The sequence below is a fragment of the Diplotaxodon limnothrissa genome, linkage group LG18 (genome assembly GCF_057381915.1).
Source record: "Diplotaxodon limnothrissa isolate DT_005_m linkage group LG18, D_limnothrissa_male_GT1.1, whole genome shotgun sequence".
NCBI classification, from domain to species: domain Eukaryota; kingdom Metazoa; phylum Chordata; class Actinopteri; order Cichliformes; family Cichlidae; genus Diplotaxodon; species Diplotaxodon limnothrissa.
In genome coordinates, this window is record NC_140613.1 from 30336924 (window position 1) to 30481102 (window position 144179).

General features: G+C 46.7%; 3 protein-coding genes across 3 annotated transcripts; all 3 read right to left on the minus strand.

Annotated features, from left to right (window-relative positions):
- Positions 1–5109: 5109 nt before the first annotated feature.
- LOC146613971 (E3 ubiquitin-protein ligase MARCHF6-like) lies at positions 5110–26339 on the minus strand. The gene is made up of 26 exons (XM_085377288.1): positions 26096–26339; positions 24951–25050; positions 24259–24332; positions 23999–24142; positions 23374–23446; positions 22190–22370; positions 21385–21643; positions 20404–20465; positions 17432–17464; positions 17066–17117; positions 16911–16969; positions 16738–16818; positions 16175–16243; positions 15957–16031; positions 15594–15728; positions 15386–15505; positions 13602–13702; positions 12838–12975; positions 12432–12624; positions 12277–12346; positions 11650–11831; positions 11407–11541; positions 11034–11123; positions 10734–10866; positions 7580–7715; positions 5110–6731 (listed from the first exon to the last, which is right to left on the minus strand). Exons 1-26 carry the CDS (start codon positions 26112–26114, stop codon positions 6653–6655), a joined length of 2793 nt encoding a protein of 930 aa, XP_085233414.1. The 5' UTR covers positions 26115–26339; the 3' UTR covers positions 5110–6652.
- Positions 26340–26481: 142 nt separating this feature from the next.
- atpsckmt (fATP synthase c subunit lysine N-methyltransferase) lies at positions 26482–28385 on the minus strand. The gene is made up of 4 exons (XM_085378332.1): positions 27908–28385; positions 27085–27222; positions 26941–26991; positions 26482–26850 (listed from the first exon to the last, which is right to left on the minus strand). The coding sequence occupies exons 1-4, from the start codon at positions 28181–28183 to the stop codon at positions 26689–26691; spliced, it is 627 nt and encodes a 208-aa protein (XP_085234458.1). The 5' UTR covers positions 28184–28385; the 3' UTR covers positions 26482–26688.
- A 1150-nt stretch (positions 28386–29535) lies between these two features.
- On the minus strand, positions 29536–71820 carry LOC146613973 (neuropilin and tolloid-like protein 1). The gene is made up of 10 exons (XM_085378088.1): positions 71793–71820; positions 71463–71528; positions 70622–70756; positions 70271–70519; positions 41469–41510; positions 39473–39600; positions 37639–37867; positions 37105–37218; positions 36876–37020; positions 29536–30061 (listed from the first exon to the last, which is right to left on the minus strand). Exons 1-10 carry the CDS (start codon positions 71818–71820, stop codon positions 29536–29538), a joined length of 1662 nt encoding a protein of 553 aa, XP_085234214.1.
- Between the last annotated feature and the right edge of the window lie 72359 nt (positions 71821–144179).

The window sequence follows — 144179 nt, forward strand, 5'->3', positions numbered from 1 at the left end:
GAGGCTGCCGGACACAGGCGCCACCGGCGCCACAAGAAAGGCTATTGAAAGCACGTAAGACAAACCATATGGAAAATAAATGTAGCAGATGTTATACTTGTGTCACAAGTGCAGCTGGTCAAGCTGACGCCATCTCCCCCACCTCTGCTCTCAACGTCTTCTGCACTTAACACTGCCAGCTTAAATTGGATTTCTCAGCCACATGATCTCATTTGTATACAGGGCACTTTGGAAGGAGTGGAATCACTCAGGCCTAAGAGAGTTTACGAATGTCACCTTCAACAACAACTAAGCTACAGCCTAGTTTGATACAATACACTTTATTCACATCACCTTGTGATACCAGCATTCCCTGGATAAATACATTATCTCTGACAAAGGACAAAAGTGTATCAAAAATAGCATTACAGGAGGAAAATCTAAACGTCTAGAGGTGGTTGTTAAGTTATAGGCTTGGTTTTGTAAGTCATGTGATCCAAGCCATTTCTATTTTAAAAAATCAGATTTTGAATAAATGGATTTGATTAACTAGATTTTTCAACTTTAATATTTCAACTGACATCAAAAAACTCCCAAAGAGTCAATATGAACTCATTTTGGTGAGACTGCTACTTTCGGTTTTGCACCATAATGGCCGTATCATTTTACATGAATGCTAAATAACATGCTAAATAACTACAATACCATTTTGTGCACATATTTCTATGCAGTGTGTTGTAGTAACATTGACCTTCACTACTAACTGTGTTAGCATGGTAAAATTGCACATGATACACCTGTTTACTAAGCATACTGATTAGCATGCATTTTGGTATGGCTGTGAACTTTTTTTTAATTTTGTTAATCCAAAACTTTTCTCATCGGCAGTTGTAAGTGGCTGGAAATATCAACGAGTTAACGGCTGAAAAATTGCCATTTAGCTAGCTCTTGTACACTTATAGTAATCTCTTCCACAGCATGTCTTATATCCTGTCTTCCTTCTTTCTCCCCAACCAGTCGCAGCAGATGGCCCTGCCCCTCCCTGAGCCTGGTTCTGCCGGAGGTTTCTTCCTTTTAAAAGGGAGTTTTTCCTCCCCTGTTGCCAGAGTGCTTGCTCATAGGGGGTCATATAATTGTTGGGTTTTTCTCTGTATGTATTACGCTCTACCTTACAATATAAAGCGCTGTATAAATAAAATTGAATTGAACTGAACTGAATTGATAAATAAAGGAATAAACACAAAATTATACCACACAGTGAAACGTCTTTTGTTAAATTTTGTTTATTTGTTACCAGTTTGTAGATCAGTATACTTGGTTACAATCTGGACATCTGTATCAGACAGCATGGGATTAATTCCACGTAGTCCAATCTTTGCCAAGTAGGTTACAGTACCTCAGGCAGGTAACATTATTAGCTATTATTAGGATAAAGTTTAAGCAGCTGAAATTCTATCAGGCACAGGAACATTAATCTGTAGCTGTTAAATCCATCTGTTAACTGTTTTAATTTCCAATGAGCACAATACTTTTTTTCTCCAAGTCTGAAATTATTGTTATGCAAAGTAGAAATCTGTCAGAGAAACCTTACACTTGTTTTCTGCCTGAAGTCTGAAGGTTTTACAATAGAGCAGAAAAGGAAATGTTTTTTTTGACAGTGCTAATCTCTTCTGAACCACAGCCGCTTACTCTATGATTTAATCGGCATGAAAACGTTGAGCCCATTTTGCTTGTTAAAAAATGAAGCACAGGTTGGGAAAATCAGATTTAGCTTGACAGCAGAGATCAGGTTTCCACTGCATATGCTCCTAATCTGTATTTGGGCTACCTGTTAAGACTGTGCATTAGCACAAAGGTAATTGGATTTGGCAGAAATAACCCCATATCCTATTTTGTAGCCGTTTTTTTTCCTTAGACATCATTCCAGTTTGGAATTAGACTGTTCTGAACTGCTGACACTCACGTATGTGATTGATGTTGTTTTAATTATGAAATAAATTTATGTGAATAAATATTTAGAACACCTGCATGTTTCCACAAAGTAGCACCATGAAACGTGCAGGGGTACTCATATAACATGACTTAGCCACCCCTCTGATTGGAACAAGGGTTTCTTCAGGAATGAGTCTTCGTACCAAAATATGAATTCTAACATAACATTACCACATCGGAGGCCACAAGCCTGTATACTCCTAGTGCCCAGATAAATGGGGAGGGTTGTGTTAGGGAGGGCATCTGGCATAAAATCTTTGCCAAACCAAACATGCGGATGAAGAAGAATGAGATTTCCATACCAGATCGGTTGGGGCTCGGGTTAACGATCATCACTAGAGTGCCGGTGGAAACTGTTGGCCAAAGACAAAGGAAGAGGGGAGGTGAAGGTGTGTTTGGAGGCAACACGAGAGAAGGAAAAGCAGGAGTGAGGAGGTGATTGTGGGGCCTGGTTCTGCCAGAAGTTTTAACTGTTAAAGGTTTTTCCTTCCCATTGTCACCAAGTCTCATCTGATTGTTGGAGTTTTTCTCTGGATAGTTGTAAGGGTCTTTAAAATGCAATTTAAAGTGCCTTGTGAGTTGGCACTAAAAAAATCTAAATGAAATTAATTGTTTTTTCCAGTGCCTTTAACATCATCCAATCACTTTTGCTGAATGAGAAGCTCCTCGGGATCAGTGACAGCACTTCAGCTGTCTCCTGTTTCCCAAGGCTGAAACCATCATTGGTCAGAATTTGGATGCGTTCAAGTCTTTGAGGGGCAGGAGGTCACTGAACAAACTGCTCTCCATCATGGACAACCCATCTCTCCCACTCTACACTACTGAGGCAGCAGAGCTCACTGCCATAAAGAACCCTTCAGGAAATCACTCCTACTGTTCTCCAAGAAAGTGTACAGTAACTCTTCCATCTGCGACGGGTGAAGACACCTGTTAGGTATCAGATTCACCCCTTGACCCCTGTGATCTCTAGAACTCAAACACATCCCGGCCTGTCTGGGCCTGTTGGCAGTGCGACAAGTTTAACACCTATTGGAAAAAGAGGTTAAGTGTCTTTAAGGACTTCACATGTAGCTTGGGTCCCAGACTAAACATTTGTTTAAAGGAGACATTGGCCACAACTTGAACAAACAGCAATCTTGAGGAATCTTTTCAAGCATTTATTATGTTTCATATGACTGAACCAACAATCAGAGCTTTAAGTATACATCTTTATGTTACAGTACATGCCACTGCCTTTTTCCACATATAAAAATAGAAATAATTTCTTCTAAAAATTCAACACTAAAATTCAAAGTGTCCAGCTCAGTTCAAAGACTAAAAAGGTCACTTTATAGCATCATATATTTATATAAGTTGAGCACTCCACACAGCAGTAGGACTACAGCTAAAGAAGCACTAAAGTTGATGTCATTCACAATCGACAGAAAAGCAGTTTGTACTCATTACACTAATAATTCAGTGTGTTAGGGAAAACCTATGATTTAAGTAAAAGCCACTGTATACAGCCAGTTAGATACGGACACATTTCAGTCTCATTGGGGCTAAAATAAATGGAGCTAGCATGACTGTGTTACAGTGGATTCTGAAATGATTGCAAAGTGTGGTACAAGGTGCAAAACATTAAAACATTTGCATAAAAAATTAGTTACCAAATCAAGTCGCTTAAAATAAAATTTGTTTTATGTTCTCATTAGTAACAAAAATGATTCAGAAAATAGCCGGAGCTCGTTTCACTCAGTGAAAATAAATCTTTTCTAAAACCCAATTGTCTGCTTTCATTCTGGATCTACACATAGGACACATCACAACTCTGTCATGTGAAAGGAGAAATGCTGGGCAGCATAGCAAACAATGTGGTCACACAAGTAAGACAGTGGGAGGACAAATCTCAGACAATGACTTTTCCACATGCACAGTGAGTATAGCTATTTGTAGAAAGTGAAATGTGACTCTGGGGAAACGATTCTTCACATTTAGGCCACATGTTACATGAGAATACCTCCTACAATCTTCAGACGTCACTGCACTTAGTCAACACGTATAGTGATCTAAGAAAATCCAAGGAGATTACATGGAACATGTTGGCTTTTTCATAAAAGTCATTTTTGTGACTTGTTCCAGTTTGTGAAACTGAAAAATTGTACAATTAATTTATTAATCAGTCATTAACTACAGGTGCAGTGGGTGGCGTCTGTTGCAATTTGACTTAAAGCTAACAGTTTCACTACTCTCTGACTTTACTGTGGTATCAATGTTCTCATGAAACCAGCCCATCAAAGAATGTTCAACTACTCCTTAAAATTGTAAAATTGCAAACTAGTTTCACAGATACAAAAATCAGCATCATGCAGGTGTCATTCAAACTTCTCATTTCTATTTAAGACAGTTTCTTTGCAGTACTTATGCTGGTTTACAGATACAGTCTGCTCATTTCATGCATGCCAATGCTAAGTATGCAGGACACAAGAACAACCACAGGTGAATGTTAGTGTTACATAATCGAGGACGAGCCACCTTCTTCCAGCTTCCTGCTATTCAAGGCTTATTTTCAATTAACAGTGAATTTCTTACATGAGAGTGCAGAGAATAATCCGTTTCTTCCTCTGAAAATCACCTTAAGGACCTGTGAGCAGGTGAAGACGTGAATGTGGGTCAGTTTCAGCTCATTTGTTCTCTCCTCTTCTGCCAGAGAAGCTAGCATATTTATCATGTTCCGGGGAAAAAAAAAACAAACAAAAAAAACAAAACAAAAAACAAAACCCAAACCCCTCTTTTACTTCACCACAAACTGCTCTACTTAATGTTAACTATGCAACAGTAACACCTGGAAATCCTAATAATATTTAGTAGCAGCTAAGCTAAAAACTACTTTGTTAACTCATTTTAAATCAGGGATGCAGAAAACTCTCAGCTCCATCAAAGCTCGTCTCAGTAACCTAAAAGATTTGGTACCCTACACCCTCAGTTGTGCTGTGAAGACTTTTCCGTAAACAAACGACACCGTCCTTAACCAATTGTCTCACTCCGCGGTACACTAACCAACAGGAGCACACTAACCAACAGGAGCACAATTGTAGGGACACTGCAGTGATGGGGCAAACCCCCCCCCCCCAAAAAAAAACAAAAAAAAAAAAAAAAAAACACCCTAAGAATCTATGGATACACCATCAGCAATTCCTGCTTTGCAGGTCCTGCAGTGACAGTCAGTTGGGCAAGCTGCGCCCGTCTCTCAGTGGAGACACGAAACACATCAGACAACGCAACGAGCCCATTTCCATCTACCCTACAAATATAGACAAAAGTTTAATGTGAAGCCAGCATTAGGGTGTTACTTGTAACTAAATTGATTTGATGCGCTACGTCTTGACCTGACTGAGCTTAGCAAGTCACAGCAATTACATGATTAATCAGAGCAAGTAAATCAGGAAGTAAATAAAGCACCGACACAAGCTGGCTCTGTGTGAGGGGTGCTTGAGTTTTCCAGTTCAGTTCATTAGTCATGTTTCTTATTTTATACAGCTGATTTTCAGGTTAGTGTGAGTAGCTGATTAGCAGCACTGCCAGCTCTGTCATCTCTAAGTCCCTCTAAGAGTGATGTACTAAAAACAAACAAACATTAAAAAAAACAAAACAAAAAAACAACAGTCAGTCCAAATTAAACTGGGAAGAACATTTTGCCTCCAGTTATGTCCCACTTTCTCTGCTGAAACCTTTTCCAATCAGACTGCAGGGTCTGTAAATGTAAAAAAGCCCAGTCCAGGGATTTAGCATAAAGAAATGCAGTCACGTCACTTGCAAAGCAGCCGGTGGCAGCCATAGTGTAAACAGTTTGCCTGTGTGTTATCCTCTGCTCATCGATGGAGGCATTTGCAGAAATTATCTCAACCACCTGCTGTGCTCCCGTGCTGTTTGGGTGTGAAAAACCTTTAAAATTTAATGGAGAGACCTGAAAACTCATTTGTTCTGTGCTGTGACTTTTCTATTCTCAGGTTTAGACCCTCTCCTTTGTAGAAGGTGAATTTGCTTCATTTTAAAAACCAGACTGATCTCCAAACTTACAGGCCCATGCCTCCAAAAACAAACAAACCACAGGAGCCCGTCCTTGGTGAGTGTGGCCATAAAGAAATGCAATTTTCATTTTTTCTAATTCTCAAAGGGTCATCTACCAGCTCACTCAAGAAATATACAAGACTAAAAATATATGAACGCACACATCTAATAAAAACCACTAAAAAAAGGAAAAAAAAAATACAATCACATTGCTACGTCATTCATGTCTCTCCTCATCACTGACTACTTCATTCTGATAAAGGGAGGTGAGGAAAACTTGTTGATGCACACAGGAACAGAGAGGGATTCTTGTTGTGGTTATGTACAGGTCTAAACAAAGTGACCCAGACACTACTTTACAACATTCACTCAAAGGGAAGCACAGTCTGAGGTAAAAAAATCTGACTTCAACACAAAGCCTTTTAAAAACAAGTGAAATACAAATGAAAACTTCAGCTGCGTTGGACATGAACGTTTACCAGGATGGACAGTTGACGAGTTTCAGTCTGCGTTTGAAGCAGACAGCCGAGCAGGAAGAAAACAAAAGAGGTTTCATCACAATACGTTGATGGTGGCTACTGGTGATGGGCTAGTGTGAGTATGCTCCACCGATCCCACAGCACGGTTCAGTCTATGAGGAGGTGCTGTAGGAGGACATGCTCCTGCCCGCCTTACGTTCATAGTTCACCAGTCGCTGTCCAACCAGGTACCTGCAGGAGGGATGGAAACATTTAGCTTATTTGTTAGCTCTGCAAACAATTTAAAGAGCAGCATGGAAGGGCACACCACTGACTAGCTAAGATCTTTCCTCGTATTCCCACTGCAGAGCTACAACTGCACTAACACGCTAGTAGGGACAACCCTGGAAGCCGTGCAGACATTTTACACTGTTTAATTTTATGTTGAAATATTTTAGGCAAAATAAAAAAAAAATAAAAAAATGAACCACTATAAAAATATATTTTTTTCATGGCGACTTTAAAGTAAAAGGTTTGACTTGAAGACCAACGGCCTCCATTTGTGGTTCGTGTAAGACTGTTTGCAGACAGGTGGCATGCAGAACAGCGGAAATCTGCTCACAACAAAAGCGATCACAGGGAGGTTTTATGTGCAGTCCTGTGAGACAGATTTCATCTAACGACAGCAAGCAATGTCCCACGACCACTTGCCAATGTTCATTTTTCTGTAGTAAACAGTGGTTGCTATGGTTACCAGTGGTAACCAGTCTCCAAGCCAATGTAACTGAGGCCTTAAAAGTTGTCTTCTTGGAAAATAAACTTCTGTGTCGCTCATACCTCCCTACTCTCTCCTTCAGAATTACTGATCAGCTTTACTGATCAGAGCGTGAATACGCATCAATGAATTCAAACATGACCCTGACCAAACCTTTTTCCTGTCAATATTTGACAAACATAAATGGAATCGTGTTTCCACACCAAGGTTCCGCTACTGGATTTTCTCTGAATCCTACTAGAACACAGAGCCCCCCCCCCCAGTTTATATAATAAAATAAAAAAAATATATATTAAAAAAAAAAAAAAGTATCACCACTACTCACTTGTCATTTTTGATGTGTTCGTAGAGGCGTTTGAACTGTCGTATCTGAAACGACAGGATGGCCAATAGGATGAAGACCATGAGCAGGAACGGATAGATTCTCCTCTCCACAAGTGTCTGCATCTCTGGCTGTACTCCTACATACAGAGAGAGAGAGAACAAGCAGTGAAACAGGAGCTGCTGTTTGGGTCGTCTTCAGGAATTGATGGGCTATAACAGAGAGGGTGAGGTAAGTGCCAGAGAGCAAGTCACTTAACATTTGTCAAGAGTAAACATTGAGGAAAGACTAAACCAATCAGCTGCTTAGAGAACAGCTAACAGTTTATTCCCAGGAGAGGACTGGGAATTCTTAATTGACAGGTTGTTTAAATGCATGTGTTGTCTGTGTGAACATCAGAAATCCCTGTTTAAACCACAGCTACCTTTTAATAGGCTTTGCATAAAAAGCAGATTTTAAATGCACCCTGTCTAAATTAGTGAGGCTCTGCCGGTACCCTGGCCTCTGTGCCTGAATTTTGATCAGTTTCTAATTTAATCAACAACCAACAACATTTATTTTCATTCTCAAAGTTGCAGAGTCTCAGTCTGCTCTAAATTTTCAGTATCAGCAAAAGTAATAGGCAGAGGCCTTAAAGAAAGAAGAGTTAGAAGGGCTCATTTTAGACTAGAGGATGAACTGAGGGGCTACACTAAAGCTGTCCCTCTGATGACCTTTAACTTCTGAGTACATCTTGAACTGTGAATCATCTAAAGCTACTCTAGCGGAGTCCAAGAATGAGTATAATAGGTCTACTTTATGGATCACTGCTATCTCAAATGCTATTATATCTAGGGAAAATGACAGTTCATTACTAATAATCATAAAATAATAATTATGTCTAAGTTACACAATTTGGCCATAAGTTCATTTTCTTGTATTACAGAGAATTATAAGAAATACCACATAATGTAAACATAAAAAAAGAAACCTGTTCATCTGTACTGCACAGACTGACTGTAAAGGTTTTGGCTATTCCCTTTAGAAGCCCCCACTCTGCTTCCATCTACCCAGCATCCTCATCTGTCACACCAACCCTCTGTAGTTAAGGAGGAATCCTTAACTACATCTATGACACTTATGAGTTCTTCTTGTATTCCTTCGTCTAGTACAGGTGTGGGGAAACTACAGGCCTCAAGGGCCGGTGTCCTTCAGGTTTTAGATGTGTCCTTGATCCAACACATCTGATTTAAATGGCTAAATGACCTCCTCAACATGTCTTGAAGTTCTCCAGAAACCAGGTAATGAACTAATCATTTGATTCAGGTGTGTTGACCCAGGGTGATATCTAAAACCTGCAGGACACCGGCTCTCGAGGCCTGGAGTTTGACACCCCCTGTTACAGCAGGTCTCCCTTTCACTCTTCCTGCCATCCTTCTGTCACAAATCACCCCTCACATTCGTCTGCACCCTCTCCACCCTGCCTGCAGTGTTCTGCACCGTCCATTGCTTTGTATTGACTTCAGTTATTCTGAAATCTTCTACCTTCACATTTTCACCTTCTATGCATTTTGTACCTCTCTCCCTCCACCTGTTCCCTACTCTCAGTACAGATCGCAATGTTGTCTGCAAAAATAGTCCCTCAAATCTACCACTGAATTGCTGTCCTCATGTACTGCACCACCCTGAGGCACTCCCACAGTTCCTCTCTTGGCACCTTATCGTATGCTTTCTCTGAATGCACAAAGACACAGTGTAACTTCTGACCTTCTCTGTACTTCTCCAGCAACACTTTCAAATGGTAAATGGCCTGTATTTATATAGCGCTTTACTAGTCCCTAAGGACCCCAAAGCGCTTTACATATCCAGTCATCCACCCATTCACACACACATTCACACACTGGTGATGGCAGCTACATTGTAGCCACAGCCACCCTGGGGCGCACTGACAGAGGCGAGGCTGCCGGACACTGGCGCCACCGGGCCCTCTGACCACCACCAGTAGGCAACGGGTGAAGTGTCTTGCCCAAGGACACAACGACTGAGACTGTCCAAGCTGGGGCTCGAACCGGCAACCTTCCGATTACAAGGCGAACTCCCAACTCTTGAGCCACGATCGCCCAGTCGACTAGCCAGTCCCCCTTTCAAAGCAAACACCACACCTGTAATGCTCTTTCTCAGCATGAAGCCATACTTCCACAGCATGTCTTTTATCCTGTCTTCCTTCTCTCACCCCAACCGGTCGCAGCAGATGGCCGCCCCTCCCTGAGCCTGGTTCTGCCGGAGGTTTCTTCCTGTTAAAAGGGAGTTTTTCCTTCCCACTGTTGCCAAAGTGCTTGCTCATAGGGGGTCATATGATTGTTGGGTTTTTCTCTGTATCTATGAAGCGACTTATGTTGTGATTTGGCGCTATATAAATAAAATTGAATTGAACTCCTGCTTCTTAACCCAGCTTCAGCATCTCTTTCCCACAGCCTCACAGTGTGGCTTATCAACTTGATTCCTCTTTAGTTACTACAGTTGTGCACATCAGCCTTGTTCTTGGGGAAAAAAAAAAAAAAAAAAAAATCAGGACAAGTCTCCATTCTTCAGGGTTCCTCTCATTCTCCAAGATTGTGTGTTGTTTTTTTTTTTTAAATAAACCCTCCAGTGGTTTTGGTCTCCCTCTCTTTGTACTCTTTCCATCTGCATCCCGAATTATCCTGACCTGCTGCTTGATCAATCTAGCTTGCTCCCTTTGACTAGCCAGTCGATGCAAGTGCTTTTCTCTTTCCTTAGTGTCCAGCTTGACATAACTCACTATAAGCCTTTTCCTGTGTCACCTCATTCTCAATGCAATGCTCCTGTTTACTTTCTTCAATTCACTGAGTTTCACACTTTATTCATCATGAACCACTTCCTTTGAACACATTTGTGTAGTAGATTCTCACCACACACACCATCTTGCAGTCTCCCAACACAATTGATATTAAAATCTTAGAGAGGGGGTATAATTTCCCCCCCCCCCCCCCCCCCCATTAGGCCATCTCCTATTCCAATTACAGAAGGAAAACTTTACCAGAAACATGAATACACCAGAAATCAGTCCTCTAAACACTAAAAAGTGATCTTTGTTGTGTACACTAAGGTACAAGAATATCCATACATCCCTGAAAGACAGACATTTCAAGCAACATACCTAACAGTGGTGTAACACCTTTAGAGACTGTGTAGGGCAAACAGAGACATAGCAGCAACACACAGATGACTGGGGCAGCCAGCCTACGCACAATGAAATGGAGGTCAATATTTCTGATGCCGTTAGCATACACCTGCAGGAAGGAAGGAGGGAGAGAGGGAGATTAGTTCCTTCATTCCAGTGTGGGAAAACAGGATTTTATCAGTTTGATGATACTGACATTTTTGCACATTTCTCATCTGCATTGTTTAAGTGTTTATTCGTTATTTTGACTGCAACTTTGAAGAATGCAAGACTGACCTGCTCAATAACGGTTTTAAGCCACCATTGAGGGCCCATCAGTGTTATAGCAGCGATGATTTTAGCATGAAGCACACCCAACGCCCAGTCCTGTCACACAAAGAGTCAGTACATAACCAGGACACAAAGACACCATCGCAAAATATCATCACATGAATGCTTCTAATGTTGACATGCCAACATCCTCAAAACGGACACAAGGTGTTGATTTGTTGCTGTGATTAGATCAATTCATTTAACATCACAAGCAGCATTAACAAGAAAATAAAATGGTTGAGAAGAATAAAAATAATGCAGTAACTAAATCCAAGAAGTAACAATTTAGTTCACCATTTAGAAATTTATTCACATTTTCTTAGGTAAGTGTTCCTACCTGCCAGGGGTAGAAGAGAGGCGTCTGGACTAGTGGCACTCTGAGAGGAGCAACAATGACCAGCTCAAACAGCAGACCCAACAGCAGAGGAATTACCGCAGCTAACAGCAGGGCTACCACCACCGTCTTAAGGATCTGTTCCCATCAGGACATCACACCCAATCCATAAATCAGAATACAACTTGCCACAGAACAGCTGAGAAATGATATATTTGCAGTCGGTGGGACAGAAATCCACATTACCATGAGCGTCCACTCGTGGACTTTGAGCATGATGACTGTCCGTCCCTGTGGCATCCAAGACAGCAACACCGTGGCAGCTCGAATGGACAGCCAGCAGACGTATAGACCGCTGGCTGCTGTGTACAGCTCATGAACCATGGCGCTGCCCATCCAAAAGGACATCAACCAACGACCCACGAACACTGAGAGAGAAGGAGGAGAAGGTGGAGGGGGGGAAAAACAAAAACAAAAAAAAAACAAAAAAAAAACGACTAGCTGAAAGCTAGGGCCAGGAGACATCATGTACACCAGCGGTCCCCAACCACCGGGCCTCGGACCGGTACGCGAGTCGTTTGGTACCGGGCCGCGAGAGTTGAGGCTCAGGTGTGAAATGTATAGTTTTCAGGGTTTTTAAATCTGTTTTCAGCGTTATTTTGTTATCGTTTACTCTGTTTTCCTGGGTCTTCTCACGTGTGTTATGAATAAACCTTTTTTTCGGTAACGGTACTAGTTTTATTTTGTTGTATTTATCCGCGACACCTTAAAGGCCGGTCCATGAAAATATTGTTGGGCATAAACTGGTCCGTGGCGTAAAAGAGGTTGGGGACCGCTGATGTACATGAGATAATTTGCCTGCTTGCATCTTACCTGGCAGTGTGAGGCAGATCAGACTTGCTAATAACAGTGTGACACACATGAAGACAACCAACAGAATGATCTGAACAAGAGGAAACACAAAACGGTTAACATTCAATATGAGCAGAGGCTTCAAAAGTGACAGGACTCTTGAGATGAGCACCCACCTTCATGGGGAAGTTGATGGGCCGGTGGTACGGCTGGAAACCAACGGGGCCACCCTGCTGCAGAATGGCCTGATGGGCAGCGTGAAGCCCTTCCCCGAGGCCCGGGATCCGGTTGTTGTTAACGCGACCAGGATGGTTATTTTGTTGGTTGTCATCTTCTTCATGGTCTCCCAGCAGGTAGGAGTGAAGATCACTGTGGGAGAGCCATTTGAGCAAATGCAGTCTTTTATTACAGTGTATGAGACTGAAGACAAAAACTAACACACACCGTGGTCTCTTTGTACGTCTCGTTGTTTCATTTCTCCAAATTACCACAGCCAAAGGTCATCATAAAAAGTCAAATTGGTGCTTAAATGCTTCAGATTTAAATTGGCAGTGTGTGCGAGTGTGTGCATCTCCAGCCTACAGCACATATCCAGCTGTGAATGTCCAGGCGTGGATGAGGCGCTTGAGCCACTGGCGAGTGTGGCCCTGCTCCAACAGTGCTGGCAGAACCACCTGAAGCAGCAGCAGCTCCAACGACAGCTCACTGACCGGGGCGTCACTGCAGAGGAAGAACACAAACCAAACTCGTTTCACGTCACAATGTACACATCACGACCTTTGAGCAGTTCATTTTCTACAGATTTCCCATTTCCACAGTTTAAGTGCTTTAAAGACAAAGATAATGTGTATTTTAAATTATGTCAAGCGCTAGATCCCAAATCATGTTCTTGAAAATGTAACTGGATTATACGGTTTCTTTAATATAGTTAATCAAAATAGGAACTGCAGTTATAACTAAACTCTACAGTTTTCATCACAGACGTCTAACATAACATGAAAACTAGACACTGCTCCTCAATTCAGACCGACTCATTATCGTATCCATTATGATTAGACTACAGTCATCACAGTACATTTTAAACGATGACCTGGATGACTGAGAACCTTCACAGACATTTAAAACAATGACATTTATCAGATCAAAAGCGTTATTGTAATAACATTTAGCTGTTAGAATATTTGGTATGCAGAACAGAACATTGTTGACTGACTGCAAGTAGCACCCAGGGGTCTTTTTACAGTGACTTAGGAAAAAAAACAAAAAAAACAAAAAAACAAACAAACGTAAACTCTGCAGTTTGGGGTCATCAATAGTTTTCAGAATTTCAAATGTTTACTCTGTACCTATAAAGCATGACATTGTAGGGAAGAAAGTTTGGGAACAGCAGCTTGATGATTCTTATAGGAAGCCAAAGCATCAGGAGAACAATGGAGCCAAACACCACCTGAAAATGTGCACACACACACAGATATACATATGTAAGTCAACAACAGCATTAAATCATCAAATTTCAGAATGGATGATGGATCATTTAACAAAAAAAAAAGAAGAAAAAAGAAAAAAAAGAAAGAAAAAAGGGCATTCAAGTGTGTACAAATGTCTTATGAGAAAACATCTTATGACAGTTTGATTGCCGGGTCAGTTCAACCAAACATTAGGAGTGTTGAGATTAATGGATACAGTAAACAGATTTAAAAGTCAGGCATTCAACAGACTACACTTTAAACTCAAAAATAATGTCAAACTCTGAATCTCAGTTCCTGTGAGTCTCTTACTAATTTGTACAATTCCTACACAGAGAAAAATGTCAGGACTACCATGTACAACACTGCCTGACATGTTTACACGACATTAGCAGCTTACAAAATGTGCTCCGATAACTAAGTGCCTGCTACGCCACACACTTTCCTAATATTTTAACAAGTTGATGTGTGCTAACAGTAAAAGAAGAGCAGCTCTCTATAAATGAAGTCATGTTGTGTGTCATAACCAGGTGTATGTGTCTATACACGTTCATTAAAAGTGTCATTAGAATTAATATGATGCTGTAGTAAGCAATGCCCGGTCTGCGTCATCTCAGTAAAAAGATTATCCTCTTTGAGGTAAAGCCAAGAAGTATGCCACAGCTTCATCGCTGCATTAGTTATGCTTTTCTGGAATAAACCTGTATGTGAAATAGTGGAAATAATCAACCTTGTATTGGTTTTTTTTTTTTTTTGGTTTTTTTTTTTTTTTTTTTTTAATTGCTACACTTCCTAAACCCTGAAAGGTTTGAAAACTTTGAATGGCTGGTTTATTTGTGCAGATCAAGAGAATATTTATTTCCATAAATGCAACGGAAATAAATCCAAATTTAATTTGCTCAAAGCACTGAGAAAAGAAACAATCTGCTAACTTGAATGAATTAGTCTGACAGGAATTGGGCTGAAATTGATCTAAAGAGCTGAACTGAATGCATCTGTGTGTGCATCAGAGCTGTGGCAGTAAAGAAAAGTGAATATTCAAAAACAGATGGAGAGAGACAGAGTTGCTTCTGATAAGTACAATGTCAACTGACAGAATAGACATGGGTTAAAAATAACACCTCTGATGTTGGCTATTTTTCCATGTAATCTGTGTGTTCAGAGGGGTGATGTTAAAATAACATATTGTCCAACAAACAAGAGTCCACTCAACTTCACAGTATTAAGATGGCAGGGAGGCAGAAATCTCAAAAACTTGAAAACAAAGTGCTTTGTACATTTTTTTTTTTAATTTCCCTACAGCAAATATTTATCTAGCCATTCCTATGCTTGTATATGCGCTCATACACATTTCTTCTTTTTTCAGAGACTAAATGTAAATCTGATTATTGTTCAATTCAATTTAAATAGCGCCAAATCACAACAGTCGCCTCAAGGCGCTTTATATTATAAAGCAGACCCTACAATAATACAGAGAAAAACCCAAGAATCATATGACCCGCTATAAGCAAGCACTTTGGCAACAGTGGGAAGGAAAAACTCCCTTTTAACAGGAAGAAACCTCCAGCAGAACCAGGCTCAGGAGGGGCGGGGCCATCTGCTGCGATTGGTTGTTGTTCAGTCACGCTTCAGGTTAAATGTAAACTGGAGAATGTTTGACTGACCACAGAGAGTATGAACCTCCGCAGGTGTCTATAGATGGGCAGGTGGATCATCTCTTGGACTGGGTTAAAGTCTGGATCGTTCAGGTTCCTCAAGAACCACAGCACACCTGGCCGGAGCACCTGCACACAGCATGAGGGAAATCTCTAATTTTTTCAGAAAACATTGTTTGAGAGTTTTCCATGTCACTGTCCGTAACAATCCACTTGCCTCTCTGAGCAAAAGGATGAAGGAGGCAAAGTAGAAGACGTAGACCATACCGACCAGCCAGTGGAGGAACATGGTGGTGCCAGGAGCAGAGTCAAAGCTCTGCTCCCTGTCCTTCAGAGTGGCATCAAACATCTCCTTCAATAGATGAAGACAAAGGTGTTTAAAATGTGACCAGCTATAAAGCAGTTTTTAGGAATTGTAGCATTCTGAGCATTTCACAATTTAACATTGTTTTTCCTTCTTGATCAAGTTGCTGCACATGCCGTCATTGTGATGCAATCAGTGTGTTTGGCTAGTCATTAAAAGCCAGCATGCGACTGTATCAACAGGATGAGCTGAGCTAACTCTGCATGTTTGTCTTACCAGTGAACAAATGTCGAGCCACCAGCCGCAAATAAGTGGGAACAAGCCTATCTCCATGGCAACCAGTAGGGACACCTGCAACATAGAAAACACTTGCAATTTAGCTTCCGTTTACAAGTAATCATAATTTCACTAATTATTGTTTCAGCTGAAAGCTTTGCTATTTAGACAAACAGAAAACAACAACCAACACAGAGTGCTGCAGCGCTCTATTTTACCTTGACAACAATGTAGCAGACACCCAGCAGGCGTCTGGACCTCTGGAACTTCACTAATGAAGCCAGGGCCTAAAAGAGGGGCAGTTAAGGACTCACAGAAAGTTTGACAACCTGCACTTCTTAATCAGCACTATGAAACAAAGCCTCATCTGAGATACAAACAGCTTCAAGCTAAAGATGATCAATAGTTTCTCTTAAGGTTTTTTAGGACTGTGCTTAAAAGATGGCCTTAAGACCAAAAACCTCTCCTGATATTCACAGAAGTCCTACTGTAGCTAAATAATACCCCCCCCCACCTCCCCATTTTAGGTCGCATATATCCAAAAATATACGACGTTCATCAGGATTTGTAGTTACCCTATAGTATGTAGAAGTTAGATTATATTCATGTTATAGGACAATACATTTGATGAGGATTTAAATAAGTGGATAAGTTAAGAACTTATAGCAAAAATATTTAATAAAAACTGGACAAATTGTCCTTGTAGCAAACATTACCAAGTGATGAATCAACTACACTCTTAGTGTGTAAGATTCAAATACTTGTATTAGGTCAAGGATACATGGCAGACAATAAGGACTCCAGCCAGGAGGATGTACCCCAGTATGGTAGTGATAAGGCCGTGAAAGTGTGAGGCTTTGAGCTACAACCAAACACAAGAAATTCCATTAGTGTAGGTCAAACTCATGGTACAGTACAGTGTTCTAAGTGTACACGTGTGTCCTAAGCACTTACATAGTCTTCAAAACCAAGTCCAACCACTGAGAAGTGACCAATGTGATATGGGCAAAATGCTAGAGAGATATACAGAGGGTGTATTAGAAGTGAACCCATGACTCTCTCATAATGTACTCATCATAATCACATTACTCAAACATACTGGGACTCACCAAAGACCAGAATGAAGAGTGTGTTGAGAGACACCACCCAAAACACATGTTCCTATAGAGGACACACAACAGAACTCCAGCTTTCACTTTATGAAAAGGTTTATTTTGAAATTCAGTTAAACTATTATTTCAAACTTTTAAAAGCAACTGCTACAGATCAAGTCAGCTCCATCATCCTGAACACCTTCCAACAAGATCAGGTGGCTACGCATTATTCTGTATTATTTTTAGTGATTTTAAAGGCTTTAAAGTGGTTTGAAAAACAAACAATGAATCAATCATCAATCTACACTGAATGACTAATTTTGGCAGAGAACATTTTAAACAGTGCATAAAATAGTGTCAGAAATGTAAATATGAAATTACCAAGAAAACTAGGGAACCATCCAGCCCCAGCATCTAGAACATAGTACAAAGTACTCGTTAGAGTCACCATTTAACACATTCAGGTAGGGGTGCAACGATACACAAAATTCACGGTTCGGTTCGATACTTTGGTGTCACGGTTCGATATTTTTTTCAATACAAAACAATGTTCATACCTTTTTAATTTGTCATTTATTAAATTTATAAATATATATTTTAACTCAAAAGTACAGTTTGTAAATTTAATCTTGCTGAAACAACAAAGTAATAAAAAATAAATCTATCAGATCGAGAAATCACTCATCTTTGGAAAAGAGAGTTTATTACAGAGAAATGGCTCTTTCCAAAATAAAAGCTATACTATAACGCTTCTTCTGGGCTATATTCTCAGCAGCATATTAAACATATCAGGTCCCCATAAGGAGAATCACGTGCTAACGGCTGTCTAAATGACTCGGGTAAAGTTTGTAGCATACGTGCTTGTTGTTTTTGTCTGCTTCCACTTGCACTAGGATGATGTCAGCGTAAATGCGCAGTCATATTCATTGCATTCCCACTAGTGCTGTCAGCGTTAATCTCGTTAAAATGACACTAACGCCATACCGCGGCAAATCTCCATGGTGGGGGCTGGGTGGCGTCACCACGTTAACGAGCTAACTGCGCTAACGCACTAGTTCCCACCAATGTAATTGAGCATTGCGTGGCACATCCGACATACTCTTTTACTTTTGTCCATGACGCGCTTACCATCAGCATCATGCTTCACATGAAAACCAAAATAGTTCCAAACGCCGGATCTGAATGAGGGTGGGGGAGGTTCAATTTCGGGTAGCGTTGAGGCAGTTGCCATGTTGCAACGAGCTTAATTTATGTCTTGCTAGCTTGCGCTGCCCTCAGTGAATCTGTACTCGACAGTGCAGCTGAGGCGGAGTAGTCGAACACAGATCCACTGAGCGCTCAACACAGACAGCATCGTCAGAAGAAAAGTTGATAAAATAAATAAAAATTTTTGTATTGTTCGATACATATGCGTACCAAACCAAAAGCACTGTATCGAATGGTTCAATATTGATACGAGTATTGCAGCACCCCTAAACTCCGGCTAATTAAAAAAAATAAAATAAATAAAAAAAAAAATAAAAATCATATATACACACATACGTGTGTGTGTGTGTGTGTGTGTGTGTGTGTGTGTGTGTGTATATATATATTTATTTATTAGGGGTGCAACGATATTCGTATCGATATTGAACCGTTCGATACAGTGCTTTCGGTTCGGTACGCATATGTATCGAACAATACAAAATTTGTAATTTATTTTATCAACTTTCCTTCTGACGATGCTGTCTGTGTTGAGCGCTCAGTGAATCTGCGTTCGACTACTCCGCCTAGGCTGCACTGTTGAGCGCAGATCCACTGAGCGCTCAACACAGACAGCATCCTCAGAAGAAAGAGAGCAGGGCAAGCTAGCCAGACAGAAGTTAAGCTCTCCTTGTAACATGGACCTCCCCCACCCTCATTCAGATCTGGTGTTTGGAATTATTTTGGTTTTCATGTGACGTATGACCCTGAAGGTAAGCGAGTCATGGACTAAAGTAAAACAGTGTGTTGGATGTGCCATGCAATGCTCAATTACATGGGTGGGAACTAGTGTGTTAGCACAGTTAGCTCGTTAACGTGTTGGCCGTCTAGCCCCATGCACGGGGCGATCGGCGGTAGCTCGTTAACGGAGATTTGCCGTGTTGTGGCGTTAAGGTCATTTCAACGAGATTAACCTGAAAGCACTAGTGGGAACACAACGAATATGACTGCACATTTATGCCGACATCATCCTAGTGCAAAGACAAGTGGAAGCAGACAAGCAAGCATGCTACTAACTTTAGCCGAGTCATTTAGACAGCTGTTTAATATGCTGCTGAGAATATAGCCCAGAAGAAGCGGATAGTATAGCTTTTATTTTGGAAAGAGACATTTCTCTGTAATAAACTCTCTTTTCCAAAGATGAGTGATTCCTCAAACAGATACAGGGCTCGCAAAGTCGCTAGCCCGACGTCCCGGTGCTAGCGATTTTTTCAGTCGGGCTACCAAAATCCATCTCTTCCCTGCCCGTCGGGCTATTGTAGGAAGGAAAAATATATGTCAATGCTTTTGCATTCTTGTAGCTGGGTAATTTTGTCATTGGCATCGGTGAGCCACTGTCAATATGTGACATATTGAAATCGCGTTTGAATTTGCGCTTGTTTTTTTGCTTTCACTTTGCAATCGTGCGAACTGTGTATAGAGAGCGACAGCACTGATCTGTGAGTGATGATAATTTGTGCACCAATTCCTCTGACATAGTCTTATTAATCGTTAGCTTACTATGCAAACATGACAAGTGAAATCTCCCGCAGCAAGCTTAAACATGTGAGAGGTTGATTGCGCAGAGAATCGCTGAGCTTATGTGAGTGCGTGTGTAAAAGCAGCAGGATAAGACAGGTCAGGGTGAAGAAGTGACAGCCAAAAAAAAAAGCTTACCACAAAACGGAGAAGTTATGACAAATCAGACTATAAGGCAAAAAGAAAGTGCAGCTTTATGGTTTCATGGACAAAAGAATTTCTGTGGCTGCAATATGACGAGCTAAATAACCAGGGCTGCACATAAGTGGTCCGCAGGTGCGCATTCGCTGTCAAAATAAAAAACGCGCACAAGGGTTAGGGTTAAATTTAAAAACTGTACTTTTGAGTTAAAATATATATTTATAATTTTAATAAATGACAAATTAAAAAAGGCATGAACATTTTTTTGTATCGAAAAAATATCGAACCGTGACACCAAAGTATTGAACCGAACCGTGAATTGTGTATCGTTGCACCATATATATATATATAATAATAATAATAACAATAATAATCTAAAACAGCCCTTAACAGGTGTAGTTTCAGTCACGTGGCTTTACGGAGCAGAAAAGAGAAGAAAAATAGATTACAACCCTCTCCCAGGTCAGCTCCTCTGCTGCACGGTCCCACTCCAGTGCATTCCAGTTCAAATCTTCTGCAAAGGAGAACACAGACCAGACAAACACTAAGAAACAACAACAGCAGCAGTGAACCCTCTTCCTTCCCTTATTACACAAGTACATAGTACTGAAGGGCTGGACTTTATCTTTAAAGTCATACCCAGACGCTTTTGGAAACCCCTCCAGTGTGCATCATCATGTGTAGTAAAGGTAGTCCAGACACATCATGTATTAAAAATATGATGAAGATAAAAAGGTGGCTACGAGGCACTCAGGATACTGAACAGAATTCAGCTGGAGAAGTAGTAAAAGTGCCGACTTGTCCTCAAAGAGCAAACATGCAGCTGAAAAAGGAAACAGCCAATCATGTTGTTTCTCTGACACACATGTGCAGTAGAGGTTGGCACATCAAGTCCCCATTGTAGTTAACATGTAAACAAATACATTTTTTAAAACTTTCCTAGTTTACTGTAACTCTAATGCAAATTAGCTTTGCATTTATTCAGTGCAGAGAGGCTGAATTTGCTGACACCCTCGATTTAGTGGTTACTGAAGCTGTGAGGATCTGTATCAGAAGTATAACCTGCAAAGAAAAAACAAAACAGAAACCCATTTTGAAGCTTTAGGGCAAAGACAAATATCTAAAGCTGGTTTTATTAGATCTAGCCTGCGGCTTTTATGTCCCTGTGATGAGGCTCTCTCCATTTATTTAGATAAGAGCTTACAAAAAACAACAACAATAAAACAAAAAAAATAACCCAAACCCAAAGGCCTTCCAAGGACTTTGTAAGACTTAGTACACGTCGTGCTGAAGGCTTTTCAAACATTACTGATTCAAAGCCACAAACGTCCAGAACCACTCATCTGTCAAGAAATAGTAACGGTGCCACAGCAGAACAGCAAGTGTTTAAAACAAACACATTAAAGATAACGTTCCGAAAAATGCTCGCCTACCTTGTCCTCCATCATTGGCATCGGCAGCATCTTCATCCCTCCCTTCATCATCCTCTTCTTCCTCGTTATCATCCTCCCCTTCATCATCATCATCATCATCATCATCGTCCTCATCATCATCCAGTTCTGCCTCATCATGGTTGCCAGCTACATGCACGTTAGCAGGCGCCAGCCCATCTGGACCAAGCTCTGCAGGATTCTGGGCAGCTTCAGCATCTGCAGGATCCTGAGCATTGGCTGCAGCGTTACCGCCCACACCCTGTGAATATAATGAAAGACATGACAGTTCATTAATAAAACCTGCTAAAAGTTAATAAAGTAATTTTGTGCTTATGTAAGCTCAGTATTTGAAAAACAGAAAGTATTTTAATCAAACTCCTGTCTTGGGGTCACTATGGAGTTTATATCCACATTGTCCAGATGTGACCACTAATGTTTGGGATGCAAAATGTAATTCATCACTCCATCGTTATCACATTAAATATTCACAGGGAGCTTTGAACATCATTAACGGGCTACTGTGTTAGAATGAGACACATGTACAACCCGAAAACACAACACCTCTGGCCAAATCTGTCTGCTGCTGTCAGAGATTATAAAATGTATGATTTTAACTAGAAACTGTTTTGAGCGTTAACTAGCAAACTTTTACAGATATGAGTCTGTTGCTATGCCAACCATGTCAGAGTAATGGTAAACTGTAGCAGGAAGCTAACAGAATTTAGGAAGTCTTTATCAGCCCCACTCTTGCTCCGATTTAAAGAGGATGAAAAAATAAATTAAAACAAAAACAAACAAAACTCACCTGATTAGCTGGTGCAGGGCCGTTGGGCTGATTAGGAACCAGTGGGGGTTGATTTTGCTCTAACCACTGAGGAGCGCCTCCATGCACAATCTGCTCTCTGAGCCACACCAGGCTGATGAAGGCACATAGTGTGCATGTGACCACAAAACAGCCTTGGAGGCAGTCAGCAAGCAGGTTTTGCCTGTGAGAAGGAGACATGGCATCAATTTTCAAAAAACATTCAGATTATTTAAGTAACACTATTTCTGCCACTAATGAGATTTTGCAACCATTACAAAGAAACATTTGACAGTCACTGACGAGATATTGTGTTGTTGGGATTTTGGAGGACTGCAGAGCAGAATGTTTGCATTGGACAAAACCAGTTCCACATTTGCTGTCTGTTCATGGACATGTAGATGGACACATTTGGAGGATGAAAATTACACATAAGTTTGAAAACAAGCAAAGATGCAGCACTGTGAACAGAGAGGAAAAGAGCAGCACTGCACCACACAGCAGAGCTAATTAGCATGCACGCTACAAAGCAGAGAAAATGTCAGCGCCCACGAAGAGGTCATCACAAGCCAAAATCCTATTTTGGCTTGTGATGGCGCTTGGACCAACTGAGACTGATTTAGGGGATTTAGTGGAAAATATATTGGGGTTCAGAATCTGCACCTTAAAAATGTTGTTGACATCATTTAACGACTGAATCTTTGAATTTTAACAGACTGTCAGCAGCCTGCATTTAAAGAGCAACTTTATGAATGAGGAAAAGAAATAAAGTGTAAATCAGCTGGTTCTGGTGCAGTGGGAGGGAAGGAGTCTGAGATAAACTCAGAAGTAACAGTCTTTCTGGAACAGAAATTTATAGTTTCCCATGATCTCTGGGTTATTCAGAGTTGCTAGTGACAGTAGTTCAGCTTGATTGAGAGACAGAGGAGAAATAAAAGAAAAGGGTACGTTTTATGAACAACATTCAGGTCAAACTAATCCAAATGACGAAATGTGAAACATGCCATGCATTCTTCTGATAGGGCTGTGAGGAACATGAGAAGAACACAAAATAAATAAAAAGCGTTGGGACGCACTGATTTAAACAGCAACACTGTGCAAGCCATAAAGAAAGCAAAGTACACGACAGAACAAACGCAGCTTGACTTTGTGAGAGAGGAGGCACAAAACCAAAAGCAGACACTTACGTTGAAAGCATATCTAATGGCAGGGTAAGGAGAGAGCTCACAGAGCCGGTAAATAAACACTTGTAGATACGACCTGTTGGGAAACACAGAATGAAAGCAAAATTGACGGGGAAAAAAATAAATTAAAAAACAAAACAAAACAAAAAAAAGCCCCACACACAAAACCCCCAACATGGCGATCACTTTTCAACTAGTTTATAACTAAAACCAAACTGCTTCAAATTTGTACATTTATGGTGTTACATTTCACGCTGTGCTGAACTGAAACATCTAATTAGAGCACATGTGATTTATTTATGCTAGTCAAACATTAGCCCCTTTGGGTCCACAGAACTATTTGTTTTCAAGCATCTTTTTTTTTTTTTTTACTGGTTGTACGTTTAGTCAATTAACCAATTCAAATGTTTTACCTCCACTTAAAACATAAAATTTCCCCAAATCTTTGTTTCACATTTGATACTGTGGTTTCATATGCAAACACTGGGAAGTGTGTTAGGACATGTTCAGGTAATGGAAAGCTTAATAAATTTTTTAAATCCTCTTATGTTTAGAGTAAAATTATTATTTAAATATACTGACAAATAATGAAAGTAATCGTTAGTTGCAATTCCAAGATGTGGCTTACATGCTGTGAGCGGTACCACACCTAGCCAGGCAAAGGCCACCAGTGTGTAGTGGAACCAGTATCTGATGGCTGTTCCAATACTGGTGACCAGCCCTGCAAAGATGTCCTGCACAGGCAGGCGAGATGGCATGTCTGGAGAATAGACTGATGAGAAGAGCAATACAGAAATAAATTGTCAGATAATAACTGGGCATTTGAAGGCACTAACAACAAATGAATGCAGTCTTAAGACATTGAATGATTTGATAAAAACAACTTACTTGGTGTAAATGCAAACCTGTGTTTGCATAATTCACAGTATTCTTTTCTACTGTGTTTCAGCCACTGCAGTAAGCTGTGAAAACAAAATGAAACAGTGAATTTACCCATGTCTCACAGAGAATTGCACAAGAATCTTCCTCAGTAGTCTCTGAACATGTCCAGGGGTATCAAGGAACAAGATGTTAGCACACATCCTTAAGTCCTTAAGCAAGGTGGGTCCTCTGTGGATCACATTTGTTTTTCCAGCAAATCCTACATTAATTAACCTTGGTAAGATTGCGATCTGGGGAATTCTGAGACCGAGTCAACACACTGAAACCTTTTTTTTCCCCATACTTTTAAAGCATTCTTGAAAAACGGTTGCAGTATGGCAGGGCAAATTACCCCTTTTGAAAGAGGCAGCTCTAGATTTATTTATTTATTTTTAAATAGATGACCAAAGCAACATCCACATGAAAGGCAGATCTTACAGCATCACAGTGAGACTGCCCCCCTCCAAAAAAGACAAGGTCTGCAGGATAAATCCAACTGTTTGCAAATGTAATTGGAAATTCACATCTAGTAATTTCTGTGGACTGCACAACCACGTGCACTTCCATGTGACCAAAAACCAAAACCTGCAAGCCATGAAAAGCAAGCGAAAAAAGAAAACCATAAAGTTTTTACATGAACATCTTGCTCACTCGCATACCATTCCTGATGGATGAACTTGATGCTGCCGGTGCAAACACAAGGGTGGTAAAGGGGCTTGTCCTGGGTCCCCTCTGACCGACATACCCGGCAGATATCGGCTGTACAAAAGGCACACAGTGATAAGAATCTGCATAGCTAAAGACAGTCTGGCAGTGCTTTTTTTTTTTTTTTAAACAAGCAAAAACAAACAAACAAACAAAAAAACACCCCACCAAACATATACTGAGCCACACTAATAAACACATGTGAGCCGTAATACAAAACTACTAATACCTTTCTACAAAACGCTAACAGTGTACATGTGTCAGGACTGAGTCTGTGCATTGGATTCGTATTTAAAGTGACTGTAACAGTATAGGTCAGACTAGGGCAAACTGTAAATCCTTGGATTATCAGTGTCACTGCATGACAAAAATAAAATGACTATAATTAGCCCAAGAAGTAGGAGCATGACACGAGTTAGGATACCACCCTTAGCTATATATATTTATGGTATATCCTTCAGATATATGCTAGTGGCTAAAAACAATTTCATTCTCGCTCAGGGAAAATATAATGGGCTTGTTTTCTGGAAGTCCAAATATACTATAAAATGCAGGCTTTTGGAGTATGTCGAGAGCATTCGTCATAATAACAATTTCTCTTTAGTTGAACTCGCAAAGTTGTGAATGAGCCTTGTCAAATGGTAGCCTAAATGCGCTAACCTGCCGACCTTACCAACGTACCGCTAGCTTATCATGTCATACTGTTCGGTACGCTCCCATAACGGTTTCAATGGCTCAACTTATTAAAGGTTAACTCATAATTAGATAATTTTGCGTGTGGCTTCACTGTGAATTGGACTCCCTCTACAATTTCTACGTTGTAACCACTATCCAGTGCCCATGTAATGCGTTCTAGGATTTCTGGTTCCACATAGACATGACAGCTTATAGGGTGTAAGCTAATGCCAGCTAGCTGGCTGGCTAACGCTAATTGGCTAGCGGTTTCTCTACTTCTGGAGAACCTTTGCTGAAGTTTAAGACAACGGAGTCGTGGTCGTTGCTACCAACAACAGTTGAGGGCCGGTTAGGTCACATGCAAAGTCAGCATGAATGACTTTACCATTTAGCGCTAAGGTAATCAAGTTTGGGCATTAGCTACCTTCCTCAGCGGTGTCCATCTTGGCTGGCTGCTAAAGCAGCCCTGCTCCACAGCAGTCTGGATTTAAGCAGTCCGTGCAGCAGCGATGACTGCCGGCTATCTAGATGTAAACATTTCTAGAAAGACTTTTTATTTCAGTGCCCTGTTAAGTTTGACGTCATCATGCGTTTCAAATTAAATTCAGCTTGTTTTACTTCATGGCTCATCAGCTAGCGGTACACAAAACAACAAGTGTTAATGTGATAGTTTCACCACTAGATGGCAGCTCCGCGCAACAAGCCAGTTTCCCAGTTGTGCAGCTTCCTCCTAGGACTCTGGTATAATCCCCGCAACTTGCACTGAAATTTATGGGCAACGTTATACAACAATAAACAGTAATACTCAATCATCATTTTTATTGTCATGGTCATTTCACATGGTCACACATTTCAAATGTACAGCACTGACCTTTCCTTTTTTCCTGTTTTTGTGGTTTTAAATGTTAAGAGATATATGCAACTATTTCCAGTTACAGTTAGTTTTATCAAAATTTTTACAAAAGTTTTTAAAATAATCTGAGAGTAGAATGGTGTTCTAGACTTGATTTTCTTATGTTACAGGTGTGATTTAAATGTCTTTGCATCATACACCCATACAGTGTCTATGCCCTCCCCCGCGGTACTTTCAGGAATCCACGTAGGGAAGGGGAAGCGACAGGTCACCACCTTGGCTGTGCTAGGCAGCTCGCTTGCCAATTTCAGCTCAAGCTTCTCCATCTGAAGATAAAAGCAGCAAACAAACATAATTAGCATGATGATTTGAACTCCACAAGTTTCTGCATTTTGGTGAGACACAGAGGTACTCACCATCTGAGGGACTCCAAAAATGACAACATTGGAGTATTGAGCAAAGCTGACCTAAGAAAGGAAAAAGGAAGTAACATGCTAAATGACTAACTTCATTACAGCAGATGTCTGTAAAACAAAGGTTTGTTTTCAGAAACCACTGACCTTCCACAAGTCTGAGATGTGAAATGAGGTCGAGCGGTAGACTCCCTCCCTCCAGGCCCTGTAGCGAGAGTACCACACCAACCAGGGGTTCAGCTCAAACCCTGACGCACGAAAACCATGTTTGGCTGCTGCAATCACCTGCAAGAAGCAAGGGGAAACAGTATAGCACACACACACACACACGTTTGTAAATCATGTTAGATTGGTTGCTACTGAAATTAAATTTTCACCCTTTAAGGCTGTTTGCAAAAACAGTTTCAATTTTTTTTTAACCCTCTGGCCTTCATGCGTGGTAACCTTCAAGCCTAACACTGCACTAGCCCTGGATTTTTTTAAGCCTAGCCCAGCTGTCATAAGACCAGGACTATTTCAAAACTGTATAAAGAACAGACGATATCAGGACAACAGTTATGACCTGACCTGAAGCTTAGGACAGGATGGCAAAAGGTGTAAGACACGATCCAAAGCACAAAAGTAAACCAACAACATAACAGTTGTTCAGCCACATGACATCCCAGATACTCATAAACTAAACAGTCTGTAGGGCGGAACTGGTCCCCTGTTCTCCTGAACAGCTACGGGACACACCTGCTGGAGCTTGTAGATGATAAAGCCTTAGCGATCACTAAGACATGATTGATCAGACATGATTTACGAGCTTTTTTTTGCTTTTTTTTTAAAAGTTTGATTATATTTTGTTAATCTATAACTGCGCCTTGCATAAAATCATGGTTTCTCTAAAGGCTTTCAATACCTTTTTATTTTTCTTGCAACTATAATTTTATAGTTCTTGAGGGGGCTCAGAGGGCAGAACAGTACTTACTATCCTTCCATCTCCGCTGCCTATGTCCACCAGGGTTCCCGACCTTGTCCTTAACGCCTTGAGGACGTTTTCCACCTGAGTCGTGGTGGCCGGGACAAACGGGAGGCAGACTTTCCTCAGGGCAGGGGCTACAAACGGAGCAGCCACTGCGTACAGAGCAACCAGCGACCCTCCCACTAAACCTGTTACGACGAGCCCAATGCGGCTCCTGCCCTTTCTGTCCCTGTTATCCTCATTAGGCTGTCCCGAGTCCAGCAGGAGCTCCTCTTGTGACATGACGCTAGTTTAACGCAACGTCTGCAATCGTTCACTCTACTCCATGAATGACAGCGGGGACTGTGTTTCAGCTAGCAAGCTCTTACTTATTCGACCTCAAGTTTTCATAAATGAAATTAAATATTGTTCGAACAAATTGCAAGTCTATGTTGTCCTTAGTTACGAAAAAAGAGATTATCATAGTTCAAAGTCCTGCTATTTATATGTTATTGTAACATGTAAGCATTGTAATACACGACCTGTGCAAGGCTATAATCGGCCCGAGTGGATAACAAAGAGGAACTACAAACCGTTCCTCCCCGCTTTCGTTCCCATTCAAGCTAGCTTTCATTATGTTTCGAGCGTGGTTAAAAATAAATAAATAAAAAATATATATAAAAAATAACAAATAATAATAAACACCAATTTCCAATTGCAAACTTAAAAGTAACTAGATAATGAATGGTTACATTTCACTGTGGTTATACTTGTATAACTATGCATGTGACAAATATAGAACCTTGAACATTGAATATATTATGTGAGATATTTTATGAAAATCACTGATAAACTTTGTGTGAAATGCCAGAATTCTGTGAATAATGTTCTGGTGGCTAAACTCTGACATTTTTTTCAAATGTATATTTAAATTCAAATTCATTTGAATGTTTTTCATTTGTGATGAACTGACTTTTACACACACACACACACACACACACACACACACACACACACACACACACACACACACACACACACACACACACACACACACACACACAGATTAATATGCTGTGCCATGGTCAAATTCAAGCAGAGGGTAAATATTTAATTCAGTAAATAAACATGAAATAAATCAGCCACAATATGACCTGACATACATGTAAATCGGATGATAAATAACACTTATAATTGCATTTTTCTTGCTTTGGTGTTGTAGGCATGTTCATCCATATAGGAAACACTTCAAACATCAAAACAATTAATGAATTATATTATTTTAAATATGATTTGATCTATGTGACATATTCTAGCCTAGAGTGAAAACATTAAACAAACAAGGAACCTAAAAAGGAAAAAATGGAACTGTGATCCAGCAAAATAGGCCTACTCATCCTTGGAACCATCTCTCATGAATTACATTGACATAGCAGTGTACCATTCAAGATAGCTCCTAAACTCTTTGGTTTTTGGGAATTACTATTAAAAAGACTTTTGGATTGCATTCTTGGAAATTACTTGGAATGTCTGAGAAAAAGGAACTCTACTGACCATATTAGGTAAAAACCTTTAAAAAAAAAAAATTGGCCACCTCTATTTGCAATATTAATTTTTACTGCAATTTCATTTGGGACCTTTTGTTGTTCTTTTAATTAGAAGTCATTAGACAGTGTACGATGGACCGTGTGGTCAAGCCCTGATGGGCCATGGTGGATTGGATGATGGTACATGTGGTGCTGACTGGTGGTGGGACCATCATCCATCATTAAATCCTCCTCCTCCTCTGCCCTGTACCCTCCTGCAGCGTCCTGTGAGTAGCTGTGCTTCATCACCACAATGTTCCGTCGACTCGTCGGCGTGTTGTGGTGAGAGAGTCGGGGCGACTGCTGGTTCACCATCACTGGCTGCAACTGGGGCACAAGAGCACCCCCATCAGGTACAATGGTGGCGTCCCTCACGCTTAAGTTGCTGCGGCTACCGTGGACACTGCCCTGGTGAGAGCCACAGTGGTGGTCACGGATGCATTTGCTTTCGGAGCGTCTCAGCTTGTGGAACTTGTCAAAGTCCTCGGCCAGGGCAGGATCGGTCAGTTCACCAGAGGGGGCACGGCGCAGAGTACAGAGTTCATAGTGAGGAGGCTCAAAACCGGGGTCGAGGAGGGCAGGATCAAAATCATCTCTGTGGATCCAAAGAGGTAAAGAGAGTACATGCACAGACATCCAGACCTACAGTTCCAGAGTACAGATACAATAAACGTTTAGGAATGTGCAACAGAAACTTTGAATGTAGCTACACAGACAATGATAAATGTGTATAAATTCCCATTAATGTGAATAAATTGTAAGATAAAAGTAGAAAGAACAAAATGCCAGCATGTGGTTTTTCAACATGCCTGGCTGCTCATGTGCAATTTGAAACTAAAGGTCTGAAATTCAAGCATTTATACATATGCACATTTCTAAACTGCAGTCAAAAAGCAAAAAAATTGAAAACCAGACAAATCCTTTCACGGACATCATCAATATCATGATACTGTAATGATCGTAGCATATCTATATATGTTTATTAGAACTTAATGAAACGTATTGCCTATAATCTGTCAAACGTATCTCTTATGAATGAAATCAAGTCACTTTGAGCCGCAAACTGCTGTTACAATTGCTGTTACAAGGTAGGTGCTGCAATCTGTTATTTATCCAGGTAAAATTGTCACTGACAATAAAAATTACTTTTTCAACAGAGATATGGCCAAGATTGCAGCAGAAATTGCAACAAATGTAACATTAGAGTTCTATTAAAAGATATTAAGTTTCCATAAAGGACTGAATTGTTTATAATGTAGCAGGCACGTGCAGATGGGGGGGGGCTAGAGGGGCTTGAGCACCCGCCCCTTTCCTGATGGGTGCCCAAGGTGCCCTTTTGTTGAGGCTATATATATATATATATATATATATATATATATATATATATATATATATATATATATATATATATATATATATATATATATATATATTAACGTGTGTGCGTGCGGAGTCCTGTCTGTGCCCCTCAACAATAATATTTAATAATATTTAACTATCAATCACAGTTTTGCTAAATAAAAGGATCTGGCTTGCATCAGTCACATGATCACATTTAACCAGTGATCGCCCTTGACGGCAGAACGCGCTGGTTACGAGCCGGGAACGAGCTCACAAAGAGCACGCGCATTTTTAGCGGTCCGGAGCTGTAGGAGAAACACAAATTAGCTCAGAGACACAGACTGATGCGACAAAACCAGTAAGTAGGTGTACAGCGTACACTGTAGTGTATAGCACCCAGGAGTATTAGCTTATTACGTACACGTTGGTAAGCTGTCTTGTTGCAACTGACGAACTGAAACAAACGAGCGTGCTGTGTGTGCAACAACGCGACAAACATTACCTGTCCTTTTATTAACTGCACAAGTAGTGCTGGTCATAGCTGCTGGCTACCTGTGTCAGGCTGTCATGGGTCTGTAGCTCTGTCCACCGTTTTAGGGAACATATTTAGTTTTAAAGCAAGTTACAGGGCTTTTCCTCCCTTTCTGGAGGGATTATATTTCACTAAAAAACGACCTAATATGCATGTCCACATAATTATGCATTATTATAATTATAATATATTAAAAACACACGCTGTATTCTAAGCACCAGCTATCTGTTAGAATGTGATTTTTTCTCTCTCTCTGTTGGCAGAGGTATAAAAATGCGCAGGAAAATCTGACGTGCATGGCAAACTTCACTGACGATATTTAGGGAGGAATAAACTAGGGCTGCTCGATTATGGCAAAAATGATAATCACGATTATTTTCACTGAAATTGAGATCACGATTATTTGACGATATTTATTTAACCCTTTAAGATCTACCATAGAACCAAGTCCGCCAGAGCTTATAATATTTTTTTTACATGCTGTAGTGCCATTTGTGGGAGCATTTCAAGTTGCTATACATCAATACAACTGTTATAGCCCATATTTTAAAAATGTGTATGTATTAAGTCCATAGTAACTACATTAATTGCAAAAAAGTGCAATAAACTACAAAAAAATTGAAAATCGTTTTTGTTTTTTTTACATATATTTCTACTTGGAGAAATTTAAGAGGCTTATCCCTCAAAACTTTAAATACAAAAAAGTTGCAAAAAATAGTTTACAACAACAGGAAATTTATTTTGAGTGTCTTCATAGTTTTATTTTTGGAGATACAGCAATTTTTATATACACTGCAGGAAAAACAAAAAAACAATCCTATGATGCAAATTTGCAAAGAATGTGCATGTGCATCAAAATAAACTATTTCCAGCAGTGCAATTCGAGTTCTAAGGCCTACAAGTAAAAAACTACATTTTCCGCGAAAATGACGTCACTTGCGATAGTTCGTGTTGACGTCTTTTTCAATGTGGGAAGTGTTAAGAACAGCTGATCAGATCGGCAAAGCGTGTTTCTGGAATATTATGTTTTTGTTCCTGCAAGCGCTTTTTATGCAATTTTTGCAAAGCTATATGTGGAAGGAAACCGTGACCTAGGACAAGCTGATGGCATAAGATGTAAGTACAACTCCTCTGGTTTCATATGGAAAAAAATTTATTGTGCTAGCTTAGCGGTTCAGGTTCTACAGGGATTTAAAAATAGTTATACAAAACGAGCATGCTGCTCTGACCGGCTTTAAAGGGTTAACAATAACAATGTATTGAATAATGACTTTAAAAAATAATATAAAATAGTGTGCAAATACTGATAACAGTGCAAATGTTTGCAATAAAAGAAATAAATGAAATATGTAAACTTTGCAGTGTTGCTCTGTGGTGCAGCTACGACACCATAGCAAAGTTTACACACTGTGTCTACTTGATCCATGTCTGACTCCGCGAACCCATAATGTTTCCACACCACTGAAGTTTTTTTTTTTTTTTACCTCTCTTTTCAACCAACGGCAGTCCACTCCTCTCCAAATAACTTCTGCTTAGCTTTCCGAGCTTCCCTCGGGTCCTCTTAATTGTTGTGATGAGTGTTCGAAATGCAGAGCAGTGCGCTTGATTTGCCACACGGAGCAGCGCGAGAGTAAAGCATGAGGGAGGGGCTAATAATCGGCTCAGTCATTTTTAATGATCGTTGAAAGCCCAGATCGTAATCATGATTAAAATTCGATTAATTGAGCAGCCCTAGAATAAACACACATCAAACATAAATGAACCATTTGCCTGTCTCCATAATTGAGAGCATTTTCTCTTCTTATGTCAACACTCTCTCTCTCTCTCTCTCTTTTTTTTTTTTTTTTTTTTTTTTTTGCTTTTTCGGTCATGTTATGTTTACCTGTCAAAGGCTTGTTACAAACTATGAAACACATCTTGCAGACTTCTGGATGTTAGAAGAAAACTAATACTGCTCATGAAGGAGACTAAAGGCAGGAAGGTGTCCTTTAAAACTAAATATGTTAATAGGACCTCCCTATTTATATCATAGTTTATGATATAGCACGTGTATTTCAGTAATAGCCTGCTGAGGCCACTATACGTGCTGGCCTCATATCAAATGTGAAGGCAGACTGAGTCTATGTTTGACATTTTTTATATCTAATCTTCCTTTTCAAACATTTAAACAGCAGCGAGTCTGCAGCTGAGGGAATACAAACTCATATTGTCAGAACAGGTTTGCTCGTTTCTTGGATTCATTTGGTGATTTATTAAATGTATAACTGTTATTCTAATCTGCTGCTGAGTCTCTTACACTTTTCTTTATGCTGTATATTTTCACGTCTTTGGAATAGTTGGAAGTTAGATAGTCAGCTGGGAAACTTTGTGTTAACTCATGGAGCTGAGGATATCGTGGATATCGTGGATATGCTGACCTCGCTGCGTGGTGTACAGAGCGAGGTCAGCATGATTAATATTCACAATAAAAATATTAGCCGAACATCATGAAGTCTGTATGTGTTTCATAGTGTCGAACAACCTTTGTACAGTTAAAGCCAGCAGTTACTACATGACGGAAACACCAACGTTATCTCTTCTATGTGTTTATACAGAGGTCACGCTGATTACTGAACAAAAACCCAAAGATCAGATGTTAAACAGATTTATTTGCTCTTTCTCCTCCTTAAACATGTTTTTAATGTTAGTTATAATTCAGAATTGGCGACTGAAACACGTAGGACACATAAGAACATCAGGAAATAAAACACAGATAAATATAACCTCAGTAAAAGAAGTCAGCGGGGGTTACTACAGCTGTGTACCGGGGCCTGTGCTTTGTTGGTGGGATTGCTTGCGAGGCGAGCGGGTCTATCCCACGCTTTGCCGTGAGACTGGGCAGACATCTCCGAAATCATCGAAACACTTTTGTAAAGAGGCTGTATCTTGACAAACCGACCAGACACATGAAGATTAAACCACTACATTCTAAAAAAATATTAAAACGGTATTTGGTGACACACAAACAGGGTTTTTCAAAGCTCAGTTCTGTTAGCTTCCACAGACAATGGCCACCAGGCCAAAGCAATGGTTTTGACTCGATCAGCGTTAACCCCGCCCCCTGAGTTTGATGGGTGAGGCTGACAGATAAAATTATTTCATGATGAGAGCCAGGCGCCAGGACTGCCAAAATGAAATAAATAAATATATCATTAAATAATTAATTAAATGTGTCAATAATTAATTAAATGTGTCAATAATTAATTAAAATGTGAAATACATAAATAATTAATTAAATGTGTCAATAATTAATTAATTAAATGTGTCAATAATTAATTAATTACATGTGTCATAACTATTTATTTAATTAATTAATTCCAATTTTAATTAATTATTGACACATTTAATTAATTATTTAATGGTGTATTTAATTAATTCATTATGGCAGTCCTGGCGTTCCATACCAGAGGGGCCGATGGCGCGATATGGCAGCCTCGCTTCTGTCAGTCTGCCCCAGGGCAGCTGTGGCTACAACTGTAGCTGCCTCCACCAGTGTGTGAATGTGAGAGTGAATGAATAGTGGCATTGTAAAGCGCTTTGGGTGTCTTGAAAAGCGCTATATAAATGCAATCCATTATTATTATTTCATATTTATTACTTCCCCCTCCTCATTGCTTTATTATTGTAGCTCTAGTAATAAATAATTTAAAAAAAAAAAGATTCTGGATCAGCACCATGATGCCCATAGTATATACAGTATTCTGAAGAAGGTCTAAAATGTCATTGTGTGTGCGTGCATGTGTTTGTTTTATTTAGATGGATTTTTAAAAAACACATTACTCATGATATAACATTGTCCAGACATGGCTGGCAAGGACATGAGGAGGAAACAGTAGGAGCTGTGTGAGGCTACTAAAGGCAGGGCTATAACATTTTTCTGTCATCATTTTATTTTAGATTAAGTGCAAGAGTTGTTAGGTGTGGATAATTAGATTATAGTTTATTGCAATAGCAAGTTGTGCCTTGTACTCAGATAGACAGCAAGTGGAGAGTGATATATGAAATGATGGGATGGAAGGAAGAAGAGAAGCAAAGAGTGAATCACAGGCAGAGCCTAAATTATTTCTCACAGTTTTTGTTGCCTTATGATTCCAAGCGCTGTCACCAATCTTTGCATTTTGTTATTATCTCATGACACTTGTTTAATCAGCTACCATCTCTCCTGTGGACTTTTTAATGTCTACAGTCTCAGATCAACACAGCCCTGCCCTCCAGCACTATCCACAGCAACCCCTCAACAGCAACATTGTACCCATCAGGTAAAGCATCGGCTACGTTTGCTTTGCCTTGTTGCCCATATTAGATTTTTGATAAATGTGTGTTGTTGTTATTCAGCCTGGTTCAATGTGCCCCTTTTTAACTTTGAGCACCCACCCCTTTAAACCTCTCTGCACAGCCCTGTAATGTAGGTACAATAACACAGAGTCATAGAGACAAAGCAGGTTATTTCTTCATTTTATAACCTCTGTGGGAATCCAGCTGACTACAGTTTATTTAAGAATATAGGCAAAGGTGTTATGTGTAGAAAACATATAGAAACATCAGAAATCACTTTCTGGCAGAACACAGGTTTGTGAATTTACACCTAGCATGTAAATTGAGTGTAATATTTGCAAATACATATGCACGTTACATGTACATTTTAACAGCAACCAGAAGGTTTAAGTATGAATAACTGGCAGTTTTTATTTCCTATCTGGCGCGACTTCATAATTCTACACCATTAACTAAGGATGCAAGATGGTCACAACACATGGAAAAGAGTGGGGGAGTCTTCTTTTGGACATTTGGATGCGACCTCTGAAGTACTGTGATTGACAAAAAAGTCGACAATTCCTCAGAGATAAAGTATTGGCTTAACTTTTCAGTCATTTCCAATCTTCATTTTTATGTTTACAATTAAAAGCCCCTGTTATTGATATTAATGTGAGGGTTAAAATGTCTGACCTGTAACAGAATTTTGAAAGTCGTGCCCTTTACTCTTTTACAACTATGTAAATGTGCAGTTTTAAACACTGCTCAAATCAAGCGATTTTGGCTACTGAGTAAAGATAGATCAAGATCTACAAATTGATCAAATCGATAGTTAAAGGTATATCTCAGTCCCAGCAAAGCACACATGAAGCAGCATCAGCATTTATTAGGAACTGCACACTTGCGATTTTGGGCTATATTCTGATGCACACAGGTGTTTTGTTTATTATTTAAAAATCTGTTCTTATAAAAACACATCACACATCTACCAAGACAAAATCTTTGTTTCACGTGTAAATACTTCTGAAATGTTCACTCTGAAAGGAAGTTTTGGATATGTGGAGGTCAAAAAGTACAGAGAAAGCTAATATTACCAAAAAATACCCGCGTACATGAACAGAGCCTTGATGTCTACAAAGTTCTATAGTTCTGAATGTTTTGGTTTATTTAACCACTAAAGTCTTTAATTCCCCTTGTTCTCTTTTTGACAATACTACTAAATAACAATTTACCGAGACTTTACCTGCGGATGATGTATTTCTTGCGAGGCTGTTTGACCTGGATGATGACAGAGATGATGAGCAGGATGACGACCAGACCACAGGTTACTCCAATGATAGTGAGGTTAGTGTTATCTAGCGTATCCAGGATGCTCGGTTTCCTCGTCTCTGGTTGAGGGGATGATACAGACAGAAATCACAGGCGTGTTTTGTGAAAACAGCATGTGGCTGGTGGTTGGAATTTCAACATACCTTTGCAGTGATTCTCATCCCATGGGTAAACACAGTTCTGGATGCCATTGCACACCAGAGTGTGATTTATGCACATGTTGCTATGGCAAAAGAAAGTGTCTCTCTCACACGGAGCTGAAACAAGACAGGCAGGAAAGATACGGCTGTAGCAATATGTTCTTCTTCAAAGTCAGACTTTAACTATACTCACTTTTGGCTCCATTTCTGCCTAAACAGGCAACATTAGCTATGGGCTTGCTAAGGAACAGCACCACTCCTTTCCCTAGAAGCCAACAGCCAACACAGATAGCGTTCTGCTAGCTGCTCCTCCCTGAGCCTCGTTCTGCCAGAGGTTTCTTCCTGTTAAACAGGAGTTTTTCCTTCCCACTGTTACCAAGTGCTTGCTCACTGGCAGATGATGTATAGATGTATATACTTCATAAACTGTTGCAATCCCCTGAACACTTGTTATCTAAATTCTACTCATTATTTAACATTTTCCAATAAATCTTGATCTTTAAAAGAAACAAATCTCAGGCAGACAGATTTACTCACGTTCATGGAAGGTTGTAAAGAGGATTTTGAATCTGCTCTTCCTGCTGCCCTCGTCTGCCCACAGTCTCACCACCCCCACAGAGGTAACCAGCATGACATCGTTGGCCACAGTGGAGCAGAACTTATTCTTTAAGTGCTCAACGGAACTGCTGCCGTCATAGATGCCAACAAAGTTACGCTTACACTCATTGGAGTTATGCATCTCATACTCAAGAAAACGCATGTAGATCTGTGAGGAGACAAAAGGATGAGAAGAAAGAGTGCTGTGAATGGACCAGAGTTTAATAACACTGGGACATCTTTATGTTTTTCTCCTTTCATTTTTTCATGACTTGAAGACCTTCTCTATTTATCACATAAAAATTCCTCGTTGAAATGGCTCAAATATCCAACAGTGACAAAAGAAATGTAGATGTGTAAATACTAACAGCAATATTATTTAACTGGCAAGATTTTGTTGACCTGCAGTCATTTATTGAGCTCTGAAAGGCTGACATCTTTGGACGTTTTGAAGATGGTTTTAAAAAATTCTACAGTGTTTGTCTGAAAACAACCAACTTCAACATCATTAAATGAGAACTGCTACAACAGTTTCACATCAGTCATTGCTGAGCAGAATACTGTAAAAATGTGATGTTCACATTATCAGAGATGGGCAGTAACGCGTAACGCGTTAAAAGTAATTAGATTACAGTAACGCGTAATGCGTTACTGTAATCTAATTACTTTTTTCAAGTAACGAGTAAAGTAAGGGATTACTATTGCAAAAACGGTAATTAGATTACCGTTACTTTCCCGTAGGAACGCTGCATTACTGCGTTACTAAAACCGTGATTTTTTTGCAAGAATGTCTCAAGACAGTGACGTAAGCGAGTGCGACGTGAGACAACAGCTGTCTGCAGATCAACAATGGATCATATATCGAGTGCGGGAGAGAGTATGAGCATGCAGCGTTTAAAGCGTGGAAGTACTGACCTTACTTTGAGTTTGATTCCATAAAAAGTGACAAAAACATTAGCGTCCGTTGTGCGTGGGAAGAAAACTTCTTTTTACTCCGAAAAAAACCCTAAACAAGCTCCGAGTGCGCAACGACGTAATGGGAAATTCAAAGAGAAACTCGCGGATTCTTCCACTGACTGCAGCGCCACACCTGCACCAGAGCACACCTCCGCCTACCCCACTCCTGCTTTACAGGTGAAAATAGAGCAACAGGACTGCTAGTCTTTGATTTTATTTACTTTCTGCTGTGTTTTTCTTGCATCTATTTGAAAGACTGAGTGTAAACACACAAAAATATTTTATTTTATGTGCTGGAATGTGCAGAAAATAGGTTTAAATGTTAAACTAATTTCTTCAAGCCAGAGAATGGTGCATATAATTTAATTTTTGCTTGATGCATAAAGTTAAAAGATTAAAACTGATAAAACGAGTTTAAAAAAAAGAGACTTTTCCATTTGATTACATTTTGTATGATGGATTATGCAGAAAAAGTAGAATTGGGTTGACAGATCTATTGCTTTATTACCTATTCAGGTTGTAAATCGTGTTTTTAAAAGTAACTAAGTAATTAATTACTTTTGAAAATAAGTAATCAGTAAAGTAACGGGATTACTCTTTTGGGGAAGTAATCAGTAATTCGTTACTGATTACTTTTTTCAAGTAACTTGACCAACACTGCACATTATGTTACAGGTAGAACACCGGCCTACTGTCTCAACAAGCAGACAACCAATCAATTCCAGGTATCTGAAGTTTGTAGTAGAGTCAAATTCCATCTGTGATTAGCAGAGATTGTTTAAATAAGAAAGAAAGAAATGGCACACAGTATGCAGACCTTGGCTCTCGGTGGAGCCCTGATGTACCATCTGCAGTCCACGGCTTCAGTCTGCTGCGCCCGGCCTTCCTTAGCTATCTGCGTTGAATCTACGTAGCCTTCTGGACCATTCATCTCAAACTCACAAACTGTGGAGAGCAGCAGTTTTACGTAACAGTTAAAGCAATGCTGTTGTAACAATGAGGCCTGTTTCAGTTGTAGAGACAAGTTTTCTGTAGTACTTGACGCTTCATATGAAGATTTATGCAACCTCAAATGCTGCGTAAAATGTAAAATAAAATGGAATCCAGTGGTCTGCAAGCCTCATAAACTATAAATCAAATGCTTAAACTGAGAAAATACAATTTAAGAAAAAAGATCATTTTGAATTTTAATGCCAGCCACATGTCTCAAAAAAGTTGGGCATGCCATGTTTACTGTTGTGTAGCGTCCACTCTTCTTTTAACAACAGCCTGTTAACGTTGGAAACTGAGGAGACCAGAATGTTGCCTCATTCTTGTCTGATATAGGATTCTAGCTGTACTACAGTGCAGTGCCTTCTTTTTTGTGATTTTCATTCTATGATGTGCAAAATGTTTCCAACTGGTGTAAAGTCTGGACTATATGCAGGCCAGTTCAGTCCAGCAAAGTTATGCTGTTCTAATAGATGCAGTAGGTTTGGTATTGCCTTGGTAAAATGGTGTCTTTTTCCCTGAAAACACACTTTTCAACACTGATGATGCCTTTCTAGTAGATCTGCAAGCCCAGAGAAAATGGCAGTGTTTCTGGATCATATGGCTTCTTCTTTGCATCCTATAGCTCTAACCCGTGTTCATGGACGGCACACTGAACTGTGTTCATTGACAATGACTTCTGGAAGTGTTCCTGAGACCGGGCACTGATTTCCATGATAGATTCATGCTTCTTTTTTTTTTTTTTTTTTTCACGATTTCCAGCCTTGTCCCCTTGTGCACAGAGATTCTTCCAGATTCTCTGAATATTTCGATTCACCCAATTAGCTGTAAAAGGCTTCTTTTTACCACCACTTACTTTTCTAGACCTCGTATATTTTCAGATATGCTGTTGCCATCAATTTCAAAATGAACTAATATGTTTCATAACGTAAAAGGTTTGTGAGGTTTATGTTTTTATTGACATTTTACATAGCATCCCATCCTTTGTGGAGTTGGGCTTGCCCTTGGCAATGTGAAAATGTTAAACAGCACTTTATCTCATCATCATCTCAGAATGTTAAAGACAAGATATCTTTGAATAGATAAATGTGCAAACATTTTTATTTTACATAGGCTAACTATGTGTCACCATGTCACTATGTGTTTCCCCTTTGACAGAAACGGTTCAAAACTGGTTGTGATGTCACAAATTAAGTTTCCAAATTCAAATTTTAGACTCTATTTAAATTTTTACATCTTGTAGCATCGAGTATGAAGGGTTTTCTAGTACTGTTATTAACACAATTCTGAGGAAAATAACATGTATGTGTGGAGCTGTACCTAAGTCAAAAATTTAAATACACCTCATTACATTTTTAGTTTTTTTAAAACTCCAACATTGGTTCTCATGGCAGATTGGGAAACTGATACATTAAGTTGGAAAGGTTAAAACTAGCAGTTAAAACCTCCATTACTGTATGCACATTCCAGTTTCCAGTAATCACTAGTAACACTGCAGTAATGCTAACTTAGGATTTTGTCTCCATATAACATTATAATCATACTTGCTAACCTCTAGCTCACAAATTTATGTACTGTGAGCTCAGACTAATGTGTAACAAAGTCACCATGTACAAACGTCTCAGTTATTAAAACATGACACATGTAATGTACTGCAGTTTTCCAGCAACATGACATCTTTCCTGCAGTATGTAAATTTGATTTAACAACTCGTTTCCTACTTTGATGTTAACACATATCAATTTAATCAAGCACTACACTGACTTTCTGCTTTGTGTCTAATATTATGTTGTATCATGATCACACACAAGTTTAATACTCACATGGTAGAGCTGGCAGTTCCCCAAGCCCTTTAAACTCGGGATCTGAAAGCAGAACATCGGTCTTGTAAGAGGCAAATAAATCTTTATAACATGATGTACTCCACGTACTGTATGTGATAAACACATGCATTTAAAATTGTGTACACATAAGGTGTTTAAAGATGTTTGTGTGGCAGATGTTCTGTGGACAATATCCCCAGATGTTTTGTGTCAAGGTGCCAGAGCTGTCATTGCAGAACAAGAAGGCTCACACAACATTTGCAGGTGGTCTTATTGTCGTGGATGATTGGTGTATAATATTTAAATACATTTGCATGTGTTCAGTAAATGCAGTACAGTTGGAAGAAATGTCGAAACATGCAGACGCGTGACAAACTAACCAATACAGGCAATAGCCTGGGTGACTCTGTTTAATCAGTGGGTCCATTTTACTCACATGGTTTTTCGCCACTTGTTCCCTAAAGACGTAAGAGTCACTGCTAATGAATGCAAAGTTTTTCTCAGTGATAACCTTTCTCCTAAATTTTTATCTAACATTTCTATCCTTACTGGAGTGATTACTCACAGGATGAAAACACACCCATTCATAGGGCACAAGGGTTCACTGTATGGTGTGATTGATGCAGATGATAATGATGTGAATCATTAGCCATGTCTCAATTGAACATCTAGGGGAGATTTTTTGGCCAGACTATCCGTTAGACCCTCGACCATCATCGTCAAAAAACCAAATGCAAGAGTGCTGTATCTGTTTAACAGAGTTCCAGAGAATAGGAGAATCATTGGGTGCACATGCTGACAAAAAGGAGCAGGGTAGAACTAAGAAGAGATTAGCAATGATGTGACCATGGACCATGAAATGTTGTTTAATTATGCATCTTGCACTGATCACAGACAAAAATAATTAATAGCAACACAAAGTGGCTACATACCTAGTAAATTGACAACCAAAGGGAGGGAGGAATACCATTGGCTGACAATAGCCAGGATTAGGACAGAAATGTTCCCACCTGACCACTTCAAATTCAGCTGATTTCATTTCTTTCTATTTTTTTGAACAATAAACTTTGTCTAGTTAATGAAGGCTTACAAAATCTTTATAGAATAAACACCTTGATAGTCCAAAATACAACAGTTTGGTGCTTTTTCAATTCAATTCAATTTTATTTATATAGCGCCAAATCACAACAAAAGTCGCCTCAAGCGCTTCATAGATACAGAGAAAAACCCAACAATCATATGACCCCCTATGAGCAAGCACTTTGGCGACAGTGGGAAGGAAAAACTCCCTTTTAACAGGAAGAAACCTCCGGCAGAACCAGGCTCAGGGAGGGGCGGGGCCATCTGCTGCGACCGGTTGGGGTGAGAGAAGGAAGACAGGATAAAAGACATGCCGTGGAAGAGAGACAGAGGTTAATAACAGATATGATTCAATGCAGAGAGGTCTATTAACACATAGTGAGTGAGACAGGTGACTGGAAAGGAAAAACTCAATGCATCATGGGAATCCCCCGGCAGCCTACGTCTATTGCAGCATAACTAAGGGAGGATTCAGGGTCACCTGGTCCAGCCCTAACTATATGCTTTAGCAAAAAGGAAAGTATTAAGCCTAATCTTAAAAGTAGAGATAGTGTCTGTCTCCTGAATCCAAACTGAAAGCTGGTTCCACAGAAGAGGGGCCTGAAAACTGAAGGCTCTCCCTCCCATTCTACTTTTAAACACTCTAGGAACAACAAGTAGTTCTGCAGAGCGAGAGCGAAGTGCTCTAATAGGGTGATATGGTACTACAAGGTTGTCAATGGAAAATTGTACTTAGTAGTCAGTATAATCTTTTAATGATATAAGTTTGCATATGGTAGAATACTGCATGTAATCACTTGTGTTTAGAAGTATATAGTTGGTGGCATATTGAAAGAATGTCTCATCCTAGGAGGTCTGTAACATTCCAGGGTGTTCTGGCGTTCACCCCCACATCCTAGGAGTATGGGAGAGGTCGTACCTTGTCTTATTGTTTTACGGTAGGATTAACGTAGCTACGTCAGTTTTAGTCTAAGTGCTTGTGGCGGAGGCGTGGCTCCGGGCGCAGCTGCTGGGGAGGAGTGGAGCAGAAGGCTCAACAGGGCGGCGCTGCGAGGCCGGTAAGAACAGCTGATGGTGTTTATGTACTAATGATGGTCTCCCTCCGCTGTGTTTATAGTGAGACGGGGAGGAGCGGCGAGAGATCAGGTGGGCTCGTGAGCTGTCAGGCTGTGCGACTGAGTCAGCTGTGTAAACAAACAAATAAATGTGGAATTTGGCAGTACATACCTGCGTGTGCGTGTGTTTGTGCCTGGTGTATTCCACAAGTGGTGCCGAAACCCAGGACAGTGCCGGTGGGGAAATGTCCGACCCACAGGCCGCGCCACCCGCCCAGCCCCTGCAATTCTTGGCGCAGATGCTGGCGGAGATGGCGGCGATGAGCCGGGATCAGGCGGCCGACCAGCGTGCCCACCTGGCCGCGCTGCGGGAGCAGACGGACCGACAGACACAAGTTCTGGAGCGGCTGGTCGGGGCCGCTGCCACGCCGAAGCCCTCGCCACTGTCGGTGACGGTGCCCCGGATGGGGGACGGGGACGACCCACAGATTTTTCTGGAGACCTTCCGTGCCACGGCGGAGGCGTGCCAATGGCCGCGGGAGGAGTGGGCTCCGCGGCTGCTCCCCCTGCTGTCTGGGGAGGCACAAACAGCGGCCCTGAGTCTGCCTCCGGCGTCCAGGAGCAGCTTCCCGGATGTGAGCCGGGCGGTGGTGGACAGGCTGGGGCTCACCGCCGAAGACCATCGCCGGGGGTTCCGGGCCTGTCGGCTGGCTACATCGGACCGACCATTCGCCTGGGCCCGACAGCTGCGCGACGCGGCGGTGCGCTGGCTGCAGCCGGGAACATCGGAGGGCGAGACGAAGCTGGTGGACAAGGTGGTGCTGGAGCAGTTCACGGAGGGATTGCCAGCGGAGACGGCGAGATGGGTCCGGTGCCACCGGCCCGCAAGCTTGGAGGTAGCGGTGACGCTGGCGGAGGACCACCTTGCCGCTGGAGCAGGGGAGTCCGGGGATGCCGGACGGAGGCCGAACAAACAGGCCCCAGTGCCGGCCCTGAGGCGCCGTGTGCCGGCACCAGGGCAGGCAGACCGGCTGCCGGCGCTGAGCCCCACTAACCCTTTCGCGGCGATGGTGCCGTCCAGGGGAACCGAGCCGAGTGGAGCCGCCCCCGAGCCACGGAGGGCAGCACAAACGCCGGGGCCGGAGTGTTGGAAGTGCGGGCAGCCGGGACACCTGAGGAGGGATTGTCCGCTTATGGAAGTGGGGCAGGTGTTCCGCGTTGCTGGCGCCCCAGCACCCTCCCCCGGTCCAGGAGGGACATACAGTATTCCGGTAAGGACTCGAGGGGGTATACGCCAAGCGTTGGTGGACACGGGCTGCACACAGACCCTCGTGCACCAAGGCTTGGTTCGCCCCGGGGCATTATTGGAGGCCGAGTGGGTGGAGGTGAGGTGTGTTCATGGTGATGTGCACCGGTACCCCATAGTGCCGCTGCTGCTAAAATACAAGGGCCATACACATAGGGTAACGGCGGCGGTTAGCCCGCGCCTGTCGCACCCCCTGATTCTGGGTACCAATTGGCCGGGGTTTCATCAGCTACTGGGGCAGTACGCGGGGGTGCGATCACGACCGGAAGCGGGGTGTAGCGTGTGCGCGGCATTCAGCGGTGACGCGGGGTCGTCCGACACGACTCCGGGGGGGAGGAGCCGGCGGGTCCCTCACGGGACGTCCCGCCGGCCCCGGAAGTGTCCCCCATGGGTGATTTCCCACTGGAGCAGTCTCGTGACGGCACCCTACGCTCAGCCTTTGACCACGTGATGGCTATTGATGGTCACGTGGTGCGCCCTGAGGCCGCGCAGACCTACCCGCGTTTCATCTTATTAAATGACCGATTATATCGAGTGAGTCGTGACACTCAGACTGAGGAAACACACACCCAGTTGTTGGTGCCGCAGGGCCGCCGGGAAACGCTTTTCCAGGCGGCCCACTGTAACCCCATGGCAGGGCATATGGGCTACGAGAAAACTCTGGAGCGAATAACGGCCCGATTTTATTGGCCTGGCATCCGAGCGGATGTGCGCCGCTGGTGCGCGTCCTGCCCGGACTGCCAACTTGTTAACCAGCCGGCCATACCGAGAGCGCCTCTGCGCCCTCTCCCCCTCGTTGAGGTCCCGTTTGAGCGCATCGGCATGGACCTCATCGGGCCGTTTCACCAGAGTGCACGCGGTTACCGCTTTGTGTTAGTCCTGGTGGATTACGCAACGCGGTACCCGGAAGCAGTTCCGCTGCGCACCATCTCGGCTAAGAGTGTGGCGCAGGCACTGTTTCAGGTCATCTCCCGAGTCGGAATCCCGAAAGAGATACTGACTGACCAGGGCACGTCGTTTATGTCTCGTACACTGCGGGAACTGTATGAATTACTGGGCATTAAATCTATTCGGACCAGCGTCTACCACCCTCAGACTGACGGGCTGATGGAGCGGCTGAATAAGACCTTAAAGTACATGATTCGGAAGTTCATTAACGAGGATGAACGCAATTGGGATCACTGGCTAGACCCTCTGTTATTCGCAGTGCGGGAGGTGCCCCAGGCCTCCACGGGATTTTCTCCCTTTGAACTGCTGTTGGGCAGGAGGCCACGTGGGGTGCTCGACCTGATTAAAGAAAGCTGGGAGGACGGTCCGAGCCCCGCCAAAAATGAGATACAGTACGTGTTGGACCTGAGAGCAAAACTCCACACTTTGGGGAGGTTGTCACGGGAGAATTTGCTCCAGGCTCAGCAGCGTCAGCAACGCCTGTATAACAGAGGGGCTAGACTCAGGCAATTTTCACCGGGAGATAGAGTGCTTGTGTTACTCCCTTCTTCCAGCTCGAAGTTGCTCGCCAAGTGGCAAGGTCCCTTTGTGGTCACACGGCGTGTCGGGGACGTGGACTATGAGGTCGCTCGGTCGGACAGGGGAGGAGCCACGCAGATTTATCACCTCAATCTCCTTAAAGCGTGGAGAGAGGTTGAAACCGCATCTCTGGTGAGCCTGGTGAAGGAGAGAGATGAGTTGGGGCCTGAGGTGCCAAATTCTATCATTCCCGCCTCCCTCCCTTGTGATGGCCATCTCACACAGGCCCAGAGAGCGGACGTTGTCGCGTTGCAACAGCGCTTTGCGGACGTGTTCTCCCCCCTGCCCGGCCGGACGTCCCTCATCGAGCACCATTTCGTGACGCAGCCCGGCGTGACGGTGCGTTCACGGCCCTACAGGCTCCCGGAGCATAAGCGAAAAATCGTGCAGAGGGAATTGGCGGAAATGCTGAGGATGGGAGTAATAGAAGAGTCGCACAGCGCCTGGTGTAGCCCCATCGTTCTGGTGGCGAAGAAGGATGGGTCTATACGGTTCTGTGTCGACTATCGCAGGGTGAACGAAGTGTCACGCTTTGATGCCTACCCCATGCCTCGGGTCGACGAGCTCCTGGACCGGTTAGGCACGGCCCGCTTTTTCACGACGCTGGACTTAACCAAGGGCTATTGGCAGATTCCCTTGTCTGCCGAGGCCAGGGAGAAAACGGCCTTCTCCACTCCGTACGGTTTGTACCAGTTCGTGACACTCCCGTTCGGCCTGTTCGGGCCCCCGGCCACTTTCCAGCGTCTCATGGACCGGGTACTGCGTCCGCACGCGGCGTATGCTGCCGCCTACTTGGATGACGTGATCATCCACAGCGACACCTGGGCGGAGCATGTGCCGTGGGTGGCCGCGGTCCTGGAGTCCCTGAGGGGGGCGGGGCTCACGGCCAATCCGAAGAAGTGCGCGGTTGGACGGAGGGAGGTGCAGTATCTGGGGTACCACCTGGGGGGCGGGCAGGTGCGTCCACAAGTGGGGAAGACGGCGGCTATCGCATCCTGCCCGCGCCCCAGGACGAAAAAGGAGGTGAGACGGTTCTTGGGGTTGGCGGGTTACTATCGTCGCTTCGTGCCGGGGTTTGCGCAGCTAACCAGCCCCCTGACCGATCTCACTCGAAAGGGTGCCCCGGATCTGGTCCAGTGGACGGGGCCGTGCCAGGCGGCGTTTGTGCGAGTGAAAAACGCTCTCTGTGGGGAGCCGCTGCTTCACACTCCTAACTTTTCCCTCCCGTTTGTTCTGCAGACTGACGCCTCGGACAGAGGGCTGGGAGCCGTTTTGTCTCAGCAGGTGAGGGGAGCTGACCGCCCTGTCCTGTACATCAGCCGGAAGCTAGCGGAGCGTGAGCGCCGGTACAGCACCGTGGAGAAGGAGTGCCTGGCCATCCGGTGGGCGGTCGGCTCCCTGCGCTATTACCTCCTGGGACGCTCATTCACCCTCTATTCGGACCACGCCCCGCTGCAGTGGCTCCACCGCATGAAGGATGCCAACGCCCGGATCACCCGGTGGTATCTGGCATTGCAGCCCTTTAAGTTCAAGGTGATCCATAGGCCGGGGGCACAGATGGCGGTGGCCGATTTCCTCTCTCGCTCGCGAGGGGGGGAGTTGGCTCGGCCGGACGGCTCCCCGGCCTCGAACGGGCGGTGGGGGTGTGTGGCGGAGGCGTGGCTCCGGGCGCAGCTGCCGGGGAGGAGTGGAGCAGAAGGCTCAACAGGGCGGCGCTGCGAGGCCGGTAAGAACAGCTGATGGTGTTTATGTACTAATGATGGTCTCCCTCCGCTGTGTTTATAGTGAGACGGGGAGGAGCGGCGAGAGATCAGGTGGGCTCGTGAGCTGTCAGGCTTGTGCGACTGAGTCAGCTGTGTAAACAAACAAATAAATGTGGAATTTGGCAGTACATACCTGCGTGTGCGTGTGTTTGTGCCTGGTGTATTCCACAGTGCTTTTTTACATATAGATTAGGGCTGCTCAATTATGGCAAAAATTATAATCACGATTATTTTCACTGAAATTGAGATCTCGATTAAACTTAGTTACAGCGCTTTCAGAAAGACATCTACTGTGATAAAGTCTACTCTCCACCGCTGTGTAATCAATTATTGTAAATGTAAATGTTATCAGGAAATGATCAGACAGGAGAGAGTTTTCAAGAACCACTGTTAAATGTTCAGTTTCTATGCCATATGTTAAAACAAGATCTAGAGTGTGATTAAAGTGGTGGGTGGGTTCTTTTACATTTTGAGAGAAGCCAATTGAGTCTAATAACAGATTAAATGCTAGAGGCTGTCATCTTTAGCATCTACATGGATGTTAAAATCACCCACACTAATTATTTTATCTGAGCTGAGAACTAAATCAGATATAAAGTCTGAGAAATCAGACAGAAACTCTGTGTAAGGCCCAGGTGGACGATAGATGATAACAAGTAAGACTGGTTTCTGAGTTTTACAGCTGGGGTGGACAAGGCTAAGCATCAGGCTTTCAAATGAATTAAAAGTCTGTCTTGGTCTTTCGTTAATTAATAGGCTGGTGTAAAAAATTGCTGCCACACCGCCCCCTCGGCCTGTGCTTTGAGATTTCTGGTAGTTAGAATGTCTCGGGGGTGTTGATTCATTTAAACTAGCATAATCATCCTGCTGCAACCAGGTTTCTGTAAGGCAGAGTAAATCAATTTGTTGATCAATTATTAAGTCATGTACTAACAGAGACTTGGAGGAGAGAGACCTAATATTTAATAATTCACATTTCACTGTTTTACTCTTTGGTTCAGATGGGGATACTGTATTGTTCTTTCTTTGTAATTGTTTATGTTTAAGTTGCTTTTTAGTTTATCTAGATTTTTTCAGTGTTTCTGAGCTGTCATACCTTCATATAGGAAACAGTAAGATGAAATTTTCAAGGCTGAAAAACCGCCAAATCAATTTTACAATCAGTCTAAGTACTTTTAAGTCCCTTTCTATAACCCACTTTGAACATTAATCAACAAAACTGCACCAATTTAACACTCTGAGGTCTAAGTCATTATATGTGCTCAAACTGAACCAAATCCCTCAATCACAAATATCTGTAAAGGGGATCTAAAATAAAGCACTAAATGTGACACAGAACATTTTTAATTTTGTATAGTTTAACAGTAACTTTAACTTTAACGTAGCTTCATACCCTGGAGGACGGGGCTGTGGCTCCCCACACTCCCTAGCAGATCGTTACATGGAGAAACCTTTGGAATGCAAGCATGCTGATCCACACAGGTATGCACACAGGTGTACACATGGGTATTCACAGACGCGGACTACAGCTTTCTTGGCTGCTGCCTCAAAGCACATTGTACGCTGTCTATCTTGCGTGCTGCACAATATCGTTTATTATTTAGTATCTACTGATATCTACTGCTAGCTAGTTTATTGTGATGGTGCCGTTTTTTTTATTATGTTGCTCTTTGTTGTTTGCTTTCTCTTCTGTTTTTTTTCTCCATACAGGTGACCCAGGTGTTTTGTTTTTTTTTGTTTGTTTTTCTTTCTTTCTTCTCCCCCTTCTCACCGTCTCTTCTCCCCTTTGGTTTTCTTTCTCTCCCTCTCTTTCTTTCATTCTCTCTCCCTGTCCTATCCCCCAGTCATTTCTGTCCCGTTTGTAGCAACTGAAAATAAAATAAATTCATAATTATAATAAAGGTCAATCAAATGGACCAATATGGCAAGGCCATGATGATCCACTTGGTAAAATAAATCCGCTTGGCATCTTTCTTGGCCTTAAGACAACAATTCTGATGGCTAAAGATCCAAACGGGACACAAAAACCCCCCCAAAAAAACCCCCCAGTAACTTTAACACGTAAATATCTGCAAAGCTTTTGAGTTATTTACGGTTAAATTAGTCCACAACATAGGCATGGTTATTTTGTCAGCTTCAATCTATTTTTATAGTGCAGAACTTATATGCACCATACTGTTAGGATTAAAAGCTGCTACATAGTTTGAATTCCATACTTTGGACACAAGTGGAGACGGAGACTTAGTGAGGCTGCAACGTGCTGGGCCGTCCGTTGGCTCCAGAGGGTTAACGTCTGTGAATCAGTGTGATGCCATATTAATTCTCAATCTACATTTCAATACAGGCTCATCTTGGCTATCCTCAATTCCTTCTGTGCCAAAATTATTTTCTACTAAAGTATTATTTTACGCTCAAAAATGTGTTAGTTACAAATGGGTTACTTAAATGTGTTTTAAAGCCCTAAGTGTCAGGATCCTGGATCTCCTGACCCAGAGTTTCTTGTGTCTCAGGGTTTTTGTATTATGATGTATGTTCTAAGTTCTCTTTGTTGCCCCAGTTTATTCTGTAGTCTAGTGTCTTGGTTTGGGTTTCTTGTATTCTGTTTAGTATTTAGTAGCTGCCCTCTGTGCCTCCTTTTTGTTGGTCTCTGTGTTTCTTAGTTGCTCTGTCTCCCCTAGTCAAGTCCGCGTCTGTGTTACATTTCCTGTTTCACTTTGAAGGTCTGTGCCCTATGTAAATGTATTGAGTTTTGCTTCCCTTGGGTCTCGTGTCAGATTTCTCACAGCTGTGTGTGTGTGTGTGTTGTTAGATTCTTCCCAGTTTAGGTTTTGTACAGTTTTCTGGTCAGCAATAAAAGCTGCCATTTTGAGTTCAGTTCTGTTTCCAGTGAGTTCATGTTTGGGTCCAATTCCTGCCTGCACACAGCTGGATCATGACACTGAGATTGTATTTTTTATTTCCTAGACTTAAGCCAACCCTTTGAGCCACTGATATTTAGGGGTCAGATTGATTGTTCATGGCTTGACCCACATATATTTTGTCAGGGCTTAAGGCTCTTCATTTTGTTTTGTTTTTTTGACAAATAAAGGTCAACCTCTATTCTGTAATACACGAGATATGTGCACCAATTTTGTCAAGAAAAACAGATTAAACAAAATCTCTGAGCTTCAGTCGTTGGATAAAGTAAGCGCAAAATAACACAGACTAAAAATGACAACGTTAAAGATATACTGCAAAATAAAATAAAAACACGGCTGGCCTAAACTTACGTAATCTATGTGCCAGTTCATTTCCTCTGCCCTTATTTAAACCCACCATCCCCCCTCTACAAAAAGAAACCCTGATGCTCCTCATCAAAAACAGAGAAACACATTTAGCACGAGGAAGGGAGCAGACAGATATTTTGTTCTAAACCTTTGTGCTGATGAATCTACTCGCTAGGTGGATTATAAATTCTGACGTACCAGCTTAGTTGTTGAGGTCAGATTAGACTCCAGCAAAAATAAAACAAACGGCTTATTTTCCAAGCATAAATTCTCACTTTTTCCATTATTTTTCCATAACCTTTGGTCAGGGGTTGTGATGTAGGAAGACCAGGTGATGGACACAACTCAGCCTCAAATACACAAGGACTCTCATTAATTCTCTCATGTTTCTAACCTATTTCCTCTCCAAGCTCAGCCAGATTAATCATGTTCATTCCTGTGTGTTTGGGTGTGTTTGTGCGTTTGTGATGCAACAATACCTTACCAGGGGTTTTACGCCTAATGTAAGATGGAAAAAAAGGGGAATACAAAGCCTGTTTTATGAAAATTACTTGTATATTCATCTCATTCAGCGAAAATGAGTGAAAACGTTTGCAGAAATATTTATGTGCATATATCTACAGGAATGGCAGAATTATTAGGCAAATGAGTATTTTGTCCACATCATCCTCTTCATGCATGTTGTCTTACTCCAAGCTGTATAGGCTCGAAAGCCTACTACCAATTAAGCATATTAGGTGATGTGCATCTCTGTAATGAGAAGGGGTGTGGTCTAATGACGTCAACACCCTATATCAGGTGTGCATAATTATTAGGCAACGTCCTTTCCTTTGGCAAAATGGGTCAAAAGAAGGACTTGACAGGCTCAGAAAAGTCAAAAATAGGGAGATATCTTGCAGAGGGATGCAGCAGTCTCAAACTTGCAAAGCTTCTGAAGCGTGATCATCGAACAATCAAGCGTTTCATTCAAGATAGCCAACAGGGTCGCCAGAAGTGTGTGGAAAAACCAAGGTGCCAAATAACTGCCCATGAACTGAGAAAAGTCAAGCGTGCAGCTGCCAAGATGCCACTTGCCACCAGTTTGGCCATATTTCAGAGCTGCAACATCACTGGAGTGCCCAAAAGCACAAGGTGTGCAATACTCAGAGACATGGCCAAGGTAAGAAAGGCTGAAAGACGACCACCACTGAACAAGACACACAAGCTGAAACGTCAAGACTGGGCCAAGAAATATCTCAAGACTGATTTTCCTAAGGTTTTATGGACTGATGAAATGAGAGTGAGTCTTGATGGGCCAGATGGATGGGCCCGTGGCTGGATTGGTAAAGGGCAGAGAGCTCCAGTCCGACTCAGACGCCAGCAAGGTGGAGGTGGAGTACTGGTTTGGGCTGGTATCATCAAAGATGAGCTTGTGGGGCTTATTCGGGTTGAGGATGGAGTCAAGCTCAACTCCCAATCCTACTGCCAGTTTCTGGAAGACACCTTCTTCAAGCAGTGGTACAGGAAGAAGTCTGCATCCTTCAAGAAAAACATGATTGTCATGCAGGACAATGCTCCATCACACGCGTCCAAGTACTCCACAGCGTGGCTGGCAAGAAAGGGAATAAAAGAAGAAAAACTAATGACATGGCCACCTTGTTCACCTGATCTGAACCCCATTGAGAACCTGTGGTCCATCATCAAATGTGAGATTTACAAGGAGGGAAAACAGTACACCTCTCTGAACAGTGTCTGGGAGGCTGTGGTTGCTGCTGCACGCAATGTTGATGGTGAACAGATCAAAACACTGACAGAATCCATGGATGGCAGGCTTTTGAGTGTCCTTGCAAAGAAAGGTGGCTATATTGGTCGCTGATTTGTTTTTGTTTTTTTGTTTTTGAATGTCAGAAACGTATATTTGTGAATGTGGAGATGTTATATTGGTGTCACTGGTAAAAATAAATAATTGAAATGGGTATATATTTGTTTTTTGTTAAGTTGCCTAATAATTATGCACAGTAATAGTCACCTGCACACACAGATATCCCCCTAAAATAGCTAAAACTAAAAACAAACTAAAAACTACTTCCAAAAACATTCAGCTTTGATATTAATGAGTTTTTTAGGTTCATTGAGAACATGGTTGTTGTTCAATAATAAAATTATTCCTCAAAAATACAACTTGCCTAATAATTCTGCACTCCCTGTATATGTGACTGTGTATATTTAGTTAGTTAAACTGTGGCACTGCTTTGTTACACAAACACATCACAGATCATAGACTGTATATTAAGATGGACACAGCCACTCTGACATCATCAATTAGTTTACAAAGACTATTGTGAAACATCAGCATTGTGCAGCATTTTTGGCCATCTCTGCTTTAGCTTTTGTTTCTTTCTTTCTTTGCTTGTTTTTGTACCACAACTGACCAGATTAAGTCATGAAGGTGAAGTGCTAAGTTATTAGCTAAAGCTTAGTTAGCAAAGCATCCACAGACTGAGTGCAAAAAACACAGAGCGACAGAGCTAATCAGCCATTAATAACATACAAATTAATTGCTATATAGTACAATATAAACATGGAAATGTACTGCATGGGCTTTTGCACTGTCCACTTCCTGCTGTGACAAAACAAATTTCCCACGTGTGGGACTAATAAAGGTTATCTTATCTTATCTTATCTTATCTTATCTTTAGTGAAGCTAACTAGTGTCCATCAATAATTTTATTAACCAAAAACTTGTGCATTATCAATAAATACTTGACCAAAAACCACCTTGTGGCCATAATATGCTTAAATAGAAATGACTCTAGAGTCAGTCTAGAGTGTGCACTCTTGTTAAATATTCTTTGCAAGCTTGGGTGCATAAGGATGAATTTATTCTCTCCTGCCAACCCCGACGGGTGGAATTAGATGGGAGATTAACATTTGGTATTAAGGACTCATTACATTTGATGTAAACACACAGAAAACAGCTTCTCCTGATCTGCTAATAATGCAAAACATCTTCTTAAAGGGACAATATATGTTAGGAGGCTGTTTGGAAAAAAAGTGCTTCAGTGTACAAAATATATATCCAAATCACCCTAATTAGCTGTAAAAACTGAAAGGGCATGTATATTATCTGAAAAATGCGGAATAGCTAATATTGCTAATGACATGCACATTTGGCAAACAAATTGTGGCAAACAATTTTGGAAAAAACAAAGAAAGAAGAAGAAGAAGCAGAAGAAGAGAGTCGAAAAGTGGAACATTCCTTTGTGGAATAAAAAGAATTATGTACTGAGACGCAATCAAATTAAAAAAGAAAAAGGAAAGATGGATAGATGACAAACAGACAAAGAGATGCAGATTAGGCTTTGCCCCGTCAGTGTAGGTGGCCTATAAAATCTGTAGTTAATAAAGCATCTGTCTCGGACTCCCTTAAGCTGCTGCTGCGGCTCAGCGCTGACAAGCTGTATTCCCCTGAAGACAAGCTTTCATTAACTGTCCTGTGGGAATGACTGCGGGAACAAGCCCTTCTGCGTGCGTGTGTGCACGAGTGCATACGCGTGCGTTTCCCTCCTCGTCTCTTGTTAGCTGCAGCTGGTGTGCCTGCACTGCAAATGGAAATGTGAGCACATTCCCAGCTGCATTCTGCCAGACTACTATTAAAATTGCAACACAATGCAACTTTTTTGACATCGTGCTGTCAATTAGCACGAGGGTGTGGTGTATATTTTTTCGCATCCTTTAATGCAATCTGGGGATATAAAAAAAAGCTTCTGATGAGTTGAACTTGCAATTTAAGTGCACTGAAAAATACAAGCATTGATTTATTTTAACTGCACTCTCAATGACCAGGCAAACAAAAAGGTGGGGGTCAGAAGGGGTAAAAGAGGTGGCTTACTATGCTTTGGGTAGACAACAATGCCAAAGTCACAGCAGTGAAGACTGAGAGCGTGCCAAGGAAAGGAGACACAGGCTTAGAGCTGTGGTGATATTCTGAACAGCCAGCAGCCGCGACAGATGGAGCTACAGCCAGTATGATGTAAGAACAGCAAGATGGCAGAACTCAGGACAAAGTCTGAAAGACACGTTCTCCACTATTTTGTCATGCTCTCCAAAGAGGGTGAGTTCTGTTATAGGTTATTTAGTGAGTCTCCTTATTCACCGTTCGATCAGCTGCATAGAAACTCGCTTCACTTCACTCATCAGTTTCTTATGCTTTTATAAGAAACACACAGAACTACAGGCAAAGGTCAACACTTAGTTTGGATAAAACCAGCCTATTAAAGTGGCTCCAGAGCTAAAAACAGCATGTCTTTTGTCCAGTCTCCCTCATCTCACCCCCAACCAATTGCAGCAGATGGCTCTCTGATAGTGGTGGGCGGATCGATCCAAATATCGATAGTATCGATCCCAAGTCGGTATCGGATCGATACTAGCCTGGTTAGATCGATTCTTTACTTTGAGTTCTGCTTGTTTGCTATGCTGTGCTTTTGGCAAAAACGAAACAGCCAGGTCGCTGGACTCGCCGCTCCTGTGTCAGCGGAGAGCAGGCACACTTTGCCCCCCTCTCTTATGTTTCGGTGTTGCGCTGACACGTCACGTGACTTAGACACTTTGAGGGCTATTAAGTTGTTTACATATTAATTATATTTATACCAATTGTTTTTATTGTTGAGAATTTTAATTGTAATTTTTGTATTATAGTTTACCAACAGTATTTGTTTTAATTTGTTTACTGGTTTGCGTGCACTTAAGATTAACAACAACAAAAAAAAGATCACCACCACGGCAGACCCGATGGCATTTTCATTTATTTATTCTTACAATAATCACACGGTTGCTGTAACAGTACATTCAACGGCTGCAGCTCTCCCGCTGGCAGCCGTACACATCACCACCACCAAACCTGCAGCGGCATCGCAGAACACGCCCTGCCACATACCCCCATCGCCCGCTTCACCCCACCCCGCGAGCAGGCGAGGGAATCGGCTGGACCATCGGTGCCCCATGCCCCAAGTGTCCACTCTGGCAGTCGCCCGCGCTTCCAGCGGAAGCCTGGGAGCTGACCTGATGGCCACCCATATGGCAAGCAGCGGCAGCGCAGCAGGAGTGGAAGTGAGCCGGGGCTCAGAGGCAGCTGGGCAGACTGGGCAGATGGAGGTGCGCCAGGTGCTTGGGGGTCCTGCCTGTTTTAGAGAGGAGCGATGCTTCAAAGGATAGTTGCAGATTTCTGTCAGAATCTGCAGATTATACAGTACAAATAAAATGTTCACGTTGTCTTCCCAACAGTTTCACTAACATCTACACTGGATGGCCAGGAAGCGTTCACGATGTCTTCTCCGGCACTGATAATTGGCGTCTGTCTTGTGTCAGTGACGTAAAAGATGGATTTAATGCGACATGACCGTTCAAACAGCAGTCGCTTTCTAAAACATCAGATATGTATCGGATTCAGTACCACATACGAAAGTGACCCAGATCGGATTTGAAAATATCGGATTTGTGCCGTTCACACTGTCATACCATGATCGGATATGGGTCGCATAGGGTAAAAAAAAATCGGATTTGATGCGCTTTCGCCTGCAGTGTGAACATAGCCTAAGAGCCATCTTAGGCTATGTTCACACTGCTCCGCGCGGACAGAACGGCAGACCGACCCATCACTAGGTAGTACATCCTAGCGGGAGGGGCTACGAGCTCACATGGCTTGTAGCTGTGCCAGAGAGCAAGCTTGGGTGAGCTAGTCGGGAATATCTTCTTCTGCAGTGGCCTTAAAAAAAGACTATTGTTCGTTCTCCTGCCAGGTAAAAATCTGTTTCGTATGTATATCAGAATCAGAATCAGAATACGTTATTGATCCCTGGGGGAAATTATTTTTTGTTACAGTGCTCCATTTTAAACCAACATTAAGACAAGACAGACAATACGCTAACTAAGAATAGTACAATATATACATATATATACATACATACATACATACATAAGTCACTTATAAATAAATATTTGGAAAAGAAACATGTGTAGCTGTAGCAGCAAACAGTGTGTTAAGTGGATGCGATATTATAGTGATGGGATTTCCGGCTCTTTTTTAAAGAACTCTTTCGGCTCCGAACTGGCTCTTCAGGTTGTTTTGTTGCGTTAATTAATGTATTATTAACAATAATATAAAATTATGCACAAAAGGAATCGCTAGTGTAAAAAAAAGTGGTTTTATATATTTTTTTATATATAAATATATGTGGTGGCCCCTAGAGACAAAGCACATACAAACTCCAAAAAGCACGTACAAACTCCAAAAAGCACGTACAAATTCCAAAACACATTAACAAAAAAAAAAACCACACAGAGTTAACTGAACTTCCAAAACAGAGCTATCTACATCACTTAAATTAAACAATTGAAAGCATATGTGTATGGTTTGTGTATTTATACACAAGCACTCATATATATTCAAATAATAAAAAAAAAAAGTTCATTTACCTGTTACTACCACACACCAAATCAGGTCATTGGTACTTGCTGGCTTGTGTAGCGACTAGGTAACAAAAGCTCAACACTGCACCTAGCATCCTGAAGCACTTCTGTTGTGTTTTGTACGTGTTTTGGAGTTTTTACGTCTTTTGGAGTTTTGTTTTTGTCCCTGGCTCTCTTTCTCTCTCTGTGCTACTGCCAGTGTAACTACCGCCCCTTCCCCGTCTTCCCAGCGCAAAGCACAAGGCTCGCGTGCGGAGTGAAGCGGGAAAAAAGTGCTAGAGAGAGGGTGAGAGAAAGGAAAAAAAAAACAACCCATGGCTTGCGATAAGGAGCCGGCTCACGTCGTTCACGTCAAAGACCCGGCTCAAAGAGCCATTTCGTTCGCAACCGACCCATCACTAGTATATTATACTATTCCATGTGTTATCATCAGTGTTGGGAAGGTTACTTTTAAAATGTATTCCATTACAGAATACATGCCCCAAAATGTATTCTGTAACGTATTCCGTTACGTTACTCAATGACAGTAACGTATTCTGAATACTTTGGATTACCTAATATATTATCATGCTTTTTACAACAACGTGAATGTACTATTGCTGTGTGATTTATTACTATTACTGAAGGTCCGCGACTCCGAACTGTAGTAAAGGGAACTCTGACTAATACGGCGGGGTCCCTGTCGGCTCGTAGCCGAAAAATAGCTTTACTTTGTTGTGTGGGTCAACTTTTCTTGCGAGAGACAGAGAGAGGCGTTGAAAGGCTGCTCCAACGGAACTTATTGTTTTCGGAGGAAAACACGAACACGGTGTACGGTCGAGTCTTAATAGCTTACTTACAACTGGGCTCGTCAGGCACTCGTCTTGGCTGAAGTGGTTATTATTATATTTACATGCTTCCAGCTCCCTTTTTTCCTCGATGACAACTCGTACCTTTCCACTCCCCTTTTTCTCCCTCCTTGCGCTCACAGACCCATAACGTGTATGGCAGTCCATTCTCCCTGCAACACGGACTACACTGCCCATGATGCTACATTCTTTAGAGCTATGCTTGTAGCATTCTGCCTGTTAGCTTAGCACAACAACAACAACAATAACGAAAAGGCGCTCTCTCACCCAGGAAACACACAGTCGCAGAGAGAGAGAGAGCGTCGCCCTGTAACCATGGCAACCGTAACGCTGCCGCCTAGAACAACAGAACGTAGCTGTCAAACAAAACCCAAACAGTCCTGACCCGCGACAATATGAAACAGGAAAGTACCGCAGTGTAATCCATTTATTTCAACAAAGAAACTGTATTCTGAATACCACCTGTTTAAACGGTAACTGTAACGGAATACAGTTACTCATATTTTGTATTTTAAATGCGTAACGGCGGTACATGTATTCCGTTACTCCCCAACACTGGTTATCATCAGTGTTGGTCAAGTTATTTGAAAAAAGTAATCAGTAACTAATTACTGATTACTTCCCCAAAAGTAATCCCGTTACTTTACTGATTACTTATTTTCAAAAGTAATTAATTACTTAGTTACTTAGTTACTTTTTAAAAATGATTTACAACCAGAAGAGGTGACAAAGCAATAGATCTTTCAGCCCAATTCTACTTTTTCTGCATAATCCATCATACAAAATGTAATCAAATGGAAAAGTCTATTTTTTTAAAACTTGTTTTATCCGTTTTAATCTTTTAACTTTATGCATCAAGTAAAAATTAAATTATATGCACCATTCTCTGACTTGAAGAAATTAGTTTAACATTTAAACCTATTTTCTGCACATTCCAGCACATAAAATAGTAACTAATCACTAGTATTTACACTATATTTTTGTGTTTACACTCACTCTTTCAAATAGATGCAAGTAAAACACAGCAGAAAATAAATAAAGTCAAAGACTAGCGGTCCTGTTGCTCTATTTTCACCTGTAAAGCAGGAGTAGGGTAGGCGGAGGTTTACCCTGGTGCACTGGTGTCAAGCCAGCCTCCAATTCCAGCATTGCAGTCAAGCCAGCCTCCACTTTGTTTTACGTTCCCTGTGTATTCAAAGTATTATGGCAAAAGACGTGGAAACCTGATTTCAAAATAAAATATCCTGAAGCATGACTTCTAAACAAAAGCCAACTTCCAGTAAATTAAGAGCACATTCATAAATATCAATTAGTCTTGTTTGCACACTCTAATGTTGGATACAAATGACATACCCTAGTATTCTAGTAGTAACATGTCAATATTAAAGCCATCTCCTTTTGGATTTCAAAGTAAAAGCCCTCTAAATGTTTATTTTTTAACTACTTTTTCAATTAATTCAGAATGGAAAATTCACGTTTCCACAGACTAGTTGCAGTCTATATTGACAGTATACAACCCCATAGTGATACCATGTCAATCCGGTTGTTCAGTCTGACGTCACTAGCCGTATCTGGACCTAAACTCCGCTGCAGGTCCATATATCAAACGATCACTATGGCATTACTGAGAGTTGAAAAACTGTCTAAAGTCTTTCATCTTTAATAAAATGATCAGCGTTCTGCTCTACCAGGTGTAACAATTGAGTTTAACATCCAGGCATCCATGAAAACGGAATTTATGACATTTAATGGAGTTAGAAGTTAGCAGGGAGTTAGCTCGCTAGCTTCTATCTAAATACAATATAGCATGTCCTGACTGCGGGGTTTTGGAAACAAATTAAAACGTACAGCTCTGTTATCACTTCCAGCATAAATGAAGACAGAAAACTAAACAGCAGTGACGTTTGTAGGGTTACTGAAGTTGGGCTAGCTGGTATATAATGATGTGCTACGTGACCGCTAGCGACACAGCTATGTTAGCATAGTATAAACAAGCTAACTTTTTTTCCACTCGATAAAAGTTAACGTGAGTGTTCTCAGTGGTCAGGAACAAATGTAATCGCATGGCAGGATGCTGTAAAAGGACCAAACTTCAGCCAGGAGAACAACTGAGATAATCCATCCACAATACGAGGTTAGTCATTCATATACTGCTGCATGGGCTGGGCTGTAGTTACATCCTAAGGTTTTAAAAACTGAGCTTAAATAAATGATTAGCGGTAATAAAAGCCGAGGAAGGTCAACAGTGATCACTGACAGTTTTAGGAGCTTTTTGAGATTAAATAGAAGAAAATACATAAAATTAAACATGTTAACAAGACAAAAGCCATATTAAACGCAGACTACTTTAGACCCGGAAGTAGGATTCCTCACGTCATCACTTAACAATCGGATATCAATCATTCTTATTTTACCTTTCAAAATAATGACCCTTTCAAATTGACCATATATCGGTGTGCGTTTTCAATGGCTTCAGCAAGCTATAAAATGGAAAATTGCTGTTTCCACAGAATAATTACTATCTATATTGACAGTATTCCATCCCACAGTGATACCAGGTTAATCTCAAGTCACTATGATTTTGCCTTTCAAAATAAGAGCCCTTTCAAATGACACATACGGGAAATAATCTTTCAATGAATTCTGATTTCTCTAAAAAGACAAATTCTTGTTTCCACAGGAGAATTTCAATCTGGGTCAAGAGTATGCAAACCCACAATGATACCATATCAATATCAAGTCAGTCTGATTTTGCCTTCCAAATTAATGGCTTGTTGAAATTGCCCATTTAAGACCTCTTTTAACAATTTCAGAATGCTCTAAAAATGAAAATTGCTGTTTCCACAGGATAATTTTACTTTAGATCAACAGTATACAACCCCACAGTGACACCATATCAATATCAAGTCAGTCTGATTTTGCCTTTTTAAATTAATGGCCTGTTGAATTTACCCATTTAAGACCTAACTTTCAGTGGTTTCAGAATGCTCTAAAAAGGAAATTTTCTGTTTCCACAGGGTAATTCCACTTTAGATCAACAGTGTCCAACCCCACAGTGATACCATATCAATATCAAATCAGTCTAATATTGCTTTCCAAAATAAAAGGCTTTTCAAATTGCCCATATATGACCTACCCTTGGAGCGAATTCAAAATGCTCTAAAATGGAAAATTTCTGCTTCCACAGGATAATTCCACTTTAGATCAACAGTATACAACCCCACAGTGATACCATATCAATATCAAGTCATTCTGAGTTTGCCTTCCAAAATAAAAGCCGTTTCAAATTGCCCAGAAGCGCCGGGGGAAACGCACTGGTATTAGGAACTGACTGAGACAGCAGGCGCATCGCGCACCACTGCCCAGTATCCTACTGGCCAATGTACAATCCATGGAGAACAAGCTCGATGACCTAAGAGCAAGGGTCACCTTCCAACGTGACATGAGGGACTGCAACATTCTGTGCTTCACGGAGACATGGCTGACCCCCACCGTGCCGGACCAGGCCGTAACTCCGTCTGATTCATTCTTTGTGCTCCGCGCGGACAGAACGGCAGAGTCGAACAAAACCAAAGTTGGAGGAGTGTGTTTCATGGTAAACAGAAAGTGGTGTGATGCCAGGAGCATTTCTACTCTCTCCAGCAGCTGCTCGCCACATCTGGAGTTCCTGAGCATTAAGTGCCGCCCTTTCTATCTGCCCCGTGAGTTCACCTCGGTCATCGCCACGGTGGTCTACATCCCACCCCAAGCGGACACAGGTATGGCTTTGTCCGAACTACATGATGTGCTGAGCTCGCTTCAAAACAAGGACCCGGGCGCAGCCCTCATTGTAGCAGGAGACTTTAACAAAGCGAACCTCAGACAAGTCATGCCAAACTTTTACCAGCATGTCTCGTGTCCAACGAGGGGGGATTGAATTTTGGATCACTGCTACACGCCATACAAGCAGGGTTACAAAGCTGTCTCACACCCGGCTTTTGGGAAGTCTGACCACAACGCCATCTTCCTCATTCCCCAGTATAAACAAAACATACGGAGGGAAGACGTGACCACGAGCGAGGTAAAACGGTGGACTGCCCAATCAGAAGCTACGCTACAGGACGCACTCAATGACGTCGACTGGGACATGTTCAGAGCATGCGCAGTCGACATCAACGAGTTTACGGAAGTAGCAGTATGCTTCGTCAATATGCTAGCGGAGGAGATTATCCCCACTGCGAGATTCCCCACATTCCCAAACCAGAAACCGTGGATGGACAGATCGATCCGCTCTGCAGTAAACGCCAGGACCGCCTCCTACAACACGGGTCTCGCCACTGGCGATATGAGCGCCTACAAAGCGGCCTCATACGGCGTACAGCGTGCGGTGCGCGGTGAGAGATGCCAAACGCCGATACCGGGAACGTGTGGAGTCCCGCTTCCACCAGGGCGACACACGGAGTATGTGGCACGGACTACGCACCATTACGGACTACAAAGCCAGGGACACTGCGCCGATCAATGCCAACTCTGCATTCACCAACGAGCTGAATCAGTTCTACGCCCATTTCGAGGTTAGCCAGGCGGCTAATGCTATTTACCACCTGACTACTGAGGACAGTGATGTCATCAGCGAGAGACCGGTGACCAGCATCGCGGAGCATGACGTCCGAGCGGCATTGAGGAGAGTGAACACAAGGAAAGTGGCGGGGCCAGACGGCATCACCGGCCATCTGCTGTGCTGACCAGCTAGCAAGTGTGTTCACTTACATCTTCAACGATTCCCTGGCGAAGTCTGTGGTCCCCACATGCTTCAAAAGATCCACCATCATCCCTGTGCCCAAGAACAGCAAACCCTCATGGTCAGCCCACATTCAGGTCCAGACCAAAAAGGCTAGGCAGCGCCTGTATCACCTACGACAACTGAGGAAGTTCAGGGTCTCTCCAAAGATCCTCAGGATTCTCTATACAGGCGCTGTGGAGAGCATCCTCACACAGAACATGACATCGTGGTTTGGGAACAGCTGTGTGAAGGACCAAAAAGCTCTCCAGAGAGTGATCCGTACAGCAGAATGCTGCTGCAGGATTGCTCTCCCCCCGCTTCAGGACACCTACACCAGGAGATGCCGGACTAGAGCAGCGTAGATACTGAAGGACCCGTCCCATCCTGGCAACAAACTGTTCCAACTTCTGCAATCTGGTAGAAGGTTCCGCATCTTCCGGGCAAAGACAGAGAGACTCAAGAGGAGCTTCTATCCCCAAGCCATCCGGGCCCTAAACACACACACCCGCCCTCTCACATCATCTATAATTGACTGAGACAGGACTCTCTTCCAGACACTAAACCAAGGAACAATGTACATTTCAAATTCCTTTAATTTTACATATGTTTATATTGTCTATCCTGTAAAATAGTCAGATGTCTATTCATATTAATGTACAGAATTCACCTGCTGGCTGCTACTACTGCACATTCACCCAATGTATATACTATATATATATATATATATATATATATATATATATATATATATATATATATATATATATATAAAATGTTCTTCCTCTACCCCCCCCCAATTTGTGCACATGTTGAGGAGCGTGTCAGGTTACATTTCACTGTGTGTTATACTTGTATAACTATGCATTTGACAAATAAAGAACCTTGAACCTTGAACCATATACAACCTACTCTTTTAATGATTTCAGAATGCTCCAAAAATGAAAATTGCTGTTTCCACAGGATAATTTCACTTTAGATCAGCAGTATACAACCCCACAGTGACACCATATCAATATAAAATCAGTCTGATTTTGCCTTCCAAAATAAAACACTTTTCAAATTCACCATATACAACCTACTCTTGGAGCGAATTCAAAATGCTCTAAAATGGAAAATTTCTATTTCCACAGCATAATTTCACTTTAGATCAACAGTATACAACCCCACAGTGACACCATATCAATATCAAATCAGTCTGATTTTGACGTCCAAAATAAAAGCCGTTTCAAATTGCCCATATACAACCTACTCTTTTAACGATTTCAAAATGCTCTAAAAATGAAAATTGCTGTTTCCACGGGATAATTTCACTCAAGATCAACAGTGTACACTATCACGGGGATATCAAGTCAATTTCGAGTCGCCTTGATTTTGCCTTTTAAAGTAATGGCCCGTTGAAATTGCCCATGTATGACCCACTCTTTCACTGACTTCAGAATCCCATTAAAAGCAAAGTTGCTGTTTCCACAAGATCATTTCACTCTACATTGACAGTATACAACCCCACAGTTTTATCATGTCAATATCGTAATTATAATTGTTTATTTGGTACTTTTAATAATTAAACGCGGATGCTGTTAACAGGACAATTACTGTTTCCACTAAGTAACTGGAGTTCATGCAAACCATACACAACCTCTACAGTGGTAACATCTCCATCTCAAATCAATCTCGTTTTGCATTTCAGAGTAAAAGCCTTTTGACTTTGTTTATAGGAGCTTGTCTTTCCATAACTTCAGAATGGCATTAAATGGAAAGTTCCAGCTTCCACGAATTAATACCAGTTCATGCCAACACATATCATTGCATATAATCTAACAGTGGAGTTGGTGACCATACTTTTCGGTGACTTCAGAATGCTGTTAAATAGGAAAATCCCTGTTCCCATGGACTAATTTTTCTCTAAATCAATAATATACTCCCTCAAAGACTGTGAAAATCAAGTCTTTCTTATTTTGGATTTAAAAATAATTGCCCTGGAAATGTTTTACAAGCTGTTTTGTAATGTCTTTATTTTCTGGGAAAACTGAGGATCAAGGATATTAAAGGGTAAAGGCACTGATATCCAATAACTAATACAATATCAGTGCCTGGAGCTCAAATGTCAGTAAAAAGGTATGACGGATGCGCAGGAATTAATAAAGATCATTACTGGGATTAAGGGGACAGGCAACCAGTCAGCAGCCTTAACATACAGTATATGAGGTGTATAAAATTCTCAAAAGGATTCAGTTTGCAGCTCTCCATTTCCTCTTCCACACCAGGCAATGGCCTCCAAACATCACTAAGCCTTTGATTATTTAATCATGTGTTGATCCTTTTCCTTGACTGTATTTTGTGGCTTTAAACCTGACAAACACCCCCAACTTGACTATGACTTCTGGCCTGGTTATGCTACATACAACTTGAGAAACTAGACCAGGGCAATTCAAAGGAGCTTGCAAAGAAAAGCGTCTGGACTTCTTTAAGTTGCTTGAAGGCGTTTCACCTCTCTTTGCAAGCTCCTTTGACTATGATGACCTGGATGACTGAGAACCTTCACAGACAGGGCAAGGAAGGTTACAGGTTGTGCTATCAGCCAGTGTTCTCAGGACTAGCCCAGTAAAATCCACAATCTGTTTCTGAAGCCAGACAAGATACTTGTGTTATGGAACTTATTTTGTCTGGCTCCTGTATTGATGAAGTCAACACCATCACGGTTTAAGAACTATCAGCCAAATGCCATCATGCGAGATGAAAGTGCCAGGGAGCCAAATTCTCATTTATCTGAGACTGCAATTTAAAACATCTACTGACCCACACCAGGGCCAAGTATCTGGTTAGACACCATGTTTCGAAGGCCTTTGGTAATTGTGTTATGTTTGAATTTTGAAGCCGAATATTACAGGTCACCATGGCATTATGATTTTAGTTTAGCTAATTGATTCGTGTGATCTAGCATCATAGATAAATATATAGATAAAAGATATACAGCAATAGCAATGAACTGGAACAAAATCTGTAGTGTTTCCAAACAATACTGCTTCATGGAAACATGCATAAAATGAAAATGTTGAAAAGGTCCTTAAAAAGAAGTCTAATATTAATTTCTGCAACTGAAGACTTTTACAAATACTGTAGAATCAGTTAGCTTCATCCATCCATTCTCTTCCACTTATACTATCCAGGGTCGTGGGGGGTGCTGGAGCATATCCCAGGGAGACGCAGGGTACATATAGCGAGAGGCAAGGTACACCCTTTACAGGTCAATATCGTAATTATAATTGTTTATTTGGTACTTTTAATAATTAAACGCGGATGCTGTTAACAGGACAATTACTGTTGCAGGGGTAACACACAGAGACAGACAATCATTTGCACTCACATTCACATTCACACCTATGGGCAGTTTGGATTAATCAATTAACCTATCCCCACAAACTGCATGTCTTTGGACTGAGGAAAATGAAAACCAACGCAAACACGGGGAAAACATGCAAACTTCACACAGAAAGACGCCAGCCTGGTGGAATTGAACTGCTGTGAGGCAACAGTGCTAACCAAGCACACGGTAAAGTAAAATTTTTAGCTATTACATCAGCTCTAGTGCATATGATTACAAAGTTAAAATTTGAATATAGAGAAAACAGAGCTGGTTCGACAGAAACAACACAACTTTGTCAGGTTGGGGAACAGCATTTCTGGAACATTACTGAGCAGCATGGGGGCTCTAGAGGGATTGTCCTGGCTCCACTTTTTTTATATTGTATACAGCAGACTTCAAATATATATCTTTAGTCTTGCCAAATCCAGAAATACTCAGATGACACTGCAATTATAACGTGTCTCAGGAATGGGCAGGAATCTAAAGACTGGGACCTTTTCTTGCCTTGAGCAACTGGATTCAGATAATTATCTGCAGGCTTTTCATACAAATAGCAGATGAGCTAGGAATTTTTCTCTGTGATCAGAAAAATTATTGTAATTATTGTTTTTGTACGTAAGGCATTGTCTGGCACCTCTGTTTTGGTTTTTTTATAAAAACTGTTCCCGACTCCACTGTTAGATTATATGCAGTGATATGTGTTGGCATGAACTAGTATTAATTTGTGGTTTCTCTGTGAATTTCCCATTACGTCGTAGCGCACTCAGTGCTTGCTTGGAAGTTTAGGGTTTTTTTTCGCTGTAAAAAGAAGTTTTCTTCCCACGCACAACAGACGCTAATGTTTTTGTCACTTTTTATGGAATCAAACTCAAAATAAGGTCAGTACTTCCACGCTTTAAACGCTCATACTCTCTCCCGCACTCGATATATTATCCATTGTTGATCTGCACACAGCTGTTGTCACGAATGTCGCACTTGCTTACATCACTGTCATGAGACATTCTTGCAAAATAATCACGGTTTTAGTAACGCAGCGTTCCTACGGGAAAGTAACGGTAATCTAATTACCGTTTTTGCAACAGTAATCCCTTATTTTACTCATTACTTGAAAAAAGTAATCGGATTACAGTAACACATTACTGCACATCTCTGGTTATCATGTGTTTGCTATGATGTGATGTGTAGTAATGGTTATTAAGGTGCTAATCGCTAATTGGGGATAAGCTAGCAAGCTCGACAATTAGCTGCCATGCTAAGCAGACGTTGGTAGCCAAGTTCATATGTCACTGTGGGGTTACGAGCTCACATGGCTTGTAGCTGTGCCAGAGAGCAAGCTTGGGTGAGCTAGCCTTAAAAAAAGACTATCGTTCGTTCTCCTGCCAGACGCCTCGCTGCTGTGCTGCCTCGCTGCTGTGCTGCCTTACTGCCTTACTACTGTGCTGTCTCGCTGGTGCCATTAAAGGACCGGCGGCTGCCATCCATTCATCCATCCGGACCTCGATTATTTGGACCGAAGTACTCACACACACACACCCGCACTCAGTGCCATACACTCTCTTTATTTTGCTGGCCAGCTAACACCATTGTTTTTTGGGGGGGGGGGGGGGGGGTTGCATTCACAAAGACTATCCAAAGACATTTTGGTTATTGTCAAATAGACACTCTCTGATTACGGACTGAGGAGGTTGTGGTGTTACAACCCCAGGACTGAGAAAAAAAAGACTCTTTACACCAATATATTCACTTGTATATTCACTGAGAAAAAAAAGACTCTTTACACCAATATATTCACTTGTCTCCTGGTTAGGAGAAGTGGCTATTGATGTAAATATTTTTTTTCTTTTTTCTTCTTCTTGTCTTTGTTTACATTGTATCCCAGAGAAGTTTTAAGTTGTTCAGGTTGAAACATTTGCACTTAGAGTCGGTTAAGTTTCCTTTGATGTATCAGCGTCAAGCTGATGTTTAAGAGGGTAGGTTAAGGACGTATGTGCTCCAGTCCATCAATCCTTTAAAGTGCTGGACACAGATGGTAAATTGCCATCAGACCCTAAATAAATTGTCCTCTGCTGTTATCCATATTGCTTCACTCATTCTTTGGTGAGTAGATGTATTGGTTACATAGGTCTATTAGGTTATGTTGTGGTGATCCTCGGGTTGGGGAATGGGTGTTCCTACTGGAATGCAAAATTAAAACCAAGATGGACAAGAAAAGTTCAAAGCCATTAGGTGCTCAGCTTAGAAAAAAGAGAAAAGAAGAGGAGGAGAAACAAGTAAAAGATACAGGTAAGCAGATGTGTCATTGGATAATGGCAGGTCATGTATCCTGAAACTATCAGAATCAGAATACTTTATTAACCCCTAAAGAAATGATGTGGGCTACAGTTGCTCCAAGAAGAAATGGTAAAAATAGTAACAGTAACAGACTAAACTCCAAACAATACATTATGTTACAGATTATGTTTTAATATTAATTAGTCATTGTCAATTGTTGACTTGTCCTGTTTTCATTGTATGACAAATTATGATGGCTGTCTGGTAGCTGTTTGAATACTATGCATACTCACTCTCTCTCTCTTCATATGTGTGTGTATGTTTCTCTGGTGAAATTCAGTATGGTTCCGACAACAGTCTTATGTTTGTTATGTTTTATGTACAATCCTTAATATTTATACACACATTTATACACACACATACACATAAAGTTTAATGTGTGTGTGTGTGTGTGTGTGTGGAGAGAGGGGGTGGGATGTTCGCCCAGGGCGCCAAACAGGCTAGGACCGCCACTGTAAATGATTAATAAAATACATGCAATAAATGATTAATACACTCATGAGTCATCAGACATTATACTCGCAAATTATCTCTGATTTGATTGATTACCTTCCTCAATAAATTAGATTATACAGAACAATCTGCATTTTTCTTTTATTTTTCCTTCCTTTTTTCCAACCATGTTAGCATTCAGTCCCATTTCTATTTAAACATACAAGTAAATGCAATCATATCTGTTTTGTCGATGTCAAGCAACGTTTTAGTCTGTGCTGAACCATTTGCATTTGGCAAACAGTGTCTGTTTGCCAAATGCTGAGTTATATTCTCCACCTAGCTATGCCTTTGACTCCGGGGAAGGTAATGTGCTTCAAATTTATTTAAACATTTTAATGCTTTGTTGATGGAGAACACTTGAGTACATCCTGACCTTAAAACTGAAAGAATGTGCAAGGCAATGCTCAAACTGAAGAGAACTTGTTGGGCTACAGTTTTACAAGGGTTTGTCTCTTTGAGTGACTGATTTAAAAATGATGCTTAATATTAACAATAATTGTTTGGTGTAAAATACAGCTTTTATGAAGACGAAACTTGCTCACGGCTTCATTCACTCACCTTTTGTGAAGTTATACCGTGCTGAGAAACCAATGGCCTCGAGTTCACTATCAGCCACAAATTTGATGTACAAGTACCTCCCACTGGAGCGGACATATGACGGGCTTTCCTGCCCGCAGTAGCGACCAATTATGGGAGAGAAACCAAAGGGACCATCGCGGACTTCAATGTGGTCGAACTTACACTCCCAGGAGGGCTCGATGGAATACTTCTCATCAAAGAACAGGTCGATGCACTGCCGAGGAGAGGCTACAACAGGCCAAGAGGTTGAGAGAAGGTGAAGTTAACAGCAGGAGGAGTGGGAAGTGGTACTGTAAGGATGCTAAAAAACAAAACAAGATAAGGTCTCACCTTCTATAATATAGATGCATTCCCTCTCAGGTGGGTATTTCTCAGGGTAATTCGGTGATGTGAAATACCCTCCATCAGGCTTCTTTACCCAGGTCCCACACTCCCCAGCTGGTGTCACACCCGAGTTGTTCTTTACTAGAAGCGGGTACACAGGCAATATAAAGTACACAGTTTACCAAAAGTAGATCACATCCTTGTATCTTTAGTTTTAAAACATCCATATTTTTGTAGCACAAATTGGATTTGTCAAACTTTTCCATCTTTTGAGAAGATACTGCCAGAAACAATGGAAAAAGGTTAAAATAGAAGACTTTCAGCATTACAGGTTAGCTAATTATTTACTATACTGTGCTACAGTACTTTTTGGCACTATATTGATATTTTATTAGTTTAATATTATCACTGCACTTTTCTCATGAGATCATTATCACAAAATCTAATCTATCCATTCGCTTCCACTTATCAGGGTCGCTGGAGCCTATCCCAGCTGTTATAGGGCGAGAGGTGGGGTACACCCTGGACAATTTGGATTATCCGGAGGAAGCCGGAGTACCCGGAGGGAACCCACGCAAACACGGGGAGAACATGCAAACTCCACACAGAAAGACCCCAGCCTGATGGTGGAATTGAACTCAGGACCTTCTTGCTGTACAGCAACAGTACTAACCACCATGCCACCGTGCTGCCACTCAATCTAATAATTAGTTTTATTATTTCTCATGATAGATTAATATTCATACATTTCACTACATTTTAGGTTAAAACCCAGAGTAGTATTCGAGTATCAGGCCACCTGCCCTCTGCAGCTACATGAATGATATGGCAAGATGTGATAGATTACCTTGAGCTTTTGTTTTAGTAGCTGTGGCACTTGACAGCTCAGGTGAGAGGAGGCTTGCTGCTAAAGCTGACAGGACACAAAAAAGAAGACGTTAAAGATGACGTTGTTCGTAGGGAGTTGCTTGTATTTACTTTGAAAAAGCAACAACAGATAACTAAACCAGCATAAACACCGGTTAGACTAGGAGACTGTAAATCGGTGGCTGCTGTTTTTACTTTCTTATAGATAAAAGCTATTTGATATATTTATTTTTTGAATCACATGCACGAACAACAAGGGTCGCTTACTTACTGAACTATGTTCAATAAGTGAACGTTTCAGGGAACTTACCGATTTGCAGCACAAGTTTGTGCAGCATGTCTGTTCCCCGAGGATGTGTAGTTCAGTTTGCTGTTGGTTAAAGAGTGTCCATCAACCCACCAATTCCTCAGAGAATTCGCCAAATCCGAGAGCTGGCTTGTCCATCTCTCCCGCCGTGCGTCCCCGTCGGCTCAAAAGATTACACTCTCGTCCGCCACCAACCTTCACAATTTTTGCTCCACCTTTAGGCTGCCTTAATCCTCTGAAAAGATACAGCCTCCAGTCATTCACAAGGCTGCGCTGTCCCGAGGCTTGGTGCCTTAATCCAGCCTCCAGTAACGCAGTCAGCGCAGTTATCAATACAGTTCACTGGAATCAATTCAAAAATATTAATAATAGTAAAAAAAATTTACTATAACAAAAATGCAGTTGTACCCATTAAATGGTTTCATGTTTAATTGGATGAAATAAAATGTTCAGCACTTATCAAACAGGCAAATTTATGTCTGTTTTCATGAAATCTGAAGCAAAACCCGAAGATATATCCAGTGGCGGTCCTAGCCTGTTTGGTGCCCTGAGCGACCCCCCCACACACACACACACACATATAAACTTTATGTGTATGTGTGTGTATAAATGTGTGTATAAATATTAAGGATTGTACATAAAACATAACAAACATAAAACTGTTGTCGGAACCATACTGAATTTCACCAGAGAAACATACACACACGCACACATATGAAGAGAGAGAGAGTGAGTATGCAAACAGCTACCAGACAGCCTTCATTATTTGTCATACAATGACAACAGGACAAGTCAACAATTGACAATGACTAATTAATATTAAAACATAATCTGTAACAGAATGTCGAAAAAAACATTGGTGCAAATTATGTCTGTATCATAATGTCTGGTGTTTTCGTGTTTGTTGGTTTGTTTTTATTTTGTTTTATTTTGCGAGTTGGTTATTAGATGCTGCTCCAGCCAGAGAATCCCCCGCAGCCCCGCCCTCTCCTCCCTGTGCTGCAAGCACCAGGCGCACCTCGCAAACGGAGGGCGCCCTTACTCCCAGCAAATGGGCGATAGAAAACCGATCGGTGCCTATGCCATCCCCAGTATGCGCTGGCATGACGTTGGGGCAGCATGAGTACGAGCAAATTTTTTTTTTTTCGATGCCCGTGATGCGGCCCCCCACCATGATGCCGCACCAGGCAACCACCTGTGTCGCCCATATCAATAACCGCTACTGTATCTGAGTCTTCTATCAAAAGTTAGAAGACTCTGACTATTACATGCATTTGAATGGAGTTCTCGCCCGAAACAAAGTATAGGTTTTCATTTTGTGAATAACTTGAAAATCTTAGCTCAAACAGCTGCAAAACCTGTTTGCCCAGCACGGGGATATTGAATTCTATAAGATAAAGCCATAAAGATGTGAGTCTGAGTCTTCTATCAAAAGTTACAGCTATGAAGTTGTACAAAAACGCTTTATTTCGTCAAGCCAGTGCGTTTCTTTTTTTTTCCCCCAGATATTTTTATTAAAGTTTCTGCATCCATTTTTACAAAAGACAAATTGAACAATATGCCGTTTTCTTTTTGAAGAACATAAAACAATATGAAACATACACTCCCACCTCATAATTATAGGAGTACCAGTGGGTGTACAAAAAGAAAAAAGAAAGGGTCCAGTCTAATATACGAGTAGCAAACCCTGGAGTACAAGATAACAGTTCCTGAGTGCACAAGAGAGATCTGGAGAGTTTCAAAGCCCACACCCCCGCACAGACACAGAAAAAACAAAACACACAAACCAAGAAAAAAACAAAACAAAACAAAAAAACAAAACACAAACATAATGAGTGGTCAGCTTAGTTGTAGAGATAAGTCAATTTTGTAAGAGAAAAGAAATATGTATAAAGTAGGTAAGTAAATGCCATCATAAGGCGCAGGCACAATAGAGTCCATATACTTAAACTTAAACATCTTACTTAAACATAAGATAAAATAAAATATAATAAAGTCTGAGCTGGCTAATTGGGAGCGTTGCAAGACCGCAAAGTGTGAACATGGTCAAAAAAGGGTTGCCAGGTCTTAAAAAATTTGGCCATAGACCCACGCAGGGTGAATTTAATCTTTTCGAGTTTGCTAAAATGCCAAGTGTCTCTGATCCAGATTTCCTTGGGATGGGGGAGAAGGGGACTTCCAAAATAACAATATTCTGCGTCTTGCCAATAAGGTGAGAAATGCTACCAGATTCGCTTGGGGCGTCGGCAAGGCAACTGTATCAGGAAGAACCCCAAACAAAGCAGTTAAGGGCACAGGTTGGAGGGTTAGCTGGATGATCTTTAATAAAGTCAGAAAAATATTAATCCAGTATTGTTTGAGGGATGGACATGACCAAAACATATGTATTAGAGAGGCAGGTGTTTGATGACAACGGTCGCAATCAGGGCTAAGGTTGGGGTATATTTGAGCTAGTCTGGCTTTAGTCCAGTGTACACGGTGCAAAATCTTACATTGAATCAGCCCGTGTTTGGCACATAATGAGGAGCCATGGACCCGGTAAAGAATTTTATCCCAAGAGTCATCCTGAATCACACACCCCAAATCCTGCTCCCATGCCATTTTAATAGCCGAGGTTGAGGAGTTGCCAAAGGAACATATTCTCCTGGCCTGTGATGAAGGGGGAGGCGATAGAAGGTTATCAAAGTCATGATAAGGAGGTCTAGATGGGAACAGTGCGTTTCTGACTATTACATGCATTTGAATGGGGAACTCGCCCAAAACAAAGTATAGGTTTTCATTATGTGAATAACTTGGAAATCTTAGCTCACACAGCTGCAAAACCTGTTTGCCCAGCATGGGGATATTGAATTCTATAAGCTAAAGCCATAAATATGTGAGTCTCAGTCGTCTATCAAAAGTTACACATATTTATATGAAGTTGTACAAAAACGCTTTATTTCGTCAAGACAGTGCGTTTCTCACTGTTACATGCATTTGAATGGAGTTCTCGCACGAAACAAAGTATAGGTTTTCATTATGTGAATAACTTGAAAATCTTAGCTCAAACAGCTGCAAAACCTGTTTGCCCAGCACGAAGATATTGAATTCTATAAGCTAAAGCCATAAATATGTATTTCTGAGTCTTCTATCAAAAGTTACAGCTAACTTCATGAAGCTGTACAAAAACACTTTATTTCGCCGAGACAGTGCGTTTCTGACTATTACATGCATTTGAATGGAGAACTCGCCCGAAACAAAGTATAAGTTTTCATTATGTGAATAACTTGAAAATCTTAGCTCAAACAGCTGCAAAACCTGTTTGCCCAGCACGGGGATATTTAATTCTATAAGATAAAGCCATAAATATGTATTTCTGAGTCTTCTATCAAAAGTTACAGCTAACTTCATGAAGCTGTACAAAAACACTTTATTTCGCCGAGACAGTGCGTTTCTGACTATTACATGCATTTGAATGGGGAACTCGCCCGAAACAAAGTACAAGTTTTCATTATGTGAATAACTTGAAAATCTTAGCTCAAACAGCTGCAAAACCTGTTTGCCAGGCACGAGGATATTGAATTCTATAAGATAAAGCCATAAACATGTGTGTCTGAGCCTTCTATCAAAATTTACAGCTAACTTTATGAAGTTGTACAAAAACACTTTATTTCGCCGAGACAGTGCGTTTCTGACTATTACATGCATTTGAATGGAGTTCTCGCCCAAAACAAAGTATAGGTTTTCATTATGTGAATAACTGAAAAATCTTAGCTCAAACAGCTGCAAAACCTGTTTGCCCAGCACGGGGATATTGAATTCTATAAGATAAAGCCATAAATATGTGTGTCTGAGCCGTGTAGAATAAAAAGGGGATGTTTTTTTCTTCTTCTAGTTTCATTATTTTAATATGGCACTATTAGTTCATTAGAATCATATAACCAGCTTTGCATTAAACATGTATTGAAGTTTTTGACCTTACATTACCCTTTGTATTACAGTGATTGTTATGACCTTAGTTTGATCTTTTACTTACAGGTACCAGAATAATAATATGATTTTTCATTGCAGATCTAACCATGATCAACTTATACATATTTCAGTTTGTTGCTTATTCTAGAGTTGTGCTCAAGTTAATTAAGGGTTAGAAGCTACAGTCAGCGCGATGTCTGGCTGATCTATGGAGGGGAAAAGGCTTCGAGATTAGAAGGCCGCACGCGCTTACACAGCACTTATACGATGTTATTCTTGGTGATCTTGTGCTCAGTTATGTTTTCTGTTATGTTTTAAGTAGTGGTAGCTTATCAAGCAATATTCATTTAATATTATACACTTGTTTCAGAGCAGTACACACTGATCATCTTAATCAATGTGGAAGTCCTTGTAGCTGCAATGTTTTGTCTCAACAGGGGACAGATGGTTCCAGGAGACGGGGGGCAGTCAGCGTCTGCCCTCGGGAAGGAGACAATGTTATTTTCTGTGTTAAATAAAACTGTCAACATTGATTGTATTACACCACCAGGGCCTGTGCTGCTGGGTGATACATCCTCATTTCACCAGGGCCTGTGATACTGGCTGATGCCATCCACATTACACCAGGGCCAGTGGTGTTGGCTGAGGACAGTCACATTACACCAGGGCCTGTGCTGCTGGCCAATACCATCCACATTTCAACAGGGCAAGTGTTGTTGGCTAAGGCCATTCACATTACACCAGGGTGTGTGGTGCTGACCAATACCATCCATATTTCACCAGGGACAGTGTTGTTAGATGAGGCCATCCACATTACAACAGGGCCTGTGCTACTGGCTGAGGACATTTACATTTCACCAGGGCCTGTGGTCATGGCTGAGGCCAACTACATTTCAACAGGGCCTGTGGTCATGGCTGATGCCATCCACATTACACCAGGGCCAGTGGTGTTGGCTGAGGACATTCACATTTCACCAGGGCCTGTGGTGCTGGCCAATACCATCCACATTACACCAGGGCCAGTGGTGTTGGCTGGGGATATGCACATTACGCCAGGGCCTGTGGTGCTGGCCAATACCATCCACATTTCACCAGAGAAAGTGTTGTTGGCTGAGGCCATCCACATTACTCCAGGGACAGTGCTCCCTGTGAGGCCATATTGACCACACCAGGGCCTGTGCTGCTGTGTGATACATCCTCATTTCACCAGGGCCTGTGATACTGGCTGATGCCATCCACATTACACCAGGGCCAGTGGTATTGGCTGAGGACATTCACATTACACCAGGGCCTGTGCTGCTGGCCAATACCATCCACATTTCACCAGGGACAGTGTTGTTAGATGAGGCCATCCACATTACAACAGGGCCTGTGCTACTGGCTGAGGACATTTACATTTCACCAGGGCCTGTGGTCATGGCTGAGGCCAACTACATTTCACCAGGGCCTGTGGTCATGGCTGATGCCATCCACATTACACCAGTTTCAGTGGTGTTGGCTGAGGACATTCACATTTCATCAGGACCTTTGGTGCTGGCCAATACCATCCACATTTCACCAGAAAAAGTGTTGTTGGCTGAGGCCATCCACATTACAACAGGGCCTGTGCTACTGGCTGAGGCCATCCACATTTCACCAGGGACAGTGCTCCCTGTGAGGCCATATTGACCACGCCAGGGCCTGTGCTGCTGTGTGATACATCCTCATTTCACCAGGGCCTGTGATACTGGCTGATGCCATCCACATTACACCAGGGCCAGTGGTGTTGGCTGAGGACATTCACACTACACCAGGGCCTGTGATACTGGCTGATGCCATCCACATTACACCAGGGCCAGTGGTGTTGGCTGAGGACATTCACATTACACCAGGGACTGTGCTGCTGGCCAATACCATCCACATTTCACCAGCGCAAGTGTTGTTGGCTAAGGCCATTCACATTACACCAGGGTGTGTGGTGCTGACCAATACCATCCATATTTCACCAGGGACAGTGTTGTTAGATGAGGCCATCCACATTACAACAGTGCCTGTGCTACTGGCTGAGGACATTTACATTTCACCAGGGCCTGTGGTCATGGCTGAGGCCAACTACATTTCACCAGGGCCTGTGGTCATGGCTGATGCCATCCACATTACACCAGGGCCTGTGCTGCTGGCCAATACCATCAACATTTCACCAGGGCAAGTGTTGTTGGCTAAGGCCATTCACATTACACCAGGGTGTGTGGTGCCGACCAATACCATCCATATTTCACCAGGGACAGTGTTGTTAGATGAGGCCATCCACATTACAACAGGGTCTGTGCTACTGGCTGAGGACATTTACATTTCACCAGGGCCTGTGGTCATGGCTGAGGCCAACTACATTTCACCAGGGCCAGTGGTGTTGGCTGAGGACATTCACACTACACCAGGGCCTGTGATACTGGCTGATGCCATCCACATTACACCAGGGCCAGTGGTGTTGGCTGAGGACATTCACATTACACCAGGGACTGTGGTGCTGGCCAATACCATCCACATTACACCAGGGACAGTGTTGTTAGATGAGGCCATCCACATTACAACAGTGCCTGTGCTACTGGCTGAGGACATTTACATTACAACAGGGCCTGTGCTACTGGCTGAGGACATTTACATTTCACCAGGTCCTGTGGTCATGGCTGATGCCATCCACATTACACCAGGGCCAGTGGTGTTGGCTGAGGACATTCACATTTCACCAGGGCCTGTGGTGCTGGCCAATACCATCCACATTACACCAGGGCCAGTGGTGTTGGCTGGGGACATTCACATTACGCCAGGGCCTGTGGTGCTGGCCAATACCATCCACATTTCACCAGAAAAAGTGTTGTTGGCTGAGGCCATCCACATTACACCAGGGACAGTGCTCCCTGTGAGGCCATATTGACCACACCAGGGCCTGTGCTGCTGGGTGATACATCCTCATTTCACCAGGGCCTGTGATACTGGCTGATGCCATCCACATTACACCAGGGCCAGTGGTGTTGGCTGAGGACAGTCACATTACACCAGGGCCTGTGCTGCTGGCCAATACCATCCACATTTCAACAGGGCAAGTGTTGTTGGCTAAGGCCATTCACATTACACCAGGTTGTGTGGTGCTGACCAATACCATCCATGTTTCACCAGGGACAGTGTTGTTAGATGAGGCCATCCACATTACAACAGGGCCTGTGCTACTGGCTGAGGACATTTACATTTCACCAGGGCCTGTGGTATTGGCTGAGGCCAACTACATTTCACCAGGGCCTGTGGTCATGGCTGATGCCATCCACATTACACCAGGGCCAGTGCTGCTGGCCAATACCATCCACATTTCACCAGGGCCAGTGTTATTGGATGAGGCCATCCACATTACACCAGGGACAGTGCTTCCTGTGAGGCCATCATCACCACACCAGGGCATGTGGTGCTGGATGAGGCCATCTTCACCACACCAACGCCCGTACTGTTTGATGAGGCCATCCAAATTACACCAAGGACAGTTCTTCCTAAGAGGCCATCATCACCACACCAGGGCCTGTGGTGATGGATAAGGCCATCCACATTACACCAGGGCCTGTGCTACTCGATGATACCATCCACATTTCACCAGGGCTTGTGTTGCTGGCTGATGACATCCACAATTCGCAAGGGCCTGTGCTACTGGCTTAGGACATTCACATTACACCAGGGCCAGTGGTGCTGGCCAATATCAGCCACATTTCACCAGGGCCACTGTTGATGGCTGAGGCCATTCACATTACATCACGGTCTTTGATGCCGGCTTCTACCATTCACATTACACCAGGGACAGTGCTTCCTGTGAGGCCATCTTCACCCCACCAGGGCCTCTGCTGCTCGTTGATGCCATCCACATTACACCTGGGCCTGGGGTGCTGACAGGTATCATGCACATTTCACCAGGGCCTGTGGTCATGGCTGATGCCATCCACATTACACCAGGTTCAGTGGTGTTGGCTGAGGACATTCACATTTCACCAGGGCCTGTGGTCATGGCTGAGGCCAACTACATTTCACCAGGGCCTGTGGTCATGGCTGAGGCCATTCGCATTACACCAGGGCCAGTGGTGCTGGCCAATATCAACCAGATTTCACCAGGGCCACTGTTGTTGGCTGAGGCCATTCGCATTACATCACAGTCTTTGATGCCGGCTTCTACCATTCACATTACACCAGGGCCTGTGGTGCTGGCCAATACCATCCACATTACACCAGGGCCAGTGGTGTTGGCTGAGGACATTCACATTACACCAGGACCTGTGCTGTTGGCCAATACCATCCACATTTCACCAGGGACAGTGTTGTTAGTTGAGGCCATCCACATTACAACAGGGCCTGTGCTACTGGCTGAGGACATTTACATTTCACCAGGGCCTGTGGTCATGGCTGAGGCCAACTACATTTCACCAGGGCCTGTGGTCATGGCTGATGCCATCCATATTACACCAGGTTCAGTGGTGTTGGCTGAGGACATTCACATTTCATCAGGGCCTTTGGTGCTGGCCAATACCATCCACATTTCACCAGAAAAAGTGTTGTTGGCTGAGGCCATCCACATTACACCAGGGACAATGCTCCCTGTGAGGGCATATTGACCACACCAGGGACTGTGCTGCTGGGTGATACATCCTCATTTCACCAGGGCCTGTGATACTGGCTGATGCCATCCACATTACACCAGGGCCAGTGGTGTTGGCTGAGGACATTCACATTACACCTGGGCCTGTGCTGCTGGCCAATACCATCCACATTTCACCAGGGCAAGTGTTGTTGGCTAAGGCCATTCACATTACACCAGGGTGTGTGGTGCTGACCAATACCATCCATATTTCACCAGGGACAGTGTTGTTAGATGAGGCCATCCACATTACAACAGGGCCTGTGCTACTGGCTGAGGCCATCCACATTACACCAGGGACAGTGCTCTCTGTGAGGCCATATTGACCACGCCAGGGCCTGTGATGCTGTGTGATACATCCTTATTTCACCAGGGCCTGTGATACTGGCTGATGCCATCCACATTACACCAGGGCCAGTGGTGCTGGCTGAGGACATTCACACTACACCAGGGCCTGTGTTGCTGGCCAATACCATCCACATTACACCAGGGCCAGTGGTGTTGGCTGGGGACATGCACATTACGACAATGCCTGTGGTGCTGGCCAATACCATCCACATTTCAACAAGGCAAGTGTTGTTGGTTAAGACCATTCACATTGCACCAGGGTGTGTTGTCCTGACCAATACCATCCATGTTTCACCAGGGACAGTGTTGTTAGATGAGGCCATCCACATTACAACAGGGCCTGTGCTACTGGCTGAGGACATTTACATTTCACCAGGGCCTGTGGTCATGGCTGAGGCCAACTACATTTCACCAGGGTCTGTGGTGTTGGCTGAGGACATTCATATTACACCAGGGCCTGTGCTGCTGGCCAATACCATCCACATTTCACCAGGGACAGTGTTGTTAGATGAGGCCATCCACATTACAACAGGGCCTTTGCTACTGGCTGAGGACATTTACATTTCACCAGGGACTGTGGTCATGGCTGAGGCCAACTACATTTCACCAGGGCCTGTGGTCATGGCTGAGGCCATCCACATTACACCAGGTTCAGTGGTGTTGGCTGAGGACATTCACATTTCATCAGGGCCTTTGGTGCTGGCCAATACCATCCACATTTCACCAGAAAAAGTGTTGTTGGCTGAGGCCATCCACATTACACCAGGGACAATGCTCCCTGTGAGGGCATATTGACCACACCAGGGCCTGTGCTGCTGGGTGATACATCCTCATTTCACCAGGGCCTGTGATACTGGCTGATGCCATCCACATTACACCAGGGCCAGTGGTGTTGGCTGAGGACATTCACATTACACCAGGGCCTGTGCTGCTGGCCAATACCATCCACATTTCACCAGGGCAAGTGTTGTTGGCTAAGGCCATTTACATTACACCAGGGTGTGTGGTGCTGACCAATACCATCCATATTTCACCAGGGACAGTGTTGTTAGATGAGGCCATCCACATTACAACAGGGCCTGTGCTACTGGCTGAGGCCATCCACATTACACCAGGGACAGTGCTCCCTGTGAGGCCATATTGACCACGCCAGGGCCTGTGATGCTGTGTGATACATCCTTATTTCACCAGGGCCTGTGATACTGGCTGATGCCATCCACATTACACCAGGGCCAGTGGTGTTGGCTGAGGACATTCACACTACACCAGGGCCTGTGCTGCTGGCCAATACCATCCACATTTCACCAGGGACAGTGTTGTTAGATGAGGCCATCCACATTACAACAGGGCCTGTGCTACTGGCTGAGGACATTTACATTTCACCAGGGCCTGTGGTCATGGCTGAGGCCAACTACATTTCACCAGGGCCTGTGGTCATGGCTGATGCCATCCACATTACACCAGTTTCAGTGGTGTTGGCTGAGGACATTCACATTTCATCAGGGCCTGTGGTGCTGGCCAATACCATCCACATTTCACCAGAAAAAGTGTTGTTGGCTGAGGCCATCCACATTACACCAGGGACAGTGCTCCCTGTGAGGCCATATTGACCACACCAGGGCCTGTGCTGCTGGGTGATACATCCTCATTTCACCAGGGCCTGTGATACTGGCTGATGCCATCCACATTACACCAGGGCCAGTGGTGTTGGCTGAGGACAGTCACATTACACCAGGGCCTGTTCTGCTGGCCAATACCATCCACATTTCAACAGGGCAAGTGTTGTTGGCTAAGGCCATTCACATTACACCAGGGTGTGTGGTGCTGACCAATACCATCCATGTTTCACCAGGGACAGTGTTGTTAGATGAAGCCATCCACATTACAACAGGGCCTCTGCTACTGGCTGAGGACATTTACATTTCACCAGGGCCTGTGGTCATGGCTGAGGCCAACTACATTTCACCAGGGCCTGTGGTCATGGCTGATGCCATCCACATTACACCAGGGCCTGTGGTGCTGGCCAATATCAACCACATTTCACCAGGGCCACTGTTGTTGGCTGAGGCCATTCACATTACATCACGGTCTTTGATGCCAGCTTCTACCATTCACATTACACCAGGGACAGTGCTTCCTGTGAGGCCATCTTCACCCCACCAGGGCCTCTGCTGCTCGTTGATGCCATCGACATTACACCTGGGCCTCGGGTGCTGACAGATATCATGCACATTTCACCAGGGCCAGTGGTGTTGGCTAAGGCCATTCACATTACACCAAGATGTGTGGTGCTGACCAATACCATCCATATTTCACCAGGGACAGTGTTGTTAGATGAGGCCATCCACATTACAACAGGGCCTGTGCTACTGGCTGAGGACATTTACATTTCACCAGGGCCTGTGGTCATGGCTGAGGCCAACTACATTTCACCAGGGCCTGTGGTCATAGCTGATGCCATCCACATTACACCAGGGCCAGTGGTGTTGGCTAAGGCCATTCACATTACGCCTGGGTGTGTGGTGCTGACCAATACCATCCATATTTCACCAGGGACAGTGTTGTTAGATGAGGCCATCCACATTACAACAGGGCCTGTGCTACTGGCTGAGGACATTTACATTTCACCAGGGCCTGTGGTCATGGCTGATGCCATCCACATTACACCAGGGCCAGTGGTGTTGGCTGAGGACATTCACATTTCACCAGGGCCTGTGGTGCTGGCCAATACCATCCACATTACACCAGGGCCAGTGGTGTTGGCTGGGGACATTCACATTACGCCAGGGCCTGTGGTGCTGGCCAATACCATCCACATTTCACCAGAAAAAAGTGTTGTTGGCTGAGGCCATCCACATTACACCAGGGACAGTGCTCCCTGTGAGGCCATATTGACCACGCCAGGGCCTGTGCTGCTGGGTGATACATCCTCATTTCACCAGGGCCTGTGATACTGGCTGATTCCATCCACATTACACCAGGGCCAGTGGTGTTGGCTGAGGACATTCACATTACACCAGGGCCTGTGCTGCTGGCCAATACCATCCACATTTCACCAGGGCAAGTGTTGTTGGTTAAGGCCATTCACATTACACCAGGGTGTGTGGTGCTGACCAATACCATCCATATTTCACCAGGGACAGTGTTGTTAGATGAGGCCATCCACATTACAACAGGGCCTGTGCTACTGGCTGAGGCCATCCACATTACACCAGGGACAGTGCTCCCTGTGAGGCCATATTGACCACGCCAGGGCCTGTGATGCTGTGTGATACATCCTTATTTCACCAGGGCCTGTGATACTGGCTGATGCCATCCACATTACACCAGGGCCAGTGGTGTTGGCGGAGGACATTCACACTACACCAGGGCCTGTGCTGCTGGCCAATACCATCCACATTTCACCAGGGACAGTGTTGTTAGATGAGGCCATCCACATTACAACAGGGCCTGTGCTACTGGCTGAGGACATTTACATTTCACCAGGGCCTGTGGTCATGGCTGAGGCCAACTACATTTCACCAGGGCCTGTGGTCATGGCTGATGCCATCCACATTACACCAGTTTCAGTGGTGTTGGCTGAGGACATTCACATTTCATCAGGGCCTGTGGTGCTGGCCAATACCATCCACATTTCACCAGAAAAAGTGTTGTTGGCTGAGGCCATCCACATTACACCAGGGACAGTGCTCCCTGTGAGGCCATATTGACCACACCAGGGCCTGTGCTGCTGGGTGATACATCCTCATTTCACCAGGGCCTGTGATACTGGCTGATGCCATCCACATTACACCAGGGCCAGTGGTGTTGGCTGAGGACAGTCACATTACACCAGGGCCTGTTCTGCTGGCCAATACCATCCACATTTCAACAGGGCAAGTGTTGTTGGCTAAGGCCATTCACATTAGACCAGGGTGTGTGGTGCTGACCAATACCATCCATGTTTCACCAGGGACAGTGTTGTTAGATGAGGCCATCCACATTACAACAGGGCCTGTGCTACTGGCTGAGGACATTTACATTTCACCAGGGCCTGTGGTCATGGCTGAGGCCAACTACATTACACCAGGGCCAGTGGTGCTGGCCAATATCAACCACATTTCACCAGGGCCACTGTTGTTGGCTGAGGCCATTCACATTACATCACGGTCTTTGATGCCGGCTTCTACCATTCACATTACACCAGGGACAGTGCTTCCTGTGAGGCCATCTTCACCCCACCAGGGCCTCTGCTGCTTGTTGATGCCATCGACATTACACCTGGGCCTGGGGTGCTGACAGATATCATGCACATTTCACCAGGGCCAGTGGTGTTGGCTAAGGCCATTCACATTACACCAAGATGTGTGGTGCTGACCAATACCATCCATATTTCACCAGGGACAGTGTTGTTAGATGAGGCCATCCACATTACAACAGGGCCTGTGCTACTGGCTGAGGACATTTACATTTCACCAGGGCCTGTGGTCATGGCTGAGGACATTTACATTTCACCAGGGCCTGTGGTCATGGCTGAGGCCAACTACATTTCACCAGGGCCTGTGGTCATAGCTGATGCCATCCACATTACACCAGGGCCAGTGGTGTTGGCTGAGGACATTCACATTTCACCTGGGCCTGTGGTGCTGGCCAATACCATCCACATTACACCAGGGCCAGTGGTGTTGGCTGGGGACATGCACATTACGACAGGGCCTGTGGTGCTGGCCAATACCATCCACATTTCACCAGAAAAAGTGCTGTTGGCTGAGGCCATCCACATTACATCAGGGACAGTGCTCCCTGTGAGGCCATATTGACCACACCAGGGCCTGTGCTGCTGGGTGATACATCCTCATTTCACCAGGGCCTGTGATACTGGCTGATGCCATCCACATTACACCAGGGCCAGTGGTGTTGGCTGAGGACAGTCACATTACACCAGGGCCTGTTCTGCTGGCCAATACCATCCACATTTCAACAGGGCAAGTGTTGTTGGCTAAGGCCATTCACATTACACCAGGGTGTGTGGTGCTGACCAATACCATCCATGTTTCACCAGGGACAGTGTTGTTAGATGAGGCCATCCACATTACAACAGGGCCTTTGCTACTGGCTGAGGACATTTACATTTCACCAGGGCCTGTGGTCATGGCTGAGGCCAACTACATTTCACCAGGGCCTGTGGTCATGGCTGATGCCATCCACATTACACCAGGGCCTGTGGTGCTGGCCAATATCAACCACATTTCACCAGGGCCACTGTTGTTGGCTGAGGCCATTCACATTACATCACGGTCTGTGATGCCGGCTTCTACCATTCACATTACACCAGGGACAGTGCTTCCTGTGAGGCCATCTTCACCCCACCAGGGCCTCTGCTGCTCGTTGATGCCATCGACATTACACCTGGGCCTCGGGTGCTGACAGATATCATGCACATTTCACCAGGGCCAGTGGTGTTGGCTAAGGCCATTCACATTACACCAAGATGTGTGGTGCTGACCAATACCATCCATATTTCACCAGGGACAGTGTTGTTAGATGAGGCCATCCACATTACAACAGGGCCTGTGCTACTGGCTGAGGACATTTACATTTCACCAGGGCCTGTGGTCATGGCTGAGGCCAACTACATTTCACCAGGGCCTGTGGTCATAGCTGATGCCATCCACATTACACCAGGGCCAGTGGTGTTGGCTAAGGCCATTCACATTACGCCAGGGTGTGTGGTGCTGACCAATACCATCCATATTTCACCAGGGACAGTGTTGTTAGATGAGGCCATCCACATTACAACAGGGCCTGTGCTACTGGCTGAGGGCATTTACATTTCACCAGGGCCTGTGGTCATGGCTGATGCCATCCACATGACACCAGGGCCAGTGGTGTTGGCTGAGGACATTCACATTTCACCAGGGCCTGTGGTGCTGGCCAATACCATCCACATTACACCAGGGCCAGTGGTGTTGGCTGGGGACATTCACATTACGCCAGGGCCTGTGGTGCTGGCCAATACCATCCACATTTCACCAGAAAAAAAGTGTTGTTGGCTGAGGCCATCCACATTACACCAGGGACAGTGCTCCCTGTGAGGCCATATTGACCACGCCAGGGCCTGTGATGCTGTGTGATACATCCTTATTTCACCAGGGCCTGTGATACTGGCTGATGCCATCCACATTACACCAGGGCCAGTGGTGTTGGCTGAGGACATTCACACTACACCAGGGCCTGTGCTGCTGGCCAATAGCATCCACATTTCACCAGGGACAGTGTTGTTAGGTGAGGCCATCCACATTACAACAGGGCCTGTGCTACTGGCTGAGGACATTTACATTTCACCAGGGCCTGTGGTCATGGCTGAGGCCAACTACATTTCACCAGGGCCTGTGGTCATGGCTGATGCCATCCACATTACACCAGTTTCAGTGGTGTTGGCTGAGGACATTCACATTTCATCAGGGCCTGTGGTGCTGGCCAATACCATCCACATTTCACCAGAAAAAGTGTTGTTGGCTGAGGTCATCCACATTACACCAGGGACAGTGCTCCCTTTGAGGCCATATTGACCACACCAGGGCCTGTGCTGCTGGGTGATACATCCTCATTTCACCAGGGCCTTTGATACTGGCTGATGCCATCCACATTACACCAGGGCCAGTGGTGTTGGCTGAGGACAGTCACATTACACCAGGGCCTGTTCTGCTGGCCAATACCATCCACATTTCAACAGGGCAAGTGTTGTTGGCTAAGGCCATTCACATTACACCAGGGTGTGTGGTGCTGACCAATACCATCCATGTTTCACCAGGGACAGTGTTGTTAGATGAGGCCATCCACATTACAACAGGGCCTGTGCTACTGGCTGAGGACATTTACATTTCACCAGGGCCTGTGGTCATGGCTGAGGCCAACTACATTACACCAGGGCCAGTGGTGCTGGCCAATATCAACCACATTTCACCAGGGCCACTGTTGTTGGCTGAGGCCATTCACATTACATCACGGTCTTTGATGCCGGCTTCTACCATTCACATTACACCAGGGACAGTGCTCCCTGTGAGGCCATATTGACCATGCCAGGGCCAGTGGTGTTGGCTGAGGACATTCACATTACACCAGGGCCTGTGCTGCTGGCCAATACCATCAACATTTCACCAGGGCAAGTGTTGTTGGCTAAGGCCATTCACATTACACCAGGGTGTGTGGTGCCGACCAATACCATCCATATTTCACCAGGGACAGTGTTGTTAGATGAGGCCATCCACATTACAACAGGGTCTGTGCTACTGGCTGAGGACATTCACATTTCACCAGGGCCTGTGGTCATGGCTGAGGCCAACTACAATTCACCAGGGCCTGTGGTCATGGCTGATGCCATCCACATTACACAGTGTCAGTGGTGTTGGCTGAGGACATTCACATTTCACCAGGGCCTGTGGTGCTGGCCAATACCATCCACATTACACCAGGGCAAGTGTTGTTGGCCAATACCATCCACATTTCACCAGGGCAAGTGTTGTTGGCTAAGGCCATTCACATTACACCAGGGTGTGTGGTGTTGACCAATACCATCCACATTTCACCAGGGCTTGTGTTCCTGGCTGATGCGTTCCACAATACGCAAGGGCCTGTGCTACTAACTGTAGACTTTCACATTACGCCAGGGCATGTGGTGCTGGATGAGGCCATCTTCACCACACCAAGGCCCGTACTGTTGGATGAGGCCATCCAAATTACACCAAGGACAGTTCTTCCTAAGAGGCCATCATCACTACACCAGGGCCTGTTGTGCTGGATAAGGCCATCCACATTACACCAGGGCCCGTGCTACTCGATGATACCATCCACATTTCACCAGGGCTTGTGTTGCTGGCTGATGACATCCACAATTCGCAAGGGCCTCTGCTACTGGCTTAGGACATTCACATTACAACAGGGCCTGTGCTACTGGCTGAGGACATTTACATTTCACCAGGGCCTGTGGTCATGGCTGAGGCCAACTACATTTCACCAGGGCCTGTGGTCATGGCTGATGCCATCCACATTACACCAGGGCCAGTGGTGCTGGCCAATATCAACCACATTTCACCATGGACACTGTTGTTGGCTGAGGCCATTAACATTACATCACCGTCTGTGATGCCGGCTCCTACCATCCACATTACACCAGGGACAGTGCTTCCTGTGAGGCCATCTTCACCCCACCAGGGCCTCTGCTGGTCGTTGATGCCATCCACATTACACCTGGGCCTGGGGTGCTGACAGATATCATGTACATTTCACCAGGGCCAGTGTTGTTGGCTAAGGCCATTCACATTACACCAAGGTGTGTGGTGCTGACCAATACCATCCATATTTCACCAGGGACAGTGTTGTTAGGTGAGGCCATCCACATTACAACAGGGCCTGTGCTACTGGCTGAGGACATTTACATTTCACCAGGGCCTGTGGTCATGGCTGAGGCCAACTACATTTCACCAGGCCTGTGGTCATAGCTGATGCCATCCACATTACACCAGGGCCAGTGGTGTTGGCTGAGGACATTCACATTTCACCTGGGCCTGTGGTGCTAGCCAATACCATCCACATTACACCAGGGCCAGTGGTGTTGGCTGGGGACATGCACATTACGACAGGGCCTGTGGTGCTGGCCAATACCATCCACATTTCACCAGAAAAAGTGTTGTTGGCTGAGGCCATCCACATTACACCAGGGACAGTGCTCCCTGTGAGGACATATTGACCACACCAGGGCCTGTGCTGCTGGGTGATACATCCTCATTTCACCAGGGCCTGTGATACTGGCTGATGCCATCCACATTACACCAGGGCCAGTGGTGTTGGCTGAGGACAGTCACATTACACCAGGGCCTGTGGTGATGGCCAATACCATCCACATTTCACCAGGGCAAGTGTTGTTGGTTAAGGCCATTCACATTACACCAGGGTGTGTGGTGCTGACCAATACCATCCATATTTCACCAGGGACAGTGTTGTTAGATGAGGCCATCCACATTACAACAGGGCCTGTGCTACTGGCTGAGGACATTTACATTTCACCAGGGCCTGTGGTCATGGCTGAGGCCAACTACATTTCACCAGGGCCTGTGGTCATGGCTGAGGCCATTCGCATTACACCAGGGCCAGTGGTGCTGGCCAATATCAACCAGATTTCACCAGGGCCACTGTTGTTGGCTGAGGCCATTCGCATTACATCACGGTCTTTGATGCCGGCTTCTACCATTCACATTACACCAGGGCCTGTGGTGCTGGCCAATACCATCCACATTACACCAGGGCCAGTGGTGTTGGCTGAGGACATTCACATTACACCAGGACCTGTGCTGTTGGCCAATACCATCCACATTTCACCAGGGACAGTGTTGTTAGTTGAGGCCATCCACATTACAACAGGGCCTGTGCTACTGGCTGAGGACATTTACATTTCACCAGGGCCTGTGGTCATGGCTGAGGCCAACTACATTTCACCAGGGCCTGTGGTCATGGCTGATGCCATCCATATTACACCAGGTTCAGTGGTGTTGGCTGAGGACATTCACATTTCATCAGGGCCTTTGGTGCTGGCCAATACCATCCACATTTCACCAGAAAAAGTGTTGTTGGCTGAGGCCATCCACATTACACCAGGGACAATGCTCCCTGTGAGGGCATATTGACCACACCAGGGACTGTGCTGCTGGGTGATACATCCTCATTTCACCAGGGCCTGTGATACTGGCTGATGCCATCCACATTACACCAGGGCCAGTGGTGTTGGCTGAGGACATTCACATTACACCAGGGCCTGTGCTGCTGGCCAATACCATCCACATTTCACCAGGGCAAGTGTTGTTGGCTAAGGCCATTCACATTACACCAGGGTGTGTGGTGCTGACCAATACCATCCATATTTCACCAGGGACAGTGTTGTTAGATGAGGCCATCCACATTACAACAGGGCCTGTGCTACTGGCTGAGGCCATCCACATTACACCAGGGACAGTGCTCTCTGTGAGGCCATATTGACCACGCCAGGGCCTGTGATGCTGTGTGATACATCCTTATTTCACCAGGGCCTGTGATACTGGCTGATGCCATCCACATTACACCAGGGCCAGTGGTGTTGGCTGAGGACATTCACACTACACCAGGGCCTGTGGTGCTGGCCAATACCATCCACATTACACCAGGGCCAGTGGTGTTGGCTGGGGACATGCACATTACGACAATGCCTGTGGTGCTGGCCAATACCATCCACATTTCACCAGAAAAAGTGTTGTTGGCTGAGGCCATCCACATTACACCAGGGACAGTGTTCCCTGTGAGGCCATATTGACCACACCAGGGCCTGTGCTGCTGGGTGATACATCCTCATTTCACCAGGGCCTGTGATACTGGCTGATGCCATCCACATTACACCAGGGCCAGTGGTGTTGGCTGAGGACAGTCACATTACACCAGGGCCTGTGGTGCTGGCCAATACCATCCACATTTCAACAAGGCAAGTGTTGTTGGTTAAGACCATTCACATTACACCAGGGTGTGTTGTCCTGATCAATACCATCCATGTTTCACCAGGGACAGTGTTGTTAGATGAGGCCATCCACATTACAACAGGGCCTGTGCTACTGGCTGAGGACATTTACATTTCACCAGGGCCTGTGGTCATGGCTGAGGCCAACTACATTTCACCAGGGCCTGTGGTCATGGCTGAGGCCAACTACATTTCACCAGGGCCTGTGGTGTTGGCTGAGGACATTCATATTACACCAGGGCCTGTGCTGCTGGCCAATACCATCCACATTTCACCAGGGACAGTGTTGTTAGATGAGGCCATCCACATTACAACAGGGCCTTTGCTACTGGCTGAGGACATTTACATTTCACCAGGGACTGTGGTCATGGCTGAGGCCAACTACATTTCACCAGGGCATGTGGTCATGGCTGAGGCCATCCACATTACACCAGGTTCAGTGGTGTTGGCTGAGGACATTCACATTTCATCAGGGCCTTTGGTGCTGGCCAATACCATCCACATTTCACCAGAAAAAGTGTTGTTGGCTGAGGCCATCCACATTACACCAGGGACAATGCTCCCTGTGAGGGCATATTGACCACACCAGGGCCTGTGCTGCTGGGTGATACATCCTCATTTCACCAGGGCCTGTGATACTGGCTGATGCCATCCACATTACACCAGGGCCAGTGGTGTTGGCTGAGGACAGTCACATTACACCAGGGCCTGTGGTGATGGCCAATACCATCCACATTTCACCAGGGCAAGTGTTGTTGGTTAAGGCCATTCACATTACACCAGGGTGTGTGGTGCTGACCAATACCATCCATATTTCACCAGGGACAGTGTTGTTAGATGAGGCCATCCACATTACAACAGGGCCTGTGCTACTGGCTGAGGACATTTACATTTCACCAGGGCCTGTGGTCATGGCTGAGGCCAACTACATTTCACCAGGGCCTGTGGTCATGGCTGAGGCCATTCGCATTACACCAGGGCCAGTGGTGCTGGCCAATATCAACCAGATTTCACCAGGGCCACTGTTGTTGGCTGAGGCCATTCGCATTACATCACGGTCTTTGATGCCGGCTTCTACCATTCACATTACACCAGGGCCTGTGGTGCTGGCCAATACCATCCACATTACACCAGGGCCAGTGGTGTTGGCTGAGGACATTCACATTACACCAGGACCTGTGCTGTTGGCCAATACCATCCACATTTCACCAGGGACAGTGTTGTTAGTTGAGGCCATCCACATTACAACAGGGCCTGTGCTACTGGCTGAGGACATTTACATTTCACCAGGGCCTGTGGTCATGGCTGAGGCCAACTACATTTCACCAGGGCCTGTGGTCATGGCTGATGCCATCCATATTACACCAGGTTCAGTGGTGTTGGCTGAGGACATTCACATTTCATCAGGGCCTTTGGTGCTGGCCAATACCATCCACATTTCACCAGAAAAAGTGTTGTTGGCTGAGGCCATCCACATTACACCAGGGACAATGCTCCCTGTGAGGGCATATTGACCACACCAGGGACTGTGCTGCTGGGTGATACATCCTCATTTCACCAGGGCCTGTGATACTGGCTGATGCCATCCACATTACACCAGGGCCAGTGGTGTTGGCTGAGGACATTCACATTACACCAGGGCCTGTGCTGCTGGCCAATACCATCCACATTTCACCAGGGCAAGTGTTGTTGGCTAAGGCCATTCACATTACACCAGGGTGTGTGGTGCTGACCAATACCATCCATATTTCACCAGGGACAGTGTTGTTAGATGAGGCCATCCACATTACAACAGGGCCTGTGCTACTGGCTGAGGCCATCCACATTACACCAGGGACAGTGCTCTCTGTGAGGCCATATTGACCACGCCAGGGCCTGTGATGCTGTGTGATACATCCTTATTTCACCAGGGCCTGTGATACTGGCTGATGCCATCCACATTACACCAGGGCCAGTGGTGTTGGCTGAGGACATTCACACTACACCAGGGCCTGTGGTGCTGGCCAATACCATCCACATTACACCAGGGCCAGTGGTGTTGGCTGGGGACATGCACATTACGACAATGCCTGTGGTGCTGGCCAATACCATCCACATTTCACCAGAAAAAGTGTTGTTGGCTGAGGCCATCCACATTACACCAGGGACAGTGTTCCCTGTGAGGCCATATTGACCACACCAGGGCCTGTGCTGCTGGGTGATACATCCTCATTTCACCAGGGCCTGTGATACTGGCTGATGCCATCCACATTACACCAGGGCCAGTGGTGTTGGCTGAGGACAGTCACATTACACCAGGGCCTGTGGTGCTGGCCAATACCATCCACATTTCAACAAGGCAAGTGTTGTTGGTTAAGACCATTCACATTACACCAGGGTGTGTTGTCCTGATCAATACCATCCATGTTTCACCAGGGACAGTGTTGTTAGATGAGGCCATCCACATTACAACAGGGCCTGTGCTACTGGCTGAGGACATTTACATTTCACCAGGGCCTGTGGTCATGGCTGAGGCCAACTACATTTCACCAGGGCCTGTGGTCATGGCTGAGGCCAACTACATTTCACCAGGGCCTGTGGTGTTGGCTGAGGACATTCATATTACACCAGGGCCTGTGCTGCTGGCCAATACCATCCACATTTCACCAGGGACAGTGTTGTTAGATGAGGCCATCCACATTACAACAGGGCCTTTGCTACTGGCTGAGGACATTTACATTTCACCAGGGACTGTGGTCATGGCTGAGGCCATCCACATTACACCAGGGCCAGTGGTGCTGGCCAATATCAACCACATTTCACCATGGACACTGTTGTTGGCTGAGGCCATTAACATTACATCACCGTCTGTGATGCCGGCTCCTACCATCCACATTACACCAGGGACAGTGCTTCCTGTGAGGCCATCTTCACCCCACCAGGGCCTCTGCTGGTCGTTGATGCCATCCACATTACACCTGGGCCTGGGGTGCTGACAGATATCATGTACATTTCACCAGGGCCAGTGTTGTTGGCTAAGGCCATTCACATTACACCAAGGTGTGTGGTGCTGACCAATACCATCCATATTTCACCAGGGACAGTGTTGTTAGGTGAGGCCATCCACATTACAACAGGGCCTGTGCTACTGGCTGAGGACATTTACATTTCACCAGGGCCTGTGGTCATGGCTGAGGCCAACTACATTTCACCAGGCCTGTGGTCATAGCTGATGCCATCCACATTACACCAGGGCCAGTGGTGTTGGCTGAGGACATTCACATTTCACCTGGGCCTGTGGTGCTAGCCAATACCATCCACATTACACCAGGGCCAGTGGTGTTGGCTGGGGACATGCACATTACGACAGGGCCTGTGGTGCTGGCCAATACCATCCACATTTCACCAGAAAAAGTGTTGTTGGCTGAGGCCATCCACATTACACCAGGGACAGTGCTCCCTGTGAGGACATATTGACCACACCAGGGCCTGTGCTGCTGGGTGATACATCCTCATTTCACCAGGGCCTGTGATACTGGCTGATGCCATCCACATTACACCAGGGCCAGTGGTGTTGGCTGAGGACAGTCACATTACACCAGGGCCTGTGGTGATGGCCAATACCATCCACATTTCACCAGGGCAAGTGTTGTTGGTTAAGGCCATTCACATTACACCAGGGTGTGTGGTGCTGACCAATACCATCCATATTTCACCAGGGACAGTGTTGTTAGATGAGGCCATCCACATTACAACAGGGCCTGTGCTACTGGCTGAGGACATTTACATTTCACCAGGGCCTGTGGTCATGGCTGAGGCCAACTACATTTCACCAGGGCCTGTGGTCATGGCTGAGGCCATTCGCATTACACCAGGGCCAGTGGTGCTGGCCAATATCAACCAGATTTCACCAGGGCCACTGTTGTTGGCTGAGGCCATTCGCATTACATCACGGTCTTTGATGCCGGCTTCTACCATTCACATTACACCAGGGCCTGTGGTGCTGGCCAATACCATCCACATTACACCAGGGCCAGTGGTGTTGGCTGAGGACATTCACATTACACCAGGACCTGTGCTGTTGGCCAATACCATCCACATTTCACCAGGGACAGTGTTGTTAGTTGAGGCCATCCACATTACAACAGGGCCTGTGCTACTGGCTGAGGACATTTACATTTCACCAGGGCCTGTGGTCATGGCTGAGGCCAACTACATTTCACCAGGGCCTGTGGTCATGGCTGATGCCATCCATATTACACCAGGTTCAGTGGTGTTGGCTGAGGACATTCACATTTCATCAGGGCCTTTGGTGCTGGCCAATACCATCCACATTTCACCAGAAAAAGTGTTGTTGGCTGAGGCCATCCACATTACACCAGGGACAATGCTCCCTGTGAGGGCATATTGACCACACCAGGGACTGTGCTGCTGGGTGATACATCCTCATTTCACCAGGGCCTGTGATACTGGCTGATGCCATCCACATTACACCAGGGCCAGTGGTGTTGGCTGAGGACATTCACATTACACCAGGGCCTGTGCTGCTGGCCAATACCATCCACATTTCACCAGGGCAAGTGTTGTTGGCTAAGGCCATTCACATTACACCAGGGTGTGTGGTGCTGACCAATACCATCCATATTTCACCAGGGACAGTGTTGTTAGATGAGGCCATCCACATTACAACAGGGCCTGTGCTACTGGCTGAGGCCATCCACATTACATCAGGGACAGTGCTCTCTGTGAGGCCATATTGACCACGCCAGGGCCTGTGATGCTGTGTGATACATCCTTATTTCACCAGGGCCTGTGATACTGGCTGATGCCATCCACATTACACCAGGGCCAGTGGTGTTGGCTGAGGACATTCACACTACACCAGGGCCTGTGGTGCTGGCCAATACCATCCACATTACACCAGGGCCAGTGGTGTTGGCTGGGGACATGCACATTACGACAATGCCTGTGGTGCTGGCCAATACCATCCACATTTCACCAGAAAAAGTGTTGTTGGCTGAGGCCATCCACATTACACCAGGGACAGTGTTCCCTGTGAGGCCATATTGACCACACCAGGGCCTGTGCTGCTGGGTGATACATCCTCATTTCACCAGGGCCTGTGATACTGGCTGATGCCATCCACATTACACCAGGGCCAGTGGTGTTGGCTGAGGACAGTCACATTACACCAGGGCCTGTGGTGCTGGCCAATACCATCCACATTTCAACAAGGCAAGTGTTGTTGGTTAAGACCATTCACATTACACCAGGGTGTGTTGTCCTGATCAATACCATCCATGTTTCACCAGGGACAGTGTTGTTAGATGAGGCCATCCACATTACAACAGGGCCTGTGCTACTGGCTGAGGACATTTACATTTCACCAGGGCCTGTGGTCATGGCTGAGGCCAACTACATTTCACCAGGGCCTGTGGTCATGGCTGAGGCCAACTACATTTCACCAGGGCCTGTGGTGTTGGCTGAGGACATTCATATTACACCAGGGCCTGTGCTGCTGGCCAATACCATCCACATTTCACCAGGGACAGTGTTGTTAGATGAGGCCATCCACATTACAACAGGGCCTTTGCTACTGGCTGAGGACATTTACATTTCACCAGGGACTGTGGTCATGGCTGAGGCCAACTACATTTCACCAGGGCATGTGGTCATGGCTGAGGCCATCCACATTACACCAGGTTCAGTGGTGTTGGCTGAGGACATTCACATTTCATCAGGGCCTTTGGTGCTGGCCAATACCATCCACATTTCACCAGAAAAAGTGTTGTTGGCTGAGGCCATCCACATTACACCAGGGACAATGCTCCCTGTGAGGGCATATTGACCACACCAGGGCCTGTGCTGCTGGGTGATACATCCTCATTTCACCAGGGCCTGTGATACTGGCTGATGCCATCCACATTACACCAGGGCCAGTGGTGTTGGCTGAGGACAGTCACATTACACCAGGGCCTGTGGTGATGGCCAATACCATCCACATTTCACCAGGGCAAGTGTTGTTGGTTAAGGCCATTCACATTACACCAGGGTGTGTGGTGCTGACCAATACCATCCATATTTCACCAGGGACAGTGTTGTTAGATGAGGCCATCCACATTACAACAGGGCCTGTGCTACTGGCTGAGGACATTTACATTTCACCAGGGCCTGTGGTCATGGCTGAGGCCAACTACATTTCACCAGGGCCTGTGGTCATGGCTGAGGCCATTCGCATTACACCAGGGCCAGTGGTGCTGGCCAATATCAACCAGATTTCACCAGGGCCACTGTTGTTGGCTGAGGCCATTCGCATTACATCACGGTCTTTGATGCCGGCTTCTACCATTCACATTACACCAGGGCCTGTGGTGCTGGCCAATACCATCCACATTACACCAGGGCCAGTGGTGTTGGCTGAGGACATTCACATTACACCAGGACCTGTGCTGTTGGCCAATACCATCCACATTTCACCAGGGACAGTGTTGTTAGTTGAGGCCATCCACATTACAACAGGGCCTGTGCTACTGGCTGAGGACATTTACATTTCACCAGGGCCTGTGGTCATGGCTGAGGCCAACTACATTTCACCAGGGCCTGTGGTCATGGCTGATGCCATCCATATTACACCAGGTTCAGTGGTGTTGGCTGAGGACATTCACATTTCATCAGGGCCTTTGGTGCTGGCCAATACCATCCACATTTCACCAGAAAAAGTGTTGTTGGCTGAGGCCATCCACATTACACCAGGGACAATGCTCCCTGTGAGGGCATATTGACCACACCAGGGACTGTGCTGCTGGGTGATACATCCTCATTTCACCAGGGCCTGTGATACTGGCTGATGCCATCCACATTACACCAGGGCCAGTGGTGTTGGCTGAGGACATTCACATTACACCAGGGCCTGTGCTGCTGGCCAATACCATCCACATTTCACCAGGGCAAGTGTTGTTGGCTAAGGCCATTCACATTACACCAGGGTGTGTGGTGCTGACCAATACCATCCATATTTCACCAGGGACAGTGTTGTTAGATGAGGCCATCCACATTACAACAGGGCCTGTGCTACTGGCTGAGGCCATCCACATTACACCAGGGACAGTGCTCTCTGTGAGGCCATATTGACCACGCCAGGGCCTGTGATGCTGTGTGATACATCCTTATTTCACCAGGGCCTGTGATACTGGCTGATGCCATCCACATTACACCAGGGCCAGTGGTGTTGGCTGAGGACATTCACACTACACCAGGGCCTGTGGTGCTGGCCAATACCATCCACATTACACCAGGGCCAGTGGTGTTGGCTGGGGACATGCACATTACGACAATGCCTGTGGTGCTGGCCAATACCATCCACATTTCACCAGAAAAAGTGTTGTTGGCTGAGGCCATCCACATTACACCAGGGACAGTGTTCCCTGTGAGGCCATATTGACCACACCAGGGCCTGTGCTGCTGGGTGATACATCCTCATTTCACCAGGGCCTGTGATACTGGCTGATGCCATCCACATTACACCAGGGCCAGTGGTGTTGGCTGAGGACAGTCACATTACACCAGGGCCTGTGGTGCTGGCCAATACCATCCACATTTCAACAAGGCAAGTGTTGTTGGTTAAGACCATTCACATTACACCAGGGTGTGTTGTCCTGATCAATACCATCCATGTTTCACCAGGGACAGTGTTGTTAGATGAGGCCATCCACATTACAACAGGGCCTGTGCTACTGGCTGAGGACATTTACATTTCACCAGGGCCTGTGGTCATGGCTGAGGCCAACTACATTTCACCAGGGCCTGTGGTCATGGCTGAGGCCAACTACATTTCACCAGGGCCTGTGGTGTTGGCTGAGGACATTCATATTACACCAGGGCCTGTGCTGCTGGCCAATACCATCCACATTTCACCAGGGACAGTGTTGTTAGATGAGGCCATCCACATTACAACAGGGCCTTTGCTACTGGCTGAGGACATTTACATTTCACCAGGGACTGTGGTCATGGCTGAGGCCAACTACATTTCACCAGGGCATGTGGTCATGGCTGAGGCCATCCACATTACACCAGGTTCAGTGGTGTTGGCTGAGGACATTCACATTTCATCAGGGCCTTTGGTGCTGGCCAATACCATCCACATTTCACCAGAAAAAGTGTTGTTGGCTGAGGCCATCCACATTACACCAGGGACAATGCTCCCTGTGAGGGCATATTGACCACACCAGGGCCTGTGCTGCTGGGTGATACATCCTCATTTCACCAGGGCCTGTGATACTGGCTGATGCCATCCACATTACACCAGGGCCAGTGGTGTTGGCTGAGGACATTCACATTACACCAGGGCCTGTGCTGCTGGCCAATACCATCCACATTTCACCAGGGCAAGTGTTGTTGGCTAAGGCCATTCACATTACACCAGGGTGTGTGGTGCTGACCAATACCATCCATATTTCACCAGGGACAGTGTTGTTAGATGAGGCCATCCACATTACAACAGGGCCTGTGCTACTGGCTGAGGCCATCCACATTACACCAGGGACAGTGCTCCCTGTGAGGCCATATTGACCACGCCAGGGCCTGTGATGCTGTGTGATACATCCTTATTTCACCAGGGCCTGTGATACTGGCTGATGCCATCCACATTACACCAGGGCCAGTGGTGTTGGCTGAGGACATTCACACTACACCAGGGCCTGTGCTGCTGGCCAATACCATCCACATTTCACCAGGGACAGTGTTGTTAGATGAGGCCATCCACATTACAACAGGGCCTGTGCTACTGGCTGAGGACATTTACATTTCACCAGGGCCTGTGGTCATGGCTGAGGCCAACTACATTTCACCAGGGCCTGTGGTCATGGCTGATGCCATCCACATTACACCAGTTTCAGTGGTGTTGGCTGAGGACATTCACATTTCATCAGGGCCTGTGGTGCTGGCCAATACCATCCACATTTCACCAGAAAAAGTGTTGTTGGCTGAGGCCATCCACATTACACCAGGGACAGTGCTCCCTGTGAGGCCATATTGACCACACCAGGGCCTGTGCTGCTGGGTGATACATCCTCATTTCACCAGGGCCTGTGATACTGGCTGATGCCATCCACATTACACCAGGGCCAGTGGTGTTGGCTGAGGACAGTCACATTACACCAGGGCCTGTTCTGCTGGCCAATACCATCCACATTTCAACAGGGCAAGTGTTGTTGGCTAAGGCCATTCACATTACACCAGGGTGTGTGGTGCTGACCAATACCATCCATGTTTCACCAGGGACAGTGTTGTTAGATGAAGCCATCCACATTACAACAGGGCCTCTGCTACTGGCTGAGGACATTTACATTTCACCAGGGCCTGTGGTCATGGCTGAGGCCAACTACATTTCACCAGGGCCTGTGGTCATGGCTGATGCCATCCACATTACACCAGGGCCTGTGGTGCTGGCCAATATCAACCACATTTCACCAGGGCCACTGTTGTTGGCTGAGGCCATTCACATTACATCACGGTCTTTGATGCCAGCTTCTACCATTCACATTACACCAGGGACAGTGCTTCCTGTGAGGCCATCTTCACCCCACCAGGGCCTCTGCTGCTCGTTGATGCCATCGACATTACACCTGGGCCAGTGGTGTTGGCTGAGGACATTCACATTTCACCAGGGCCTGTGGTGCTGGCCAATACCATCCACATTACACCAGGGCCAGTGGTGTTGGCTGGGGACATTCACATTACGCCAGGTCCTGTGGTGCTGGCCAATACCATCCACATTTCACCAGAAAAAAGTGTTGTTGGCTGAGGCCATCCACATTACACCAGGGACAGTGCTCCCTGTGAGGCCATATTGACCACGCCAGGGCCTGTGCTGCTGGGTGATACATCCTCATTTCACCAGGGCCTGTGATACTGGCTGATTCCATCCACATTACACCAGGGCCAGTGGTGTTGGCTGAGGACATTCACATTACACCAGGGCCTGTGCTGCTGGCCAATACCATCCACATTTCACCAGGGCAAGTGTTGTTGGCTAAGGCCATTCACATTACACCAGGGTGTGTGGTGCTGACCAATACCATCCATATTTCACCAGGGACAGTGTTGTTAGATGAGGCCATCCACATTACAACAGGGCCTGTGCTACTGGCTGAGGCCATCCACATTACACCAGGGACAGTGCTCCCTGTGAGGCCATATTGACCACGCCAGGGCCTGTGATGCTGTGTGATACATCCTTATTTCACCAGGGCCTGTGATACTGGCTGATGCCATCCACATTACACCAGGGCCAGTGGTGTTGGCTGAGGACATTCACACTACACCAGGGCCTGTGCTGCTGGCCAATACCATCCACATTTCACCAGGGACAGTGTTGTTAGATGAGGCCATCCACATTATAACAGGGCCTGTGCTACTGGCTGAGGACATTTACATTTCACCAGGGCCTGTGGTCATGGCTGAGGCCAACTACATTTCACCAGGGCCTGTGGTCATGGCTGATGCCATCCACATTACACCAGTTTCAGTGGTGTTGGCTGAGGACATTCACATTTCATCAGGGCCTGTGGTGCTGGCCAATACCATCCACATTTCACCAGAAAAAGTGTTGTTGGCTGAGGTCATCCACATTACACCAGGGACAGTGCTCCCTTTGAGGCCATATTGACCACGCCAGGGCCTGTGCTGCTGGGTGATACATCCTCATTTCACCAGGGCCTTTGATACTGGCTGATGCCATCCACATTACACCAGGGCCAGTGGTGTTGGCTGAGGACATTCACACTACACCAGGGCCTGTGGTGCTGGCCAATACCATCCACATTACACCAGGGCCAGTGGTGTTGGCTGGGGACATGCACATTACGACAATGCCTGTGGTGCTGGCCAATACCATCCACATTTCACCAGAAAAAGTGTTGTTGGCTGAGGCCATCCACATTACACCAGGGACAGTGTTCCCTGTGAGGCCATATTGACCACACCAGGGCCTGTGCTGCTGGGTGATACATCCTCATTTCACCAGGGCCTGTGATACTGGCTGATGCCATCCACATTACACCAGGGCCAGTGGTGTTGGCTGAGGACAGTCACATTACACCAGGGCCTGTGGTGCTGGCCAATACCATCCACATTTCAACAAGGCAAGTGTTGTTGGTTAAGACCATTCACATTACACCAGGGTGTGTTGTCCTGATCAATACCATCCATGTTTCACCAGGGACAGTGTTGTTAGATGAGGCCATCCACATTACAACAGGGCCTGTGCTACTGGCTGAGGACATTTACATTTCACCAGGGCCTGTGGTCATGGCTGAGGCCAACTACATTTCACCAGGGCCTGTGGTCATGGCTGAGGCCAACTACATTTCACCAGGGCCTGTGGTGTTGGCTGAGGACATTCATATTACACCAGGGCCTGTGCTGCTGGCCAATACCATCCACATTTCACCAGGGACAGTGTTGTTAGATGAGGCCATCCACATTACAACAGGGCCTTTGCTACTGGCTGAGGACATTTACATTTCACCAGGGACTGTGGTCATGGCTGAGGCCAACTACATTTCACCAGGGCATGTGGTCATGGCTGAGGCCATCCACATTACACCAGGTTCAGTGGTGTTGGCTGAGGACATTCACATTTCATCAGGGCCTTTGGTGCTGGCCAATACCATCCACATTTCACCAGAAAAAGTGTTGTTGGCTGAGGCCATCCACATTACACCAGGGACAATGCTCCCTGTGAGGGCATATTGACCACACCAGGGCCTGTGCTGCTGGGTGATACATCCTCATTTCACCAGGGCCTGTGATACTGGCTGATGCCATCCACATTACACCAGGGCCAGTGGTGTTGGCTGAGGACATTCACATTACACCAGGGCCTGTGCTGCTGGCCAATACCATCCACATTTCACCAGGGCAAGTGTTGTTGGCTAAGGCCATTCACATTACACCAGGGTGTGTGGTGCTGACCAATACCATCCATATTTCACCAGGGACAGTGTTGTTAGATGAGGCCATCCACATTACAACAGGGCCTGTGCTACTGGCTGAGGCCATCCACATTACACCAGGGACAGTGCTCCCTGTGAGGCCATATTGACCACGCCAGGGCCTGTGATGCTGTGTGATACATCCTTATTTCACCAGGGCCTGTGATACTGGCTGATGCCATCCACATTACACCAGGGCCAGTGGTGTTGGCTGAGGACATTCACACTACACCAGGGCCTGTGCTGCTGGCCAATACCATCCACATTTCACCAGGGACAGTGTTGTTAGATGAGGCCATCCACATTACAACAGGGCCTGTGCTACTGGCTGAGGACATTTACATTTCACCAGGGCCTGTGGTCATGGCTGAGGCCAACTACATTTCACCAGGGCCTGTGGTCATGGCTGATGCCATCCACATTACACCAGTTTCAGTGGTGTTGGCTGAGGACATTCACATTTCATCAGGGCCTGTGGTGCTGGCCAATACCATCCACATTTCACCAGAAAAAGTGTTGTTGGCTGAGGCCATCCACATTACACCAGGGACAGTGCTCCCTGTGAGGCCATATTGACCACACCAGGGCCTGTGCTGCTGGGTGATACATCCTCATTTCACCAGGGCCTGTGATACTGGCTGATGCCATCCACATTACACCAGGGCCAGTGGTGTTGGCTGAGGACAGTCACATTACACCAGGGCCTGTTCTGCTGGCCAATACCATCCACATTTCAACAGGGCAAGTGTTGTTGGCTAAGGCCATTCACATTACACCAGGGTGTGTGGTGCTGACCAATACCATCCATGTTTCACCAGGGACAGTGTTGTTAGATGAAGCCATCCACATTACAACAGGGCCTCTGCTACTGGCTGAGGACATTTACATTTCACCAGGGCCTGTGGTCATGGCTGAGGCCAACTACATTTCACCAGGGCCTGTGGTCATGGCTGATGCCATCCACATTACACCAGGGCCTGTGGTGCTGGCCAATATCAACCACATTTCACCAGGGCCACTGTTGTTGGCTGAGGCCATTCACATTACATCACGGTCTTTGATGCCAGCTTCTACCATTCACATTACACCAGGGACAGTGCTTCCTGTGAGGCCATCTTCACCCCACCAGGGCCTCTGCTGCTCGTTGATGCCATCGACATTACACCTGGGCCAGTGGTGTTGGCTGAGGACATTCACATTTCACCAGGGCCTGTGGTGCTGGCCAATACCATCCACATTACACCAGGGCCAGTGGTGTTGGCTGGGGACATTCACATTACGCCAGGGCCTGTGGTGCTGGCCAATACCATCCACATTTCACCAGAAAAAAGTGTTGTTGGCTGAGGCCATCCACATTACACCAGGGACAGTGCTCCCTGTGAGGCCATATTGACCACGCCAGGGCCTGTGCTGCTGGGTGATACATCCTCATTTCACCAGGGCCTGTGATACTGGCTGATTCCATCCACATTACACCAGGGCCAGTGGTGTTGGCTGAGGACATTCACATTACACCAGGGCCTGTGCTGCTGGCCAATACCATCCACATTTCACCAGGGCAAGTGTTGTTGGCTAAGGCCATTCACATTACACCAGGGTGTGTGGTGCTGACCAATACCATCCATATTTCACCAGGGACAGTGTTGTTAGATGAGGCCATCCACATTACAACAGGGCCTGTGCTACTGGCTGAGGCCATCCACATTACACCAGGGACAGTGCTCCCTGTGAGGCCATATTGACCACGCCAGGGCCTGTGATGCTGTGTGATACATCCTTATTTCACCAGGGCCTGTGATACTGGCTGATGCCATCCACATTACACCAGGGCCAGTGGTGTTGGCTGAGGACATTCACACTACACCAGGGCCTGTGCTGCTGGCCAATAGCATCCACATTTCACCAGGGACAGTGTTGTTAGATGAGGCCATCCACATTATAACAGGGCCTGTGCTACTGGCTGAGGACATTTACATTTCACCAGGGCCTGTGGTCATGGCTGAGGCCAACTACATTTCACCAGGGCCTGTGGTCATGGCTGATGCCATCCACATTACACCAGTTTCAGTGGTGTTGGCTGAGGACATTCACATTTCATCAGGGCCTGTGGTGCTGGCCAATACCATCCACATTTCACCAGAAAAAGTGTTGTTGGCTGAGGTCATCCACATTACACCAGGGACAGTGCTCCCTTTGAGGCCATATTGACCACACCAGGGCCTGTGCTGCTGGGTGATACATCCTCATTTCACCAGGGCCTTTGATACTGGCTGATGCCATCCACATTACACCAGGGCCAGTGGTGTTGGCTGAGGACAGTCACATTACACCAGGGCCTGTTCTGCTGGCCAATACCATCCACATTTCAACAGGGCAAGTGTTGTTGGCTAAGGCCATTCACATTACACCAGGGTGTGTGGTGCTGACCAATACCATCCATGTTTCACCAGTGACAGTGTTGTTAGATGAGGCCATCCACATTACAACAGGGCCTGTGCTACTGGCTGAGGACATTTACATTTCACCAGGGCCTGTGGTCATGGCTGAGGCCAACTACATTACACCAGGGCCAGTGGTGCTGGCCAATATCAACCACATTTCACCAGGGCCACTGTTGTTGGCTGAGGCCATTCACATTACATCACGGTCTTTGATGCCGGCTTCTACCATTCACATTACACCAGGGACAGTGCTTCCTGTGAGGCCATCTTCACCCCACCAGGGCCTCTGCTGCTTGTTGATGCCATCGACATTACACCTGGGCCTGGGGTGCTGACAGATATCATGCACATTTCACCAGGGCCAGTGGTGTTGGCTAAGGCCATTCACATTACACCAAGATGTGTGGTGCTGACCAATACCATCCATATTTCACCAGGGACAGTGTTGTTAGATGAGGCCATCCACATTACAACAGGGCCTGTGCTACTGGCTGAGGACATTTACATTTCACCAGGGCCTGTGGTCATGGCTGAGGACATTTACATTTCACCAGGGCCTGTGGTCATGGCTGAGGCCAACTACATTTCACCAGGGCCTGTGGTCATAGCTGATGCCATCCACATTACACCAGGGCCAGTGGTGTTGGCTGAGGACATTCACATTTCACCTGGGCCTGTGGTGCTGGCCAATACCATCCACATTACACCAGGGCCAGTGGTGTTGGCTGGGGACATGCACATTACGACAGGGCCTGTGGTGCTGGCCAATACCATCCACATTTCACCAGAAAAAGTGCTGTTGGCTGAGGCCATCCACATTACATCAGGGACAGTGCTCCCTGTGAGGCCATATTGACCACACCAGGGCCTGTGCTGCTTGGTGATACATCCTCATTTCACCAGGGCCTGTGATACTGGCTGATGCCATCCACATTACACCAGGGCCAGTGGTGTTGGCTGAGGACAGTCACATTACACCAGGGCCTGTTCTGCTGGCCAATACCATCCACATTTCAACAGGGCAAGTGTTGTTGGCTAAGGCCATTCACATTACACCAGGGTGTGTGGTGCTGACCAATACCATCCATGTTTCACCAGGGACAGTGTTGTTAGATGAGGCCATCCACATTACAACAGGGCCTGTGCTACTGGCTGAGGACATTTACATTTCACCAGGGCCTGTGGTCATGGCTGAGGCCAACTACATTTCACCAGGGCCTGTGGTCATGGCTGATGCCATCCACATTACACCAGGGCCTGTGGTGCTGGCCAATATCAACCACATTTCACCAGGGCCACTGTTGTTGGCTGAGGCCATTCACATTACATCACGGTCTGTGATGCCGGCTTCTACCATTCACATTACACCAGGGACAGTGCTTCCTGTGAGGCCACTTTCACCCCACCAGGGCCTCTGCTGCTCGTTGATGCCATCGACATTACACCTGGGCCTCGGGTGCTGACAGATATCATGCACATTTCACCAGGGCCAGTGGTGTTGGCTAAGGCCATTCACATTACACCAAGATGTGTGGTGCTGACCAATACCATCCATATTTCACCAGGGACAGTGTTGTTAGATGAGGCCATCCACATTACAACAGGGCCTGTGCTACTGGCTGAGGACATTTACATTTCACCAGGGCCTGTGGTCATGGCTGAGGCCAACTACATTTCACCAGGGCCTGTGGTCATAGCTGATGCCATCCACATTACACCAGGGCCAGTGGTGTTGGCTAAGGCCATTCACATTACGCCTGGGTGTGTGGTGCTGACCAATACCATCCATATTTCACCAGGGACAGTGTTGTTAGATGAGGCCATCCACATTACAACAGGGCCTGTGCTACTGGCTGAGGACATTTACATTTCACCAGGGCCTGTGGTCATGGCTGATGCCATCCACATTACACCAGGGCCAGTGGTGTTGGCTGAGGACATTCACATTTCACCAGGGCCTGTGGTGCTGGCCAATACCATCCACATTACACCAGGGCCAGTGGTGTTGGCTGGGGACATTCACATTACGCCAGGGCCTGTGGTGCTGGCCAATACCATCCACATTTCACCAGAAAAAAAGTGTTGTTGGCTGAGGCCATCCACATTACACCAGGGACAGTGCTCCCTGTGAGGCCATATTGACCACGCCAGGGCCTGTGATGCTGTGTGATACATCCTTATTTCACCAGGGCCTGTGATACTGGCTGATGCCATCCACATTACACCAGGGCCAGTGGTGTTGGCTGAGGACATTCACACTACACCAGGGCCTGTGCTGCTGGCCAATAGCATCCACATTTCACCAGGGACAGTGTTGTTAGGTGAGGCCATCCACATTACAACAGGGCCTGTGCTACTGGCTGAGGACATTTACATTTCACCAGGGCCTGTGGTCATGGCTGAGGCCAACTACATTTCACCAGGGCCTGTGGTCATGGCTGATGCCATCCACATTACACCAGTTTCAGTGGTGTTGGCTGAGGACATTCACATTTCATCAGGGCCTGTGGTGCTGGCCAATACCATCCACATTTCACCAGAAAAAGTGTTGTTGGCTGAGGTCATCCACATTACACCAGGGACAGTGCTCCCTTTGAGGCCATATTGACCACACCAGGGCCTGTGCTGCTGGGTGATACATCCTCATTTCACCAGGGCCTTTGATACTGGCTGATGCCATCCACATTACACCAGGGCCAGTGGTGTTGGCTGAGGACAGTCACATTACACCAGGGCCTGTTCTGCTGGCCAATACCATCCACATTTCAATAGGGCAAGTGTTGTTGGCTAAGGCCATTCACATTACACCAGGGTGTGTGGTGCTGACCAATACCATCCATGTTTCACCAGGGACAGTGTTGTTAGATGAGGCCATCCACATTACAACAGGGCCTGTGCTACTGGCTGAGGACATTTACATTTCACCAGGGCCTGTGGTCATGGCTGAGGCCAACTACATTACACCAGGGCCAGTGGTGCTGGCCAATATCAACCACATTTCACCAGGGCCACTGTTGTTGGCTCAGGCCATTCACATTACATCACGGTCTTTGATGCCGGCTTCTACCATTCACATTACACCAGGGACAGTGCTTCCTGTGAGGCCATCTTCACCCCACCAGGGCCTCTGCTGCTTGTTGATGCCATCGACATTACACCTGGGCCTGGGGTGCTGACAGATATCATGCACATTTCACCAGGGCCAGTGGTGTTGGCTAAGGCCATTCACATTACACCAAGATGTGTGGTGCTGACCAATACCATCCATATTTCACCAGGGACAGTGTTGTTAGATGAGGCCATCCACATTACAACAGGGCCTGTGCTACTGGCTGAGGACATTTACATTTCACCAGGGCCTGTGGTCATGGCTGAGGCCAACTACATTTCACCAGGGCCTGTGGTCATAGCTGATGCCATCCACATTACACCAGGGCCAGTGGTGTTGGCTGAGGACATTCACATTTCACCTGGGCCTGTGGTGCTGGCCAATACCATCCACATTACACCAGGGCCAGTGGTGTTGGCTGGGGACATGCACATTACGACAGGGCCTGTGGTGCTGGCCAATACCATCCACATTTCACCAGAAAAAGTGTTGTTGGCTGAGGCCATCCACATTACATCAGGGACAGTGCTCCCTGTGAGGCCATATTGACCACACCAGGGCCTGTGCTGCTGGGTGATACATCCTCATTTCACCAGGGCCTGTGATACTGGCTGATGCCATCCACATTACACCAGGGCCAGTGGTGTTGGCTGAGGACAGTCACATTACACCAGGGCCTGTTCTGCTGTCCAATACCATCCACATTTCAACAGGGCAAGTGTTGTTGGCTAAGGCCATTCACATTACACCAGGGTGTGTGGTGCTGACCAATACCATCCATGTTTCACCAGGGACAGTGTTGTTAGATGAGGCCATCCACATTACAACAGGGCCTGTGCTACTGGCTGAGGACATTTACATTTCACCAGGGCCTGTGGTCATGGCTGAGGCCAACTACATTTCACCAGGGCCTGTGGTCATGGCTGATGCCATCCACATTACACCAGGGCCTGTGGTGCTGGCCAATATCAACCATATTTCACCAGGGACAGTGTTGTTAGATGAGGCCATCCACATTACAACAGGGCCTGTGCTACTGGCTGAGGACATTTACATTTCACCAGGGCCTGTGGTCATGGCTGAGGACATTTACATTTCACCAGGGCCTGTGGTCATGGCTGAGGTCAACTACATTTCACCAGGGCCTGTGGTCATAGCTGATGCCATCCACATTACACCAGGGCCAGTGGTGTTGGCTGAGGACATTCACATTTCACCTGGGCCTGTGGTGCTGGCCAATACCATCCACATTACACCAGGGCCAGTGGTGTTGGCTGGGGACATGCACATTACGACAGGGCCTGTGGTGCTGGCCAATACCATCCACATTTCACCAGAAAAAGTGCTGTTGGCTGAGGCCATCCACATTACATCAGGGACAGTGCTCCCTGTGAGGCCATATTGACCACACCAGGGCCTGTGCTGCTGGGTGATACATCCTCATTTCACCAGGGCCTGTGATACTGGCTGATGCCATCCACATTACACCAGGGCCAGTGGTGTTGGCTGAGGACAGTCACATTACACCAGGGCCTGTTCTGCTGGCCAATACCATCCACATTTCAACAGGGCAAGTGTTGTTGGCTAAGGCCATTCACATTACACCAGGGTGTGTGGTGCTGACCAATACCATCCATGTTTCACCAGGGACAGTGTTGTTAGATGAGGCCATCCACATTACAACAGGGCCTGTGCTACTGGCTGAGGACATTTACATTTCACCAGGGCCTGTGGTCATGGCTGAGGCCAACTACATTTCACCAGGGCCTGTGGTCATGGCTGATGCCATCCACATTACACCAGGGCCTGTGGTGCTGGCCAATATCAACCACATTTCACCAGAGCCACTGTTGTTGGCTGAGGCCATTCACATTACATCACGGTCTGTGATGCCGGCTTCTACCATTCACATTACACCAGGGACAGTGCTTCCTGTGAGGCCACTTTCACCCCACCAGGGCCTCTGCTGCTCGTTGATGCCATCGACATTACACCTGGGCCTCGGGTGCTGACAGATATCATGCACATTTCACCAGGGCCAGTGGTGTTGGCTAAGGCCATTCACATTACACCAAGATGTGTGGTGCTGACCAATACCATCCATATTTCACCAGGGACAGTGTTGTTAGATGAGGCCATCCACATTACAACAGGGCCTGTGCTACTGGCTGAGGACATTTACATTTCACCAGGGCCTGTGGTCATGGCTGAGGCCAACTACATTTCACCAGGGCCTGTGGTCATAGCTGATGCCATCCACATTACACCAGGGCCAGTGGTGTTGGCTAAGGCCATTCACATTACGCCTGGGTGTGTGGTGCTGACCAATACCATCCATATTTCACCAGGGACAGTGTTGTTAGATGAGGCCATCCACATTACAACAGGGCCTGTGCTACTGGCTGAGGACATTTACATTTCACCAGGGCCTGTGGTCATGGCTGATGCCATCCACATTACACCAGGGCCAGTGGTGTTGGCTGAGGACATTCACATTTCACCAGGGCCTGTGGTGCTGGCCAATACCATCCACATTACACCAGGGCCAGTGGTGTTGGCTGGGGACATTCACATTACGCCAGGGCCTGTGGTGCTGGCCAATACCATCCACATTTCACCAGAAAAAAAGTGTTGTTGGCTGAGGCCATCCACATTACACCAGGGACAGTGCTCCCTGTGAGGCCATATTGACCACGCCAGGGCCTGTGATGCTGTGTGATACATCCTTATTTCACCAGGGCCTGTGATACTGGCTGATGCCATCCACATTACACCAGGGCCAGTGGTGTTGGCTGAGGACATTCACACTACACCAGGGCCTGTGCTGCTGGCCAATAGCATCCACATTTCACCAGGGACAGTGTTGTTAGGTGAGGCCATCCACATTACAACAGGGCCTGTGCTACTGGCTGAGGACATTTACATTTCACCAGGGCCTGTGGTCATGGCTGAGGCCAACTACATTTCACCAGGGCCTGTGGTCATGGCTGATGCCATCCACATTACACCAGTTTCAGTGGTGTTGGCTGAGGACATTCACATTTCATCAGGGCCTGTGGTGCTGGCCAATACCATCCACATTTCACCAGAAAAAGTGTTGTTGGCTGAGGCCATCCACATTACATCAGGGACAGTGCTCCCTGTGAGGCCATATTGACCACACCAGGGCCTGTGCTGCTGGGTGATACATCCTCATTTCACCAGGGCCTGTGATACTGGCTGATGCCATCCACATTACACCAGGGCCAGTGGTGTTGGCTGAGGACAGTCACATTACACCAGGGCCTGTTCTGCTGTCCAATACCATCCACATTTCAACAGGGCAAGTGTTGTTGGCTAAGGCCATTCACATTACACCAGGGTGTGTGGTGCTGACCAATACCATCCATGTTTCACCAGGGACAGTGTTGTTAGATGAGGCCATCCACATTACAACAGGGCCTGTGCTACTGGCTGAGGACATTTACATTTCACCAGGGCCTGTGGTCATGGCTGAGGCCAACTACATTTCACCAGGGCCTGTGGTCATGGCTGATGCCATCCACATTACACCAGGGCCTGTGGTGCTGGCCAATATCAACCATATTTCACCAGGGACAGTGTTGTTAGATGAGGCCATCCACATTACAACAGGGCCTGTGCTACTGGCTGAGGACATTTACATTTCACCAGGGCCTGTGGTCATGGCTGAGGACATTTACATTTCACCAGGGCCTGTGGTCATGGCTGAGGCCAACTACATTTCACCAGGGCCTGTGGTCATAGCTGATGCCATCCACATTACACCAGGGCCAGTGGTGTTGGCTGAGGACATTCACATTTCACCTGGGCCTGTGGTGCTGGCCAATACCATCCACATTACACCAGGGCCAGTGGTGTTGGCTGGGGACATGCACATTACGACAGGGCCTGTGGTGCTGGCCAATACCATCCACATTTCACCAGAAAAAGTGCTGTTGGCTGAGGCCATCCACATTACATCAGGGACAGTGCTCCCTGTGAGGCCATATTGACCACACCAGGGCCTGTGCTGCTGGGTGATACATCCTCATTTCACCAGGGCCTGTGATACTGGCTGATGCCATCCACATTACACCAGGGCCAGTGGTGTTGGCTGAGGACAGTCACATTACACCAGGGCCTGTTCTGCTGGCCAATACCATCCACATTTCAACAGGGCAAGTGTTGTTGGCTAAGGCCATTCACATTACACCAGGGTGTGTGGTGCTGACCAATACCATCCATGTTTCACCAGGGACAGTGTTGTTAGATGAGGCCATCCACATTACAACAGGGCCTGTGCTACTGGCTGAGGACATTTACATTTCACCAGGGCCTGTGGTCATGGCTGAGGCCAACTACATTTCACCAGGGCCTGTGGTCATGGCTGATGCCATCCACATTACACCAGGGCCTGTGGTGCTGGCCAATATCAACCACATTTCACCAGGGCCACTGTTGTTGGCTGAGGCCATTCACATTACATCACGGTCTGTGATGCCGGCTTCTACCATTCACATTACACCAGGGACAGTGCTTCCTGTGAGGCCACTTTCACCCCACCAGGGCCTCTGCTGCTCGTTGATGCCATCGACATTACACCTGGGCCTCGGGTGCTGACAGATATCATGCACATTTCACCAGGGCCAGTGGTGTTGGCTAAGGCCATTCACATTACACCAAGATGTGTGGTGCTGACCAATACCATCCATATTTCACCAGGGACAGTGTTGTTAGATGAGGCCATCCACATTACAACAGGGCCTGTGCTACTGGCTGAGGACATTTACATTTCACCAGGGCCTGTGGTCATGGCTGAGGCCAACTACATTTCACCAGGGCCTGTGGTCATAGCTGATGCCATCCACATTACACCAGGGCCAGTGGTGTTGGCTAAGGCCATTCACATTACGCCTGGGTGTGTGGTGCTGACCAATACCATCCATATTTCACCAGGGACAGTGTTGTTAGATGAGGCCATCCACATTACAACAGGGCCTGTGCTACTGGCTGAGGACATTTACATTTCACCAGGGCCTGTGGTCATGGCTGAGGCCAACTACATTTCACCAGGGCCTGTGGTCATGGCTGATGCCATCCACATTACACCAGTTTCAGTGGTGTTGGCTGAGGACATTCACATTTCACCAGGGCCTGTGGTGCTGGCCAATACCATCCACATTTCACCAGAAAAAGTGTTGTTGGCTGAGGTCATCCACATTACACCAGGGACAGTGCTCCCTTTGAGGCCATATTGACCACACCAGGGCCTGTGCTGCTGGGTGATACATCCTCATTTCACCAGGGCCTTTGATACTGGCTGATGCCATCCACATTACACCAGGGCCAGTGGTGTTGGCTGAGGACAGTCACATTACACCAGGGCCTGTTCTGCTGGCCAATACCATCCACATTTCAATAGGGCAAGTGTTGTTGGCTAAGGCCATTCACATTACACCAGGGTGTGTGGTGCTGACCAATACCATCCATGTTTCACCAGGGACAGTGTTGTTAGATGAGGCCATCCACATTACAACAGGGCCTGTGCTACTGGCTGAGGACATTTACATTTCACCAGGGCCTGTGGTCATGGCTGAGGCCAACTACATTACACCAGGGCCAGTGGTGCTGGCCAATATCAACCACATTTCACCAGGGCCACTGTTGTTGGCTCAGGCCATTCACATTACATCATGGTCTTTGATGCCGGCTTCTACCATTCACATTACACCAGGGACAGTGCTTCCTGTGAGGCCATCTTCACCCCACCAGGGCCTCTGCTGCTTGTTGATGCCATCGACATTACACCTGGGCCTGGGGTGCTGACAGATATCATGCACATTTCACCAGGGCCAGTGGTGTTGGCTAAGGCCATTCACATTACACCAAGATGTGTGGTGCTGACCAATACCATCCATATTTCACCAGGGACAGTGTTGTTAGATGAGGCCATCCACATTACAACAGGGCCTGTGCTACTGGCTGAGGACATTTACATTTCACCAGGGCCTGTGGTCATGGCTGAGGCCAACTACATTTCACCAGGGCCTGTGGTCATAGCTGATGCCATCCACATTACACCAGGGCCAGTGGTGTTGGCTGAGGACATTCACATTTCACCTGGGCCTGTGGTGCTGGCCAATACCATCCACATTACACCAGGGCCAGTGGTGTTGGCTGGGGACATGCACATTACGACAGGGCCTGTGGTGCTGGCCAATACCATCCACATTTCACCAGGGACAGTGTTGTTAGATGAGGCCATCCACATTACAACAGGGCCTGTGCTACTGGCTGAGGACATTTACATTTCACCAGGGCCTGTGGTCATGGCTGAGGACATTTACATTTCACCAGGGCCTGTGGTCATGGCTGATGCCATCCACATTACACCAGGGCCTGTGGTGCTGGCCAATATCAACCATATTTCACCAGGGACAGTGTTGTTAGATGAGGCCATCCACATTACAACAGGGCCTGTGCTACTGGCTGAGGACATTTACATTTCACCAGGGCCTGTGGTCATGGCTGAGGACATTTACATTTCACCAGGGCCTGTGGTCATGGCTGAGGCCAACTACATTTCACCAGGGCCTGTGGTCATAGCTGATGCCATCCACATTACACCAGGGCCAGTGGTGTTGGCTGAGGACATTCACATTTCACCTGGGCCTGTGGTGCTGGCCAATACCATCCACATTACACCAGGGCCAGTGGTGTTGGCTGGGGACATGCACATTACGACAGGGCCTGTGGTGCTGGCCAATACCATCCACATTTCACCAGAAAAAGTGCTGTTGGCTGAGGCCATCCACATTACATCAGGGACAGTGCTCCCTGTGAGGCCATATTGACCACACCAGGGCCTGTGCTGCTGGGTGATACATCCTCATTTCACCAGGGCCTGTGATACTGGCTGATGCCATCCACATTACACCAGGGCCAGTGGTGTTGGCTGAGGACAGTCACATTACACCAGGGCCTGTTCTGCTGGCCAATACCATCCACATTTCAACAGGGCAAGTGTTGTTGGCTAAGGCCATTCACATTACACCAGGGTGTGTGGTGCTGACCAATACCATCCATGTTTCACCAGGGACAGTGTTGTTAGATGAGGCCATCCACATTACAACAGGGCCTGTGCTACTGGCTGAGGACATTTACATTTCACCAGGGCCTGTGGTCATGGCTGAGGCCAACTACATTTCACCAGGGCCTGTGGTCATGGCTGATGCCATCCACATTACACCAGGGCCTGTGGTGCTGGCCAATATCAACCACATTTCACCAGGGCCACTGTTGTTGGCTGAGGCCATTCACATTACATCACGGTCTGTGATGCCGGCTTCTACCATTCACATTACACCAGGGACAGTGCTTCCTGTGAGGCCACTTTCACCCCACCAGGGCCTCTGCTGCTCGTTGATGCCATCGACATTACACCTGGGCCTCGGGTGCTGACAGATATCATGCACATTTCACCAGGGCCAGTGGTGTTGGCTAAGGCCATTCACATTACACCAAGATGTGTGGTGCTGACCAATACCATCCATATTTCACCAGGGACAGTGTTGTTAGATGAGGCCATCCACATTACAACAGGGCCTGTGCTACTGGCTGAGGACATTTACATTTCACCAGGGCCTGTGGTCATGGCTGAGGCCAACTACATTTCACCAGGGCCTGTGGTCATAGCTGATGCCATCCACATTACACCAGGGCCAGTGGTGTTGGCTAAGGCCATTCACATTACGCCTGGGTGTGTGGTGCTGACCAATACCATCCATATTTCACCAGGGACAGTGTTGTTAGATGAGGCCATCCACATTACAACAGGGCCTGTGCTACTGGCTGAGGACATTTACATTTCACCAGGGCCTGTGGTCATGGCCGATGCCATCCACATTACACCAGGGCCAGTGGTGTTGGCTGAGGACATTCACATTTCACCAGGGCCTGTGGTGCTGGCCAATACCATCCACATTACACCAGGGCCAGTGGTGTTGGCTGGGGACATGCACATTACGCCAGGGCCTGTGGTGCTGGCCAATACCATCCACATTTCACCAGAAAAAAAGTGTTGTTGGCTGAGGCCATCCACATTACACCAGGGACAGTGCTCCCTGTGAGGCCATATTGACCACGCCAGGGCCTGTGATGCTGTGTGATACATCCTTATTTCACCAGGGCCTGTGATACTGGCTGATGCCATCCACATTACACCAGGGCCAGTGGTGTTGGCTGAGGACATTCACACTACACCAGGGCCTGTGCTGCTGGCCAATAGCATCCACATTTCACCAGGGACAGTGTTGTTAGGTGAGGCCATCCACATTACAACAGGGCCTGTGCTACTGGCTGAGGACATTTACATTTCACCAGGGCCTGTGGTCATGGCTGAGGCCAACTACATTTCACCAGGGCCTGTGGTCATGGCTGATGCCATCCACATTACACCAGTTTCAGTGGTGTTGGCTGAGGACATTCACATTTCATCAGGGCCTGTGGTGCTGGCCAATACCATCCACATTTCACCAGAAAAAGTGTTGTTGGCTGAGGCCATCCACATTACATCAGGGACAGTGCTCCCTGTGAGGCCATATTGACCACACCAGGGCCTGTGCTGCTGGGTGATACATCCTCATTTCACCAGGGCCTGTGATACTGGCTGATGCCATCCACATTACACCAGGGCCAGTGGTGTTGGCTGAGGACAGTCACATTACACCAGGGCCTGTTCTGCTGTCCAATACCATCCACATTTCAACAGGGCAAGTGTTGTTGGCTAAGGCCATTCACATTACACCAGGGTGTGTGGTGCTGACCAATACCATCCATGTTTCACCAGGGACAGTGTTGTTAGATGAGGCCATCCACATTACAACAGGGCCTGTGCTACTGGCTGAGGACATTTACATTTCACCAGGGCCTGTGGTCATGGCTGAGGCCAACTACATTTCACCAGGGCCTGTGGTCATGGCTGATGCCATCCACATTACACCAGGGCCTGTGGTGCTGGCCAATATCAACCATATTTCACCAGGGACAGTGTTGTTAGATGAGGCCATCCACATTACAACAGGGCCTGTGCTACTGGCTGAGGACATTTACATTTCACCAGGGCCTGTGGTCATGGCTGAGGACATTTACATTTCACCAGGGCCTGTGGTCATGGCTGAGGCCAACTACATTTCACCAGGGCCTGTGGTCATAGCTGATGCCATCCACATTACACCAGGGCCAGTGGTGTTGGCTGAGGACATTCACATTTCACCTGGGCCTGCGGTGCTGGCCAATACCATCCACATTACACCAGGGCCAGTGGTGTTGGCTGGGGACATGCACATTACGACAGGGCCTGTGGTGCTGGCCAATACCATCCACATTTCACCAGAAAAAGTGCTGTTGGCTGAGGCCATCCACATTACATCAGGGACAGTGCTCCCTGTGAGGCCATATTGACCACACCAGGGCCTGTGCTGCTGGGTGATACATCCTCATTTCACCAGGGCCTGTGATACTGGCTGATGCCATCCACATTACACCAGGGCCAGTGGTGTTGGCTGAGGACAGTCACATTACACCAGGGCCTGTTCTGCTGGCCAATACCATCCACATTTCAACAGGGCAAGTGTTGTTGGCTAAGGCCATTCACATTACACCAGGGTGTGTGGTGCTGACCAATACCATCCATGTTTCACCAGGGACAGTGTTGTTAGATGAGGCCATCCACATTACAACAGGGCCTGTGCTACTGGCTGAGGACATTTACATTTCACCAGGGCCTGTGGTCATGGCTGAGGCCAACTACATTTCACCAGGGCCTGTGGTCATGGCTGATGCCATCCACATTACACCAGGGCCTGTGGTGCTGGCCAATATCAACCACATTTCACCAGGGCCACTGTTGTTGGCTGAGGCCATTCACATTACATCACGGTCTGTGATGCCGGCTTCTACCATTCACATTACACCAGGGACAGTGCTTCCTGTGAGGCCACTTTCACCCCACCAGGGCCTCTGCTGCTCGTTGATGCCATCGACATTACACCTGGGCCTCGGGTGCTGACAGATATCATGCACATTTCACCAGGGCCAGTGGTGTTGGCTAAGGCCATTCACATTACACCAAGATGTGTGGTGCTGACCAATACCATCCATATTTCACCAGGGACAGTGTTGTTAGATGAGGCCATCCACATTACAACAGGGCCTGTGCTACTGGCTGAGGACATTTACATTTCACCAGGGCCTGTGGTCATGGCTGAGGCCAACTACATTTCACCAGGGCCTGTGGTCATAGCTGATGCCATCCACATTACACCAGGGCCAGTGGTGTTGGCTAAGGCCATTCACATTACGCCTGGGTGTGTGGTGCTGACCAATACCATCCATATTTCACCAGGGACAGTGTTGTTAGATGAGGCCATCCACATTACAACAGGGCCTGTGCTACTGGCTGAGGACATTTACATTTCACCAGGGCCTGTGGTCATGGCTGAGGCCAACTACATTTCACCAGGGCCTGTGGTCATGGCTGATGCCATCCACATTACACCAGTTTCAGTGGTGTTGGCTGAGGACATTCACATTTCACCAGGGCCTGTGGTGCTGGCCAATACCATCCACATTTCACCAGAAAAAGTGTTGTTGGCTGAGGTCATCCACATTACACCAGGGACAGTGCTCCCTTTGAGGCCATATTGACCACACCAGGGCCTGTGCTGCTGGGTGATACATCCTCATTTCACCAGGGCCTTTGATACTGGCTGATGCCATCCACATTACACCAGGGCCAGTGGTGTTGGCTGAGGACAGTCACATTACACCAGGGCCTGTTCTGCTGGCCAATACCATCCACATTTCAATAGGGCAAGTGTTGTTGGCTAAGGCCATTCACATTACACCAGGGTGTGTGGTGCTGACCAATACCATCCATGTTTCACCAGGGACAGTGTTGTTAGATGAGGCCATCCACATTACAACAGGGCCTGTGCTACTGGCTGAGGACATTTACATTTCACCAGGGCCTGTGGTCATGGCTGAGGCCAACTACATTACACCAGGGCCAGTGGTGCTGGCCAATATCAACCACATTTCACCAGGGCCACTGTTGTTGGCTCAGGCCATTCACATTACATCATGGTCTTTGATGCCGGCTTCTACCATTCACATTACACCAGGGACAGTGCTTCCTGTGAGGCCATCTTCACCCCACCAGGGCCTCTGCTGCTTGTTGATGCCATCGACATTACACCTGGGCCTGGGGTGCTGACAGATATCATGCACATTTCACCAGGGCCAGTGGTGTTGGCTAAGGCCATTCACATTACACCAAGATGTGTGGTGCTGACCAATACCATCCATATTTCACCAGGGACAGTGTTGTTAGATGAGGCCATCCACATTACAACAGGGCCTGTGCTACTGGCTGAGGACATTTACATTTCACCAGGGCCTGTGGTCATGGCTGAGGCCAACTACATTTCACCAGGGCCTGTGGTCATAGCTGATGCCATCCACATTACACCAGGGCCAGTGGTGTTGGCTGAGGACATTCACATTTCACCTGGGCCTGTGGTGCTGGCCAATACCATCCACATTACACCAGGGCCAGTGGTGTTGGCTGGGGACATGCACATTACGACAGGGCCTGTGGTGCTGGCCAATACCATCCACATTTCACCAGGGACAGTGTTGTTAGATGAGGCCATCCACATTACAACAGGGCCTGTGCTACTGGCTGAGGACATTTACATTTCACCAGGGCCTGTGGTCATGGCTGAGGACATTTACATTTCACCAGGGCCTGTGGTCATGGCTGATGCCATCCACATTACACCAGGGCCTGTGGTGCTGGCCAATATCAACCATATTTCACCAGGGACAGTGTTGTTAGATGAGGCCATCCACATTACAACAGGGCCTGTGCTACTGGCTGAGGACATTTACATTTCACCAGGGCCTGTGGTCATGGCTGAGGACATTTACATTTCACCAGGGCCTGTGGTCATGGCTGAGGCCAACTACATTTCACCAGGGCCTGTGGTCATAGCTGATGCCATCCACATTACACCAGGGCCAGTGGTGTTGGCTGAGGACATTCACATTTCACCTGGGCCTGTGGTGCTGGCCAATACCATCCACATTACACCAGGGCCAGTGGTGTTGGCTGGGGACATGCACATTACGACAGGGCCTGTGGTGCTGGCCAATACCATCCACATTTCACCAGAAAAAGTGCTGTTGGCTGAGGCCATCCACATTACATCAGGGACAGTGCTCCCTGTGAGGCCATATTGACCACACCAGGGCCTGTGCTGCTGGGTGATACATCCTCATTTCACCAGGGCCTGTGATACTGGCTGATGCCATCCACATTACACCAGGGCCAGTGGTGTTGGCTGAGGACAGTCACATTACACCAGGGCCTGTTCTGCTGGCCAATACCATCCACATTTCAACAGGGCAAGTGTTGTTGGCTAAGGCCATTCACATTACACCAGGGTGTGTGGTGCTGACCAATACCATCCATGTTTCACCAGGGACAGTGTTGTTAGATGAGGCCATCCACATTACAACAGGGCCTGTGCTACTGGCTGAGGACATTTACATTTCACCAGGGCCTGTGGTCATGGCTGAGGCCAACTACATTTCACCAGGGCCTGTGGTCATGGCTGATGCCATCCACATTACACCAGGGCCTGTGGTGCTGGCCAATATCAACCACATTTCACCAGGGCCACTGTTGTTGGCTGAGGCCATTCACATTACATCACGGTCTGTGATGCCGGCTTCTACCATTCACATTACACCAGGGACAGTGCTTCCTGTGAGGCCACTTTCACCCCACCAGGGCCTCTGCTGCTCGTTGATGCCATCGACATTACACCTGGGCCTCGGGTGCTGACAGATATCATGCACATTTCACCAGGGCCAGTGGTGTTGGCTAAGGCCATTCACATTACACCAAGATGTGTGGTGCTGACCAATACCATCCATATTTCACCAGGGACAGTGTTGTTAGATGAGGCCATCCACATTACAACAGGGCCTGTGCTACTGGCTGAGGACATTTACATTTCACCAGGGCCTGTGGTCATGGCTGAGGCCAACTACATTTCACCAGGGCCTGTGGTCATAGCTGATGCCATCCACATTACACCAGGGCCAGTGGTGTTGGCTAAGGCCATTCACATTACGCCTGGGTGTGTGGTGCTGACCAATACCATCCATATTTCACCAGGGACAGTGTTGTTAGATGAGGCCATCCACATTACAACAGGGCCTGTGCTACTGGCTGAGGACATTTACATTTCACCAGGGCCTGTGGTCATGGCCGATGCCATCCACATTACACCAGGGCCAGTGGTGTTGGCTGAGGACATTCACATTTCACCAGGGCCTGTGGTGCTGGCCAATACCATCCACATTACACCAGGGCCAGTGGTGTTGGCTGGGGACATGCACATTACGCCAGGGCCTGTGGTGCTGGCCAATACCATCCACATTTCACCAGAAAAAAAGTGTTGTTGGCTGAGGCCATCCACATTACACCAGGGACAGTGCTCCCTGTGAGGCCATATTGACCACGCCAGGGCCTGTGATGCTGTGTGATACATCCTTATTTCACCAGGGCCTGTGATACTGGCTGATGCCATCCACATTACACCAGGGCCAGTGGTGTTGGCTGAGGACATTCACACTACACCAGGGCCTGTGCTGCTGGCCAATAGCATCCACATTTCACCAGGGACAGTGTTGTTAGGTGAGGCCATCCACATTACAACAGGGCCTGTGCTACTGGCTGAGGACATTTACATTTCACCAGGGCCTGTGGTCATGGCTGAGGCCAACTACATTTCACCAGGGCCTGTGGTCATGGCTGATGCCATGCCCATTACACCAGTTTCAGTGGTGTTGGCTGAGGACATTCACATTTCATCAGGGTCTGTGGTGCTGGCCAATACCATCCACATTTCACCAGAAAAAGTGTTGTTGGCTAAGGCCATTCACATTACACCAGGGTGTGTGGTGCTGACCAATACCATCCATGTTTCACCAGGGACAGTGTTGTTAGATGAGGCCATCCACATTACAACAGGGCCTGTGCTACTGGCTGAGGACATTTACATTTCACCAGGGCCTGTGGTCATGGCTGAGGCCAACTACATTTCACCAGGGCCTGTGGTCATGGCTGATGCCATCCACATTACACCAGTTTCAGTGGTGTTGGCTGAGGACATTCACATTTCATCAGGGCCTGTGGTGCTGGCCAATACCATCCACATTTCACCAGAAAAAGTGTTGTTGGCTGAGGCCATCCACATTACATCAGGGACAGTGCTCCCTGTGAGGCCATATTGACCACACCAGGGCCTGTGCTGCTGGGTGATACATCCTCATTTCACCAGGGCCTGTGATACTGGCTGATGCCATCCACATTACACCAGGGCCAGTGGTGTTGGCTGAGGACAGTCACATTACACCAGGGCCTGTTCTGCTGTCCAATACCATCCACATTTCAACAGGGCAAGTGTTGTTGGCTAAGGCCATTCACATTACACCAGGGTGTGTGGTGCTGACCAATACCATCCATGTTTCACCAGGGACAGTGTTGTTAGATGAGGCCATCCACATTACAACAGGGCCTGTGCTACTGGCTGAGGACATTTACATTTCACCAGGGCCTGTGGTCATGGCTGAGGCCAACTACATTTCACCAGGGCCTGTGGTCATGGCTGATGCCATCCACATTACACCAGGGCCTGTGGTGCTGGCCAATATCAACCATATTTCACCAGGGACAGTGTTGTTAGATGAGGCCATCCACATTACAACAGGGCCTGTGCTACTGGCTGAGGACATTTACATTTCACCAGGGCCTGTGGTCATGGCTGAGGACATTTACATTTCACCAGGGCCTGTGGTCATGGCTGAGGCCAACTACATTTCACCAGGGCCTGTGGTCATAGCTGATGCCATCCACATTACACCAGGGCCAGTGGTGTTGGCTGAGGACATTCACATTTCACCTGGGCCTGTGGTGCTGGCCAATACCATCCACATTACACCAGGGCCAGTGGTGTTGGCTGGGGACATGCACATTACGACAGGGCCTGTGGTGCTGGCCAATACCATCCACATTTCACCAGAAAAAGTGCTGTTGGCTGAGGCCATCCACATTACATCAGGGACAGTGCTCCCTGTGAGGCCATATTGACCACACCAGGGCCTGTGCTGCTGGGTGATACATCCTCATTTCACCAGGGCCTGTGATACTGGCTGATGCCATCCACATTACACCAGGGCCAGTGGTGTTGGCTGAGGACAGTCACATTACACCAGGGCCTGTTCTGCTGGCCAATACCATCCACATTTCAACAGGGCAAGTGTTGTTGGCTAAGGCCATTCACATTACACCAGGGTGTGTGGTGCTGACCAATACCATCCATGTTTCACCAGGGACAGTGTTGTTAGATGAGGCCATCCACATTACAACAGGGCCTGTGCTACTGGCTGAGGACATTTACATTTCACCAGGGCCTGTGGTCATGGCTGAGGCCAACTACATTTCACCAGGGCCTGTGGTCATGGCTGATGCCATCCACATTACACCAGGGCCTGTGGTGCTGGCCAATATCAACCACATTTCACCAGGGCCACTGTTGTTGGCTGAGGCCATTCACATTACATCACGGTCTGTGATGCCGGCTTCTACCATTCACATTACACCAGGGACAGTGCTTCCTGTGAGGCCACTTTCACCCCACCAGGGCCTCTGCTGCTCGTTGATGCCATCGACATTACACCTGGGCCTCGGGTGCTGACAGATATCATGCACATTTCACCAGGGCCAGTGGTGTTGGCTAAGGCCATTCACATTACACCAAGATGTGTGGTGCTGACCAATACCATCCATATTTCACCAGGGACAGTGTTGTTAGATGAGGCCATCCACATTACAACAGGGCCTGTGCTACTGGCTGAGGACATTTACATTTCACCAGGGCCTGTGGTCATGGCTGAGGCCAACTACATTTCACCAGGGCCTGTGGTCATAGCTGATGCCATCCACATTACACCAGGGCCAGTGGTGTTGGCTAAGGCCATTCACATTACGCCTGGGTGTGTGGTGCTGACCAATACCATCCATATTTCACCAGGGACAGTGTTGTTAGATGAGGCCATCCACATTACAACAGGGCCTGTGCTACTGGCTGAGGACATTTACATTTCACCAGGGCCTGTGGTCATGGCTGAGGCCAACTACATTTCACCAGGGCCTGTGGTCATGGCTGATGCCATCCACATTACACCAGTTTCAGTGGTGTTGGCTGAGGACATTCACATTTCACCAGGGCCTGTGGTGCTGGCCAATACCATCCACATTTCACCAGAAAAAGTGTTGTTGGCTGAGGTCATCCACATTACACCAGGGACAGTGCTCCCTTTGAGGCCATATTGACCACACCAGGGCCTGTGCTGCTGGGTGATACATCCTCATTTCACCAGGGCCTTTGATACTGGCTGATGCCATCCACATTACACCAGGGCCAGTGGTGTTGGCTGAGGACAGTCACATTACACCAGGGCCTGTTCTGCTGGCCAATACCATCCACATTTCAATAGGGCAAGTGTTGTTGGCTAAGGCCATTCACATTACACCAGGGTGTGTGGTGCTGACCAATACCATCCATGTTTCACCAGGGACAGTGTTGTTAGATGAGGCCATCCACATTACAACAGGGCCTGTGCTACTGGCTGAGGACATTTACATTTCACCAGGGCCTGTGGTCATGGCTGAGGCCAACTACATTACACCAGGGCCAGTGGTGCTGGCCAATATCAACCACATTTCACCAGGGCCACTGTTGTTGGCTCAGGCCATTCACATTACATCATGGTCTTTGATGCCGGCTTCTACCATTCACATTACACCAGGGACAGTGCTTCCTGTGAGGCCATCTTCACCCCACCAGGGCCTCTGCTGCTTGTTGATGCCATCGACATTACACCTGGGCCTGGGGTGCTGACAGATATCATGCACATTTCACCAGGGCCAGTGGTGTTGGCTAAGGCCATTCACATTACACCAAGATGTGTGGTGCTGACCAATACCATCCATATTTCACCAGGGACAGTGTTGTTAGATGAGGCCATCCACATTACAACAGGGCCTGTGCTACTGGCTGAGGACATTTACATTTCACCAGGGCCTGTGGTCATGGCTGAGGCCAACTACATTTCACCAGGGCCTGTGGTCATAGCTGATGCCATCCACATTACACCAGGGCCAGTGGTGTTGGCTGAGGACATTCACATTTCACCTGGGCCTGTGGTGCTGGCCAATACCATCCACATTACACCAGGGCCAGTGGTGTTGGCTGGGGACATGCACATTACGACAGGGCCTGTGGTGCTGGCCAATACCATCCACATTTCACCAGGGACAGTGTTGTTAGATGAGGCCATCCACATTACAACAGGGCCTGTGCTACTGGCTGAGGACATTTACATTTCACCAGGGCCTGTGGTCATGGCTGAGGACATTTACATTTCACCAGGGCCTGTGGTCATGGCTGATGCCATCCACATTACACCAGGGCCTGTGGTGCTGGCCAATATCAACCATATTTCACCAGGGACAGTGTTGTTAGATGAGGCCATCCACATTACAACAGGGCCTGTGCTACTGGCTGAGGACATTTACATTTCACCAGGGCCTGTGGTCATGGCTGAGGACATTTACATTTCACCAGGGCCTGTGGTCATGGCTGAGGCCAACTACATTTCACCAGGGCCTGTGGTCATAGCTGATGCCATCCACATTACACCAGGGCCAGTGGTGTTGGCTGAGGACATTCACATTTCACCTGGGCCTGTGGTGCTGGCCAATACCATCCACATTACACCAGGGCCAGTGGTGTTGGCTGGGGACATGCACATTACGACAGGGCCTGTGGTGCTGGCCAATACCATCCACATTTCACCAGAAAAAGTGCTGTTGGCTGAGGCCATCCACATTACATCAGGGACAGTGCTCCCTGTGAGGCCATATTGACCACACCAGGGCCTGTGCTGCTGGGTGATACATCCTCATTTCACCAGGGCCTGTGATACTGGCTGATGCCATCCACATTACACCAGGGCCAGTGGTGTTGGCTGAGGACAGTCACATTACACCAGGGCCTGTTCTGCTGGCCAATACCATCCACATTTCAACAGGGCAAGTGTTGTTGGCTAAGGCCATTCACATTACACCAGGGTGTGTGGTGCTGACCAATACCATCCATGTTTCACCAGGGACAGTGTTGTTAGATGAGGCCATCCACATTACAACAGGGCCTGTGCTACTGGCTGAGGACATTTACATTTCACCAGGGCCTGTGGTCATGGCTGAGGCCAACTACATTTCACCAGGGCCTGTGGTCATGGCTGATGCCATCCACATTACACCAGGGCCTGTGGTGCTGGCCAATATCAACCACATTTCACCAGGGCCACTGTTGTTGGCTGAGGCCATTCACATTACATCACGGTCTGTGATGCCGGCTTCTACCATTCACATTACACCAGGGACAGTGCTTCCTGTGAGGCCACTTTCACCCCACCAGGGCCTCTGCTGCTCGTTGATGCCATCGACATTACACCTGGGCCTCGGGTGCTGACAGATATCATGCACATTTCACCAGGGCCAGTGGTGTTGGCTAAGGCCATTCACATTACACCAAGATGTGTGGTGCTGACCAATACCATCCATATTTCACCAGGGACAGTGTTGTTAGATGAGGCCATCCACATTACAACAGGGCCTGTGCTACTGGCTGAGGACATTTACATTTCACCAGGGCCTGTGGTCATGGCTGAGGCCAACTACATTTCACCAGGGCCTGTGGTCATAGCTGATGCCATCCACATTACACCAGGGCCAGTGGTGTTGGCTAAGGCCATTCACATTACGCCTGGGTGTGTGGTGCTGACCAATACCATCCATATTTCACCAGGGACAGTGTTGTTAGATGAGGCCATCCACATTACAACAGGGCCTGTGCTACTGGCTGAGGACATTTACATTTCACCAGGGCCTGTGGTCATGGCCGATGCCATCCACATTACACCAGGGCCAGTGGTGTTGGCTGAGGACATTCACATTTCACCAGGGCCTGTGGTGCTGGCCAATACCATCCACATTACACCAGGGCCAGTGGTGTTGGCTGGGGGACATGCACATTACGCCAGGGCCTGTGGTGCTGGCCAATACCATCCACATTTCACCAGAAAAAAAGTGTTGTTGGCTGAGGCCATCCACATTACACCAGGGACAGTGCTCCCTGTGAGGCCATATTGACCACGCCAGGGCCTGTGATGCTGTGTGATACATCCTTATTTCACCAGGGCCTGTGATACTGGCTGATGCCATCCACATTACACCAGGGCCAGTGGTGTTGGCTGAGGACATTCACACTACACCAGGGCCTGTGCTGCTGGCCAATAGCATCCACATTTCACCAGGGACAGTGTTGTTAGGTGAGGCCATCCACATTACAACAGGGCCTGTGCTACTGGCTGAGGACATTTACATTTCACCAGGGCCTGTGGTCATGGCTGAGGCCAACTACATTTCACCAGGGCCTGTGGTCATGGCTGATGCCATGCCCATTACACCAGTTTCAGTGGTGTTGGCTGAGGACATTCACATTTCATCAGGGTCTGTGGTGCTGGCCAATACCATCCACATTTCACCAGAAAAAGTGTTGTTGGCTAAGGCCATTCACATTACACCAGGGTGTGTGGTGCTGACCAATACCATCCATGTTTCACCAGGGACAGTGTTGTTAGATGAGGCCATCCACATTACAACAGGGCCTGTGCTACTGGCTGAGGACATTTACATTTCACCAGGGCCTGTGGTCATGGCTGAGGCCAACTACATTACACCAGGGCCAGTGGTGCTGGCCAATATCAACCACATTTCACCAGGGCCACTGTTGTTGGCTCAGGCCATTCACATTACATCACGGTCTTTGATGCCGGCTTCTACCATTCACATTACACCAGGGACAGTGCTTCCTGTGAGGCCATCTTCACCCCACCAGGGCCTCTGCTGCTTGTTGATGCCATCGACATTACACCTGGGCCTGGGGTGCTGACAGATATCATGCACATTTCACCAGGGCCAGTGGTGTTGGCTAAGGCCATTCACATTACACCAAGATGTGTGGTGCTGACCAATACCATCCATATTTCACCAGGGACAGTGTTGTTAGATGAGGCCATCCACATTACAACAGGGCCTGTGCTACTGGCTGAGGACATTTACATTTCACCAGGGCCTGTGGTCATGGCTGAGGCCAACTACATTTCACCAGGGCCTGTGGTCATAGCTGATGCCATCCACATTACACCAGGGCCAGTGGTGTTGGCTGAGGACATTCACATTTCACCTGGGCCTGTGGTGCTGGCCAATACCATCCACATTACACCAGGGCCAGTGGTGTTGGCTGGGGACATGCACATTACGACAGGGCCTGTGGTGCTGGCCAATACCATCCACATTTCACCAGAAAAAGTGTTGTTGGCTGAGGCCATCCACATTACATCAGGGACAGTGCTCCCTGTGAGGCCATATTGACCACACCAGGGCCTGTGCTGCTGGGTGATACATCCTCATTTCACCAGGGCCTGTGATACTGGCTGATGCCATCCACATTACACCAGGGCCAGTGGTGTTGGCTGAGGACAGTCACATTACACCAGGGCCTGTTCTGCTGTCCAATACCATCCACATTTCAACAGGGCAAGTGTTGTTGGCTAAGGCCATTCACATTACACCAGGGTGTGTGGTGCTGACCAATACCATCCATGTTTCACCAGGGACAGTGTTGTTAGATGAGGCCATCCACATTACAACAGGGCCTGTGCTACTGGCTGAGGACATTTACATTTCACCAGGGCCTGTGGTCATGGCTGAGGCCAACTACATTTCACCAGGGCCTGTGGTCATGGCTGATGCCATCCACATTACACCAGGGCCTGTGGTGCTGGCCAATATCAACCACATTTCACCAGGGCCACTGTTGTTGGCTGAGGCCATTCACATTACATCACGGTCTTTGATGCCGGCTTCTACCATTCACATTACACCAGGGACAGTGCTTCCTGTGAGGCCATCTTCACCCCACCAGGGCCTCTGCTGCTCGTTGATGCCATCGACATTACACCTGGGCCTGGGGTGCTGACAGATATCATGCACATTTCACCAGGGCCAGTGGTGTTGGCTAAGGCCATTCACATTACACCAAGATGTGTGGTGCTGACCAATACCATCCATATTTCACCAGGGACAGTGTTGTTAGATGAGGCCATCCACATTACAACAGGGCCTGTGCTACTGGCTGAGGACATTTACATTTCACCAGGGCCTGTGGTCATGGCTGAGGCCAACTACATTTCACCAGGGCCTGTGGTCATGGCTGATGCCATCCACATTACACCAGGTTCAGTGGTGTTGGCTGAGGACATTCACATTTCATCAGGGCTTTTGGTGCTGGCCAATACCATCCACATTTCACCAGAAAAAGTGTTTTTGGCTGAGGCCATCCACATTACACCAGGGACAATGCTCCCTGTGAGGCCATATTGACCACACCAGGGCCTGTGCTGCTGGGTGATACATCCTCATTTCACCAGGGCCTGTGATACTGGCTGATGCCATCCACATTACACCAGGGCCAGTGGTGTTGGATGAGGACATTCACATTACACCAGGGCCTGTGCTGCTGGCCAATAGCATCCACATTTCACCAGGGACAGTGTTGTTAGGTGAGGCCATCCACATTACAACAGGGCCTGTGCTACTGGCTGAGGACATTTACATTTCACCAGGGCCTGTGGTCATGGCTGAGGCCAACTACATTTCACCAGGGCCTGTGGTCATGGCTGATGCCATGCACATTACACCAGTTTCAGTGGTGTTGGCTGAGGACATTCACATTTCATCAGGGCCTGTGGTGCTGGCCAATACCATCCACATTTCACCAGAAAAAGTGTTGTTGGCTAAGGCCATTCACATTACACCAGGGTGTGTGGTGCTGACCAATACCATCCATGTTTCACCAGGGACAGTGTTGTTAGATGAGGCCATCCACATTACAACAGGGCCTGTGCTACTGGCTGAGGACATTTACATTTCACCAGGGCCTGTGGTCATGGCTGAGGCCAACTACATTACACCAGGGCCAGTGGTGCTGGCCAATATCAACCACATTTCACCAGGGCCACTGTTGTTGACTCAGGCCATTCACATTACATCACGGTCTTTGATGCCGGCTTCTACCATTCACATTACACCAGGGACAGTGCTTCCTGTGAGGCCATCTTCACCCCACCAGGGCCTCTGCTGCTTGTTGATGCCATCGACATTACACCTGGGCCTGGGGTGCTGACAGATATCATGCACATTTCACCAGGGCCAATGGTGTTGGCTAAGGCCATTCACATTACACCAAGATGTGTGGTGCTGACCAATACCATCCATATTTCACCAGGGACAGTGTTGTTAGATGAGGCCATCCACATTACAACAGGGCCTGTGCTACTGGCTGAGGACATTTACATTTCACCAGGGCCTGTGGTCATGGCTGAGGCCAACTACATTTCACCAGGGCCTGTGGTCATAGCTGATGCCATCCACATTACACCAGGGCCAGTGGTGTTGGCTGAGGACATTCACATTTCACCTGGGCCTGTGGTGCTGGCCAATACCATCCACATTACACCAGGGCCAGTGGTGTTGGCTGGGGACATGCACATTACGACAGGGCCTGTGGTGCTGGCCAATACCATCCACATTTCACCAGAAAAAGTGTTGTTGGCTGAGGCCATCCACATTACATCAGGGACAGTGCTCCCTGTGAGGCCATATTGACCACACCAGGGCCTGTGCTGCTGGGTGATACATCCTCATTTCACCAGGGCCTGTGATACTGGCTGATGCCATCCACATTACACCAGGGCCAGTGGTGTTGGCTGAGGACAGTCACATTACACCAGGGCCTGTTCTGCTGTCCAATACCATCCACATTTCAACAGGGCAAGTGTTGTTGGCTAAGGCCATTCACATTACACCAGGGTGTGTGGTGCTGACCAATACCATCCATGTTTCACCAGGGACAGTGTTGTTAGATGAGGCCATCCACATTACAACAGGGCCTGTGCTACTGGCTGAGGACATTTACATTTCACCAGGGCCTGTGGTCATGGCTGAGGCCAACTACATTTCACCAGGGCCTGTGGTCATGGCTGATGCCATCCACATTACACCAGGGCCTGTGGTGCTGGCCAATATCAACCACATTTCACCAGGGCCACTGTTGTTGGCTGAGGCCATTCACATTACATCACGGTCTTTGATGCCGGCTTCTACCATTCACATTACACCAGGGACAGTGCTTCCTGTGAGGCCATCTTCACCCCACCAGGGCCTCTGCTGCTCGTTGATGCCATCGACATTACACCTGGGCCTGGGGTGCTGACAGATATCATGCACATTTCACCAGGGCCAGTGGTGTTGGCTAAGGCCATTCACATTACACCAAGATGTGTGGTGCTGACCAATACCATCCATATTTCACCAGGGACAGTGTTGTTAGATGAGGCCATCCACATTACAACAGGGCCTGTGCTACTGGCTGAGGACATTTACATTTCACCAGGGCCTGTGGTCATGGCTGAGGCCAACTACATTTCACCAGGGCCTGTGGTCATGGCTGATGCCATCCACATTACACCAGGTTCAGTGGTGTTGGCTGAGGACATTCACATTTCATCAGGGCTTTTGGTGCTGGCCAATACCATCCACATTTCACCAGAAAAAGTGTTTTTGGCTGAGGCCATCCACATTACACCAGGGACAATGCTCCCTGTGAGGCCATATTGACCACACCAGGGCCTGTGCTGCTGGGTGATACATCCTCATTTCACCAGGGCCTGTGATACTGGCTGATGCCATCCACATTACACCAGGGCCAGTGGTGTTGGATGAGGACATTCACATTACACCAGGGCCTGTGGTGCTGGCCAATACCATTCACATTACACCAGGGCCAGTGGTGTTGGCTGGGGACATTCACATTACGCCAGGGCCTGTGGTGCTGGCCAATACCATCCACATTTCACCAGAAAAAAAGTGTTGTTGGCTGAGGCCATCCACATTACACCAGGGACAGTGCTCCCTGTGAGGCCATATTGACCACGCCAGGGCCTGTGATGCTGTGTGATACATCCTTATTTCACCAGGGCCTGTGATACTGGCTGATGCCATCCACATTACACCAGGGCCAGTGGTGTTGGCTGAGGACATTCACACTACACCAGGGCCTGTGCTGCTGGCCAATAGCATCCACATTTCACCAGGGACAGTGTTGTTAGGTGAGGCCATCCACATTACAACAGGGCCTGTGCTACTGGCTGAGGACATTTACATTTCACCAGGGCCTGTGGTCATGGCTGAGGCCAACTACATTTCACCAGGGCCTGTGGTCATGGCTGATGCCATCCACATTACACCAGTTTCAGTGGTGTTGGCTGAGGACATTCACATTTCATCAGGGCCTGTGGTGCTGGCCAATACCATCCACATTTCACCAGAAAAAGTGTTGTTGGCTGAGGTCATCCACATTACACCAGGGACAGTGCTCCCTTTGAGGCCATATTGACCACACCAGGGCCTGTGCTGCTGGGTGATACATCCTCATTTCACCAGGGCCTTTGATACTGGCTGATGCCATCCACATTACACCAGGGCCAGTGGTGTTGGCTGAGGACAGTCACATTACACCAGGGCCTGTTCTGCTGGCCAATACCATCCACATTTCAATAGGGCAAGTGTTGTTGGCTAAGGCCATTCACATTACACCAGGGTGTGTGGTGCTGACCAATACCATCCATGTTTCACCAGGGACAGTGTTGTTAGATGAGGCCATCCACATTACAACAGGGCCTGTGCTACTGGCTGAGGACATTTACATTTCACCAGGGCCTGTGGTCATGGCTGAGGCTAACTACATTACACCAGGGCCAGTGGTGCTGGCCAATATCAACCACATTTCACCAGGGCCACTGTTGTTGGCTCAGGCCATTCACATTACATCACGGTCTTTGATGCCGGCTTCTACCATTCACATTACACCAGGGACAGTGCTTCCTGTGAGGCCATCTTCACCCCACCAGGGCCTCTGCTGCTTGTTGATGCCATCGACATTACACCTGGGCCTGGGGTGCTGACAGATATCATGCACATTTCACCAGGGCCAGTGGTGTTGGCTAAGGCCATTCACATTACACCAAGATGTGTGGTGCTGACCAATACCATCCATATTTCACCAGGGACAGTGTTGTTAGATGAGGCCATCCACATTACAACAGGGCCTGTGCTACTGGCTGAGGACATTTACATTTCACCAGGGCCTGTGGTCATGGCTGAGGCCAACTACATTTCACCAGGGCCTGTGGTCATAGCTGATGCCATCCACATTACACCAGGGCCAGTGGTGTTGGCTGAGGACATTCACATTTCACCTGGGCCTGTGGTGCTGGCCAATACCATCCACATTACACCAGGGCCAGTGGTGTTGGCTGGGGACATGCACATTACGACAGGGCCTGTGGTGCTGGCCAATACCATCCACATTTCACCAGAAAAAGTGTTGTTGGCTGAGGCCATCCACATTACATCAGGGACAGTGCTCCCTGTGAGGCCATATTGACCACACCAGGGCCTGTGCTGCTGGGTGATACATCCTCATTTCACCAGGGCCTGTGATACTGGCTGATGCCATCCACATTACACCAGGGCCAGTGGTGTTGGCTGAGGACAGTCACATTACACCAGGGCCTGTTCTGCTGTCCAATACCATCCACATTTCAACAGGGCAAGTGTTGTTGGCTAAGGCCATTCACATTACACCAGGGTGTGTGGTGCTGACCAATACCATCCATGTTTCACCAGGGACAGTGTTGTTAGATGAGGCCATCCACATTACAACAGGGCCTGTGCTACTGGCTGAGGACATTTACATTTCACCAGGGCCTGTGGTCATGGCTGAGGCCAACTACATTTCACCAGGGCCTGTGGTCATGGCTGATGCCATCCACATTACACCAGGGCCTGTGGTGCTGGCCAATATCAACCATATTTCACCAGGGACAGTGTTGTTAGATGAGGCCATCCACATTACAACAGGGCCTGTGCTACTGGCTGAGGACATTTACATTTCACCAGGGCCTGTGGTCATGGCTGAGGACATTTACATTTCACCAGGGCCTGTGGTCATGGCTGAGGCCAACTACATTTCACCAGGGCCTGTGGTCATAGCTGATGCCATCCACATTACACCAGGGCCAGTGGTGTTGGCTGAGGACATTCACATTACGCCTGGGCCTGTGGTGCTGGCCAATACCATCCACATTACACCAGGGCCAGTGGTGTTGGCTGGGGACATGCACATTACGACAGGGCCTGTGGTGCTGGCCAATACCATCCACATTTCACCAGAAAAAGTGCTGTTGGCTGAGGCCATCCACATTACATCAGGGACAGTGCTCCCTGTGAGGCCATATTGACCACACCAGGGCCTGTGCTGCTGGGTGATACATCCTCATTTCACCAGGGCCTGTGATACTGGCTGATGCCATCCACATTACACCAGGGCCAGTGGTGTTGGCTGAGGACAGTCACATTACACCAGGGCCTGTTCTGCTGGCCAATACCATCCACATTTCAACAGGGCAAGTGTTGTTGGCTAAGGCCATTCACATTACACCAGGGTGTGTGGTGCTGACCAATACCATCCATGTTTCACCAGGGACAGTGTTGTTAGATGAGGCCATCCACATTACAACAGGGCCTGTGCTACTGGCTGAGGACATTTACATTTCACCAGGGCCTGTGGTCATGGCTGAGGCTAACTACATTACACCAGGGCCAGTGGTGCTGGCCAATATCAACCACATTTCACCAGGGCCACTGTTGTTGGCTCAGGCCATTCACATTACATCACGGTCTTTGATGCCGGCTTCTACCATTCACATTACACCAGGGACAGTGCTTCCTGTGAGGCCATCTTCACCCCACCAGGGCCTCTGCTGCTTGTTGATGCCATCGACATTACACCTGGGCCTGGGGTGCTGACAGATATCATGCACATTTCACCAGGGCCAGTGGTGTTGGCTAAGGCCATTCACATTACACCAAGATGTGTGGTGCTGACCAATACCATCCATATTTCACCAGGGACAGTGTTGTTAGATGAGGCCATCCACATTACAACAGGGCCTGTGCTACTGGCTGAGGACATTTACATTTCACCAGGGCCTGTGGTCATGGCTGAGGCCAACTACATTTCACCAGGGCCTGTGGTCATAGCTGATGCCATCCACATTACACCAGGGCCAGTGGTGTTGGCTGAGGACATTCACATTTCACCTGGGCCTGTGGTGCTGGCCAATACCATCCACATTACACCAGGGCCAGTGGTGTTGGCTGGGGACATGCACATTACGACAGGGCCTGTGGTGCTGGCCAATACCATCCACATTTCACCAGAAAAAGTGTTGTTGGCTGAGGCCATCCACATTACATCAGGGACAGTGCTCCCTGTGAGGCCATATTGACCACACCAGGGCCTGTGCTGCTGGGTGATACATCCTCATTTCACCAGGGCCTGTGATACTGGCTGATGCCATCCACATTACACCAGGGCCAGTGGTGTTGGCTGAGGACAGTCACATTACACCAGGGCCTGTTCTGCTGTCCAATACCATCCACATTTCAACAGGGCAAGTGTTGTTGGCTAAGGCCATTCACATTACACCAGGGTGTGTGGTGCTGACCAATACCATCCATGTTTCACCAGGGACAGTGTTGTTAGATGAGGCCATCCACATTACAACAGGGCCTGTGCTACTGGCTGAGGACATTTACATTTCACCAGGGCCTGTGGTCATGGCTGAGGCCAACTACATTTCACCAGGGCCTGTGGTCATGGCTGATGCCATCCACATTACACCAGGGCCTGTGGTGCTGGCCAATATCAACCATATTTCACCAGGGACAGTGTTGTTAGATGAGGCCATCCACATTACAACAGGGCCTGTGCTACTGGCTGAGGACATTTACATTTCACCAGGGCCTGTGGTCATGGCTGAGGACATTTACATTTCACCAGGGCCTGTGGTCATGGCTGAGGCCAACTACATTTCACCAGGGCCTGTGGTCATAGCTGATGCCATCCACATTACACCAGGGCCAGTGGTGTTGGCTGAGGACATTCACATTTCACCTGGGCCTGTGGTGCTGGCCAATACCATCCACATTACACCAGGGCCAGTGGTGTTGGCTGGGGACATGCACATTACGACAGGGCCTGTGGTGCTGGCCAATACCATCCACATTTCACCAGAAAAAGTGCTGTTGGCTGAGGCCATCCACATTACATCAGGGACAGTGCTCCCTGTGAGGCCATATTGACCACACCAGGGCCTGTGCTGCTGGGTGATACATCCTCATTTCACCAGGGCCTGTGATACTGGCTGATGCCATCCACATTACACCAGGGCCAGTGGTGTTGGCTGAGGACAGTCACATTACACCAGGGCCTGTTCTGCTGGCCAATACCATCCACATTTCAACAGGGCAAGTGTTGTTGGCTAAGGCCATTCACATTACACCAGGGTGTGTGGTGCTGACCAATACCATCCATGTTTCACCAGGGACAGTGTTGTTAGATGAGGCCATCCACATTACAACAGGGCCTGTGCTACTGGCTGAGGACATTTACATTTCACCAGGGCCTGTGGTCATGGCTGAGGCCAACTACATTTCACCAGGGCCTGTGGTCATGGCTGATGCCATCCACATTACACCAGGGCCTGTGGTGCTGGCCAATATCAACCACATTTCACCAGGGCCACTGTTGTTGGCTGAGGCCATTCACATTACATCACGGTCTGTGATGCCGGCTTCTACCATTCACATTACACCAGGGACAGTGCTTCCTGTGAGGCCACTTTCACCCCACCAGGGCCTCTGCTGCTCGTTGATGCCATCGACATTACACCTGGGCCTCGGGTGCTGACAGATATCATGCACATTTCACCAGGGCCAGTGGTGTTGGCTAAGGCCATTCACATTACACCAAGATGTGTGGTGCTGACCAATACCATCCATATTTCACCAGGGACAGTGTTGTTAGATGAGGCCATCCACATTACAACAGGGCCTGTGCTACTGGCTGAGGACATTTACATTTCACCAGGGCCTGTGGTCATGGCTGAGGCCAACTACATTTCACCAGGGCCTGTGGTCATAGCTGATGCCATCCACATTACACCAGGGCCAGTGGTGTTGGCTAAGGCCATTCACATTACGCCTGGGTGTGTGGTGCTGACCAATACCATCCATATTTCACCAGGGACAGTGTTGTTAGATGAGGCCATCCACATTACAACAGGGCCTGTGCTACTGGCTGAGGACATTTACATTTCACCAGGGCCTGTGGTCATGGCCGATGCCATCCACATTACACCAGGGCCAGTGGTGTTGGCTGAGGACATTCACATTTCACCAGGGCCTGTGGTGCTGGCCAATACCATCCACATTACACCAGGGCCAGTGGTGTTGGCTGGGGACATGCACATTACGCCAGGGCCTGTGGTGCTGGCCAATACCATCCACATTTCACCAGAAAAAAAGTGTTGTTGGCTGAGGCCATCCACATTACACCAGGGACAGTGCTCCCTGTGAGGCCATATTGACCACGCCAGGGCCTGTGATGCTGTGTGATACATCCTTATTTCACCAGGGCCTGTGATACTGGCTGATGCCATCCACATTACACCAGGGCCAGTGGTGTTGGCTGAGGACATTCACACTACACCAGGGCCTGTGCTGCTGGCCAATACCATCCACATTTCACCAGGGACAGTGTTGTTAGATGAGGCCATCCACATTACAACAGGGCCTGTGCTACTGGCTGAGGACATTTACATTTCACCAGGGCCTGTGGTCATGGCTGAGGCCAACTACATTTCACCAGGGCCTGTGGTCATGGCTGAGGCCAACTACATTTCACCAGGGCCTGTGGTCATGGCTGATGCCATCCACATTACACCAGTTTCAGTGGTGTTGGCTGAGGACATTCACATTTCATCAGGGCCTTTGGTGCTGGCCAATACCATTCACATTTCACCAGAAAAAGTGTTGTTGGCTGAGGCCATCCACATTACACCAGGGACAATGCTCCCTGTGAGGCCATATTGACCACACCAGGGCCTGTGCTGCTGGGTGATACATCCTCATTTCACCAGGGCCTGTGATACTGGCTGATGCCATCCACATTACACCAGGGCCAGTGGTGTTGGCTGAGGACATTCACATTACACCAGGGCCTGTGCTGCTGGCCAATACCATCCACATTTCACCAGGGCAAGTGTTGTTGGCTAAGGCCATTCACATTACACCAGGGTGTGTGGTGCTGACCAATACCATCCATATTTCACCAGGGACAGTGTTGTTAGATGAGGCCATCCACATTGCAACAGGGCCTGTGCTACTGGCTGAGGCCATCCACATTTCACCAGGGACAGTGCTCCCTGTGAGGCCATATTGACCACGCCAGGGCCTGTGCTGCTATGTGATACATCCTCATTTCACCAGGGCCTGTGATACTGGCTGATGCCATCCACATTACACCAGGGCCAGTGGTGTTGGCTGAGGACATTCACACTACACCAGGGCCTGTGCTGCTGGCCAATACCATCCATATTTCACCAGGGCAAGTGTTGTTAGATGAGGCCATTCACATTACACCAGGGTGTGTGGTGCTGACCAATACCATCCATATTTCAACAGGGACAGTGTTGTTAGATGAGGCCATCCACATTACAACATGGCCTGTGCTACTGGCTGAGGACATTTACATTTCACCAGGGCCTGTGGTCATGCCTGAGGCCAACTACATTTCACCTGATCGTGTGGTCATGGCTGATGCCATCCACATTACACCAGGGCCAGTGGTGCTGGCCAATATCAACCACATTTCACCAGGGCCACTGTTGTTGGCTGAGGCCATTCACATTACATCACGGTCTTTGATGCCGGCTTCTACCATTCACATTTGACCAGGGCCTGTGGTGCTGGCCAATACCATCCACATTTCACCAGAAAAAGTGTTGTTGGCTGAGGCCATCCATATTACACCAGGGACAGTGCTACTGGCTGAGGACATTTACATTTCACCAGGGCCTGTGGTCATGGCTGATGCCATCCACATTACACCAGGGCCAGTGGTGTTGGCTGAGGACATTCACATTTCACCAGGGCCTGTGGTGCTGGCCAATACCATCCACATTACACCAGGGCCAGTGTTGTTGGCTGGGGACATTCACATTACGCCAGGGCCTGTGGTGCTGGCCAATACCATCCACATTTCACCAGAAAAAGTGTTGTTGGCTGAGGCCATCCACATTACACCAGGGACAGTGCTCCCTGTGAGGCCATATTGACCACACCAGGGCCTGTGCTGCTGGGTGATACATCCTCATTTCACCTGGGCCTGGGGTGCTGACAGATATCATGCACATTTCACCAGGGCCAGTGGTGTTGGCTAAGGCCATTCACATTACACCAGGGTGTGTGGTGCTGACCAATACCATCCATATTTCACCAGGGACAGTGTTGTTAGATGAGGCCATCCACATTACAACAGGGCCTGTGCTACTGGCTGAGGACATTTACATTTCACCAGGGCCTGTGGTCATGGCTGAGGCCAACTACATTTCAACAGGGCCTGTGGTCATGGCTGATGCCATCCACATTTCACCAGGGCCTGTGGTGCTGGCCAATACCATCCACATTTCACCAGAAAAAGTGTTGTTGGCTGAGGCCATCCACATTACACCAGGGACAGTGCTCCCTGTGAGGCCATATTGACCACACCAGGGCCTGTGCTGCTGGGTGATACATCCTCATTTCACCAGGGCCTGTGGTGTTGGCTGAGGACATTCACATTACACCAGGGCCTGTGCTGCTGGCTGAGGACATTTACATTTCACCAGGGCCTGTGGTCATGGCTGAGGCCAAGTACATTTCAACAGGGCCTGTGGTCATGGCTGATGCCATCCACATTACACCAGGGCCAGTGGTGTTGGCTGGGGATATGCACATTAGGCCAGGGCCTGTGGTGCTGGCCAATACCATCCACATTTCACCAGAAAAAGTGTTGTTGGCTGAGGCCATCCACATTACACCAGGGACAGTGCTCCCTGTGAGGCCATATTGACCACATCAGGGCCTGTGCTGCTGGGTGATACATCCTCATTTCACCAGGGCCTGTGGTCATGGCTGATGCCATCCACATTACACCAGTTTCAGTGGTGTTGGCTGAGGACATTCACATTTCATCAGGGCCTGTGGTGCTGGCCAATACCATCCACATTTCACCAGAAAAAGTGTTGTTGGCTGAGGCCATCCACATTACACCAGGGACAGTGCTCCCTGTGAGGCCATATTGACCACACCAGGGCCTGTGCTGCTGGGTGATACATCCTCATTTCACCAGGGCCTGTGATACTGGCTGATGCCATCCACATTACACCAGGGCCAGTGGTGTTGGCTGAGGACAGTCACATTACACCAGGGCCTGTTCTGCTGGCCAATACCATCCACATTTCAACAGGGCAAGTGTTGTTGGCTAAGGCCATTCACATTACACCAGGGTGTGTGGTGCTAACCAATACCATCCATGTTTCACCAGGGACAGTGTTGTTAGATGAGGCCATCCACATTACAACAGGGCCTGTGCTACTGGCTGAGGACATTTACATTTCACCAGGGCCTGTGGTCATGGCTGAGGCCAACTACATTTCACCAGGGCCTGTGGTCATGGCTGATGCCATCCACATTACACCAGGGCCTGTGGTGCTGGCCAATATCAACCACATTTCACCAGGGCCACTGTTGTTGGCTGAGGCCATTCACATTACATCACGGTCTTTGATGCCGGCTTCTACCATTCACATTACACCAGGGACAGTGCTTCCTGTGAGGCCATCTTCACCCCACCAGGGCCTCTGCTGCTCGTTGATGCCATCCACATTACACCTGGGCCTGGGGTGCTGACAGATATCATGCACATTTCACCAGGGCCAGTGGTGTTGGCTAAGGCCATTCACATTACACCAAGGTGTGTGGTGCTGACCAATACCATCCATATTTCACCAGGGATAGTGTTGTTAGATGAGGCCATCCACATTACAACAGGGCCTGTGCTACTGCCTGAGGACATTTACATTTCACCACGGCCTGTGGTCATGGGTGAGGCCAACTACATTTCACCAGGGCCTGTGGTCATGGCTGATGCCATCCACATTACACCAGGGCCAGTGGTGTTGGCTGAGGACATTCACATTTTTCAAGAGGGCCTGTGGTGCTGGCCAATACCATCCACATTACACCAGGGCCAGTGGTGTTGGCTGGGGATATGCACATTACGCCAGGGCCTGTGGTGCTGGCCAATACCATCCACATTTCACCAGAGAAAGTGTTGTTGGCTGAGGCCATCCACATTACAACAGGGCCTGTGCTACTGGCTTAGGACATTCACATTACACCAGGGCCAGTGGTGCTGGCCAATATAAACCACATTTCACCAGGGCCACTGTTGTTGGCTGAGGCCATTCACATTACATCACGGTCTTTGATGCCGGCTTCTACCATTCACATTACACCAGGGACAGTGCTTCCTGTGAGGCCATCTTCACCCCACCAGGGCCTCTGCTGCTCGTTGATGCCATCCACATTACACCTGGGCCTGGGGTGCTGACAGGTATCATGCACATTTCACCAGGGCCAGTGGTGTTGGCTAAGGCCATTCACATTACACCAAGGTGTGTGGTGCTGACCAATACCATCCATATTTCACCAGGGACAGTGTTGTTAGATGAGGCCATCCACATTACACCAGGGCCTGTGCTACTGGCTGAGGACATTTACATTTGACCAGGGCCTGTGGTCATGGCCGAGGCCAACTACATTTCACCAGGGCTTGTGGTCATGGCTGATGCCATCCACATTACACCAGGGCCAGTGGTGTTGGCTGAGGACATTCACATTTCAAGAGGGCCTGTGGTGCTGGCCAATACCATCCACATTACACCAGGGCCAGTGGTGTTGGCTGGGGACATGCACATTACGCCAGGGCCTGTGGTGCTGGCCAATACCATCCACATTTCACCAGAAAAAGTGTTGTTGGCTGAGGCCATCCACATTACACCAGGGACAATGCTCCCTGTGAGGCCATATTGACCACACCAGGGCCTGTGCTGCTGGGTGATACATCCTCATTTCACCAGGGCCTGTGATACTGGCTGATGCCATCCACATTACACCAGGGCCAGTGGTGTTGGATGAGGACATTCACATTACACCAGGGCCTGTGCTGCTGGCCAATACCATCCACATTTCACCAGGGCAAGTGTTGTTGGCTAAGGCCATTCACATTACACCAGGGTGTGTGGTGCTGACCAATACCATCCATATTTCACCAGGGACAGTGTTGTTAGATGAGGCCATCCACATTACAACAGGGCCTGTGCTACTGGCTGAGGCCATCCACATTACACCAGGGACAGTGCTCCCTGTGAGGCCATATTGACCACGCCAGGGCCTGTGATGCTGTGTGATACATCCTTATTTCACCAGGGCCTGTGATACTGGCTGATGCCATCCACATTACACCAGGGCCAGTGGTGTTGGCTGAGGACATTCACACTACACCAGGGCCTGTGCTGCTGGCCAATACCATCCACATTTCACCAGGGACAGTGTTGTTAGATGAGGCCATCCACATTACAACAGGGCCTGTGCTACTGGCTGAGGACATTTACATTTCACCAGGGCCTGTGGTCATGGCTGAGGCCAACTACATTTCACCAGGGCCTGTGGTCATGGCTGAGGCCAACTACATTTCACCAGGGCCTGTGGTCATGGCTGATGCCATCCACATTACACCAGTTTCAGTGGTGTTGGCTGAGGACATTCACATTTCATCAGGGCCTTTGGTGCTGGCCAATACCATTCACATTTCACCAGAAAAAGTGTTGTTGGCTGAGGCCATCCACATTACACCAGGGACAATGCTCCCTGTGAGGCCATATTGACCACACCAGGGCCTGTGCTGCTGGGTGATACATCCTCATTTCACCAGGGCCTGTGATACTGGCTGATGCCATCCACATTACACCAGGGCCAGTGGTGTTGGCTGAGGACATTCACATTACACCAGGGCCTGTGCTGCTGGCCAATACCATCCACATTTCACCAGGGCAAGTGTTGTTGGCTA

What these genes read in the sequence shown, in the direction of transcription:
- LOC146613971 (XM_085377288.1), bottom strand. An exon ending in GCCCTGCACCAGCTAATCAG is followed by an intron (nt 21,644 to 22,189) that starts GTGAGTTTTGTT and finishes TTATATTCACAG; the next exon opens with GGTGTGGGCGGTAACGCTGC. An exon ending in TTCACAGCTGGATATGTGCT is followed by an intron (nt 12,625 to 12,837) that starts GTAGGCTGGAGA and finishes GCTCTCCCACAG; the next exon opens with TGATCTTCACTCCTACCTGC.
- atpsckmt (XM_085378332.1), bottom strand. Translation starts at nt 28,183, where the DNA reads ATGTCACAAGAGGAGCTCCTGCTGGACTCGGGACAGCCTAATGAGGAT. An exon ending in GCAGCGGAGATGGAAGGATA is followed by an intron (nt 27,223 to 27,907) that starts GTAAGTACTGTT and finishes TGCTTCTTGCAG; the next exon opens with GTGATTGCAGCAGCCAAACA. An exon ending in ACATCTCAGACTTGTGGAAG is followed by an intron (nt 26,992 to 27,084) that starts GTCAGTGGTTTC and finishes TTCCTTTCTTAG; the next exon opens with GTCAGCTTTGCTCAATACTC.
- LOC146613973 (XM_085378088.1), bottom strand. Translation starts at nt 71,820, where the DNA reads ATGCTGCACAAACTTGTGCTGCAAATCG. An exon ending in ACGGTATAACTTCACAAAAG is followed by an intron (nt 41,511 to 70,270) that starts GTGAGTGAATGA and finishes TTCTGCTTTCAG; the next exon opens with ATCCCGAGTTTAAAGGGCTT. An exon ending in GGAACTGCCAGCTCTACCAT is followed by an intron (nt 39,601 to 41,468) that starts GTGAGTATTAAA and finishes TGCTCTCCACAG; the next exon opens with TTTGTGAGTTTGAGATGAAT.